The sequence below is a fragment of the Lampetra fluviatilis genome, chromosome 1 (assembly GCF_964198595.1).
Source record: "Lampetra fluviatilis chromosome 1, kcLamFluv1.1, whole genome shotgun sequence".
NCBI lineage: Eukaryota > Metazoa > Chordata > Hyperoartia > Petromyzontiformes > Petromyzontidae > Lampetra > Lampetra fluviatilis.
In genome coordinates, this window is record NC_136275.1 from 39,755,980 (window position 1) to 39,878,904 (window position 122,925).

At 46.0% G+C, this 122,925-nt stretch overlaps 2 protein-coding genes across 3 annotated transcripts; both read right to left on the reverse strand.

Annotated features, from left to right (window-relative positions):
* Positions 1–13,606: 13,606 nt before the first annotated feature.
* LOC144930970 (myosin-16-like) lies at positions 13,607–95,209 on the reverse strand. Its single transcript, XM_078854832.1, has 46 exons — positions 95,087–95,209; positions 94,124–94,267; positions 93,074–93,230; positions 92,546–92,573; positions 91,515–91,617; positions 90,069–90,161; positions 89,750–89,813; positions 89,497–89,595; positions 89,125–89,228; positions 85,750–85,888; positions 83,898–84,016; positions 82,927–83,076; positions 79,896–80,066; positions 78,798–78,977; positions 77,305–77,440; positions 75,014–75,075; positions 74,417–74,504; positions 70,893–71,010; positions 69,319–69,436; positions 68,301–68,437; positions 66,622–66,703; positions 65,813–65,820; positions 64,773–64,941; positions 63,292–63,465; positions 58,330–58,557; positions 56,299–56,403; positions 54,282–54,368; positions 50,430–50,575; positions 48,166–48,256; positions 42,126–42,182; positions 39,519–39,605; positions 38,032–38,277; positions 36,340–36,457; positions 36,051–36,178; positions 34,308–34,504; positions 33,635–33,767; positions 32,645–32,861; positions 31,637–31,773; positions 29,266–29,369; positions 26,847–27,039; positions 23,699–23,902; positions 22,647–22,772; positions 22,066–22,236; positions 19,317–19,517; positions 16,560–16,709; positions 13,607–15,188 (listed from the first exon to the last, which is right to left on the reverse strand). Exons 1-46 carry the CDS (start codon positions 95,153–95,155, stop codon positions 15,114–15,116), a joined length of 5,913 nt encoding a protein of 1,970 aa, XP_078710958.1. The 5' UTR covers positions 95,156–95,209; the 3' UTR covers positions 13,607–15,113.
* Positions 95,210–105,018: 9,809 nt separating this feature from the next.
* On the reverse strand, positions 105,019–122,309 carry PTS (6-pyruvoyltetrahydropterin synthase). 2 transcript variants are annotated; one of them, XM_078862791.1, is made up of 7 exons: positions 122,045–122,309; positions 115,654–115,733; positions 113,460–113,482; positions 112,134–112,190; positions 110,721–110,791; positions 109,990–110,062; positions 105,019–106,074 (listed from the first exon to the last, which is right to left on the reverse strand). In XM_078862791.1, the coding sequence occupies exons 1-7, from the start codon at positions 122,128–122,130 to the stop codon at positions 105,979–105,981; spliced, it is 486 nt and encodes a 161-aa protein (XP_078718917.1). In that variant the 5' UTR covers positions 122,131–122,309; the 3' UTR covers positions 105,019–105,978. The 2 variants fall into 2 exon arrangements, with proteins under 2 accessions (XP_078718917.1, XP_078718926.1); XM_078862800.1 differs by lacking the exon at positions 105,019–106,074 and having other exon boundaries at positions 107,882–110,062; positions 122,045–122,305.
* Positions 122,310–122,925: the final 616 nt, after the last annotated feature.

Here is a 122,925-nt window from a genome sequence, read left to right on the forward strand (position 1 = left end):
CAGAGGATGGAGTTATGTGTGTATATATCATCTTTAAACAAGGTATATCCGTCTGAAACATTTTCCCGTTGACCATGAAGGTGGTATGTCCTTGTGAGAAGCTAAATGCTGATTTGTCGCTCGTTGTGCAGCCAGGCTCATGTTTAAGGGTGGCGGCTGCCTCAGTGCGGTTCAGGGTTCATTTTTATTACTGCGGCGCAAAGCAAAGTTTGCAACAATGTATGATAATGCAAACATACGCATACGCTTAAGTAGAGTTTAGACCACCAGCGTACCCCATTCACTCCATACAAGGGAAGATGAAAACCAAACACATGCCAATATTGCAGCATTGAAAATAAGTCAACAGTATAGCAACATTTTCTTGGTTCTTTCGGTAAAGTCACGTAGAAGGGAAATAATAAAATAATAAAAATAAAACATAACAAAATAATTCTCACGACGTTTCGGCCACAACGCAAGCAGCCGTCCTCAGGTGAAGACCAGGTCTGTCGGGGAGACAGCGTCAGACGCTGACGTCGTGAGAATTATTGCCGAAAGAACCAAGAAGATGAATCCCTGCAGTCACGAAAGCTTTAAATCGAAAGTATAGCAACAATTGCCAACCACGATCTGAAAAAGCAGGAGATATAAACCTTGTGAGCAATAAAAAAAATAATCGCTGCATTTGCCACCAAAAAAGGAAAGCTGAACAAGTCAAAAACTATTTAGCATTTGGAAATCTTTAACAATATAATAGTTTACAAGCTCCCCCCTCCCAACTTTCTGTGTCAACAGCCGTTATCGAGACTTAAGAGCACAAAGACACCCAACTGAAGACTGACAACACACAGCCCTGGCTGACGACTGTGGCAACACACAGCCCTGGCTAAAGACTGTGGCAACACACAGCCCTGGCTGAAGACTGTTGCAACACACAGCCCTGGCTAAAGACTGTGGCAACACACAGCCCTGGCTGAAGACTGTTGCAACACACAGCCCTGGCTGAAGACTGTTGCAACACACAGCCCTGGCTAAAGACTGTTGCAACACACAGCCCTGGCTGAAGACTGTGGTAACACACAGCCCTGGCTGAAGACTGTTAACACACAGCACTGGCTGAAGACTGTGGCAACACACAACACTGGCTGACGACTGTGGCAACACACAGCCCTGGTTGAAGACTGTGGTAACACACAGCCCTGACGACTGTTGCAACACAGCACTGGCTGATGTCTGTTGCAACACACAGCCCTGGCTGAAGACTGTGGTAACACAGCCCTGGCTGACAACTGGTAACACAGCACTGACTGAAGACTGTGGCAACACGCAGCCCTGGCTGAAGACTGTTGCAACACACAGCACTGACTGAAGACGGTGGCAACACAGCCCTACGCCAGCAACCACACCGAAAAGTAGAAAAGAACTCGCACAACTTTGGAACGGAAGAGAAATTAAACATTGCGAAACGTTTGCCGAAGTGGAGAAATAAACATCCCCAAATCGTTGAGCAACATCTTGCACAATCTCATCAAAGCAGGCAGAATCTAGATGGACAAACCCGCAAAAACATTAGCATTCGCATTTAATACCGTGCAATATTAAATAATTATTAGTTTGACCTCGGTAGATAAAACTACATACACAATTGGTAGTACAGGGATGTATGAGGAATATATGGTATTGGTTAATTCCCTTTAAATCTCATGGCATTAGTGATGCACATCCCAGGTATTTTCCAGGATCTGGGGTGTTGTTATTTTGAATTAATCTGTTACGTGACATGGATTATTTATCTTTCACATAACCACAACACTGGTATCTAATTAGACTTCAAGAATGGATGACACCTTTTGGCGCTTTAAAGGCATTGAATAAAGTAAAAATTATAAATAGCTACGACTGGGAGTGTGGCGATGTATACATGCTAGGTGTGGACAAAATGAAAGGAAGACATGAAGAGATTTGCAAGGTTTTGAAATATGGATATGGAGGAAAGTTGTCAAAATGAAAGGACAAACAAACGGGTCCTGCATCAGGTGGGAGAAGAACACGGAATAATTCCATTTGGAATAAGGAAATCTGGATTGGGCATTAAAGTGAGAGGAATTTGCTTGCTGTGAAGGAGGCGATGGGAGGAAAATAGAATGGCAGTGCTCAAGTGACGTTCAACAAAGGACGCGTAGACAAGATTGAGCAACGCGGAGGAGATAAATTGTTCCTCGGGTCTGTCTCCGGCCAGATCACTCGATCTGCCTGGTCAGGGTGATGGGGGTACAGGCCCTGGGCCGTACCTGAGCAGCGGCTAACGCCATGCAGCAACAAGGCCACGTGGTTGCACGCAGTTGCCAACGCGGTGCGATGGAGAGAGTTCTGAAGGGAAAAGGAGGACTCGTGGCAAAGAGAGATGGACAATTTGTTTTCACGATTCTAATGCAACATTTGACCCAAAAAGAGCACGCTTTCACTACGAGGTTATTGTAAAAAATTAAGATAAACCGTACAATAAATGCGCGCAAAGTATACTCAAGGTGAGAGGTTATCGCCAAGCAGGCGAGAGAACATTTTTGTTGACAACATCGGACATAAGATAGGAAACCTTAAAAACTAGCATTTAAAATAGCTTGTTTACATCATCTTCCAAACATAGCAGTTTGAAATTTTAAACAACACAAAATTGCACAAATACCGATTAAGTGATAATTATAAGTCGAAACGCCATGTAAACATTGGGAAACATTAACGACTGCGGCTATGATTAAAGTTGTTGACAGCAGTATTTTGACCAGCGGCGATCATTTGCACACACGTGCAACAATTTTGTCTGGCAGATGCACTGCAGTAATAAGCACAGTTAATGTGCGGTTTACATTCTAGCAAAAAGTATTTAACGACATTTGCAGGAAGATTGCAAAGTTTCCAATTTTTTTTAAATACACAGCTGCACTCAACTGTACATCCTTGTGCTCAATGTACTATTTGTAGCGAACTGGCATCAAGCAAAGGGAAATTATAATTACATTACAAACAATATGCAATTTACAAAGTGCACAGTAGTGCACGGACATAATTGAATGTGTCTCCTCAAAAGCCAGATAAAATTGTCTGTTCTAAGTCGGTGTAGATTACATTCTGCGAATGTGCAGCGGGATGGCGTTCCGCACGGAGAATCCTGCCACGGAGTTTTAGCTCCGATTAGTTCCACTTTCTTGGGCCATCAAAACATCCAAGGTAGCGGTGCAGCCCTGACACATCTTTCTCACGCGACCTCTGGCATGAGGATCTCCGCTAGAGCCCCCCGCGATGGATGGTTTTGTTGACCTCTTCCACGATGGCCAGGAGGTCTTGGAACCAAGGGCGGCACAGTCGGGTTTTTTACAATCGGGTTTAATTGTCTTTTTATATTAAACCCGATCATCTGAGATTCGGAGAAATCCGGTTTAATTGGTTCTAATTGCAGAACCGCACTTCTCAACGATGGGCTTCATCCATTCCAAGCCAAGGAACTCACTGGCGCCCACGATTGTGGAGGAGAAGCTCGTGTTCATCAAGACCAACCTGCCCGCCGCATTCTACGACTACCCCGTGCCCGACGCCCCCCCCCCCCCCCGAGTACGATAGCAGCACCGACGAGGAAGCAGCCTAAGCCTTGGATCAGAGTTTCGTATTCATTAAACCAGGTTTTAATTCCACGAAATCGGGTTTAATTGTATCAAAGAAAAAACCCGATGCCTGCCGCTGGAAAAATCGGGTTTTTTTCCACCCATGCCTGGAACAGGTAGGATGGAGTACCCACCACACTCTATCCCACCGCAGCTCACCTGCTGCCGATAGAGACCGGACACAACGAGGTGCCCTCACCCATTTGTACCGCGGGGCGGACCCAAGGCGGTTCAAGGCACGTGCCCATAATTATTGTTTCAAGTGCCACAGACCAAATGTCCCCTGGCGTCCACGTGCGCATTCAATAACATGTGCGGCGCTCAACAAAAACAACCACATCAATCACGCTGACTTTGGAATACTCCGATGATCGCATCGCCACAGCAGCTGGCCAAGGGTCGGCGCGCGCTTTTAGATGCACACAGCCACGAGCAGTCATTGGGTAGACTTCAGGTTGTTGCGCGCACGTGAACCTCTGCGTTGGTCATGTTCATCGTTTGCGCCATGAAATATAACATATACATCATTCAACAAAAAGTACGGGCTGCACAAGCGCCAGAGAAACACCACAATAAATGTGTACATGGTTTGCAATGCGTAGCACGAAACGAATTCGAGTTATTATGAAACGAATTCGAGTTACTGTATTATGAAACTTGTTTTTTTGTGCTAGCAGGGCACCGTCGTTTCGAGGAATTGCTCTTCCCAAAAACATTTGATAAACCACGAGTGATTAGCACACTGTGCTATGAACTTGGAGATCGGAGTTCAATTTCCAGCCAGGGATAACGTATTTGGATTGGTCCTGGGGCCACCCCTCTTCAACAACACTGAACAGGGTGGTGACACTTGGTCAAGCGACACCATAGATTGGTACAGGTTGGTGGGGCTTTTATTCAGCAGTGGATGTACAAAGAGATGTGTTTTTTTAACTAGCAGTATTTGGTTCGCAAATGTGACATGCACCTGCTTAACATATGTCTGGACTCTGGAAGGCCAATAGTGCAAAGGTCTAAATAAGCATGCAATATATTAATTTATATGGTGATACAGAACGAAGATTTGTTTTTATTTCTTAGACGGTAGTGACACGGCTATGGGGCATTTCAAATTAAGAAGAATATGTTCTGTGATGTAAGGAACAAGTGGCCATCAAACACAAAACCACCCTAACAGACTGTTGTAAGATAGTCGAATGGTGATCTAGAAAGCGCATTAAGTGCTCGTGATCCGTGTCACATTGTATAACCCTCATCAACCAAGATCTATCCATGCTGGATGACGGTCTTCCCAAGAAGTTTCCATCTCATGGTATTGCGTTGCAACAGCCCATCGAGCTCCTGCACACACGCTGATATTTCGATTTAAAGCTTTCGTGACTGCAGGGATTCATATTCTTGGGTCTTTCGGTAAAGTCACGTAGAAGGGAAGTAATAAAATAATAAAAAATAAAACATAATAAGAAGATAATTATTTTATTATGTTTTATTATTATGTCTTATTATTATGTTTTATTTTTATTATTTTATTACTTCCCTTCTACGTGACTTTACCGAAAGAACCAGGGACACGCTGATATATTTCCTCGCTCCATCTCCACGGTGCAGTACGCTCAGGCGGATTCTCTCCTTTGGCTCCCACTCCGTCATTAGTCTCGACACCAACCACCGTCCCTTCGAGCGATGCCTTTTGCTCCAAGCCCACAAGCCACTCGAACTTTCTTCCCTTAACTATCAAAACGATGCCTATAGTTTGCGTGAGATCTCTGATCCGTGTGGGTCTTGGCTTTGTTCGTTTCTCAGTGTAAAACTCCACGCATATATCTATCTATTCAATAATTAAATTGCTGTATTGTAGGAATTACAATCGTGTAGAAAAGTACACACTTTGGGTCATTTGTTTAACCAACATCACCACTGCCCGCAGCTTTGTTTATCTTCAACATACAGTAGCTGTTATCAAAGTAAATGGCATTACATCCGGCCTATGCCGATGTTAATCTTCAACTACATTGGAGTACACGTAAAACACGTGAAATTCAATGTTAATCCTTGAAGTAAATTATACACTCGAGGACTAAACAAATATCGCTTTCCTTCCTACTCACATATTCAATGTTTAACGCTGGAGTTTAACTTTAATATTCGCATACAAATGCGTTTTAACGCGTGGTTACTCTTTAATTGGGAATATTGGTACGCAAACTGCGTAACATTTAAAGGTTATCATAAAAGCTAAAACCAACACGACCAATTCCTGCCCAAAACCACAGAAGATATAATTTGTACTAAAGCTCTTACGTTTTGCCTCGACATCCCCAAACAACGATTTTACACCACTATATCGCTTCCATCAAAAGGTATATCAGATACAGTAATTCGCATTGCAAACACAAACATTTACATAGTTTTGTTTGGTATGGATATCCAACATGCTGCCAAAACTCTCTTCTGTATAACAAAAAAAAGCGTTCGTCAATAAGTGTTCTTGGAAAAAAAAGCATACAATTGCGACGTTTTGGGCAATGGCCCTTCATAGCACAACGTTTCACACACATTACAGTACACTTAGATTATGTGATTGTACTTACAACGTTGGTCACGGACCAAATCGCCCTGCGTGTGCCTGATCTAGTGAAACCTTTTAAATTAACAGCGATGGAACCGCGCTTTCAGATGCGCCACTGAGAGCGATGCACTTTTAAACCATCAAGATTGAAAGCACATTTTTTTAGAACTACTTTTTGTGTTTACTTGGTTGTCCTTCCCCGCACCTCCAATTAGCACGGTTGGCTACGTACGGTGCGAATAAAGTTCAGCTGTACTGTGTAGCTATTATGTTAACTTATATATTTCAAAGCAAACCTAATTCCATTATTGTACTGATGAGTTGGGATATTATTACAGTACTGCATTCATACGTTATAAAAAGTAACTTTGGGACAGACAATGCAGAAGTATGTTGATGTTTACCAGTGTAGTCAGAGTTAAAACAATGTAAGCCCCTCTGGCTTACGTAAAATCTAAGTTATCTCGAGAATGTGCCACTCACATTACATTAGCCACGCCTGACGCAGGCACTTGTAAACCTGACGAACGAGATTTGACAAAGCACATTTGCAAGCATTGTATTGCACGCAAACTAAAACATGGGAAATAACCCCATCGTTTACGCACATCTCAGTTTAACTGCCATACATTGAACATTATTAACAATCCAACGATGTCTGTTCCTGACAAGGTATGCACATTTTCAGGGCATACGATAAATTTGAAACAAATGTCCACAATTATAAATCTTACTTTCTGTCTGGCTGTAAGGGATGTTACTAGCCAAGCCCCCCAATCGTTAGCACACTTGCCTGTCCCAAATTAATCATATTTTCATTGCAACTGCCTTCATCCAATGTTCTTTCCTTATTTATTACAGCCATTCGTCAATCTACTGCTGGGTAAAATGGGTTGTTTGTGCATACATCAGCACACTTGGTCAGTGTGGGTTGGTGATCAATTGATATCACACACACCACTCATGTTAACCGTAGCCCAGCTATGAACTCAAGTTCTCTATGGTGGTAAACAATCATCGCAGTTTACATTGTTTAATTAGTGGTTATTTTCAAATTAGACTGTGGCTAGTGCACGTGCTTGTCACAAATAAAATGAGACCAACTCTTGCAACCTTTGCATGTGGCTAACTGTGGATGTATAATCATGACATTGTGTATCATCAAAGTGCCTATTGGAGGTGGTAGAGTGGCCACGTATGGTAACCCCGAAAGCAAAAAGGAACCTGTCAAAAAGTTAAACATACCGTACTCGTTTAAGCCGACTTTAGTCAGGCTTACTGTTCACACTATTTTCCTTTCATCGTGTCATTGTTTTGACAATTCATTTGAAATGTTCTACGATCGGCATATTATCCCAAGGATTTTGGTTTATACCGAGAGTTAAACTCAAATAACCTCCTCCCAAGCTGACACCGCCGTCCCACGTGGTTGGGGTCTGCCCTGTCGACTCAAGAGAGTGCCTGGGAATCGCCAAAACAATAGCGCCAACTGTATTCGGTCTAAGAGAGGAAGTCATAAACGGATTGTCTCACAGCCAATCCCACAACGGAATGGAAATCACATTCTTTGTTGATCAAACAGGGTGTCTAAATTCCCAGGAAAGTAAATGGGCCAAAGATGCAGCCCTGCAATTGCTCTGCTCAAGCCACTGCTGGCAGAAGAGGTCAAGAATCTGGGAAGAGGTTGGTTAGTACAATACCCACATTTTGCCCCAAAAAACAAAACTCGCCGTTCTCTACTTAGTGACGGCGACGTCACCACGTCGCCTGTGCCAGGCCAGGTGCACCTTGAAGCCACATGAAGTGTCGAATTCCCGCCGACAGGTCATGGGACACGCCCAGGTGCCATGGGTTGACTTGACTGAGATGACCGGCAGATGCACCAGCTGTGCCCCCCACAGTGCCAACTTGCTGCATGCCCTCTGACCTCCGTTGTTGCCGAAGGGCGACTGCCTCCGACTGCCCAGCAGCAGCAGCGTCCTTCACGAGCCTCCTCCACAGAGGCCGATGTTGACCACCGCTGGTACCGGTCATCGGCAAGTCCACTCAGCTCCACTTCCTCTCGTACCGCATCAGCTCCATCTCTTTTCCAGCCCGTGCCGTGCCCGTTTAGCACCCCCCAGAGGTCGCAACCGGGTACTCGATACCCGTACCCTACCCGATACCCGGCTACCCGTACCCGGCCGGGTACGGGTAGGCCGTGAGTCACCGGTGAGTAACCGTTTGTCGCTCATTTCGGGTAGGGTACGGGTAGCGTACAGGTACCCGGCCGGGTACGGGTACCCATTTGCGACCCTGGTGCGGCCGGGTACGGGTAAGGAATCAAAACCCGTTTGCGACCTCTGGCACCCCCTCTATCCGGCCCAACAGAAGCTGCTTGGGCACGCGGTGGCTGGGCACGCTGCGGGCTCCGTGACCCAGCCAGCGCAGCCCTGCCCGCCGGAGGCGCTCACCAGAGGTGGGACAAAGTCATTGTTATGCAAGTCCAAGTCGAGTCGCAAGTCATCAAATTCATGACTCGAGTCTGACTCGAGTCCAAGTCACATGACTCGAGTCCACATCTCATAGGTGGGACAAAGTCATTGTTATGCAAGTCCAAGTCGAGTCGCAAGTCATCAAATTCATGACTCGAGTCTGACTCGAGTCCAAGTCACATGACTCGAGTCCACACCTCTGGCGCTCACTGACGGGAATGTGTCCAGATGTGGACACCCCAAACACACGCGCGCACACATGATTTGGGTTTTAGTGCCCTCGCCAGAGATTTCGGTGGGTGAGGCGAGTTGCCTTCTGTGGGGGAGCGTTTGTTACTGGTAGGAACCTCCTAGGTACACCAGCCCACAGGGGATTATTGTGTCCGTCCGTCGTGCAGGGAGGGGCTGGGTGGGGGGGGCTGCCAACTGGGAGGTCGCGAGTTCAAAACCAGCGTTTTTTTATTTAATGAAAAGTTTTTTTGGGGGAAAATGAACACAATCAACAAGTACCGTTGATTATTTTATGCAAACTAGCACTGCAATTAAAGTTGGGAAATTGAGCAAGGCAATTATTTAATAATCAGAGAGAGAGCAGCGTTTCCTTTGACAAAATCACACTGGTCCAGTGGATACTTTGGTTGTTTCTAACTGAAGGCGTCCCGCGGTCCCGGGTTCGAACCCCCACAGCGATATTCGTTTTGCACATTTTTTTATTTTGCAATTGCGTCATGGCGTAATCACCTGCGTCATGGCGTCATCATCGGCGTCATGACGTCATCGCGTAATCTCATCACGCGTTGACGTCACAAGGCGCCGTTGTCACGGCCGCGTGGTGTCGTCGGTGCACCAGAGATGATGTTGTGTCAACAAATTCAGCCGAACATTAAAGACAAATAAACATGCCGGTATTGTGAGTGAACCTACAGAAGTGAGGGAAGGGCAAGACACGAAATGAAGGCAGAATTAGATGCTGAGAGAAGATAGCGAGGTGACACAGGAGGAGACGAGAGAGCAAAAAAGCATTTTTTTTGCATCCAATACAAACATTACCGCTAGGGGGCGCTCTTTTATTGGGAACCTCAATCAAAGCCTAATTATACTGCAAGTAAAGGACTCCACCGAGGTTTCGACGTTTAAGCTGCAGTACCAGCAGTTTACCGCAAAATCACGAAGATATCAAGCGCAAGCGATCGAAAAGTGCTACGAAACTGGAAAACGGCACTAAAACTACAATTTTTACGTCAAAATGTGCTTTTAAAAGCTAATTCAACAATTAAAAATAATGTGGGTAAAAACAGACTAAAACGAATGACAGAAAAACAAATGCAAATAGAGTACATGGGCAAAATAACATTTCTATCGGCAAGTAATGAAAACGATTTATTTATGATAAAAAAAATATTTTTAGCAAAACCTTTATACACAGCAATTATAGAGAGCACGTTGAAATGTGACTGGAATGTCAACATGTTATAAAGTAGTTCCCACGGTGCTCACGTCCTGTATTTTAAACTGAAAAGACTGAGGCGCGATTCCCAACATCGCAAAGTAACAATCTAAAAACTCGGGCTGTTGGGGAACAACGCCCATTGGATGGTGTGGCCCAAACGCGCTGTGGCAGACAAGGCGAAGTTCAGAGGAACGAGAATCAGACAACTCCAGATGATGGCTCCCCTAGGTGGGAGACGGTGGTGGCCTTCTTGCAGCCGATCTTGTTACGCGATTTCGTGTCGCCTTAATCACAACAAATTACCGTCATCTGACGAAAAATTGACAGGTCAATGAGAATTTTGAGGGGATCAGCGGTGCTAAATGCAGAAAAACGGCCATCGAAAGGGCCACAAACCGAGACCGGACATGGCATTCCTGTGTACCAACTAAACAATGACGGGCGCTCAAAGACCTAAATGTGACTTTGAGGCCAGAAACCCATCAGGGAAAACAACACGGACGTTGCCTTGCAGGACAACCACGTTAAGGACAGCATGCGGATGGTTAAGTTATAAAATAAATGGTTGTTACATCCTTCGATTTAAAGCTTTCGTGACTGCAGGGATTCATCTTCTTGGTTCTTTCGGTAAAGTCACGTAGAAGGGAAGTAATAAAATAATAAAAATAAAACATAATAAAATAATACAATAAAATAATATAATTATTTTATTATATTATTTTATTACTTCCCTTCTACGTGCCTTTACCCAAAGAACCAAGAAGATATTACATCCTTGTTGTCGTCATGTACCACCCCGAAAGATGGCCCTCCCTCGCCACCTTCATGAGACCCAAAGTCTACCACCAAAAATTGACGGCGCACCAACAATAACTTACGGCAGTAGATGATACGATGGTCATCAATGAATGAATACAAGCTCCCGAATAAGGCATGGCCATCACCGACCTCTGCCCAGCAGTCACCTCACCCAGCTCCCACCACTACCACCACACAAATGGATGTTACTCGAAAAATGACGAAGCCACAAAGAAACTCGAGAAATGGTTGTCGGCACAAGACGCGCACCTCAATCGGAGGCCCAAACACTGCATTCTCCTCCTGGCTTTGACATTCTACCTCGAAGACGCTGGTCGTTGCCATCGATCGCATCAGAACACCAACAAGGCCGTTAAAGACCTAATAGACACAAGCGCCAACGTTGGTCATGCAACTCACACGATGGAGCACAGCAGTAAACCACTGCCAGTCGACGCGCCTTCAATGAAGGAATAGCAAGCCCACGCGAACTGTCTCCTGTAGCCATATCAGACCTCGACATTGGCATTTCGCTCCTGTTCAATTATGCGCGTTACCTCCTTTCCAAAGACTTTTATTTGGTAAACTATCAGTAGTGTACTGTACTTCCACATGTCCTTTAGCTGGAGAAGCCCTATTGTGATCAGCCCTATTGTGATTAGCCCCGTTAGCTGTTTGCAATTTCGCGCAATGGACGATGGGTTAAGGGACGCTGATGGGTTGAGCCATCATGCATGAGCTAGTGGGAATGAGCACCTTCCAGCAAATCATGAATACGCCACAGTTCTGTGCATGGAAGCCACTTCCGGCAAATTCAAGCAAACGGGAAAATCACGGTGGGTAATGATGATTGACGGGCAAATCGAACAAACAGGAAACCAGAACATATCTCTGACGATTGTGTTTTTGTCCTCTCCGTTCAGAACATCTGCTTTTGCCGTGGGCAAAGCACCGCGTGATATCCTTGCTGCTTTCCAGCCAGCGCCACGGTTCTATTTGTGTCGTAATAAATTGAGCCGAGCGAGCTGGATCTGAGCCCATTTTTATTCTTCTGAGCAGCCGCGTTCTTATCCGAAGCGCGCCGTGTTTTGTGGTTCAATTTGTCCTGAAGACGTTTGAACATGGGAAAAAAGAAAATGTCTTACATTCCGTGTGCTCTTCAACCACTCATCCACCAAGCCTGATTAAGCTAGTGCGGAGCCTGTAGCATGTTATAAAGGGGCCCTAAATTAACAAAACACATATTAAAGCACACAAAAGTTTAACTTGCATAGTAAATTATTTTTTTCATAAGCTATACAGCCGGATAATATGATAAATCGCTAACCTTAAACACCCAGTCGTTCATAAAAGTTGAAGGCGGTATAGTACTATAATATTAGAGCAAGTGCAGAATCACTGAACCGGAATTGATGGCTTGAAAGCATTTAGCGCGGGGCCCTTGAAAATGCGGGGCCCGTAGTTACTACATGTGTAGCTACTTTTACTACGAGAATAATCCGGCACTGCTCTATAGTATTCAAGTTAGATTCAGTCTAGATATTGCTCCCAAAAAACTGTTTATCAGCCTCTAACTTCTCACGGCTACGCAAACGCCTGCCACATTCTCTGCCACTCCGTCCTTACCTTAGTTGGTCTTGTCCAGCCCGTGGCTTACGAACATCTCTGATTTAATCTCGCTTCCATCTCTCGCCGCACGTGTCTTCGCTCGCATCCTTGCCGCTATCGGTCTCGGAGTTGTTGTCCCGAGTGAGAAAACTCGAAAGAGCGAGATGCCACCTGGTGGCCTGGAAGGGTGCCTGCATATGTTGTTTACACGATGTTTACGAAATGTTGATGTTTTTAAAGGTATTTTGCAAGGGTGGCACAGTCGGGTTTTTTACAATCGGGTTTAATTGTCTTTTTATATTAAACCCGATCATCTGAGATTGGGAAAAATCCGGTTTAGTTGGTTCTAATTGCAGAACCGCACTTCTCAACGATGGGCTTCATCCATTCCAAGCCAAGGAACTCACTGGCGCCCACGATTGTGGAGAAGCTCGTTCATCAAGACCAACCTGCCCGCCGCATTCTACGACTACCCCGTGCCCGACGGCCCCGAGTACGATAGCAGCACCGACAAGGAAGCAGCCTAAGCCTATCAGAGTTTCGTATTCATTAAACCAGGTTTTAATTCCCCGAAATTGGGTTTAATTGTATTAAAGAAAAAACCCGATGCCTGCCGCTGGAAAAATCGGGTTTTTTCCACCCATGGTATTTTGGTCCCAAGGACATGATGATGCAGAACCATTAAACATGATTGAGACAGTGTTTGGTATTAAGTTATGCACTGCCTGGGACTGATTTTGTATCTGTTTTTCACATTAACAATCGTGTTTTTTCACTCGTGGGAAATTTGGTCCAATATAAATACGCATGTGACCACTGCATGTAGCTTTTAATACTGTGCAGACATTTCGAAGCTCTAACTTAAGTGTTGAGTTCTCAGTGTAACAACGCAGATGTCCTGTTAATCTATTATTCATATGGACCCGTATGTGCAATACGCATACATTATGGTGCTTTGCATAAAAATGACACTTCGTGCACTCAAGCAAGTATGTTCTCTTGTTTATTTTGTCACCTCTGATTAATATTGGTAACATTGCATAGAAGCTATTTTGTATTTACACACTTATGGGTTACAAGACGACTCTTTAACAGACTCGGTTACATCAGGTGACCGTTGTGAATTGACCAATTACACGTGGTGATACACCCCAAGGTGGCAGTGGAGCAGTTATATTGCAGCAATGGTCAGTTTTCATTTTGGGTGGAGAAACACCGCCACTATAAATATGTTATTTAGTAGAAAACATACGTTTGTGTGTTTGGTTACACAACTAGCACTTTTTAAAATAAACACACAGCGGTTGTTTTATTGCGAGAGTACTGTGTCATGCGTTTCGCCCCCTTAGATTACAACATATTACAGGGCGGTTTCTTGGTCGTAAAAAAACAAACATAACAAAGCTTGCAGTGTAAATTGTTCCAGAGTGAGTACAATGAACAGTTCAGTTGAAATGAATCGTTGCTCTACAGCTGTTTTAAGGGGGTCTATCTGCAGTGACGCAGTGGAATCTGGATACAGTATAAGCCCACCTAATTCGGTAACATAAACCAGTTCTGATATAACCAGCACGTGATAATTGGTTCTTTACCCTTCTATCTGGCAACAAAACTGACACCTTTTTACAAGGAGTCATGTTTGCATAGACCGCAATACCTGCAGTCATAATACAAACAAAAGAACATAACTCTGATAATGTGCACTGTCCTTAAAGTTGATTGATCCACACCCGAGACAGCTTTCCTTAGAGCCTAGTCTCATATGGGTTGGACCAGATGACGCCAAAAGGCGCACAACTCAAAGACAATGCACCATCAGAGTATGAGAGCTCGGGGCAAGCATCTACACTATGGTAAAGAACCAATTATCATATTTTTTACTGGCAAATGAGGTTCCCATAGTGTAGAAACCAGCACGTGCTTACAGGGCAGTGATGATGGCGGGGGAGGGGTAGAAAAGGGGAAATTTCTGATACAAAGACACTGCTTCGGACATAAACAAGCATTGTCGTCACATCTCACTCAATCTTGATTTGCAGCTTTCGTGACTGCAGGAATCCATACTCTTTGGTTCGTTCAGTAAAGTCACGTGGGTAGATCACGACGTGTCTCACCTTGATGACGGTTGCTTGTGTTGCGATCGAAACGTCGTGATCTATAAATTTTCTACCTACGTGAATTTACCGAAATAACCAAATAATATCTCACTTATTAATTATTTCACGTAACGCTGTTCGACTGGTCTCAGAGCAGGCATGGCAGTGAACGGCGCCGCCTATCCATGACCTTCCTTTATAATTGTGGCCGATGTTTGCTATGATCCTACGAGCAAATTATGGAGCACAAACTCAGCGCGATGGATGTGGCGTGTGCCAACATAATTCCGGGAGGGTTGTTCAGGGCTGTTCATGCTGAAATGAAGCGCTGTGATGCTCTTTCTATTCTGCTTTTTGTGTCGAGTTTGTTGTCTTTCCCCGCGAAAGAAGTTCAACATACATGCATAAGCACAGCTTGCCTTTGTCCGCCTTCTACTGCATGCTAGAGAAAACACAACTGCTGGTGCTGTACTGTGGTCACATGTAGTCATCATCCATTGTCGCCAGGGAGCTGGGAGCCCTGGAATTGGAGAGGTGTGGCGAGTTGTAACCCTGCAAAAGAAATGGAAAATTGCAAATAAATGACGGGTGTTTTTCCCCTTTATAGGAAATTGTACCGTTTCTACAGGAACGACGTCGTTTCACTTTGTGCAAGTAGCAGCAACAACTCCACGTCACCCGAGAACGGCTTGATTGTCTGCTTTGTTTTTACACTGGGCACACATCCTGGTCATTCACATGGCTGAGTTAATGCCAGCAGAGCTTAGTCAAAGAGGCACACCTAAATCGTAAAGCAAACCGTGCCCACCTGATAAATAAGTCAACTGTAGCCACACGCAAAGTCAACTATCGCCGATGCGTAGCCAGATTCAAGTTTGAGTGTCACGTGAGCTAACGTGTTTCGAAGGTTATTTATTTTAACATGGATACAGCTTCATAAAGAAATAAACACTTTAGAAGTGTGAAGGAGGTTGAGAGATATGGGCGGTTATGCAAGGCCGCAATTATAATATATATGCTCAAAATGTCCCCCCCAATATATTGCTATAAAATAGATTTCTGTTTATATGATTGTGGTTATGGTTGTACTTTATTAATCCCTAATCTTTGCCATTACATACAATGAAACAAGAAAAGGCAAAAAAACAGAGCAATATAATATAATACACTATTAGACATTATTGTAAAAAAAAAAGTCCATCCTATGTGTTAGGGAATTTTTTTTAAATATTTTAGGCAGGAAATTATTTTCAAATTTCGATTTTTTTCTGGGGGGGGGGTCCCCCAGACCTCCTGGAAGATTTGGTCCCCCCCAATGTTGACTCCATGGCTACGGCCTTGCGGTTATGTGTACCACAGTTATATTTGGACTTTACTAAATCGAATTCCATTACAATGGACGGCCATTCAAAGCTGAGAAATAATGGTCGAGACCGCAGTACACAAACCAGATGTAATAGCTGGACTGGGATAATGATAAGGACTAGGAAATGTGTTGTGTTGGAGGGCCCTAAGCTGTTGACATTCCCTTCGTATTTGAATTCTCAAAAGATGACATTCACAGCGGCTGTAACTCTTGCTTTTATACACATGTACTGGCAGTGCCGGACATTTAACCATTGTTTAAATAGGTTTGCTAAATTACACTCATTGACATTAATTTACTTCGTTTAAAGTTGTGCACGTAAGTAAATTCACCACAGACGCAAAAAACGAAGCATCGAAGCAAAGCACCGTGTGAACATTTCAAAAAACAAACCCGGGCCCACACAGAGAAGAGGCTAAAAAAAACAAGCGGCGTTTGAAAAGGAGAAAAAAAGTAGAATGGTAGAATAACAGGTACCAGAAATGAAGCACGAACAAGAGAAGAGACAGCAAGGGGGTGGACATTTAGCCATCGGCATCTTTCCCAGCGTGGTCTACCGAGCTGCAGAAGCCCTTGGCGGCCGAGCCGCGGTTCTTGGTGCGGATCTTGACCAGCGCCGACTCGGCAATGTCGGCTCGCTCCTCCGCCTCGTCCAGCTCATGAATGGTCTTACGGTACTTGGACAGGTTCGTGTTGGCCTCTTCCTCCTGCGGGACACCGGGTGGTTGCGTTCACCTCTCTCCTACATCCACGCACCCAGTTCTCTCGCCACGCACATTCCGTGCTATGACATGTGGTGCGCTATTGTTATAGTACTATTGCCATGACATTTGGTGCTATTGTTATAGTACTATTGTTTTGACATGTGGTACTTTGATGAAAAATAAGAATAGCTTTGACCCTTTCTGGCAATACAACAGGTGTCAAGATGTTCAAACACCAAATAGATGCCCTTTATATCGTCATAATTTATAATTATTCGAGTTATGACCGTTGCTTTTGGCCAAAAAACCCCTTATTGCCCTGCACAGTTCCTATGATCACTGTTTCATTGCTTTCATGGCTTTATTTTGGTGATTTCGAAAAGTGTATTGGTTTAGCCATGTTTGTTTGTTGTAGTATAGAGTTAGACTGATGGCCTTAATCTAAGTTGTCTTGTGGCTGTTGTTGTTTGTTGTTTGACTTGCATTCCACTGGGATTTTTGCACACAGCGTTGGTGTACGGTGTTTTTTTCTGCAATATTTTGCTGTCTTTTCTTGGATTTTCTGTTTGCACTCAGTCACATATTCACTTTAAGATGTTTTTTTGTTCATGTTTTTGTTTTTTGTTTGTTGCGGTTGCACCCGATTCAAAAGCCGAATGGCTCACAGAGCTATACCTAATAAATGAACTTGAACTTGTTCAAATCATTCGTTCGTATGCTTTGTTTAAAGCCGGATGAGAGTCCAATCGTTTCGGAAACTGGGATGGTGGCGAGATTTTTCGATTTAAAGCTTTCGTGACTGCAGGGATTCATCTTCTTGGTTCTTTCGGTAAAGTCACGTAGAAAGGAAATAATACAATAATAAAAATAAAACATAATAAAATACAATTCTCACCAGCAGTGGCATGAGAAAGGCGATGTTTTAACGCTGCACCTTTTACCGTCATATTTAGTTTCATTAAATACAGCTGAGTGCTTGATTTTGGTAATGACGGAGTGAAATTCCTGCATCTCAGCTTTTTGTTGTCGTTATTGCAAGGCTTCACTTATTTTCAACATTCATTTTTTTGAAAAAAAAATACATGAAATAATCTCCCATACAGCCTTTCACGCTGCTGAGGAAAAGCATTGTTTGCAAGCCCCGATTAAGCACGGCCCAGCCACTGAAGATGCCAATGTAGGGGTGACAACACATGTTGCTTCCCAGTGCTCATTTTAGGCCAGGGTCAGATTCCATTTTTGTCAAGCAAGGGGTCAGATACCAATGTCCACCGATTTCGAGCACATTCCAAATAATATTTAGCTCCTTACATTCCTGTCTGGTAACATTTCTCAGCCTGATAAGATAATTCAACATAGCACGCTAACGACTTCGACAATTACCGTGCAAACGTGCAGGGCACTCTGTTTAAAAATACCCTCCCTGTGAAACGGCATCTCGCAACGTTCCCGCATTATTCACGCGATGTTAGCCGCTGAGGTTCCTTTCTCGCATGTTTGTACAGACGTACAGCAGGAGGCCCGTGTTGCTTCAAGTGACTCATGCATTGAGATTATTTCGGTTATTTTGCCGCAATTAATTTTCCACGTGACGAGCCACTTTGTTGAGCAATCATTGGTGGCCAGGTTGCTTCTGAAAAACAAGTTAATAATACCTCCGTGGGCTTTGCCTGGTAGGATGGGGATGGTTTAGTTTCATTTGCATGTGTGTCGGGTGATTTGTTTACCTTTCTTGTATCGTGTTTTTGTGTTGCCCCTAAGGGACATCTGTGAAAAAGAGCTTTATAGCTGATCGGATTCCAGGGTGCGCTGCAATGCGCTCTCTGTAAGCACCGCGAATACCTGCGCAGTCGCATCGCCATCTTCTTCGGATTATAAAAAGCTCTGGAAAGTAAGACGCACCCGGAAACCTTGCCTGGTGTCAATAACGGTATATAAGAAACACGAATATCCCCCGTGTAGCCTTAACAGACTGTTGGAGCAAGTGCTGTTAGCGAGCACCTATGCAGGCCGGCACGGCACACAATGGGGTGGGTGACCAGCACCACGCCTTTGTCTCCCCCGTGGCGATGTTTTTACACACCGCACCAGGTACTCATTTGAGGCTGAGTCGACCTAAGGGAGGCCCAGGACCGGTTCAGATGATCGTCACCGGTGTTGGCTGTGAGAGGAAATCAAACCCAGGTGGCAATTTTCGTGGCGCAGCAGCGATAACCGCTCCACTGCCAATAACGGTCATACCAATCTGGTCACACACACACACACACACCAATCTGGTCACACACACACACACACCAATCTGGTCCCACACACACACCAATCTGGTCACACACACATACATACCAATACCCGTCAGTTGCCACTAAGTGGCGGTGACGTCACCACGGCACCTGTGCCAGGCCAGGTGCACTTTGAGGCCACGTGAAGTGTCAAAGGCTCGCCGCTGACAGAAGGTCACGGGATAGACCCAGGTGCCATGGCTTGACCGAGGTGACTGGCGGATGCACCGGATGTGCCCCCTACTGTGCCAACCACTGCTTATAAATCCGGAGAATGGGGGTTATGGGATGCGGTGATAAAGCAGCAAAGCATTAGGGAGCAACTCCTCACCACGAGCTCAAGCTGCCGCTTGTAGGTCTTGATCTTGCTCTGCAGCTTCTCAACCAGCTCCTGCATGCGCGCCTGGTTCTTCTGATCTTCGTCCGTTTGGAAGATGAGCTCCTTCATGCGCCGCTCGTTCTTGCGCAGGCTCTTGATGGTCTCGGCGTGCCGTTTCTGTTCGGCGTCGAGCTCGCCCTCCAGCTCACGCACCTTCCCACAGACGCCGAAGGAGACCACACACACACAGCGTGCGGGCGGGCGGGCGGAGAAAATGTGGCCTTGGCCTAAGTCCGAAATGGTACCGCTAATCCTTTATTTACCCAGAGGGAAACCTCAGACAAGGGAAAATTTACGATTATGAACTGACAACGCCGCTCAGAGCTCAACTAGAGTAGCTGTTTTGTTCCGTAACGTTTGTTTTCTTATGCTGTATGGAGACAAAAACACGTTTTCTTCCAACTTGGAATATATTTTAACTATTTATTTAAACAACGATTCAATGTGCCTTCCAATTTCACTATGGATGAATGAATAAATGCAAGGCAAATACATAACAACAGCCGTGTTGCCTCGGAGGAGGATACTCTGATTTTAATTAAACAGGAATGTTAGCTCTCGGTTAGGATATGCTGCCTAGTGTTTCTACCATAATGGGAAAACACACAATGGATATTTTCCTAGCAATGACATCCAACCCAACCCAAACATATTAACAGTAAATATTGAATATTTCTGATGACCGCTTCTAAAAATCAAGCAAGTCGAATATACATTTGACAAAGCTTTGATTCAACACTGATACGAGGTGTCCAGTATTTGGGCAGAGCAGTAAGTGATTATTAAATATATCTGAGTGGAGTTGTCAGTGTTAGCACCTCATCTGGGTTTTCTCCGGTTATTCACATTTCCTCCCACGGCTAAAACAATCATGGATGGAGTTAGCCAAACAACTTTAATGCAAGACGCTTCTTAGAAATAATATTGATATTCAATGCAGCTTTCTTGGGGTATTAACATCACTATTCTGAAAAAAACAAGTTGGTAAAATGCAAAGTATCAGTTTCTATTTTGATACTGGCACAAAGGTTCCATAGATATCAGTTGCTATTTGTCCGTAAACATTAGATTAAGTCTATTTTTACATTTTGTTATGGAATAATTGAACCGATGCTATCACGAAACAGGCGTTTGCTTGACGATGCATGTTGCCAGCGGACATTCATCATCACTCTGTGAGAAAAACAGGCTTATTAAACACACAGCCAGCAATTTAGCTGAATGTGTTTGGATCCTTTTGGCAACCCGACTTTGGGCCTGAGACACATCCATCTGCGCGCAGCTGACACCCAAGGCAGATTTACAGGAAACAGCGGGTCCTGAAACAGCTTTTAACATGTGCAGCAAATTAACTACTAAATTTACAAGAATGCGCTCAAAATGAGCCGGACTACGTCTGGGAAAGTTTAAACGTCACGCTATACCTGCACAAAATATTGCACGATCCTTTTAATCAAAAAACGATCTTAACATTTTCCAGAGTTTGAATTAAAACTGCGTTAAGTAATCAAACAAAACATTACTGCAGATTACAGACGCCAGTGACTTGATTGTTGACCGCTTACACATTTTCTGACTTCACCGTGGCATGTTATTTGTACATTTTCTTAGTTTTTTACTCCATAAAACATACTAAAAGGAGCGCGATACATCAATCCGTCTCCAATGGGAGTGCTTTTGAAAAAAAAGATTTGGCCTCGGGCATTCACGCACATTATGAGCAAATGCGCCGAAGTGGCTTTCAATCCTCCATTCATTTAGGGCGATTTTTTTCTATGCACGGTGCATTACCTGTACCCCCCTCCCCCACACACACACTCACTACTCCCCGAGACCATTGTTCAGATTCCACTTATTACAGCCCTAACGTTAATTTACTCTCGTTACTGTGCGTCCATAGAGAACCACGGCTGCAACAATCTACTGCACGTTTCACGAACAACTCGTGGATATTATCTTTGCCCAACGAAAAGGCCTGCGCTACCAACACGGGCAATTCCTCACGCCTCGAATAAATCACAAGACTTTTAGTTTTCTCGCTTGAAAAACGTTAACGGCTTGAACGCATTAAGGAAAACACTGCATACGGATACAAACGAACCTGGTTATGTACACGCTAATTGATATCTAGGAGCCTTCATCAAGATTTATACGTTTTTAACGGTGGCTATTGATCAAAATTGTATTTCTTTATTTTTAGGAATATTAACGCTGAGATCCATGACCGGGGTGGTATGTGGGTGGCGGAACGCAACTTGAGTGCGACGCGTGAAACCCTCAAAGCTCTGGGATGCGTGGTGATGTCGCCACCTCGCACTTTCTCGCCCCCACAGCCAGCCAGCCAGCCAGCCAGCCAGCCAGCAAAACTTTGTTGCAATATACTATGACCAAGAACAGAACATGTAAAATGTAAAGGTGCAGCCCGACAATTGCTCACTCGCTCCGTTGCTGACGAAAGGACGTCCATTCGAGGAAGCGCTAGAGAGCCCCTCTAGGGGGTATTTGGCCTACTTTTCCACACTGCCCATCTATACTGCTGGGTGGACAGAGGCGGTGGGGGTGGGGGGGTCGGCGGAGATTCAATAAACTTGCACCGTGACGTGAGATGGAATCGAACCGACGACCTCGGAATTGCAGGCATTTCAGCGCTGCACCTTTTCCTTTTACTCTGGTATCCTAGCCAGAAACTCAGCGCGGGTACCTTGATCTCCAGTTTCTGGATGATCTTCTTGCCGCCTTTCATTGCGATCTGGTCGGCCTCGTCCAGCTTGGCGGAGAGGTCCTTCACCGTCTGCTCCAGGTTTTTCTTGATCTTCTCCAGGTGTGTGCCATGGTCCTGCTGTTGCCTCAGCTCTTCCGCCATGCGGGCAGCCTGGCGCGATGTCGGTGACGTTCACGAGAGCGAAGAGAGTCAACAAGGGCGCGTTTGTCAATGTTTATTTCAGGGGCACGCCCGGTGTGATGTGGGGCGCACAATATGGCCGCAACGTAATTCAGCTGCCAATCGTAATTCAAGTGGCGTTGTGTTCTCTCCGAAAACATCGCACACTCGGTTGTAGTTGAGTGGTCGTGTAAGATTAGGGCTCTCACCGGGTTCACGTGCTGGGGTTTAATTTAGGTTTAACAAAAATAATCTGCATTGTTGGTGTTTCATGTCAAGTTTTGCGACCCACCCAGCCAAACACCACACACCCGCATGAAACTGATCAAGACCCATGTGGGAATTTCTGATCAGTGATTTTAATTTGTTTTAACCATCAAAAACGCTGGAGCTCTACTTACATCGATGATGGCCTTTTTAGCCTTCTCATCTGTGGACCGGTACTCAGAAATCATCTCCTCATAGGTCATCGTGAGGTGCTGCAAGTCGCTCTCCAGTTTCTTACGTTGACCATTCAAGTGCTGGTTCTAAAAAAAACAAGGCAAGAATTATTATTAAACATTATTCCGTAGAATATTTCTCGCAAAATTAATGATTAACGTTTAATTATAATCGCAAAAACATCTTCATGGGTGTCGAAGGGCAGTCTTCCTAACTCCATTAAATTAACTTTTTGAGTAAGAACTCACCCCCCCGCTAAAGAGGGCATCGCAATACTTTACAGAATGAATTAAACTAATATAAAATCAAGGCATTTAAAAATAAAAAAATTAGGGGCCGTACTCAAGGAAAAGCTAAAAGGAAAAAATAAGTTTTGCAGTTTCCTGAAACATTCTCAGTTGAGTTTGCAGGGCCTGCCCTGAGGAGTGAGTGCAAGGTAAATCTACCAGACGTCAGATATAGGTGATAAAACATTGTTAAGTGCTTCAGATAATTAGTATGCCCCTTTCTCTCTTTGATCCACGCATTGTTAGAGTTTACATTCTCGTTTACAGTTTTTTTGACATTGACGAGGAGCATTCTCACACCAGTTAGTCATTGACTCGTGCTGGGGCAGCAGCACCGAGGCAACAGTGGAAATTCCATATTTCCATGGCGAACCTAGTCTGTCCAAAAGATGGCCTCTGTTGACCACTCACTAATTGATACTAATTTTTATAACCCCAGAGAGCCGATGGGCTGAATAGTCCCCCATTGGGAGTTCAACTTGCAACGTCCCCGTACTACCTGCCGTGACGCTTCCTTCAGAAACACGGTCATTAATTAAAACACGTGGAACAAAAGCGAAATGCATATTGGGCCTACGAAAAATACCCGTCGTTACTCTTCGCCGTACGAAATTAATGGCCAACGAATACTTGTTCGTGGCCCGATACTTCGGCGAACGAAATTCGCGACTACCGCCGCCACCGCCGCCGCCGCAACTGCGAGGGCTAACCACGGCGCCGCGCACCTGCGTGTCGGCCTCCGAGTGCCTCTCGCGCAGCTCAGCCAGGTCCTGCTCGACGACCTTGCGCGCGCGCTCCGACACCTCGAGGTTCCCGCGCAGCTCCTCCAGCTCGGCGAGCACCAGCGCGAGGCGCCGCTCGGCCACGCTCTGCTGCTCCCGCAGCTCGTCCCGCTCGCGACCATCCTCGTCCATCTGCAGCTGCGCGTCCTGCGGGGGCGGCGGCGACGCAGCCGCACGGCGACAAAGGTCACTCCGGGCCATGTGGCCACACTCAGATGTAAACTGGTGTTCGCCTCTTCTTGGTTCTTTCAGTAAAGTCACGTAGAAGGGAAATAATAAAATAAAAATAAAACATGATAAAATAATTCTCACGACGTTTCGGCCACAACGCAAGCAGCCGTCCTAAGGTGATTTTACCGAAAGAACCAAGAAGATGAATCCCTGCAGTCACGAAAGCTTTAAATCGAAATTTAGTGTTCGCCTTTTGGCGTCCTCTGGTCTAACACTAGGCTCTCTAAACGATGCTGTCTCTGGTGTGGACCAATCAGTTTCAAAGACAATGCATCATTTCCTACCAGAGCATGTTTTTTGTTTGCATGTTCACCACAAGTATATCTGGTTAATGCAGACATGATTCCTTGCAAAAGGTTTCAGTTTGGTGTTTTAACATCTTAACACTTGTTTTATTGCGAGAAAGGGTAAAACCTATTATTTTATATATTTTTATATTTCATGTTACCAAGTAAGGCCCACTGAGCTATGTAGCTCTTTTTTCAGAAGCGACCTGGCCACAAATGATACCTCAACGTAATGGCTTATCACGTGGAAATGTATAGCAGCCAAATACTCTGAACGCACGTTGATTCTAAATGTTGAGGGAAAAACTGGAAGACCTGGAGAAAATTCCACGCAACCGCGCGGGAGAGAGAATATGCAAAATCCAAATATACAGGTGTCAGGGTTGGGATCGGGATCGAACCCACGACCTCCTGTATACTCGGCGCAACACAAATCCCACGTTGCAGACGAGCAGCTCTTGCCCACTCTGCAGCCGATGCGTCCACTATAAGAGCTGGCCTCTCATCTCACCGGCTCGCAGGGAAATGCTGCGTTGCTCCCTGTTCTCCGCAGTCATCGTCGTTCGTGACGGACAGCCGGAGAAGAATGGTTAGCACACTGGACGTTACCAGTTTGATGTTCGATTCTATTTGCCGACCTTCGGTTCACGTGCTGCCAAAACCGCTCTGAAAAAGGTCACGGCCCAACAACATTCGGCTTCACGCGAACGCCGACAGAGGTAGATTGTTTTTAAAATAACAGTTTGAATGAAACTTACATCATACCCTGTAGAGGAAGCTCTCTGCGGCTTTCTCGAGTGGAAGCCTTGAATTGGATTCCTGGTCACGACCACCATCAGTGGCGTGTGATATCTGAACCAGTGCTGCCCACCGTCGCCCCCCCTACTTTGCCTCGCCCGCACTAACCAGCACGGTGACGTATGATCAAACAACCCCCAAGGCCGACAGCTTGTGGCGGGCTTCACACTCTCTGGCGTGACAACACTCCCACTGGGGGCTTCACAACACTCCGCTGTTGCATCTTCAGCGGCATGAGCGAGCGTTTGCAAGCGCTCTACCTTTACCTGTTCTTCTTGTCTAAATGCTGTGTTTCTCGGTTATCTGTGGGTGGACTATCTGGGTTGCAGATTAGCCGTGGTTGAGAATGAAAATGAACAGAAATAGTAAGTATGGTGTTCCATGCTAATCTGTGCCTTTAATTCGTGATGCCTCTATTATTAGCTGCTGTGGTGCCCAATTACTTTGAGAAACAAGACATCTGTGTGCAGAAATACCCCAAGATGAATTGGCCAATCCAATCACATTCCTCTTTCAAAACAAGTGTCAAAACCAGTAATAGTTTGAAATTATGCAGATTAAAAAAGCGAAAACCGGTGAAAGAGAATATCTCATGCTAAAATGTATTACTATTAACACCAGAAAATTATTCAAAGAAATGTCTATTTTTTGGCCAAGGCTATGCATGCATTTCAATGTCCAATCAGGCACGGAATAGCAATTATTTTTCAAGCAGTCGCATTCAGCTTATCTGCGCGTCGTACTTGCACTTCCAACATCGGGAGAAACATCCATACATTTCTCCCGCTTTGAGAAAGTAACATTTCCCACATTGAGAACCACCGACCCACTGACGTCATGTCTGCTCTCTTCGTGACCCTCCTGTCAATGGCATCCTTTGGTAATCGCTATGATTGAGCACGGAGACAGAAGGAGGTGCTCCTTAGTGGGAAAAAATTGGGAGGGAAATGCAATTATCTGTTTAACATGGACGTTTATTTTCTTAAATGAAATGCACTATCGCGTACATTTCTGAATTGTACGGCGTTGAGCTTGTCAACGAGCAGAGATGGATCCAACAGAACAATGATACTAAATTCAGGAACTATCTCCAGCCGAAGATGAAATTCAACAGTCACAATAAAAATGTATGGAGGCTATAAACTAATTATTTATTATTATTTAAACGTTAATGACATAAATCCGGGTCAAATGTCCCTCAGACACAAAAGGCAGCAGGAAGCAATGATGGCTAGACAGTACGATACTGTACTGATGAGTTACAATAAAAATACATCTGGGGTACAGTTGCCTTGTTGATGGTCACTGCATCGCACGCTTTGAGATGAGCTTCTGCGGCCGTCTGGAACGCTCTTCCTTCCAATAATAGGAAGCTACCGGAGCAATGCACTTTTTAATCATCTCGATTGAAAACGTATTTTTTTAGAACTGCTTTTTATGTTAAGCTTGTTGTCCTTCCTCCGCACCTCCGATTAGCACGATTTGTTACATACGGTGTGAAAGAAGTTGAACGTACAGACATACAAGGCCCTTTCGCCACGGCCTCCACTTTATTTAGCCGGGTGACTATGACAATGCTGGGCGCGGGATACACCTGCCAACATTAGCGATGTCACCTTGGCACGCAGAGCATTTTGCACTACCGATCGAACAATTTATATCGTTGATAGTGTCGCCACCACCCATTGACGGGGGGGGGGGGGGCGAGCCGGGGGGCAGGTGACGGCGTCACCCCGAAGAGGAAGGGGGCCGTCGGGCTGCGGGGGGCAACGCACCTTGACCTGCTGCTGCAGCTTCTTGACGAGCTTGCCGGCCTCCGCGTTGGTGCGGCTCGCGTGGTCCAGCTGCAGCTCCGCCTCGTTGAGGTCGTTCTCCATCTTCTTCTTGTGCCTCAGGGCCTCGGCGCGCCCCTTGGCCTCGGCCTCCAAGCTCATCTGCATGGACTCCATGCTGCGCTGGTGGTTCTTCCTGCCGGAGTGCCCCCCCCCCCCCGAGGCACACAGCGAGCGTTCACAACGTGCGGTGCGGCGGGGCGGTGCCCGGGGCCATGAAGGACTTTTGCTTTAATAACACAAAGTCGGATTTCGCAACCAAGATAATCCGTAATAGGTTTTTTTTGGGTTAGACTTTGATTTTGTTCGTCGTGAGAGCACGGCTTTTCTGAGTGCTATTGGAGGGCGATGATATTCTCGCAACGGTAGGGTTGCTACCTGTCCTGGTTTTGGGTTTTGTGAGGACATGGCTGTCCTAGGGGATCTGTCCCCCACTGCTCCGCACGGCTTTGATCTGCCAAGAAAACTACGGTGCTCCATCAACCGCTTCAGAACAGCGACTGGATCGCTGTTCTATTATTTAAAATAATAAAAATAAAACATCATATTTTTGTAAAATGTTGTATTATTTTATTATTTCCCTTCTACGTGACTTTACCGAAAGAACCAAGAAGATGAATCCCGGCAGTCACGATAGCTTTAAATCGAAATTTATATATAATATCTTCGCCGAGGTTTTTTTCTCAAAATATTCTCTAGGATTTAAAAGAATATTTCGGTGAGAGAATTACATTGATAGGCGCACAAATTGTAAAGTTGAATCAGTTTTAAATTAACCGTGTCAGTCTACTCTATTCATTACTCACACCCCCTCGGTGTTGCTCTCATGTCGTCCAAATTTCTTCCGCCGTTTGTTACACAGGAAATCCCGTGTAGCCAGTTACCCAGCTAGTTTCGGTGACAATGACTCAGCAGCCACGAACAACAACAGAGCTATTCTTGTGGCGGAGAGGCGTCCAGCCGGCAAGCCACGAAACTCGAGGACACAGATTTGATTCTGTGGAGTAGCACGATTGCTTTGTGTGTGAGCAAGTGAAGCACTTACACGGGCAAACCAGCAGAGGGAGGCACACCACAAACTATGTGACATTGCACGGCAAATCAGTCGAAGCCACCGCTTTCAGCGCTCGCGCGTGGCTCTCACGTGGAAACTGCTTCTGCTCTCTGAATGCAGACAGCCGTCACTGCAGGTGCCTTCACGGCTCGCTCGGAGACGCTCGGTTTAGTTGGGGCCTCGTCACCGAAACAACGGTTATGTTATAATTGTTTTTTTACCCTTCTATCTGGCAACAAAACTGACACCTTTTTTGACAAGGAGTCATGTTTGCATAGACCACAATACCTGCAGCCATAATGCAAACAACAAACATAACTCTGATAATGTATGCACTGTCCTTGAACGGTTATGTTCGCACGCTGAAACATACACCACTCGGGGTTGCCACCTGTTTCGTCGTGTTTTTTAGGTTCGCGTCCCGGAAAATCTGTAGGTCTTGCCAAGTCCCAATTTTTTTGTCAGTTATGTAATAATATGCTGTTCAAGATAATGCATTTAACCGTGTAGTTTTCCCGCTCCTGGGATTGTGGGAAATTCGTTTATCCATGATGTGTGTCCTAGACTGTTGTACCTTAAACCACAATCTCGTCAACCATCACACAAACTCCGCTCATCCTCGCAGCAGCGGATTTTGGTTAACCATAAAACAAAGACGGCCACCACATAGCGCGCTTTCAGATGCGCTCTTGCGGCCGTCTGGAACGCTCCTCCTTCAGAAGTTAGGAATCTACTGGAGCTATGCACTTTTAAATCATCCAGGTTGAAAACTAATTTCTTTGAAACTGCTTTTGCGTTTAGTTTGCTGTCCTTCCCCGACTAGCGCGGTTGGCTACGTACGGCGCGAAAGAAGTTCAACATACGTACATACATACGTACTTCAGAGGTGGAAACCCTTCTGCATACACTCAGCCGATGGGGTATCTATGTATGTTGCGGGTTGCTTGCCAAGGTACCGTGTAGGTCGGGCGAACATGGCACACGCGCGCGCTCACACAATAAGCTCTGGAGAGAGAATAGCACACCACCGCTGTGGACTTCCTTCACAGCGGAGTGATGTATCACAGGTCTTTGAAATTCTCCATGCCAGGTGTGCCCAATTAGCGTAATTGGATACATGGCTGCATGGCCCCACTCCAATTACCTCCATTGGCTGCAGCTGGCACTGGGAATTTTAAAGGCCCCCCCCCAAAAAAAAAAGGCTCCCCTCTCGGCTTGTTCCAAATTAAAGCCCTGGGGGGCTCAGGTGAGTGAGTTGTAAGACAACCGATAACAGCGACCCCAAAGGACTGAACCCAACCCCCCCACCTGATGGCCTCGAACTCATCCTCCTTCTCCTGCACGCGGCGGTCGATGTCGGCCTTGACCTGGGCCAGCTCCAGCTGGATGCGCACCACCTTGCCCTCCTCCGACTGCCGTGGGGGGGGGAGAGAGAGACAGAGCGCACGCGGGCGATTTAATCAGACGGCTGGCTGGCTGCTGTGGGCAGCTGGGCCCGCAGGGGATCCCACGGCAGGCCCTCGACAGACGGAACTTCTGAGCCCCTGTGCAGAATTCGGACTCCCCATTTTTACCCATCCACTGTTCTCCAGACGAGAGGCTCTCTCGGGCCGCCCTCTGTCAGAGGCCCTCCTGCCAGCGGTGGCGCGAGCGAGGAATTGCAGGTGCCGCCGCCGCCGCCTTTACGTATTCCCTCTGGCCCCCCAAAGCTGTTACAGTTGTCGTTTCGCTCTCTCGGCTCTCTCGGTAGGGGAGTCATTCTTCAGAGATTTGGACAAAAGAAAATTGAGTCTGTCCAGACCCATCTGTGCCGAGATGAGTTTTTGTTTGCAGGTGACCGCCTCGTTAGTGATGCTAAGTGGCTTGTTTGACGCAGGATTATCACAGCTTCCTGGTATTCGAATACGTGCAGCCGCAATCTGCGCCTCGATTTACACTTGCATCCAATTTTGTGTAATTTCCAACAATTCAGCTAAGGCACAGAGACAACTAAATACAGGAAGGGGGGGGGGTTTGAAAATACCCCACCAATTTCTGAGCCTTTTGATTTCATCCTAACAGCTGGTTGAATAGTTAGAAAACAGTGGCTTTGTGTTCTACAGAGGAACAAGGTAGGGAGATGACAGAGTCACGGATCTGTGGCACGGCACACTACGTCCAGGAGAGATCTGGGCTTGCGCCGCCACAAAGCAAAACATTTAAAGAATTGTTTTGTAAATGCGATGACGCGGAGTTCGATTAAAAGTGTAAAAAAACAGATCGGCATCTGTGGGAGCTGAGGCGAGCATGTTGTGTGCATAGGTTGCCATGCTTAACAGCCCTCACCTGCGAACTAGCAGCTTCTTTACAATCGTAAAATTTCTCCCAAATGCTTTAATTGGAGTATCTATAAATGGATCTCCCTGCTTGATGGAGCAATTAAGGAGGCAATTTAGTATTCAGATTTCGCAGCTGCTCGTAATCCAGGTGCGGTCCTCAGGTTGGGCCACGTGTCGAGCGCTCCCGCTCTTTCAAATTTTCGCCACGCACTTCCTGTGAACATCTCGAGGAGTTGAAAGTGTTAAAGATGCAGGCAGCAGCAGCAGCGCTTGGAAACTTCCGAAGAGAGAGAAATGCTAACCGCGTGGCCTAACCCCCGAAGGCCAAACACTTAGGTTTGGAGGCACGTTACACTGCTCACCTCCAGGGCAGCAGAGGAAGAATGTTTTTGATCTACTTGTGCAGCGTTAGTGCGCTATCCCCCTTGCTTGCGTGAGTTGCATCCGAATATTCTGGTTCCCTGTAAATATACTAAACATGAGGAAAAGGTCAAATATCTTTAGCAGGGCCCTTTGGATAGGAACTCTTTGAGGCGGTCCGGAGTAAATCGAGAACTGCAGAGCGTCGTGGAGTGTTGCACGTGGCATAAACTTGGATTCTGAGATGGGGAGCCATAAGAAGGCGAGCATGTCTTGAGATGCGGGTATGGCGAAGAAAGGAAACAATAAAATTGCATGGAGATAAAGGGAAGTGGTGAAGTTCTGTAGCAGGTTCAGGGGGAGAGAAGCCTTGTTAGAAAAATTAAAGAGAAGAAAAAAATACATGGATTGGGCCACATACTCCCGAGGTGCCAGCTCTGTGAAGAAAGATCTGCAAGGAAGGATTGTTAGATGAAGGCCAAGAGGCAAATAAAGCACAATTTGGCTTGATTACTTGAAAAGGGCTCATTGCAGTTTAATGAAGTAGAGAAATGTTGGACAGGATGACGTGAATCTGAGCCAAAGACCTGCCATTGGTGAGAGGGCTAAATGAGAGAAAAGACACAAAGTAAACATGAATGGTATAACAAATCGCTGCCACTTGTGAAGAAGGAATTTGCTCAATTTAACATGTAGGCTTTCGCGACCAATATTATCCATAACAAAGGAAGACTTCTTCACAATGCTGCCTAATCGCCTGATGAGGCTGGCTGTAATCACCAGCGAATTGTAAATGTTGTGGGATTACTCTCCAACGCATCGGTGTGCTGTACTGGTAACGAATTGCCTCGTTCTGTTTACGTGACAAACCTTACTAATTGGCTGCGTCGGGTGGTGGCGGGTTTAACGACGCGTTTATACTCACGCGGTCTAACCCCAAAAAAAAAATACCATCTTCATTACGGAGGGAATTTGCGCTCGTAAACGTCGGCGAGTTTCACCTCCAGGGCTGCTTCTGCCTCTTCCAGGGAGAGCTGCAATTCTTCCTTCTCCAGTTCCAACTTCTTCTTCACCTTCTGCAGCTCGTGAGCGCTTTTTCCTCCCTCTCCCAGCTGCTCTGTCAGATCGGTGACCTCCTCTGAACGCGTACCGAGAGAAAACAACAACAAACAACAACAGTAATGCAGGATTCTAATTTCACGCACAAAAAGGCCTCGTTCGACTCAATTTCAAATGTGTTGACAACAATGCGTCGAATGCACTCCAGATTAAAAGATCCGTAATGAATGTTTTTTTTTTGGGTTAGATCGCGTAAATATAAATGTGTCGTTAAATCTACCACCACCCGACACGGCCAATTAGTAGGGTTCGTCACGTGAACAAAACGTTTAAATTCGTTACCAGTTCAGCACCCCGGTGTGTTGGAGAGTAAACCCACAACATTAACAATTTGAGTGCCGCGACGTTACGCTGGTAATCACAACGAGCTTCATCAGGCGACAGCCAGAGTTGTGGAGAAATCCTCCTCCTGTGTCGGCCTTAAATACACGGGGGGGGGGGGGGGGGGGTGAATGTGATGTCATCAATGTGAGCCAATCAGGTGCGAAGACCGGAATGGGGGGGGGGGGGTGTAATGTATTAATCTAAATTACAATGGACGTATTTTTGGTCTTGTTATTCACAGTTAATGAACATACTTAATATATTTCACGCATGCACTTCATGCGTGTACATTACGTATGCACATTGTGGTTGTATTTGTCGGCGAAACGTCGTACTCGAATTGTAAAAGCTGTGGGTTTAATCTCCTACACGCAACCAGTGTGCTGAACTAGTAACGAATTGGCCACCTACTGTTTACGTGACAAACCTTCCTAATTGGCTGTGTCGGGTGGTGGTGGTGGCGGGTTTAATGGCACATTTATATTTACGCGATCTAACCGACAACAAAAAAAATCCCTACTGCATGTTAACATCTCGGGATCGTTACAAAGGTTTAACAATTTGACCTTGAAGGGTCTTGTTCTCTCTCTTGAAGGCCTCCAGCTGTTCGACCGCCTCCTCATAGCAGGTCCTCAGCTTGAAGATCTCGTTGCTGTAGTTCCTGCACTCCTTCTGCGACGAGTCCAGCTCCGACTGGATCTCCTCGTACTTCTGACGCCAGTCCGACAGCTGCTTGTCAAACGAACGCTGCTTCTTGTCCAAAGAAGCTGCAGAGCTATTGGCCTTGACGAATGCAAAAAAAAAAAGTTTGACATACGAACAACTGCACGCATGACACCAATACAAACAAAGACCCTGTGCTGATCGCTCTGACTTAATGCCACTCCCTTTCATTTACGCGATGAAGTCCGGAACGGATTTCATCCTGGGCGATGTAAGCAAAGATCATGAGGTCATCGTGGCCAAAGCCATTGATGGACACCACGCCTCGATAATGATGCCTTCGACCCATCCGCCAGATCCCGTAGCTGTCGCACGGTAGACACGTGACGCGACGCACACAAACGTGGCAGAAAATAGGTGGAGCGGAAGATGTGAAAAATGGTGGATATATGCAGCGGAAAACAAGATCAAGAATACAAAAAGGTATAGATAAAATTTCGATTTAAAGCTTTCGTGACTGCAGGGATTCATCTTCTTGGTTCTTTTGGTAAAGTCACGTAGAATGGAAATAATAAAATAAAACATAACAAATAATAATAATAAAATAATTATTGTTTTATGTTTTATTTTTATTCTTTTATTATTTCCATTCTACGTGACTTTACCGAAAGAACCAAGAAGAGGTATAGATCAATGTAGAAGTTCTGGATAAAGAAAGAAAACCACGGCTGGAATTCCTTCAGCGTCATTCTCGCGAATAATGAGCCGACGAAACGGGGCAACGTTGAAAATTGCGAAGTGTGGTTTTATCACCTCCGATTATGTACGGTGCAAAATAAGTTCAACGAACGTAGCAACACATGTCCGATCGCAAAAATGTGGAGCGACCAGACCTTCTCAAGGTCGAGGGTAAGGTCTTCGAGCTCTCCCTGGAGTTTCTGCTTGGCCTTGTCCAGGCTTGCGCACCTCGCTTGGGCGGCTTCCACAGCCTCCTCGGACTCCTGCAGCCGAGCGGCAAGCTTCTTCCTGTTGCCCACATCATGCACCGGGTCAAATTGTACATCGTGTCGAAATCCTCTGTCAATTTGCCAGCCCATTGCTGGATCTCCAACAAGAGCACCATGCCGCAGGCGATATGTTTAAAGACACAAAGCGTGTATGTACTCCTCCAGTGCTGGATTAATTAATTAAACAAAATGTATACACCCTCTGAGAAAATTTCAACTAATTTGGCTTCGATAACCTGCCTGATTTTGTATAGACATTAAAATGGAGGAGCTACTGATGTGCCTATTTTAAGAAGTGATTATGTGCTGGTATATGACATAAACTTTTAATTCACATGGCATTTCCTAAAGTGCACGTCTACGTAAAGTGTCCGCAACATTTTTGTAAGTAATCGCTTTTAACATAATACATTTTGAAACGTTTGTCTACGCCATATGCACTCTATTACAACCCGGTATCCTCCGCAGTAAAGTCAGACTCAAGCGCGAATGGGCCTTTTAACGGAGCCGTGCGTGGCGGGGGGAGGGGGGAAGAGAGATTTTTCTTTTTTTAACTCACTTGGTTTCCTCGAGCTCCTCCAGACGGCCGAGCGCGTCTGACTCGTACTTGCTGCGCCACTGAGTGAGCTCCCCGTTGAGGCGCGAGATGACGCGGTGGAGCTCGGCCTTGCTCTCCTGTTCCTCCTCCAGCTGTTCGCGGAGGAGGTCGCAGTCGTGCTTGGCGTTGGACATGCCCAGAGACACCATGCCCTTTGCCTGCGTCGCACCCGGAGGTTCAACAGTGAGGATGTAACACGCGGTTGGCTTTTTCGCAGGCAATTATTAGGATCATTATTGTCTGTATGAGGCCACAGAATGATCCGACGGATCTGTGTTATTTTAGAAGCCTCCCGCCAACACGACACAGCCCAAACACATGAACTGTGACATGGTGGGAGCATTTTACGCCCCAAGTTATTATTGTTTTAGCTCACCGGTAAGTTGAAGAACAATCCTCAGAAGCAAATCTAGGAATAAGATATATGGCATTTCGCTTGATATTACATCAAAATCATTAAGCTCCAGAAAGTCAGAACAACAATCCGGTGAATCGGAATCAGTGTGTCACCTGACCTGGTTTTCTTAAATCTGTCGCATGGCCTAATTGGTACATTTGTTTGTGCGGATTGTTGGTCAACTTAATGGTGAGTTGGAACATTCATAATTGGCCTTTTTCAACGCTTGTACACCATACTCTTGTACACCACGCAGAAATTAATTTGTGTGACTGTGTTGGGCGGTGGAGTGTTCCTTAATGCAGAGGATTTTGTCAGATTGTTACGTGACCTAACCTCAAAAAATCTATTATGAATAGCGACTTAAGCGTGTTTGTAATTGAGGTTGGGCGGGTGTGGCTCAGAGGTCAGCTTAGCTGCCACCCCTGAGATCCTGGGTTTGAATCTCAAGCACATAGCCGAGTTGGCGGTTTCAGCTTGGTCACCGATAAGAGCACGCAAGATGATCACGTAAAATTTGGTTCCGCACTTTAGTTGGCTGAATTCCAGCTCTGAGGATGAATATATAGGTTTCACTATCATGCAACAAACAAGATTCTCATATGCAGACTATGTAGGAAAATGCTGTCTTCTAATGTGTGAACCAGAGACTACTTGAAGAGGTTGTCCTGTGATATCTGTGCACCATTCTTTAACACTGCTCTATGAGAGATCTCAATGGATATTGAATTGAATTACTTGAAGCCGATAGCATAAGTGGCATAAAATTATGGTAATCATTGAAAAAACGTGTAATCATGTTCAGTTAAAAAATGTTGTGTCGGACAACCATCACTCGATGTTCTGGACATCTTTGTTGGCTTGTTCATGAATGTATGCTTCACTAATACATTTCTTTGACCCTCACTTCATGTGCAAGCCTCCATTGTTGAATGAGAGCATGGTAGGAAGAAAACGCCAAAAAAAACCTTCCGTCCATTACGAGCACACTACGTTCACTTAATTTCTGAAAGAAAAAAAAACTACATTTGTACAATACCGTAACACCATAACTCTGGCCCCGAAACCTCGAGCCAAAATCGGTCTGATTAAATGGCATCCTGCAACATAACATCATTCTCATCTCGTTCATTTCCATAACCTTTGATTACATTTTCGTTTTGTTACTCTACGACGCACGCCTTGTCCTTTTGCGATGCCTCTAAAAAGATGCCGTCGTATATATATATCCGGCATCATGTAAAATTAAAAATCCTATCCTGGAGACGCCCGCAGAGACACGCATTACTTTAATAGGGTGCAAGCACCTTCGTTTCTTCATCCAGCGACCTTTTGGTCTCCTCCAGCTGCGAGGACAGCGAGAGCTTGGTGCGGCTCAGCTGAGCGATCTTGTTCTCCCCCTCCTCCAGCCGCCGGAGGTTGTCGCTGTTTTCGGCTGCAGAGAGCGGCGGTGGCAAGTAACGGCGCCGGTGTTGTTACTGCCCCCGCAAAGCGTCGCACCCCCCGCTTCCCACTGCCGGGTAACGCGCGCGGTCAAGTGGGTAATCCCGCTCGCGCGCACCACGTAATTGCCCGTCAGAAGGCAGCCGGCCCCACCTGCGAGCTTCACTTTGAAGTTGTTGACCTCGTTGAGGGTTTTCTGCAGGTCCTCGCAGTGCGAGCTGGATTCGCTCAGGTGATCTTCCAGCTTGCGAATGTGCATCTCGGCCGACACCTGCGGTGCACGTTCACACATGCAAGATGCGAGTGACCTTTGTAGACTAAAAAAGCGATTTTACTATTTTTTTTAAATTTTACTGGGTAAGGCTCACTGAGCTACAGTGAGGGAAAAAAGTATTTGATCCCCTGCTGATTTTGTACGTTTGCCCACTGACAAAGAAATGATCAGTCTATAATTTTAATGGTATGTTTATTTGAACAGTGAGAGACAGAATAACAACAAAAAAATCCAGAAAACGCATGTCAAAGATGTTATAAATTGATTTGCATTTTAATGAGGGAAATAAGTATTTGAATTATAGACTGATTATTTATTTGTCAGTGAGCAAACGTACAAAATCAGCAGGGGATCAAATACTTTTTTCCCTCACTGTATGTAGCTCGTTTTCAGAAGCGACCTGGCCACAAATGATAGCTCACCGAAGTGGCGTATCACGTAGAAATGTACAGCAGCCAAATACTCTGAACGCACGCTGATTCTAAATGTGCAGGGAAAAACCGGAGGACCCGGAGAAAAATCCACACGATCATGGGGAGAACATGCAAACTCCAAATATACAGGCATGGTCAGGGTCGAGAACGAACCCAGGATCTCCTGTATACCAGGCGAGGTAGTTAACATCTCGCCGCCGTAGCACGCATATGTAATCAATTAATTATAATTGATTACGGTACATATCACCACCGGGTGATGGTGGGTTTAACGACATTTATATTTACGTGATCTTACCCAAAAACCTATATTATGGAGGAATTGCATGGCTAATTTAAAGTTAAAACAATCAAAACTGGTTTAATTTAAGCACACAACTGGTAGTGCTACACACTTCGTGCTGCGATGGCTTCAATGACCAAGTTACCTGCAGGACTTATCACAGGGCAACAGGACTGCACTTCGACCATCATGAAGCGGTCTATTGCTTTGGGCTGCCACGTAATCGGAGGCCCTCAGGCTGCCACCCCTAAAGCCCCCTGCGCTGATCTGGCCCTGCATACACGTGCATTGCGTATGCTCATGTACCAAATTTGTGGCAAAATAGTGCGCCTTTTGGCGTCATCTGGTCGAGCACCATATGAGACTAGGCTCTAAAGAAAGCTGTCTCTGGTGTGGACCAATCAGTTTCAAAGACAATGCATAAATTATCAGAGTATTGTTTTTTGTTTGCATTTGACTGCAAGTATTGTGGTTAATGTAAGCATGATTCCTTGCAAAAGGTGTCAGTTTTGTTGCCAAAAAAAGGGAAAAACCCTATTAGTATATTTTGGTACTGGCAAAGGAGGTCCCATGATGATGCGCCCAATGTTATGCCGTAAGACCCTCCACCACCCGACAGAGCCCGAACAGATTAAATAGTGTTGTGCGCAAGCGTTCAACGTGCCGATTGGTATTGCTTCAGGGAGATGAACAGTTCTCACAAACAAATTTAGAAATCGGCTACGAACTTCACTCGAAACTACTGGCAGGCATAAAATCCAGGGAAGTCAAAACGATGAATACCTCTGTGGCTTGCACGCACGCACACACACACACGCACGTGCGTGTGCGTGCACGCGCTGTGGTGGCTTTACCTTGTACTTCTGAGATGCCTCGAGGCTGGAGGCGAGGTCATCGACCTCCACCTTCATGACCTGCTTGTCCTTCTCCAGCTTGAGCTTCACGCGCTGCAGGCTGTCCAGCTGCTCCGTCATTTCCACCGTGGACTCGGCCTGCCTCTTGCGCAGGGCGGCCATGGTGGCCTCCATCTGCAAGGAGGACTCCTCCATCTCCCGGCGCAGCTTGAGAACCTCCGACTCTCGCTTCTTGTTCTGCTCGATCTGTGCCCACCAAGGGGGTTGGGTGTGGGGGGGAGGGCAATATCAGCAAACTGTGGAGTACAGGTGCAGGAGCCACGGTGGAATTGAGGAAGGGAGGGGGGTGCTCGGGGGTTACTGTGTTGTCGTCCCCCCACCACCCCCCCGTGTTCATCACTTAGTACCGTGAGGGGGTGGGGGGTCAGGAACGACTTTAGCCACCCACCTAAAAACCCCATGGACAGCTGGAAAGCCAATTTACTACATTTTTACAGATTTTTTTTATTAATTAATTATTATATTTTTTTACGTGAATATATATCAAAATAAGTAGACAATAGCATCGTCGAGTGGAGAAATACTGTTGCTCAGGGGAATTTGAGATATTGCGCATTGAATTCAGTCATCACGTCACAAAAACTACGTACGTCACCGTGTCCTGTCCTCTCAGCTACAGCAGCTCCACACGGCGCAGGGAGAATAAATTTTTACATTTCACTTTCGTGGCTATTTGGGTAACCTTTGCACGTGATGGCGAGAGCGGAGTTCTCTGTGGGAAGAAAAATCCCAAACGCACAGGGAGATAACACCGAAACGATTGTACACGTTGGTTAGCAACCTAATCGCGTAGCCATTACATCTAGCCTAACCACTGATGGAATCAGGGTATACTGATTTGCTCTAGCAGACTGCATATTCCCACTGTTGGAAGCATTCAGGTATTCGCGTTGATACTCGCATGCCTGTTTCCACGCTTGTGCCGTGTTGCTCTCCGATGTGTTTTTGGGTTGTACGCCACGGGTTGTACGACGTCTTCACTGAATTCAGTGCGAGAAGAAGCCCCCCAGCCCCGTGGACCAAAACGTCGGACGTCGTCCGAACAACCCGCAGGTACAACGCAAAGACGATGTCGTTTAGAAATATACATCGTTGCGTTGTAATACATTTTACCGTGAGTCATTCAATTGTATGTGAGCAAAATTATATTGAATAACTATTATTAGGACTACAACCTCAGTCTTAGGCCCTGGTATAGTGACAATCCATGACAGAGCGATGCGGGTTTACATTTCCACGCTTGAATAAGCACTGAGGGCACCGCTAATCTCCATCAAAGGCATCCGAACCAGCGGTGGGAGTGTCACGCTGCTGTCAAAGTGTAAGGCTTGCCATAGGACGACTATTGTCCCCACAATTTGGTGCTGAGTTTATCGACCCCCCTCCCCTGACCGACTGATGGGCTGGGTTCACCCCCCCCCACTCACCTGGGCTGCTGTGGCCCCCCCCGCTTCGTCGAGGCGTTCCGTGAGCTCCTCCAGCTCCCTGGCGAGGTCATTCCTCTGCTTCTCAACCTGACGGGAAACCATATTTTTGTTGATTTTTAAAAAAACGACACCAGTCAGCGACATGTGGAAACGCTGTGCAAGGCGTGTGCACGCCCTAATCTGATGCCGCTGAAGACGGTGTGACACTGGTGCACCCCCCACCCCACTGTCCGGAGAAGATAGATCGTACCTGCCTGCACGCGCACACAGATTCTTCCCTGTTCCCTGTGCGTGCGTGCGGCGGGATTTTTGACGTACGAACATGTGCACTGTGCTCACGTACTGATAAGCAGCGATCCTCGCGGTGCTTACGAGTGACATCCCGAAACCATTTCCTGCGCAGCCCCCTTCACCGAGCACAGACTAATCATTCGCGTCGTTGTGGAGAATATCAGTAGCAGAAGAAACACGCGGACAATGTGCCTCCTTCATATATCTGTGTCCTTCAACAACAAACCATTAAAGTTTTTTTTTTGCACTTCCCGGCAACCGCGAGGACCTCCCCACGTCGGTGCCTGAGTCTACTGATGAGACGCTGAGTGTCAAAACCTGTCCAGGGTCGCTCACACTGAGCACCGCGGCGAGGTGTGGTCCAACAACACCGATGACTTGGCACGGCGTGAGAAGGCCTTCATCCAGCAGTAGATTGAACAAGGGTTTTATATTATACAAAGTAGAAACGTGGTAAAGGTGCAGCCCTGCAATGTCTTGTTCACGCCACTGCTGAAGGAAGGGCCTCCACGAGAAGGAGCTTAAGATAGAGCCCCCTCTGCCGGGTATTTGGCCTACTCTTCAATGCTGGCCACACATCTTGACAGCGGTGGAAGCACACCCACACAATACCACACCGCACATAACCTGCCGGTCGGCTAAATGTGGCGGGGTCCCTATTTATGCTGCTGCTGCGTGGACAGAGAGGTCAGAAAGCAAAACTTTTTTTTTTAACGAGAACATTTATCTACTTTCACATGCAGTATTTTCAAAAATAAAAGCATTCAAAGTCAGGTCGATGGCACACTGTGCAGGGCTTGAAAATGTCCAGGGCAAAATGCATAATGCACATCACAAAGCGCGCATGCCAGAGAGCTGGATGGACAGCGGGGGTTGCAGGATTCCTCTGCTAATTAAACGTAGATGAAAGTGAGTAACCAGGGTAGGCAGATGAAACGCGCAGTGTTTAATCTCACCTCTCCACTGCACTCTGTCTCAATATTTAGACTCGAGGGCTCGTGCTTGTACACTGCAGCTCAATGGCATACTGTGCACGGCAGTGCAGTGGCTTTAAGTCTGCACATTACCGCCATGAACGTCCCTTCTGAATACGTTTAAGTGCAGTGTATTCGTTGGTTTGCATATTGTTGGGATTATTTATGCAGAAATGAAAACCCAACAAAATTGCAAAAAGATGTTTAGAATAATGTTGCAATTGAAGTAGCATCGTAATGAGTGTCCTGTCGAGATTACACATTCTACACTTCCACTCGTATGCTTCGTCGGTAAGCAATGATGATGTTTTGATAGTCGGATTTACATATGCTTTGCATAATCTGCGTATTTGTTTATCTTTGTTTATCGCGTTCTCTGTGTTTGTTATTGTTTGTATGTTGCTGCCTCTGCCCTATGACCCGCGACCTTCACCGCCTGCGTGGACGGCACAGACACGGATTCAGCGCAGCCTCCCCGCGTGCCACCGCCACCCTGCAGGTCACCACACTCCCCACTCCCTCCGCCTCTTCCCTCGCACTCATACACTGTGGAATTCCCTCCCGTCGTTTCTACTCCATAAGCTCTCGTAACAGCCTTGCTTAATATAAAACATAAAATAAAAATAATAATAATAACACAACACACGTACATTTTTTTTTTATCTATTACAAATTTGAGAGTGCTGTCTGTTATTGCCCATTAGAGATGTTGGGGCCCATTTGTCCTTTGCTCAGCGACTTAAAAAAAATAGAATTAAGAGTTGACTGCACAACTTTCTAGCGCGTGAACATTGTGGTCCTACGAAGCACACGCGATGCGATCGATCCGTCTGGCATGTAGCGATTCATCGATTCGTTAAGATTTATTTTTATTTTACCCTCGTGATACACGCTTGTCGAAACGGATTATTTGAACTATTTGCAAATTATATGTAAATTTTAGCTTGAGACTATTAGAATTTGATCGTAGAATAACACGCTATTTTTTTAAAAATCATAATGCCTAATCGTGATAAAAGGCGGAATTGTGGAGGAGGATGGGTAACAAATTAATCTGCCCAGCAATTAAAATAGTGGCGGTCCAGGGTCCCGATTAAAGTCAACAGACAGTGCGCGTGAGGGGCTGCAAGGGCCACGTGAAGTTCATTGCCATACGACGGACACAAACCATCGACGGAGTTGATTCTCACGACAAATTAAGGGTCTCCGCACTTGTCACGGCTTTAACGATTGCCATTAATCGACGAGCTGATGCGCCGTTTCGCCACGAGCGTGCACACACAGGTGACGTGCCCGAGCCTCCCTTCTAAGATTCAAGGTGCGAGGAAAGGCGGCCCCTCACCTTCGCTCTGATGGCCCGCTCAGCCTCCAGCTCCTCCTCCAGCTCCTCCACCCGGGTCTGGGAAGAAGGAGAGAGATGCACGGATAAGAGGCTGGAACGATATCCCTCTGCACATTCGCAGCATCACCTCAATCGCCTCCTTCAAGAGAGACTTAAAAACTCACCTCTACAACCACGTGCTTTCGAGCGACTCTGAGCTTGGCTCCGCGCCTCTGAGTTGCGGCCACTACGTCCGCAAATTTGCGCGCGTTATAAATTGAACTATTATTATTATTCACGAAGACATTCATGGACTCACCACTCCGTCTGGCAAAACGAGAGAACGCCACGTGTGCGTTATATTTACGAATGTAGTATTTAGATGAAAGCGAAGTCAATTTGCCTCTTCTATTCAGACCAGTTTGAGTCAGCGATTATCTCCGTTGGTGGCCTGCAGCCAGTGGTAGGGTCAACTCGGCCCATCATTTTCTCGGGGTCAATAAACCACGTAGCAATTTGTGGGAATAATAGTTGTTCCACGATTGGCTTGCCTTTATTATAGCAATGCCAAATTTACACCGCTGATTCAGGGCCTTTAATGGAGATGAGGCAGTGCCTGATAGTTAATTGAGCATGCACATTTTGCGCAGATGTTTACCATGTAAACCCAACTCACTCCCTGTGACAGCAGGTGGTGCCTCGAGAGGAACACCACTGTTGACTTCCCGTGAAGTGATACTCATGCATTTACACCAGACTCCAAATAGGCAATGGTAATTAAATACGTACAATTATCGTGGAGCAGCGGCATAGCGGTTCGCGCACTGCGCTAGGAACCTGACGACCCGAGTTTGATCCCCAGCCATGGTTAACGTCTGTGGCGAGTGAGGCTTTAAATCGTTCCGGGCTCTTCCTTCACCAACCCGCACCGACCAATGTGGCGAAGCACATGAAACATTAATAATTGGTGGCATTATAGAGAATATAATTAACAGCATAGCTAAGCTGACATTATGTCCCCATCATATATATGCCATCCATTATACAACGTAATAATGCACGTGTTGAATGTTGTAGAATGGCAACATCCAACATAAAATACATGTATTATCCTGTACATAAAGTACACTTTTACATCTCCAACTGCAAGATACGCTGGTATTGAAGGCAGACTAAGGAAGTCTTATTTTTTGACAGCGGGAAGACTCGTAGCCTTCAGATTTTCAATGCCACGCAGTCAGCCCTCATGGCTTCACCTGCTGTCGTTTTTGCACAGTGCAGAAAGCGTACATGCCTTTAAAAAATTGTCGTAAAATCCTCTTTTCTAATCGAACAACTTTGAAAAAACCCCAGCCAGCGGGAGTCGGGCAGTGTTTAGTGGCACAGGGGAAGATTAGAAGTGACTGCCTGGCGGGTAAGCTGTAAATCCCACATGAAGCAGCTTGTTTTCATTATCAGCATTCCACCGCACTCCGCTCTCCAACGGGGAGTCGTCAGAGTCTCGTCTGCCGGGGAGAGACAGGAGCCGCTTTCTCGAGCCTTTTCGCCGATTATTCGAGCAGCGAGCACTCCGGCTTGTTCATGGACGCGGTCACCAGCCCTCGCTCAAACGGCTCGTCCGAAAATGGTGTTGGCAAGCAACGCCAGGCTCAGCTATCACACGCACTCGTCTGCTCGCACTCTTTGCTTGCGCTGCCAGGTATGCCGAGTCCAACGGTTGAGCCTCGCGCGCCTCCCAATTATTGTCACAACCCGTGTCGGTCAAAGTTCTAGCCACTAATTAAAACCCCCTCGTCATTGAACGTCAGCGTGTTGAACGATCTCAAGTCTTGTTTTTGTTTTTAAAACAATAGAACCACCTACGCGCCGTCACAGGATGCCAGCGGTAATAGCGGCGTCCGTGCTTGCCAGAGATTATTTTGTAAGAGCGTGACAGCTAAAATGGGTGAACTTTAACACGGGCTGGGTTTGAGAATGCTAAATAGCACCCCCTCCAACACCCCCATCATCGAGCAGCACAACTAAAAAGCATGACTCGATAATAATAATAACGTGGCTATACAGTGTGTCTAGCCTGTAGCGCAAGGAGTCGGGGTACAAAATAAGACAATTTTCAAAATGTATTTCCCCTCCCCCCCCCTGAGTGCTGTCTAAGGAGCCAGAAAAAAAAGCTCTAACCAAGAAATGCCATCAGGATATTTTTTTTCTCACTCTCTCGCATGCCCCGCAAGCATCCAGTGAAGTGGAGAACTAAGCGAAGGGTGTGACGGGTGATGGTGCTCAGAGGTTTTTAATGGCACATTAGAATTTCTTCTCGCGCGCTTTAAGTGCTCGGTATTATCACCTATAATAGAGTGTTATTTTTTTCTCTCGTAACGCACGAGACGCAATAAGCGTTTCAACACAGAACCATGATCCCCCGCGGCCAGCGCTTCGTGAAACGCGATTCATCACAACTCTAATTGGGATTTGTTCCTGGAGTGAACGAAGATTTCACGCAGACGCACCATGCACCACGCCATCTGGAAGAGGAGGTAACCGCACCGCTCGCACAGAGATACGGACACGGCCACTTCACGGCTAAAGAATCCGAGAGGCGTGAAATAAAGGAAGCGCGGCCATCCCCGCACCTGCGATTAGCACGGCTGGCTACGTACGCTGTGAAATAAGTTCGGCATACGTGTACATACATTCCTGGATGCAGCATCCAATCACTTTCCAATGGGCCGTTCGAAACGAATCAATTCGAAGTTTCACGTCTTGTATTGTCAGGCAGGGTTTCACAATGTAGGCCCTTGAAATCACAAGGGCGGCGTTTTACATGCTTAAAGCCTTGCACGCGCACACCCCAAAGGTAAGTTTCGTGAAATTTTCAGTTTGCGCAAAAATCGCCACGCGTCACACAGTGTTGTGAACTGATGGGATTCAAATGAAGGTCAATTTAACGGCCGCGAGAGTGCAACTCAGATGTTTACAATGACCGCACGTGTTCCCTGAGCTCGCTGTGCTCGGATTGAGGAATTCCACCAAGGGTGCGTCGTTTTCTCAGCTGGAGAATATTTGAGTCTTACGGATCGAATTCGGGACCGCGTTGCAGATAATTGTGTATTACCATCCAATAAACACAGGGCGGAGGCACGATGCAGTGTTGGGGAGTTCCCCCTGGGAAGTTTATGGAACCAACCTGTTGACGGGACGCATGCACACGCGTATGGCAGGGGCCACCCACCCCACCACACCCAGCCACCACACCACCCCACCACACCCATCACACCACACCACACCCAGCCACCACACCACCCCACCACCCCACCACACCCAGCCACCACACCCACCACACCCAGCCACCACACCACACCCAGCCCACCACACCACCCCACCACACCCAGCCCACCACACCACCCCACCACACCCAGCCCACCACACCACCCCACCACACCCAGCCCACCACACCACCCCACCACACCCAGCCACCACACCCAGCCACCACACCCAGCCACCACACCCAGCCACCACACCACCCCACCACACCACCCCACCACACCCAGCCCACCACACCACCCCACCACACCCAGCCCACCACACCACCCCACCACACCCAGCCACCACACCACCACACCCAGCCCACCACACCACCCCACCACACCACCCCACCCCACCAAACCACCCCACCACACCACCCCACCACACCCAGCCACCACACCACCCCACCACACCCAGCCCACAGTATCAGAGCAGGTTGCATATTCGCGGGCTCAATGCTGAGGATGTTTGCCGATAAGGTTTCGTGTTTTATCTGAGTGAGCATTTTTAGTCATAGTTATTAGCCTAGTCGATGATGACATTATGCGAAATTGTGGTCAAGTCTCAAACTGTGGATTTCATATAATCAGTTCAGTTGACTAAAGCAGTCGAAAAAAGCCCCCACCCCACATCCACCTCGATATTACCATGATTATTGTAATTACATAAATTACCGTTTACATTTCTGGAATTCCTAAGTGCGTTTTCCGCCTCTTAACATTGCTTATAATCTCCGTCTGGGTCCACTACTCTCAGACTCGTTAATTTCGTCTCGTCCGTAAGCCACGCGCCTCGCTCTCTGCTGGGCGGCACTGGCGGTCACCACGAAGCTTTGTGTGTTTCGTCCACTCACAGCCACCGTTTTACTAAATTAAAATACTTCTTCAACGAATAATTTAATCGCTAAAAGCCAGAGGAAGGCATATAAACATCACACTTTGAGGAATCTAAAATGGCCTTTGAAGCATCCAATGTTACAACTCTCAAGTCACATGCTGGTGGGTTAATATTTGCTACCTATTTGCAAGCATTTAATTAAATTAGCAAATAATCAATCACACATGTGCAGTGTGTATATATACATATGGAAATGTTTTAAAGTAAAATTCATTAAAATACCTAATTACATTTGTTAAAAAAATAAAAAAAACAGTACTCAGTGGTAAAACAGATCAATTGTGTCCAAACATTGTACAGTAAGAAATTCCATTAATTTCCTGACTGTTACGGTGTGATACGGCGAATTATTGCCGCTAGACAGATTACCCGCATTGCATTAAATGCCAAGCACTGCTGCTATGCCAGCTTTGACCATCAACATCATTAGCCTTACGTGGCTTCCTTCATATATTAACTGGCTAGACTGTTTTAAAACGGAAGAGTTCCTCCTGAGGTCTGACGATTTCCCAGCTGTGCGACTCTATCTAATACCTGACCCATTCCTGTTCTGATACTATCAGCGGTAATTTCTATCCATCGGCTTCCGGCAGAAGGGCAAGCAGTAATTCTGAGCATGACAAAAGAGGGGCCACATGCATGCTGCACAGCCCTGCCTGCCCCAAATCCACCCTCACACCGCTGAGTGAAGGGACAACAGGGGACGCTTTAAAATGAGGGCACTGAGGTCATGCCTTGGTCAAACAAGCTCGTCGCTACGGTTTGCCTGAGTCCTTCATTTCGTAAGGAAGGGTAGAAATCACCCCGGGAGCCGCCTTCCCATTAACTTTAGCCCCAGGATCTGGCTTGTCACTTATATATTGGCACATTAAACCATCACGCCTCGGACAACTGGGACTTCGAACAAGGGACGTAATTTTATACAACGCATTAGCGCGCACACCGTACGCGTCGTTCCATGCGCCTCCAGATGCAGAGTTAATAACTGTGCACTCACTTAGCAGGAAACACGGTAAATAGGTGACCTTGTCATGAATTAACAATTCAATTCTATTTTAAGAAAACACATGTGAACATGCACACGCACACATATATATAGTACACCCCCTGTGTAGCCTACATAGACTTTTGGAGCAATTCAATAATTGTGCACGAGAGAGTCGGAGGACAGCACCACGCCCGGCTGCCTTTGTCTCCTCTGTAGTGATGTTTACACACTGCACCAGGTACTCATTGGAGGCTGAGTCGACCGGGAGGAGGCCCACGACCAGTTCAGATAATCGTCAATTTGTGTTGGCCGTGAGCGGGAGTTGAACTCGGGTCGCTGGGTTCGTAGCGCAGCGCGCTAACCTCTGTGCGCGCACGCACGCATACACACGCACACACACGCACCCTGCACGTGCATTGAAACGCATGCACACACACGCACACACACGCACACACACGCACACACACGCACCCTGCACGTGCATTCACACACACACACACACGCACCCTGCACGTGCATTGAAACGCATGCACACACACGCTCCCCTGCACGTGCATTCACACGCACGCCCACACACACACACCCCTGCACGTGCATTCACACGCACGCCCACACACACCCCTGCACGTGCAATCACACACACACTTGCACGTGCATTCACACGCCCACACACACACGCACCCCTGTGCGTGCATTCACACACACACACAGACACGCACCCCTGCACGTACATTCACACACACACCCCTGCACGTGCAATCACACACACGCGCACACACACACACACAACCCTGCACGTGCATTAACGCACGCACACAAATGGTCGCTCACGTGCAAGCACACCCATTCACTTGCAGACAGACACGCACGCACCTGCAGCTCCTTGAGCTTGCGTTGCAAGTTCATGGACATATTCTGCTCATCCTCAAGCCGTGCGTTCATGGCATTGATCTCGTAATCTCTCCTAACGAGAACAAGAGAAAACACGCACGGATCACACAGCGAGTTACACCAGCGCGGGATTTCGATGTTCATGCCAAGCACCTGTCATGAGAAAAATTATATTCGTGACCTTTCGTGTGCTGACAGTGTTACATTACATATATATTAGTTTACACAGAAGTCAAACATTCTTTAGACTCAATATATAAGAACAGCATGTAAGTGCAACAAATACATCCATTTGCAAGAACATATGCCATTTAAAAATATATGATACGCTCAAGGTCTTTATGAGCACAATAGTTACCGTTAAAAAAAAAACCTTGATGACCATTGAAAATAAAAGATAGACATCAATGCTTTATCTGGCAATAATTACCGGCTCAGTAACGATAATGATTATATCACTGCAAAAAAAAAACATGTGGCCCTTTTATTTGTTTTACTTTCTACACTCCGCCATTCCATTGGACTTCTCTAATCACAGGAATGAAACCAGGAGTTCAGATGACACCGGAGATAAGAGACCCATCGACCAAACAACCCCTGTCACACACACCGCTGTCAAAACATCCCCCTTCCGCCGCACCTGCACTCAGAGTGCACGGTAACTGGGATCCACGGTCAAGACGGTTCAGCTCTGTTACTGAAAGGTGGCCTTCCACCGTCCTTTAGTGCAGTCGGAGAGAGAAAGAGAGAGAGATTTTTTGTTTGACTCGTACGATCTCTCCGGCTCATCATCAACACCAGACAGGATCGTGCCTAGCCACAGCGCGCCCCCTCGCATCGACCCAACAAACTGGTTGTTGCACCGCTGCTCAGGTGCGATAAGTCCCCTCTCTGGAATTATCGTGGACAAAGGTGCGCGTGTCTGGCGTGTCTGGCGGCGTCTCGCCAAGCGCCTATCAGCACAGCCACACAATTACCCATCGGCACCGCGATTATCCCCACCCTAACCCCCCCAAAAATCTATTAGATATGCCGGCACACGGCAGCAGATATAACTTGTCAACTGTATTGCCGTTTGTGTAAGGGTGACCTGTGTCTATTGGGCAGCATTAGTCAATTAATCTGGCATCAACGCGTTATCCATGGAAGCAACCAAGCCGAGGAGAGTAGATTAAGTACTGTCACAAGTTTTGCATGTTTGCTTCACAAACTGCGTGGGGTTTTAACGTTTTTCAAGAAATCTTTTTCAACCCCATTAAAAATAAGGTCGACAAAACAGAACATTTCTAGGAGAGAAAAAGAAATTGTGTTTAATGCAGATTAGATGTCTAGATGTCTCGTAATGCATTTCCTCCTGCGTAAAAGGAACACGGTTGGTCGGCATGCAACGCGTGGCAGGCTCGATTGTGGGTCCTCCCACCTCTTCCAAGATGCATGGCCAGTATAGAAGAGTAGGCCAAATACACCCTCTAGAGCGGGGGGGGGGGGGGGGCACTGTAGGATTTTCTATAGTGGAGTTTCTTCCACCAGCAGTTGTGTGAGCAAGACATTTCAGGGCAGCACCTTTACCTTTGCTCTTTGAAAAGACATCGGCCCAAGGGGAGCTAAGCCTCCGCATTCCTATGGGAGCCTTTTTTTCTGCACGTGAATTCTGGAGCAAATTTAATTCTGCAGGAATGTGGCCGGTCGACACCCGACGTCTCCACGGCATCTCCACGCGCACACGGACACTCCCTGCGCAAGACAATCCTCACTCACGTCTATTGTACCTTTTGGTGTTTTTTTATGTCAAAATATTTGTTTTGATTGCGTTATCAGAGTTGTGTCGAATGCGATTAAGTGCCCTTTCGTAAATCGTCGCAGGGGCCGAGAACATCCTGCAGATGCAGATATCGCATAACTATTTCCGAGACCTTTTATCCACGCACGAGCGGTCTCGCGGCCCGACACACTTGGCCAGGGAGAAATGTTAATTGGATGGCAGCCAAGTCAATATTGTGTATTTTTCTAAATCTCAGCGGTGGCATTTAGCCAAACGAAGTGACAAACCGAACTTCACGCCGATGGGATTTTTGCAATGCACTTCGTAGCTTGGCAGACACCATTCACTCGCAAAACACTTGAGAACCCAGTTTAAACCTCAGTTTAAGCCCCAGTTTAAACCCCAGTTGGCTACAACTCAGGATATCGGTGGTGCCGGGCTCAGCACTCGGCACCCTGAGCCAGGCGGTCTCCTCGCTACTCACTTCTTGATGACCTCCTCCATCTCCAGCTTGTGCCGCTCCATCTCGTTGAGAGAGTCCACGGTCGACCTGAGGTCCGACTCCAACTTACGTTTGGCTTTCTCGAACTCCACTCGAAGTTTCTTCTCCTGGTCAAGGAGATCTTCCAGCTGCACACGATGCAGTGATTAGCATGGTTGGTTACGTGCGGTGCGAAAGACGCCCAACATACATACACAGGTCACGGTTTTCCGTAGCTCCCTTTTTAAATGTAGACTATGAAATAGCGATCATTGCGGATGGGTCCACGTAAATGAATGTGATAGAACTATTGTATGCGTGCAATTTCGGATGGATGACACGTTCGGGCAACATGAACGACTCAAAATCGCAAATACCTGACACAAATTTGAAACCGCAAAAACAAAAAGGCCTCCAAATTGCAATGTTTTCTTTAATGGAAATTCACCCGTTGGTGCTTGACGCGACGTATATCTTCACGTATTGTTTAATCCGTCTCATGCTGAACATATGCGGTTGTTCAAAATAGCAATGCGAGAACATGGAAACCTCCGTAACTTGTTAAGCACGACATGCTTCGTGCTTCGTTTTATAATAATAATAATAAAAACTCCTCTCGCTATCAACACAGCGCAACATCGAATTAAAAGCCAGACCTTTGATCAAATACAAATTAAACTTTACCGAACTGTAAGCCACAAAAAGGCCTTGCCACAAGCAGGCACACCTGCAGAGTATACCCCCACATACCTTTCTCTGTCTATTGCCAAGTGAAACACAGTGCTGTGTACATAGTTGGAAACTCAATATGTCCCATTAAAGATGGATCTTTGAATGGGGGGGGGGGTAAAAAAAGCGAGGTGAATTAATCCCTTCCACCGTTTGAGCACCACTATCACATTTATGCAGAGGGCATTACACGAGCAGACACAATAAAACAAACACCGACTGCGCGCTTGACATGAATTATGCATATGTTGCCAATGTAGCTGTGGGAGAAGAAGTTCAAACTGCAAAGGCGAGCGAGAGTATAGCCGAAATATTCTTCATTTTACGTGCAAAGCGAAACCGACGCAACTGAGCAATTGTTTCTTGGGCAGAGGCCAGGGGCAATTGCTTTTAACTTCTACCACATCAGCACTCGCTTTGCAAGGGCAGCTGGAGGCAAATTCAGTTCCAACATTCTAAGCAGTCATGGAGACTGACGACGCAGTGGTTATCGCACCCCACTCTGAACCCCGGTGCCCGAGATTCCATTCCGAAATGAACCCAGCTGCCCCGAGATTCCAATCCACTATGAGCCCAGCTGCCCCGAGATTCCAATCCACTATGAACCCAGCTGCCCCGAGATTCCAATCCACTATGAACCCAGCTGCCCTCAGATTCCAATCCACTATGAACCTAGCTGCCCCGAGATTCCAATCCACTATGAGCCCAGCTGCCCCGAGATTCCAATCCACTATGAACCTAGCTGCCCCGAGATTCCAATCCACTATGAACCCAGCTGCCCCGAGATTCCAATCCACTATGAGCCCAGCTGCCCCGAGATTCCAATCCACTATGAACCCAGCTGCCCCGAGATTCCAATCCACTATGAACCCAGCTGCCCTCAGATTCCAATCCACTATGAACCTAGCTGCCCCGAGATTCCAATCCACTATGAACCCAGCTGCCCCGAGATTCCAATCCACTATGAACCCACCTGCCCTCAGATTCCAATCCACTATGAGCCCAGCTGCCCCGAGATTCCAATCCACTATGAACCCAGCTGTCCCGAGATTCCAATCCACTATGAACCCAGCTGCCCCGAGATTCCAATCCACTATGAGCCCAGCTGCCCCGAGATTCCAATCCACTATGAACCCAGCTGCCCCGAGATTCCAATCCACTATGAGCTCAGCTGCCCCGAGATTCCAATCCACTATGAACCCAGCTGCCCCGAGATTCCAATCCACTATGAGCCCAGCTGCCCCGAGATTCCAATCCACTATGAACCCACCTGCCCTCAGATTCCAATCCACTCTGAGCCCAGCTGCCCCGAGATTCCAATCCACTATGAGCCCAGCTGCCCCGAGATTCCAATCCACTATGAACCCAGCTGCCCTCAGATTCCAATCCACTATGAACCCAGCTGCCCTCAGATTCCAATCCACTATGAACCCAGCTGCCCCGAGATTCCAATCCACTATGAGCCCAGCTGCCCCGAGATTCCAATCCACTATGAACCCAGCTGCCCCGAGATTCCAATCCACTATGAACCCAGCTGTCCCGAGATTCCAATCCACTATGAACCTAGCTGCCCTCAGATTCCAATCCACTATGAACCCAGCTGCCCCGAGATTCCAATCCACTATGAACCCAGCTGCCCCGAGATTCCAATCCACTATGAGCCCAGCTGCCCCGAGATTCCAATCCACTATGAACCCAGCTGCCCCGAGATTCCAATCCACTATGAACCCAGCTGACCCGAGATTCCAATCCACTATGAGCCCACCTGCCCCGAGATTCCAATCCACTATGAACCCACCTGCCCCGAGATTCCAATCCACTATGAACCCAGCTGCCCCGAGATTCCAATCCACTATGAGCCCAGCTGCCCTGAGATTCCAATCCACTATGAACTCAGCTGCCCCGAGATTCCAATCCACTATGAACCCAGCTACCCCGAGATTCCAATCCACTATGAGCCCAGCTGCCCTGAGCTTCCAATCCACTATGAACCCAGCTGCCCTCAGATTCCAATCCACTATGAACCCTGCTTCCCCATGATTTCAATTCACTACGAACCCAGCTTCCCTGAGATTCCCGTTCACAGAAAACGTCAGTGGCGAGTGATGCCTAAACTGGTCCTAGGCCCCCCGTTCACCGAACCACACTGACCTACATGGCGAGGTCCTGTGAAGCAACCCCCATGACCCACAGAGCGTGATCGAGGCCTTCATCCAGCTGTGGATTGATAAAGGGCTATAAACGATTGATTATTAAATCGTCCTGTATAGTATGCGGTGCAGCCCATACAGAAGTTAATTCAATAGCTGTACGATAGCCAGATTTCACCACGTGTTCAGTGGTACTGTAAAAGATACATCGTTATATATTTTTCTAAATATATGTTTGTGAAAATTCATTGAATTGCACGGGTTATTCACGAGTTCTATCCTGAAGCGGAGCAATGCTGACAAAAATAACAGACCTCATGTCCCGAAACAACTGTCTCAATAACCCTCGAGAAGCACTCCATATATTTTACTCTGATTATAAAAAAATGCCCTGCCAATATGACTGTCATTACGCCTTTTTTAATGTTTCACAATAAGACGTTGTTAGTTATTCGGTTTTTCCAGCCATCAGTGAACAAGACAGGTGATAGGCTGTTCATCGTTCTTAGCGTGTTTCCACGCAACACAACACTTGAGAGATATTTTCTCACGCAACATACATCTATGGGATTTGTGCCACCATTTTTATTTGATTGAAGCGTGACTCGTGGCCGTTTTGATGCAATGAGAACAGCGGGAACATATTACAAAGAGGAACGGCAGGTTGAAGACATCTCCACAGCAGGTGCAACATGGTCCATTTGACATGAGTGTCTGGAAGCAGTTATTAAAATTCAAGTTGCCCACTTTGAAAAATAATAATAGGTTCTACCCTTTCTGGCAATAAAACAGGTGTTAGGATGTTCAAACACCAAATAGATACCCCTTTGCAGCACAAGATGTAGTTTGACTTTAAAGTATAAATAGGCCAGTGTGCGGACAGGTAATCACACAAGCAGGCAAGTATATCATACATACATGACAATGTCTGAGATGACTAAAAGTACAGCATTACGTTTTGCGGATTGTAGCTTACCTCGGAAATCTTATTCTGATTCTTGTTGTTGGATCGGTGTAAATTTGTTAACTTGTCCTGCTCAATCTGCAAGTCATCAAGTGTAGCCTGCGGGCGCAACAGTAACAAGGGCAGAAGGTGATGAACTGGACACCTGTGAAAAAGAGTTTTATAGCTCATCGGATTCCTCCAGGACAAATACATATTCTGATAATCAAACTGGACCGTTTGCAACATTGGTATTGGGCAGACTGTAATCTGCATTCCATGTTAAAACGCACTCATTGTCAACATCTTAATTTAGATTTAACATAAGCGCAACCATTCCACTTTACAACTCACTGTCAAGATAATGTGGTCTCAGCTCAATTATACAGATAGACGTTGTTCGGGTATTTCTCAGCTGAATTAAATATTCAAAATCAAGACTTATTAACGCTTTCCAACCCCAAGGCTGCAAGCGTCAATTTATCTATCTGTGTGCCCATTCGTTAATCTATAACAGGGCTTCACGATCACTGCCGTAAAGGTGCTCCTGAATACTTGAAATTTAATATAAAATTGGGTTGCTATATGGGACGTATCGTCCAAAATAACTGGCCAAATTGATCAAACTGCTACCAATTGTTCAATTTGGCTGTTGTGTGGATCATCTGGTAACGTTATTGATAATTATATATTGTTGAGGCTAAATGCATGTTGGAAAACATTTATGAACCCCATTATTATGCGTGGTTTTTATTAGTTGTTTGTAATTACTGCAATAATGCATCTACATTTTTGACATTTAAACCAATGAATTACAAGTCAAATTCACTATATATATTTTTTTAAAGTTGTGTTACCTCTGTCTCCACGCTTACATTATATCTGGCAGACGCAAATATACGAGAAGCGAAAGCACAGAATTCATTTGACATACTCCTGTCCAATTTACCAAATGCATCTCAACTTATGCTTGCCTCAGTTTTAACACAAATCTCTCTACCGACGAGACAAATGCTTTTTTCTAGATTTCCTACAAAAAACATGAAAAATGAATCCTCGGTTGAAATTGTAACATGAAATGCCAATCCACTCTAATAATATTACGACGACAAAACACTTCCAATATAGATTTTATTTTTGGTTTAGATCACTTAAATATAAATGTGTCGTTAAACCCGCCACCAACCCGACACAGCCAATTATTAAGGTTTGTCACGCAGACAAAACGTGGCAATTAATTACTAGTTCAGCACATCGGTGTGTTGGAGAGTAAACCTACAACAGCTCCAATTTGAGCACGACGTTCTGCCGGTAATTATAACCGGCCTCATCAGGTGACAGCCAGAGTGTGTCGGGTGGTGGCGGGTTAACGACACATTTATATTTCGATTTAAAGCTTTCGTGACTGCAGGGATTCATCTTCTTGGTTCTTTCGGTAAAGTCACGTAGAAGGGAAGTAATAACATAATAAAAATAAAACATAATAAAATTATTCTCACGACGTTTCGGCCACAACGCAAGCAGCCGTCCTTAGGTGAAGACCAGGTCTGTCGGGGAGACATTATTTCTCTTCTACGTGACTTTACCGAAAGAACCAAGAAGATGAGACACATTTATATTTACACGATCTAACCAAGAAAACCTCTATTATGGATAATATTGGTCGCGAAAGCTTGTTCACCATGGAAAGCCTCACTGAGTTTTCCGAAAGGTCCTGCCAAGTTTTTTGCAGTGGAAGGTGATATTGCTGCTGCTGCTTTGTATAATCCAAATTGATACATCTGCATGTAATTTATCAGTATTGGGATGCTTGGCCAATAGCGGTTACATTGCATCGTATTGTTTTTACTGTGAGAGGAAACCAGAACTCCGTGCAGAACAAGGTGGGGGGGGGGGGGGGGAGAACAGACATATTCCACGGAGAAAGTCGCCCGAGTTGGGATCGAACCCGAACACTTCTTGCTATGAGGAACAAGTGTGTCACCACTGTGCCACCCTGTCCGATGACTCGTGAGCTGATGCGATGTTTTGGGTGGATGGATAGCCGCACCTGATTGGCCTCCTCTAGCTGTTTCTTCTCCTTCTGGAGCTTCACAATCGTCTCGTCTTTCAGGTTCAGCTCCTCGGTCTGCGTGCGAACCTTGTTCTCCAGAGCCTATGGATCGGCGGCACCATCATCCGTGTCCAACACACAGACACCACACACCACTGCGCTTGTACAAGCAAGTCGCGGAAGGGGCGGCTTAAATAAACACACGGTGGTTGTCAGTTTGCCATATGCGTAATGTATTGTGTGTACTCTGGCGGTGAGCTGTGTGGTGAGTGTGGTTATGCCTATGCGCCAGTGTGTGAATGCAGTCTGCCTTACAAAATACATAGAGACCTTGAAGGAGACAAAAGGGATGTGGGGGAGACGGCTGAATACTTCACGACTGTTGCTGTTTGATACATCTCGTATCGGCACACTTTGCTCACCAAGAGCACCCCGGAAAGCGACGTTTTTATTCTTCTTCAAACATTCCCACGGGTAGAGACAGTCGACATTGTGTTGGCGAGGGAAGTTCCCGTGACTTTGTCATCACATTGGCCTCTGCTCAAACTCAAGGCTCACACCTCTCTCATTCTCAACAAGAACTGCTTCCTACCGGCACGCGTTCCTCCCTCCCCACCTATCTCCCCCGCCCCTCCCTCACCGATGATGAAAATTGTGCGAAACGACGATGTTTTCTCTTTGAAATGAATCTCACCTGCACATTTATTTTTTCGCCCACGGAATGGGGGGGGGGTGGAGGGCGGGGGAGGGGTCAGTGGGTTTGGACAGCTTCAAGGAATTCGATCTTTACGAATTGTCTCACGGTACAGTGCGGGAGCAACAACAGCAAAGCGCCGCGTAACAGATACGGGCTTGGAATCCTTCGGGGGTCTTTTTTGCGCTCCGATAAAGAAGCGCGATCATGGTGGTTTTTGAAGCTCTGGCCATAGAAACATGGCCAAGTGAAACCTGGCAGACAGACGCATGTTGCTGCTACGACTGCTGCTGCAGGACGCGTAACCTCGTCCTGTCTCGAACAAGACTCGGCAGCGATGTTCTTGATGATTATAAATGGTCAACTTCACAAGTTGTTGCGCACTTTTACACACACCTCGCTCAAAGAGGCGTACACAGCTCAGCGTGCCCTGTCTTTATTCATTGCCAGCCAAATGTCTTCTTATTCTTATTCATCTTTCAAAACTTGAGGCTCGTGGCAAGTCTTGAAGTAAACGATACGAGGACAGAGCCACGGTGGCATCGAACCAACGCGTCGCCCAAGTTATTACTTGGGAAGGTTGGCAGTAAATCCCAAATTAATTCACGAAGTGGAAATGCTGATGCAGCGTCTTTGCAAGCGCCAAAAACGCGTGAATCAATTTCAATTGATTATTCCAAAACGTCAAGATTTAACCTTGATTTGAAGATTTAACCTACGATATGTGAATGATGCTACGATGTTTACATATCGGTGGTTGACTAATCTCCATTTACCGTGCTCAAGCAAGAAAATGACACGACATCTGCCCGTGTCCAGAACAGACAGAATGTGGTCATCGTCCCCTGACTGGCAGGAGAGAGAGAGGGAGGGAGGGTGGGGGCCACTTATGCGACTGGGACCCTCTCAGATGACAACAAGCGAGAAGGAGGAGGGGGGGGGGCCCTGGTTGGGACAACAACAACGACAACAACGACGACAACACCAACGTGGATTTAAAGCTTTCGTGACTGCAGGGATTCATCTTCTTGGTTCTTTCGGTAAAGTCACGTAGAATGGAAATAATACAATAATAATAATGAAACATAATAAAGTAAAGTAATAATATAACTATGATTTAATTGTATTATTTTATTATTTCCATTCTACGTGACTTTACCGAAAGAACCAAGAAGATGAACACCAACGTGTTTCACCTCTCAGATGACAACAAGCGAGAAGGAGGAAGAGGGGGGCCCCCTGGTTGGGACAACAACAACAACAACAACGACGACAACAACAACGACGAAGACAACAACGAGGACAACACCAAGAGTATCTCACGTCGGTCTCACCTTCTTCTCCTTCTCAAGTTTGGCCACAGATCCCTCCAGACTCTCCACCTCGATCTTGAGGTCCTGCACGTCGTTCTCGAGCCGGCGGCGCCTGCCGGTCAGCTCGGCCGTCGTCCTCTCCTCGCCCTCGAGACGCACGTTGAGCTCGGCCACTCTGACCTCCAGCTCCTTGCGCTGCCGGTCCAGGGAGGTCACCCGGCCCTGGGCATCCCCCTTCTTTCCGCGCTCCTGCGACACCGTGACACGACAGCGCATCGCGATTCTAGATTTGAAGCTTTCGTGACTGCAAGGATTCATACTCTTAGGTTTTTTCGGTAAAGTCACGTAGGTAGAAAATGAAATTGAAAGTTAATAAAAGTAATAATGGAAATAAAATAAAATAATAAATCACGACGTTTCGGAGGCAACACAAGTCTCCGTCATCAGGTGGGATCGTCACAGCTAAAATGCACTTGTGTTGCCTCCGAAACGTCGTGATTTATTATTTTATTTTATTTCCATTATTACTTTTATTAACTTTTAATTGTATTTTTTACCTACGTGACTTTACCGAAAAAACCTAAGAGTATAGCGCATCGCAAGCCATATCCTGCTGCCCTCCCTCCGTCCGTCCGTCCTCTCCAACCAGACTTTGATAGAACGTTCAATTAATTCGCGCGTGTATACGTGATGTGTTTAGAGGTTACGGGAGGGCAATTTTTTTTTTTTACGCGGGTGATTTCGATGGCGATTAATAAGATCTCACGTTTTATCCTGTATTTACACTCTTTTAAAAAAAAGTCTTGCAAGCATGCGCTTTGCCGCGTTATTTGGAGAACAACTATAACGGGTTTTGGAAGAGTGGAAATCCATACGAGCCAGTCGACTCTTTAACTCAGCCAACGCCTCTAAAATTCAAAGCTTAATCATGGCCCTCTCGAGCAAGGAATAAATTTGACCTTAAAAGCACGCCCCCCTTAAAAGTTCTTATAAAACTGTGTATGGCTGGCAGGAAGCTAGTTAATGTGTACGGACGAGGGAGCTCATGAAGCCCAGACGGGCGTCACATACTTCCGCAGCCTCTGCCGATAGAATCATCAGCTCCTCCAGCCTCACAGAATATCCATCCCAGTCCAGCTCAGTCTCCGACTCGGACTCCCAGCCATGACCCAGGGACTTTTCTGATAACGACAGGGAACGCTTCCTCCCTGCCTGCATCATTTCATCCCCCATTGGTCTATGTTGCTTTATCTTTTGTTTCACCCCCACCTTGCCAGCGTCTGCCCTCTGACCTATCCGCCCACGACACACACAAAATAATAATTACACGTGAAACCAATTTATTGCAAACAGAAAAATATAAATGCACACTATCACTTGCCCCCCCCCTCCTCCTCCTCTCTCTACACAGAACAACGTGAAGCTCAGGACACTCGTTCAGTCAAGCGACTCTCAAAGCCGCTGGGCTGGCAGTGGAGGGGGTGGTCGACCCGCGCTTGTCTGCCTCTCGACTTGTCCGAGTTTCCCAGGTGACTCGCTCGCTCTGCCCCCAAACAACTCCCACCACCCCCCTCCACCACCACCACCACCGTAGCAGCAGCGAACCCCTTCACGACCGCTGTCCGCCCTGCCACGCGCGCGCCGATGGGTAACTCCACCCAATCAAGGATAATGGAGGATAATGAAGGGTAATTAAGAGTTTGCGCGCATTATTCCATCGGAGGCGCAGCAGCAACTTTGATCTTGTTTGAGCAGAGGCGGGGTTTGCGAGCACGGGGCGGTGCGGATTTGTATCGCGCGTTCATTAAGCGCCGCTTTAAATGATTACGCACTGCGTCTTTGGGATTTGCAAATGCAAAATATTTAAAAGTATCGTTTTACATTACAAATTTTTTTTTCATATGAGAATTGTACCCCTAAACGAGCACCACAACTCATGTACTGCATCTCGTAGCCGTAACTAATTCTCGAAACGTAACCCCACCGAAACCGTCGCAAAAAACATCATTTGTCCAATTTTTAGTTTAGCTTTAAAGCAAACAGCACAATTAAGGTAACGACTTACTTGAACTAGGAAGCGAGGATGTTTAAACACTTTCCTCGGCTCGTTGTGTTCTATAAATGGTGACAAGCACTCGGCTTCTCTGCCCTGCGAGCTGCCTTCACGGGCGTCTAAGTAAACTCAGACGAACGCAAACGCGAAACGCAACACCGACTTAATAAAGCCGGTTGGTCTCGATGGCGTTGGAAGTAGAGGCAGGCGCGAGGGTGGGTGGGTGGGTTGGTTGGGGGAGTTAGATAAGGGGGCTTCAGGTTTGGTGGACAAGGAGCAGCAAGCAACATGCCATTGGCCATCTCCTTAATCGCGGCTTTCACAAGGCACCTCGCAAGAAGAAGAAGCCCCATCCCATTGGATGCTTCCTTAGCTGCGGCTCCACCCCAGCGCCAGGCGAAGGCTGCCCGGGCTTGCTGAACACAACAACCCCCACAGCGCCATGACCCCCCCTCCTTCCCTCACTGCCCCCTTGTTCAAGGTGCACCTTTTGTGAACGTTTTTATTGATACATCACAAATCAGGCTGGGTGGATTAATAACAACGCAGGGTCGTGAGAGGCAGTGGATTGACCGTGGCAGATGATTGCTGTTATGGTGAGGGGTATTTAATGGGCACTCTATTTTTATGTTCCAACACCAAATAGATTATACTTTTGCAAGGCATCGAGTCTGCATTCACCACACAGTACCTGTGGCAAAACATGCAAACAAACGCGCTCCGATTATACTATAAGCATTGTCTTTGAAACGGATGTGCCTACACCGGAGACGTAATGGCCTTGTCTCAGCAGTGTTATATCAGCGAATGCCAAACAGTGAATGGTACAGACAACGTAAGTATTGAAACACTTAGAATTCGGGTCGAGCAGTTGTTTATATCTGAATAAGAATAGGTAAAACCTAAGAAGAGGTCAAATCTATTCTTATTTTAATAAAAAATATTTGATTAATAAGGACAAGTAAAAATAATAGGTAAAAACTATTATTATTTTTCATCATCTTGTAAACTGCCAAAATGTCCCATATATATATTTTATGTTTCTTCTGACTTTGGTTAATCATGAAACAATTGTTGTAGGTTCTGCACGACAGCATGCAAGAGGGCTTCTGCTTGCCCCATGTGAACATTCACGGTTTCCACATGTCACCGAGAGTCTTATCCAGTTTACAATTCATATCTGCTACGCAAAAAGGGGGATCTCTTATCAAACATCATTCACGTGGCATTCCTTGGCAGCCAAAACATGGGGCATGCGAATTCGAGCGACCTACGACAGATCGCATCGGACTCACCCCCAGACTCTAGACAGATAGCCATCCTTCTGCACTGCCATTCCCCTCCAAATCATTTCTCAATAACAACATGCCAGTGGCTTTACATCTTTTCAACGTATGACATCGCTGGGGGGAATGTGATTCCGCAAGTGAAGGTGTCCTGGACATTTACTGTAATGTTGGAGAATACCTGTGATTAATGAGTTACAAGAGTGAATTCAGATTGCCAGTTTAATATTTAAAATACCGTTATTTCCAAAACTATAACTTTTATTACCTAATTCCATTGAAGGATGCAACAAAAATGAACCTTGACATTGAACAAAAAGTGAACTGTAGAGGAATAGGACAATGCAACTGATAACCTGAGCTCCTTCATTTTAAAACGAATTCTCTTTCACTCCTGGGATGATTTGCTGTCAATAAAAGCTACTGTGAAATGTGACCATTTAGAACTAGATGCATAAATAAGACTAATATGTCGAGTAAAAAATAGAAACGTGTTTAATACGTGTCAGCATGCACAAATGCTTACACTCCAACGTGAAACAAATAATTCCATATTTTTTGCAAAAAACAAAGACCTAAGTAATTTAAATAGACACCTAATTTACTACGTGGAGAAAGTGTGATTTGAAATATGTTCGCGTGCAGGTAATCCTTCAGCCAACGAGATAGTAACGTCCGTACGGACCGTGACGGAGATGAGACCACACAGACGCTGAGGAATGTTTCGAAAAACATTCCGGCCTCACACACACACACACAAAAATGAATGAAAGTTCTTCTCATCGCTTCTCTGTCCCGGGTCCATCGCACAGTGCGCGCTGTACGCACGGTTTGCGAGAGCATGCACGGGTCGCCTGACGGCCTCGGAGCGGAGAGCGCGAGCGAGAATTCAGCGCCGATCGCCGCACGCAATACCAAAGTGCACAATGCTTGCAATGCACACTCGGGCATGCATGAGTGTGTGCGCACATGCAAATGTAAACATGTACTCGATTCACACGTCCACACCTAAGAATTCTATAGTGCTGGACGAATTTGCAAATGACACTTTTAACGATGCTTTTAATTATTTGGAGGTCATTGACAATACGCTGCTGCCGTGGGTGTAGTGGTTAGCACACTGGGGTTACGAATCCAGAGGTCGCTGGTATGATCTCCTGGCGCAGCAGTTAAAATAATCGGAACATTTCTTAAATCTCCCCAGCTCCTCTATGCGCCCAGCAGTAGTAATGGATACGTCACTGTCAGTCTTCGTTTCTCATAATACTTTACAGGTTTTGTTCAAATATTTGGTTTCCAAGGGGCAACAAGGTCCTGCCCTCGATGGACGTACGTATGTTGATCTTCTTTCGCGCCGTACGTAGCCAACTGTGCTAATCTGAGGTGCGGAGAAGGACCACAAACTAAACACAAAAAGCAGTTGATTAGGAAGCCACTGGAGCTACGCACTTTTAATTCTAGATTACAAACTAATTCCTTTAGAACTGCTTTTCGTGTTTAGTTTGTTGTCCTTCTACAGCACGTCCGGCGTGCACGGTTGACTACGTACGGTACGAAAGAAGTTCGACACACGTACACGTACATATGGCCTTCCTTCATGGCACCGTGGATTTGCATTCCCGGCGGGACGGACGATGAACTCACAGCGTCAAGCTGCTCCTGCAGGACATTGCGCTCGGTCTCCAACGTGGCCACCCTCTCTGTGAGCTCCTTGAGGTCCTCCACCATCTTCTCGGCCTCCTGCAGGGCCCTCTTCATCTCCTGCTCCTTCTTCTTGCGGTCTTCTTCCTCCTTCAACTGGATGCACATCGGCCTCACCTGCCAAGTCACGGCAGACACACTTTCACATTGTTCTGCAGCAATTCACTTCAGGCCCAAAGCAAATGATCATTCCGAAGATTGTATAAGTTATGTACGATGTTCAAAACCATTTTAAACACCTTAATGAACACCGAAAAATGTAATTTTTTTTTATTCCTGTGATATTATTGTACACAAGACCATGAATACAGGGAGTCGAATTCTAAACTGGGACTGTCTGGCACATGACACTTATGCACATCATTGTTACACTGCTAATAACAAGTCAACAATGCTTCGCATTCTGTTACATTTTTGAGCTTGTAGGAGTGCGGTCATTAATTATTTTTTTTAATGCGAACGCCATTTGGACGTGGGACGCGGGAATATGCACCCATGTTGTTTTGAGGAGACACGGTATATGACATCAGATTCTAGGATACAAAAACCTATACACATCTGATGTTGAGTCTCTAAAATTGGAGTGGGTGGGGGCTAGTTATTTAATTAATCATGGGTTTAATTATGCTGATTTAAAATATCAAAACTACATTTTCGCTGGTGCTTTTGGCGAAAAAATAACAGTGGAAACTAAGGCCAATCGTAAGCAGGAAACACCCCCGATACCAGTTACTGACACTCCACCTTAGCCTTTCATTTTATTTAACATACACTTAAAAAAAGAATGTTATGCCTTTAAGCGATAACATTTATACACATATTAATGATACGTACTTTAACAATTTTGTAAAAAAATTGTATAGACGTCTGTTGTGAAAACAGCCCAAATCGCATAACAAGTACACTGTGGTGAACAAAGAATCGACGTGGAATTACACGGTCGAAATGTTGCAAAACAGGCAATGACATTTTGAAGACGCATCCGCGAGGTGAAGAAAGCTAACGTCGTGAGTGAGAAAAGACCCCGAAGCGTGAGGTACACTTTGAGACGTGGGCGATCTACCGATGTGAGAGAGTTGAAGTAGTTTTGACACACGAGAGAGAGAGAGAGAGAAACATCAGCACTTGGGCCAACAAGCCTACAATCGCCGTCACTTCAAATTAAGGTAATTTTTATTTTATTCGCGGTATGAACTGCTCAATGCGCACATCACACTTATAATACGACAGCTGCCCTTTTGGCAGAGAGAAGCAGCGAAAGGCAGTTGTGATGAAACATTTGTGTAAATTATATTTGTGCGGGGGCTATGTGAGTGCCAGCTGACATTGAACGAGATTGGCGAACTGGAACAGTGGGGGGGGGGGGGGGGTGAGGTGGGGGAGTGTGTGGAGGAAAACAAACGCGAGGTTTTGTCGTTACGTACTTGAGCCAGGTGCTTCACTTGCACACTAACGATGGGGTTTTCCTGCTGGAAATCCGTGTAAAACAAGAACACTCTCTTGTCCATCACACCCGTGGCGCCGAGTGGCCGCGCCAAATCCCGCGCTTCTTCGGACCCGCTCGGGCGGCCGGCGTTTTTAGGCGCGGACGTTCTAGCGCCCGCCCGCCCGCGCGTGCCCGTGAGTGTGTGCCCGTGCGTGCGTGCGCGCGTACCGGGGCGTGCGTGCGCGCGTGCGTGCGTGCGTGGAGGGGGGTGTTTTTTTTTTTTGGGGGGGGGTTACGCAGCGAGGGGAGGGCTTTGCGGAGCTCGCACGCCCGCGAGAGGCGTCGATGACTGAGAAGCTCAAACCTGCGCCCCCCCGAGAGAGAGAGAGACAGAGAGGATTGCCGCCCGGTCCGGTTTGAGCACGGGCAAATTGGTGGCACCACGTGACTGCGGCCAGGTTTGCTGCGGCCTCAGAGGAATGATGTCAAGAGGTGACGGCTTCACCGAGGGGGCGAGCGGCAGTGTAGCGGGTTCGTGCTTCCCGCGAACCCGAGTTCGATTCCCACTCACGGCCAACGACGGTGACGAATATCTGAAACCGGCTCCTAGGCCCTCCCCCTAGGTCGACTCAGCCTCAAATGAATACCTGCTGCGGTGTGTAAACAGCGCCACTGGGGAGAGAAAGGCGGCCCGGTCGTGGTGCTGGCCACCCACCCCCTCGTGTGCTGTTCCGGCCTTCGTAGGTGCCCATTAAGAGCACTTGCCCCAACAGTATGTTAAGGCTATACGGGGGATCTTTGTCTTTTGCTGCTGAGCAAACACGGAGTTCTTTGCTTTTGGCCGAGGGCCATTTTGCACCCGACAGATCTATTGCAAAAGTACGTTCGTTCGCAGCAATTGTGTGAGACCTTTGTTGCATTGTCATTTAACTTCTCCTCTCTTATTTTAGAGTTCCCCTTTTCAGAGGCTGTACGGAGGGAGGCGATGGAGCAGTGTGGGGTGCGGGGTAGAGGTGAGCGAGCTGTGACACGACGAACTTGACGACCTGAGCTCATTCACGGTCGCCACGGCTCACATCCGTGGCGAGTGGTACCACGAATGGTCCTGCTCTCTTCCGACCCCACCCGTTTCGCCAAACCCGCAATGACCAGCGTGGCGAAGTATGGTAAAAAAAAACCCCGTAACTGACATGATGTGGGCAAGTGTTCATCAGTTGATGGATTGAGCATGGGTGGAATTATTACTATGTATGTTTGTCATATGCAGAGCCTTCCAAACATATGTTAATACAGGCTGGGAGGCTTGTTTAAATTCCCAACGCGAGTTTTTTTCTCTGGCAAATATTTGATTTCCAATGGAAACGTCACGGTTCGGCAGCATGTGAAATAATGTTTCTATCTGCATACATCAGTGTTCAGTAAAGGAAATGGGAGGACGGGAAAATAAAAATTCAAAATGCTATCTGCCTAGACAAATTGTTGTGTTACTGCTGCACGTTGATGAATGCATTGTTGGGAATGCACGCACATTCGCAGTCCCGTCTTCATACTGAGCAGTGGATGTCTTTGCAAATGCCTGATAAGTTAAACATCTGTGATTGCCTGCCCATAAGCCTATACGTTACTATTCCTTTGCTTACGTCATATATACACAGCACTGTATATATACGTCAAGGTATATATATGAAATAGTGTGCGTGTGTTGTTGAGAGGGCGCATCTACATCGGCCACGCCAGTTGCTATAAATTCCCGTAACGTTGAAGGGAAATACATGTATGGTCACATTGTGAATGCTAAACACCTGAAGGGATTGCCGTTAGCTACACGTGGCAAGGCAGAGCAGTACCTTCGTGTAGAGTCGGAACCAGGGCCAGTGACGCAGCTGAAGGAAGCTGCGAACATTGGACTGAATAATCACCATGGCGTCCCTGTTTGAGAGAACGCACGCACGCACGAGAAAAAAAAAACCCAAAATAAAACTCCAGATTTCATTGGGCTTCATAAAAGGTATCAGGGCAGTGCGACGTGTCGCAGCCGTTTTCTCAATCCATTGTTGAAGGCAGGCCTCGCCACTCCATCAGTTTAGTTTGAGCGTACTCTTAGGTTCTTTCGGTAAAGTCACGTAGGTAAAAGAAATCTAGAATTAGTTTGAGCGTGTTTACAAATGCGCTCATGAGGAAACACTCTTCTAGGACTGAAGAGCCGACACCAACAGCTGCCAATATACACACATTAATAGGTAAATAATACTCGAGTATATGAAATTGTGCTCACGGGAATCAATAATTTAGCAATTTGTATATTTATACAAATTACAAATTGCTCAGGTACTGTCGAGTATTTTCTTCCAGTGTTTGTTTTGGTAAGATTTAGATTTCAACTCCACAGCAGCATTTTGCGAACGACACATTTTAATGTCTCGTGCCTGTCCCCACGTGCCGCTCCGCACAGCAGAAACATTCATTTGTCAAGCCCCCGCTTTTCTTTTCCTTCGTAAACTCACCGGTGTACTTAGACCGGTGAGCTTCAAAGTCGGGGCTTTAACGTCGTTATCTGGGGCAAAAACCATGCCCAAACATTCCCTCGGCTCAACCGCCGGGCAGCCCGTCCATGCTACCGCACTCGCTATCGGGGGCAGGCATCAAGGTCTCCAGCCCCCCCCACCCCCGTGAAACTCAATCGCACGGTAAAAACCAGATAATAGGACGAGACCCGCCTTTGACCTCCTTTCGCGAGCGCGAAGGAGCCAGGCTTGTGTCGCGATGTGACGACGAGCGCCGCTCTCTAATGACCGACCGTGCCGACAGCACAAGCACACAACCCGATTTGGGGTCGCGTAAACATAATTAACCCATTGATTTCCCTCGATTTTGTAACCGCTGGAGTCACAAAATATCGGCGCGCTATCACGTTACTGTGTCATCACGCGAATGTTAAAACGTTAAATGTGGAATTTGTGGCCGACTTCGTGCAACTGGTGCCGTAATTGGGCAATTTATAACGACGTGACACTGAGAAGCAGCTACATCTGTGCCATTTTAGTTCAATATGTCCTCGTTACACTGTAAAGTTTGCCTGGATCTTGATGATTGCATTATCTGGTCATGAACACTTATCGAACTGATATTAAAACACAACAATCAAACCGAAGCAAAGGCTTGGATGATGATCACGTGGCTGATGAGCAGTCGGGGTTTTGCCCTTTTGATTTACCAGTATCTAAAACAACACTTACATTTTATCGAGAAAAAAAAAACCCTGCAACATTTCCATTTTAATAAATTACTCAAAAGAGCCCACACTCTGTTTTTAAGGCCAAGCCAAAGCGACGCATACAAAAGAAAAAGTATAATTCTGATCACGAGTCAATTAATATTTCATGCCTTTAGTTAAATGCATGCAGCAAAATAAATAAGCGGAAACGGTCCTTAAATAATGGATGTCGCCAAAGAGGTATTCCAACAACCGTTCTCGAGATGCCGGAGACTCTTAATAATACATGGAAATGGCAGGGAATCAACTCACCTCTTGTCCAGGACCTTCTGGAAGTCACGGCGGAAAACTTTGCCGCGGCAAGAGGCCTGCAGCTTGGTGATGAAGCGGCAGATGCAGTCGTCGCGGACGTCTTCCAGTTTGCCGAGAACGCCGGCCCGGAAAAACACCTGCACAAGGGATGCAAATGTCTCAAGTGCGATTACCTTCTGAAGAGCAAATTTATCTTTGAATAGAAATATATAATTATGGAACAAAACTGAAACGTGCAACTACAAAAAAGCACAAACGTGGAATTTACGTTGAAGGACAGAACGAGGAACACAGGGATGAGAGAACATGGGTCGGTACATGACAATTGTTTAAACTGTTGGGAAAAGTAAGTGGGATTGGGGAAGGACACTTCGCTGGACGGGATGGATGATGACCGATGGTCAAGAATAATTACACGTGTCCTAGAGGACATTTGCCGAGGAAATGGAGTGATGAAATCAGACTTAAAGCTTTCGTGACTGCAGGAATACATATTCTATGGGTCTTTCGGTAAAGCCACGTAGATAGAAAAATAATAAAAAATATCACGACGTTTCGATCGCAACACAAGCAATCGTCTTCATGAGATCAGCTTTGTGTACAATTGGACTTTTACATCGTGGGATCTTCAGAGAGGGTGACAGCTTCGGGAGTCCTTCATACAGCAGGGGATTGATCAGTATGATGATGATAATGAAATGAAGTACCAATATGACTTCATAAACTATGTTGTTTGGGTGGGTTCCCCATTTTAAATCAATCAGTATGAATAAATACGCCACTACCCGATTATGCAATAATAATCACCACGCCACGTAACTAAATACATGCAAATTTATATTCACTTTCACCACGGCAAAAACATTCGTATGATATTTGTTGATTGTGCTCCACGCAAAATCAACAAATATTAATCTTTCATTGGAATATTATTTTGTTTCAGGGCAACGGTGGCGCTGAAAGCACATGCATGAATCGGTCCCCCGTTTCTGCTTGCAACGCTTTGCATCTCTCTCACCTTCGTGAAGCCAATCCTATACTCATCTTCCACGAGATATGTGGATTTCAAAACCTTCTCTGTGATGGCCTTAGGATCAGTCTCCGTCTTTCCAGCAACTGGGTTAATGATTGAGTAACTAAGAGATAAAGAAAACGCACGGTGACATTATTCCTTTTAAACAAAACACGTTTTAAAAAAAAAAATCGAAATGTGTCATGAATCTCGAACTACATTAACACTTTTTGACAGAAAATCTACCAACTACACATTGCGATATAGCATATACACAGACGAATTTTTATTTCTGTAAAGTATACACACACGTAAACATAGAAACACTTTTTGATAACTTGGTAATAAATGTTATATCTTTAAACATAGCAATCATGCGTTGAGTATATATCATTGTATAGGTGGTAACGCCGCGTAAATACGAAAACATCATGCGCAAAGCACCTAACCATGTTCGATCTCGGAAGCTCAGCAGATTTTGAGCCTGGATAGTGCTTGGACGGGTCGCCAGCATGCGTATAACACACATGGGCAGAGGGCAGTGAAGAAAAATCCACTGCTGTTCTGTACCCCCTCCCACCCTCCCACCCTCCTTGACCATCTCGTACTGACCAGCGTGGTGAAGCATGGTCACGAATCCCCCATGGCATAGAGAACATGGGGAGGCCGTCCATACAGCGGCGGATTGACAAAACAGGATGTGCATGTGGAATGATAGCACCCAGGGACAGAGCCTCGGATACATCTAGAGTAACTTTGCTGTTACTTCTTAAACAAAATATTTTGACAGCCGCTGATATAAATTGACTTCAGGTGTGTGCCGTATTTGGAGGATCTTGACTCGCTTAGCTTTCGAGACGGGCGCATGACTCAACTCATCATGCTTACAGAGTCAATACAATAAGTACAGGTATTGCTGTAGTTTGGGATAAGTTAACAGATGCCACGCTATGAAAAAGCTTGCCCCCCAGGCAAGGAAATTTGGATTTTGTGACTCACTCAGGGCCACTAACACATACGGATTTGCATTTAAGCTTAGGAATTTGCATTTGTAATGCACTCAAATGTCTCACCAACTCAATGCGCTTTATCACATCTCATCTCGACCATGCCCTACTGCAGTATGGCCAAGGAGACCCCGAACGGCAGATCTCCCTATGTGACACAAGATGTCCTTGAAAATGGGTCTTGGTTTAGTAGTGGGGGGGCATTGTTACTATGCTGTTTTTTCCCCATTTAAGTAATATTAGAATCTAGTTTAATATTCAGTAATTTTGGTAATTCTGCCAAGTTGAACTATGACACTGACACACATAGACGACTTAAAAAAAATATAGAACGTCATGAGGTCGTTGACGTTCACCACGAAGCAGAATGTAAGTATTCAAGGTTAATTCCTCCACGGTGTTACCCAGGGTGGCAGCTGGGCTCCAACAGCAACGATGCAACAAGTGGCGAACGTGCTTTCACGTCTCGGCCATCTCCCCGCTCCTGAGCAGATGCGCGCACCTTCCGACGTCTCTTTGATCACGGAGGCAATTGTGATTTTTGGCTGCAACGGGATGGGTGGTCAGGCTTACCGCTGCACAAACTCGGGGTACAGAGTTCTGTTGGGGAAGCCTTTGCGACAGATGCGGATGCCCTCCAGCACGCCGTTACAGGCCAGCTGGTGCAGGATGAGGTGAGCGTCCACCATGCCTGTGTGAAGGTCAGGCCAGAGGCCGTTAGATCACACAGCAGCAAGAACACAGAGGCGACGGGGCTTTCTGTGTGGGCCGCACGTCGCATTCACGCAAACCTCCGCGCAAAAAAAGAATGTGACTTCAAGGAATGCAGCCGCCACACACGCCTGTCTCTGCAGGACGGCATTAGGATTTCGACGAACCGTACTTTGCTAGAATGGAAATTCGAATTGCCCACAAGCCTCAAATTATGTGACGGACGTCTTAAGCCAAGCTCAATTCCATGTCTATGGTGTTAAAAGAAATCTGGAAACGTTGAAATATTTCCGTGGCTGAAAACAGAGATCTGCTTGTGTGTTATACTCGTATGTACAGTATGTATGCACTTAAAGTGTGTGGTTAAACTGATTTCAATTCCAAATTGGAATTTAAGGTTTTTTTATCGGCTTATTTTGCTCCTAGTCGTTGCGTTTAGTTGCACCATTTTACAGATAGTGTTTATTTTTAGGAAATAAAAATTGCCAATTTGTGCTAAAGCAATATCGCTCTTGGTTTACAACTGCTGCAGTGTTGCTTGATGGTTACAGCCTCTGACATCTGGTGTGCCCCGAACATTTTACACATGTGAATGGCAGGATGACATTAACTGCCAACTTCTGGATTCATTGCTTATTCCAGGTTTTTTTATTGACCTTCCATTCACTTGTTATACGGTGAGAATAATTCACTCGCAATGACTTGAAAATAAAGAACATTTGCATAAATCATGATGCATTTCAGCACTTAAGAATAATTGTTGTTGTTTTCATGTAACCTTGAAAAACGGAATGTCTCAAGATCTGGACGGGTCTGGGGTGGCTAAAAAGGCCCCCCCCTCCATCCACTCCCTCCCTCCCCTCCCCTCCCTCCCTCCCTACCTCCCTCCCAAGGACCAGCTTCCTTCAGCTGCGTCACTGGCCCTGATTCCGACTCTACACGAAGATTCCGCTGTTTTGCCACTGCTATTTGCCTACCGGCCAGTGGAGTTAGCGCAATCCCTTGAAGAGCTGGAGCATCATGCACGATATGCAAATGCAGATCGTATCGTTTTCGATCCGCTTCACATTTGTTTGCAGTTTGTTTACGTATATATGTTGAATTTTTTTCGCACCGTACGTGCCAACCGTGCTGACTGTGTCGTGTACTCCCCACCACCCGCCCCTGGGTTTTTGTATACCCCCACCCCACCCTCCCCCTTTAAACAAGGTCACGCCACAGGGTTGGTCAATACTTGTTCAGGAGCGTTGGGTATTTTAACGAGAATGTTTGCATGTGGGAAAAAAAACAGCGCACGGTAAAAAAAAAGCCTACGGATGACGGTTAACTTAGGTTAAGTGTATTTTGTTGAACCAGTTGAGAAATCAAGAGTTCAGGATGAGTCTCGTTTGCAAGAGTGAGCTCGTGCATGAGTCTGCCAGTACGTGGCGATAATCGCTAAGTAGAATCCCAATCGAGTAAATTTGCAGGTAATTTTCGAATATGGGAAATTATGACCCTAACGTCGGCACACATTAATTATTATGATTACACTTGCAGTATTAATCAGGGCGGCCGCTGGATTCGAACCGTTAACTACAAGCGGCCAACGTGCTGGGCCGTCTCGCCAGGTATGTTGAATATTTGGTTGCCGCTATAAATCTCCACATGATAAGCCACTTCGTTGAGCTGTCATTTGTGGCCAGGTCGCTTCTGAAAAAGGGCCACGTAGCTCAGTGGGCCTTACTTGGTTATGTGAGTAACATATTTGCTGTCCTGGCTTTTCGTAGACCTGCCAATCTGTGATCACGTCACGCGATTCCTTCTGCATGATCTAACAACAGTGCCTCAAAAAGTGCTGGGTAAAATTATACATGCACTGCCCTGTCGAGCAAGGAAGGTGTCAGGAAAGATTTCAACTTGAATAGAAATGAATTCAAAAGCACTTTTGGTGTTTGTGCCATTCTTTATAGTGCAAGGCTATATAAAAGAAGGCACCACGTGTTATAGACAATCATAGTCTGCAGTCGTTTTACACAAGACGGCCAACGTTGCTGTGCGCTTGCCTTTACTCAACTGTAATTTGAAAGTAATTTTCTAAATTGAACGAAATAAAAAAAATTGGCCGCCACACACGGCGTACAGCCACTTCTCCAGAGCAATACAAAAGTATACAGAAGACAAAGTTTCAGGTAAGGCTCTTCTTCAAAGCGGAAGGACAGTTTTCAAAACATCTCCATATATATTTTGTTTTCCTATGATCTCAGTCATCCACTGTGAAGCAGACGGCGAAAATATGTTTTGGTCAATGCACGCACAGTCTTCAACGGGACGGCCACGTGGGCTTGAACTGCAAACCTCTGCGGTTCACTCGGCCAGGTCAATGCCACACTGACTCCAGGCGGATAAACGCCAGCGTCTCGCCACTGCAGCCCAGCGCATAGGAAGGCTATCCCGTGCACACAGGGAACGATTATTGTACCACTGTAGTTTTATTTCATTCGTTAAAAGCAGAATAATGGAGAAGCATCTTTTTTCCACATCGGTAGCAGTATGACGGACGATGATTTGAAAAATATAGTAATTCAGACATCCACCCATAGGTGTTCCGAGCAAGTAATCACAACGGACCAATGGCCATTTGAAACGATATTGCCTGCTCTCCAGGTCAGGTCACGCTTTTTGAAATACAAAAAAACACGTGCAACGTGGAAAGGTTGCTTTTTTTGCTTACTTTTAGTGCGTTGCTCATCCTCGTTCTACATTTGGTTTTGAGTTACAAGCAGAGTGACGAACACACTTCAATAATGATTCGCAATTAATGTGTTGGGTCAGATCACAGGAGGATGCTGGTCATGACGACCGGCGAAACGTGGTACCCAATTGTAAGATGTGCGTGGATTCCTCTCCAACAACAGCGGTGGTGCTTCCGAAGCGGTGATACATCGCTTTGCCTGTTTATCGACTTAAAGCTTTCGTGACTGCAGGGATTCATCTTCTTGGTTCTTTCGGTAAAGTTACGTAGAAAATAAAACATAAAATAATTCTCACGACGTTTCGGCCACAACGCAAGCAGCCGTCCTTCACCTGAGGACGGCTGCTTGCGTTGTGGCCGAAACGTCGTGAGAATTATTTTATTATGTTTTATTTTTATTATTTTTTTATTTCCCTTCTACGTGACTTTACCGAAAGAACCAAGAAGATGAATCGCTTTGCCTGTTTATCGCGTGAAAGCGTTGTTATTAATCGGCTATGTTTGGACGCGGGATGGTACAGGTCACACATTCTCCTTACCGTGCTCTAGCCCCAAGAAATGTATTCCGAATCATAATATTAATCACGAAAGCCTGCACGCATTACACTTCAATAAATCAGCGGTAGTTTATTATCGATGAGACTTGGCTCACCTGATTTCTTGAACTCATTGGGGACTATGCAGCGGACAAAGTGAGGGGAGGTGCTGTGAAGAGTCGCCATGAGCTTGTTCAGCTGCTCCTGGATTGCGGAACGCAGCAGTGGGAAACACAATTTGTCTCTACAGAGAGCACACCGCGTGTGATATATCATTAAAGCAGATTCTTATTGGATGCATCGTAACCTATGTAACCGCGATTGTGTTGCTAAGATCTGTTCTGTATAACGTCTGTACCCGTCGCAGGACGCCTGTGAAATAGGGCTTGACAGCTCAGTGGGCCCTTCCTGCTGAACAAAATAAAATCGATCCGCTATCTGTCTTCGAGATTGAATATGAAAGATGAAAATGACAGTGGTGAAAAAGCGTGAAAGTTGTGCCGATTATCCAGTTGGATTGTCAAAAAACAAGTCCGCGTTTTTAAGAAGGAAAAACATATATATACGAAAATAGGCAACATTTTTGGGCAATGGCCCCTTTCCATGGCAATACAAATTATATAAAAGGCAAAACATTTCGAAAAAGGCTCTTTTGTGCTTGTGCAGCACACACTTAGACGAAAGCTGGATTATATAAAGGAAGGTGAACTCACTCTATAAAACACTGATACGGTCTGGAAGGCCGATCCTTTCTTCTGCTTTTGCTTGGCGCCGGCTGGGGGGAAGTAAAAATAGATGCGACAAGATAAAGGAACGACGCGTCGCTTTCACAGCGATGACTCCGCTCTTGTGCCAGTTGCGCCTGTGCATTGTGGTTTTGACAAAACAAACGCGTAACAACAAACCCCAGTTGCATATTCTAAATCATTAATTAACCATCACGAGCTTAAATATACGCTGCCAAGCCTGCTGGTGCCCATTCAGACGCTGTCTTTCCGACAGACCTGTTCTTCACCTGAGGACGGCTGCTTGCGTTGTGGCCGAAACGTTGTGATAATTATTTTATTGTATTTTATTTTTATTTTTATTATTTCCCTTCTACGTAACTTTACCGAAAGAACCAAGAAGATGAATCCCTGCAGTCACGAAAGCTTTAAATCGAAATTCATCACGAGGTATTTTCAGAACAGGACAGTGACGTACACAGTCATTATTTGAAAAGTCACTCGCTTACAGTTCAATGGCGCAACCGCAACCGTGTATGTGCTATTTGTGGTTATTAAGTTCCACTGCTGCTTTATTATGTTATCAATGTTGATGTAATGTTAAAAATGCATCACGTTAGCTGATTTTTACCACAGTTAGTAACGGAGACAAGGGGTAGATTTACGCCAAAAATTGCGTAAATAGACATATTCACAATCATAAACAACGATCTCAATCACTTCGTCATGCCACTGCTGGATGGAGGCCTCCGCATGCCGTGTCAGTCTAGGAAGGTCATTTGGCCGTTCTTCATCACGCTGGTCAGTGTGGATTGGTGGAGGGCATGGGTGGGGAGGTCAAAAACTGGTTAAGATATCACTCACTACCGATGTTAGCTCTGGCTGGGAATGAAAAAAAACAAAAATAAAAACTAAACTATTTTTAATTTTACCCGGTAAGGCCCACTGAGCTGTGTAGCTCTTTTTCAGAAGCGACACAAACGATAGCCCAACGAAGTGGCTTATCACGTGGAAATGTATAGCAGCCAAATACTATGAATGCGTGACGTTGATTCTAAATGTAGAGGGAAAAACCGGAGGGCCCGGAGAAAAATCTACCCCAACCACGTAACTGTGGCACCATTATGTAATCAAATCATTACAATTGATTACGTATCAATTATAATTGATATGTGATGGGCGACGTTCTGGGCAATGGCCCTCCCTTCATAGCACATTTGTGCCTGAAGAAGCGTCTGAAATGTCACTTACTGTACTGTATGCATACTTTAATGCAGCATCTAACAGGCTGCTGGGGCAAGTGCGGTTAGTAGCGAGCAGAGACGCAGACAAAGCTCCCCCGTGTAGCCTCTAACAGGTTGCTGGGGCAAGTGCGGTTAGTAGCGAGCAGAGACGCAGACAAAGCTCCCCCGTGTAGCCTCTAACAGGTTGCTGGGGCAAGTCCGGTTAGTAGCGAGCAGAGACGCAGACAAAGCTTCCCCGTGTAGCCTCGAACAAACTGCGGGGCAAGTGCGGTTAGTAGCGAGCAGAGACGCAGACAAAGCTCCCCCGTGTAGCCTCTAACAGGTTGCTGGGGCAAGTGCGGTTAGTAGCGAGCAGAGACGCAGACAAAGCTCCCCCGTGTAGCCTCTAACAGGTTGCTGGGGCAAGTGTGGTTAGTAGCGAGCAAGGACACAGACAGAGCTCCCCTGTGTAGCCTCTGTCAGACTGCTGGGGCAAGTGTGGTTAGTAGCGAGCAAGGACACAGACAGAGCTCCCCTGTGTAGCCTCTGTCAGACTGCTGGGGCAAGTGTGGTTAGTAGCGAGCAAGGACACAGACAGAGCTCCCTTGTGTAGCCTCGAACAAACTGTGGGGCAAGTGCGGTTAGTAGCGAGCAGAGACACAGACAAAGCTGACTCCTGGGGCAAGTGGCCCTGGGAGTGCGGTGTGCTGACGGGACTGCACCACACAGCGCCCCATCCTTTATTGGCGAGCGAGAGGTTCCTGCCAAAACGACATTCGCGTACACTCAGGCATACGAACAGCTGTCAACCCATACGGGTTATTATTGTGCAGGGAAATTGAGTTTTCAGGTCCATACGGCATGCAGCCGTTGCAATACGGGCAACAACATGTTTTGTGTCTATTTGTTTGTGTTTCTCTCTTGTGATGGGACTTTGTAGGATGAACGTTGAGATGCACAAGGTGGCATGGAGGTGACCAATAATGTCTGAATTGGTCCGTAATAAGGTAGGGCACTGACACAAGGGGTTGCGTTTGCCTCGCGGCACCTCGTTGCGGGCATCACCTGCTGCTTCCTCCTCCTTGAAGAGCACTGACAGCAGGGGCATGCTGGAGTTCTGGAAGAGGCTCACCACCGTCTCATTGAGCGGGTCCTTGTTCTTCTCAAGCCAGCCCTGCGTGTTGTAGCCCACCTGGGAGACGACGTAGTTGTATGTGTTTATACTGGTAGGCACGAAGTGAACCAGCCTACAATAGATTATATCGTCCGTCCGTCCGTCCGTGTAGCAACATCACCCCTTACTGCAAACACTTGGCAGGACCCTACAAAAACCTTTAGACTCAGTGACGCTTTCCTGGCTAAACAAGTGTAATAATACATGATGTTTATATTCTTTGGTTATTCGTTCCTACCAGCCCACCCCGCAGGGTCCTGTTATTAAATTGGTTCGTCCCCAATTTTCAAGAGAAGTGAATTTCTCCCCACCCCTCCCCAAAGACAAAGATCCCCCCGTATAGTCTTAACAGACTGTTGGGGCAAGTGCTGTTAGCGAGCACCTATGAAGGCCGGAACAGTACACGAGGGGGTGGTTGGCCAGCATCACGCCCGACCGCCTTTGCGGAGGTTATCCATGAGTTGGTGCCCTTCTTCAAGTTGTTCTTCACGAAGGGACATCCATGAAGCGCTTTCTCTGCCCTCCCCGACGGTCCGTTGTAAGGAGATAGTCACAAAATTTAGGAAATCTCGTCAAGTAATCGGAGTTAAACACGAGGGGGCAGCACTTTCATGCACGCTTTGGCACAGAGTCACGTTTGTCGCATTGACAGTCAAGACGGTATTTTATTAATTCTCATCGCCAGAAATCTGGCCAAATGGAAGTGCGGCACACAAATGTCACGCTGCGTCCGTTTTCGTGTTTTTTTTAAATTCTCACGCAGGCATTGTGGTAGCTAGCCTGAGGCAGCCGACTCATGATTACACTCGACAGCCCGGTTCAATCACGACCAGATTCAAGCGCAGGCTCTCCGCACCGCCATCTCTGCGCTCCGAACCCCTAAGATAACCTGGCGACCTCCCAACAGCGCGGGGGAATTGAATTAACCGCTAAATTTACACAGCGGCACAATTGCAAAGCGCAACGGGTGACGGCGTGACAGAGTGACCCTGCGAAGCCCTATAGCAAGTTAACAACACCAGCCCCTTGTGAAATTTAACAGCACGCTATAAAGCTTAGCCCCCACGCAATTACATTTGATGTTAGAAAACTTGAAGTGCCGTTGCCAGCGAAGCTGGGTGACTCAAGAGTGAAGGTCAATAGCTGATCGATCGGACGGACGGACGGACGCATCACGAACATGACATCAGCTTTCTTCATTCACCCACAACCACTAAACCCCGTCCATTAAATCTCTTTTGTCAAAATTCCCACGTCGGGCTTTGCGGACAAAGCCAATTTGACAGCGGCTGCCCGATGGCGACTGTAACCTGAGCCATCACGCGCTCAGCTTATGCACGACTCGTGTGCACGCTTTGTCGGGATGCCTTTTTACCGTGCCAGCGTAGTGCAGGAGTTCGAAGGTGGCCTCTTGCCCAGCCTTCTTGCCCGCCTTGGGCTTCTGGAATGGCGCAGACTTGCCCAGGTGGTTGTCGTACATGGCCGCCTTGAAGGTGGCGTCCGTGGCCTTGGGGAAGACGCACTGCTCCTCCAGGATGGAGAAGATGCCCATCGGCTGCACAGGGGAGAAGTACGTTAAAAATAGAAATTGCTGGAAAAAAAAAAGCGAACCGCACGTTAAAGGTGGGTTGGGGTGGCAGTGTCGCGGTTAGCGGTTAGCGCTGCACTGCCGCTGGGTTCGTTAGCGCCGTGAAGCGGTTAGCGCGACACTGCGCGAATGAACCCCGTGACCCAAGTTCGAGTCTCGCTCACGGCCAACACCGGTGACAATTATCTGAACCGGTCCTGGGCGTCCCCGTGGTCGACTTTTAGCGTTAAGTGAGTGCTAATCTCCGATTTGCACGGTTGGCTACGTATGGTGCGAAAGAAGTTCAACATAAATGCAACCAACGGCATTGGGGAGACAAAGGCGGCCGGGTGTGGTGCTCACCACCCACCCCTTTGTGTGCCGTGCCGGCCTTCATAGGTGCTCGTTAACAGCACTTGCCACAACCGTCTGTTACAGGCTATACGGGGGATCTTTGTCTTTGGAGGCAATCTCAATTGGCCATGATGAATGTGGGTAGCCTCGTTGTTGTGAATTTTATGTCCATTGGTAATTGCTTTGGTTTAATTGGGATTCAGGAAGAGCTTCGCATCAAGATGTATTTATGAGCGCTGCCTCTGCCGCTCAGCATGGAAATTCATACTGCTCATGCCTCGTTCATTACTGGGCCTGTTCGTAACTCTGCGAAACAGCCCAGAACTTGTTTTTCCAATCAACAGCAATAACAAACACAATAAACGCACAACGCACAACATGCATCTGGCCATGGCGCGCATTGGTATGCTGAAATGCAAGGGAAATTTTCCAATACAACTATTTGTAAAGAATCGAATCTCAGGATTGGATACACGTTGCACGCTTACGTCACGCTTATGGCACTATACACACAAGTAAAGTGTACGGCAAATTGAAATCTGGACATGAAACCTTCTCCAGGAGGTCAATGCAGGCAGCGAGATCGAGACCGAAGTCGATGAAGACCCAGTTGATGCCCTCCTTCTTGTACTCCTCTTGCTCCAGCACGAACATGTGGTGGTTGAAGAACTGCTGCAGCTTCTCGTTGGTGAAGTTGATGCACAGCTGCTCGAAGCTGTTGAACTTCATGCAGCACGTTGGCGACACAACCATAATCATCGTCATCATCGTCGTCGTCATCACAAACGAAGTCATCGTCGCTATCAATATCGGCATCGTCACTCACTCACATTTAGAACCCATTAGGAGATTCCAGTTTCAACCTTTGAGCAATACATAACTAAGTACTGTGCTCCCACTTTCTGCAGGTGCCATTGTTCTGAGTTGCGTGTGCGCGTGATTGAATCGTGCAGCGTGTGTGCACTCGCGATTCTAAAGCGACAATCTACACCGTGTACACTTTAATTTCATTTCATTCACGAAAATATTTCACCTGGAAAAATCCCTCCAAATGGAACATCTCATATGCAAGGGTGTCCAGGATGACATTGATACGTACGTAGAAATGCTATACATCTCTGCTTGTCTGTTGCATGGGGTTCTGAAATCCATTATGCTGGATGCTGTGTACGTTGCTAGTGCTCTGGATTTTGCACGTTGTTTTGGGTTCCATTATTATATAAACCCAATAAAAATGCTTCAAGCCCAGCAACCTTCCACAACCACTAAACATCGGGCCTAGCTTCATCATCTGCTTCACAGTGACGGTGGCCCAGATTAAACTGCACAGCAGTGATTCGTTTGCTATTCAATTGCAACAAAAATGTACATTGTGTATTTATATAGTCGACTGTTATTTCTTGTCAATCACATGTCTTCGATGAAAACTGCATTCAATTTTAATTACATGCACGCATTGGTATCAATTACGTTGCAGTATGCCGGATAGTGCCTATACCCAGCATGTATCTCACCCCAGTGTGTCTAGCTGGCAGAGGTTTGACTCTGAAGTTGAAGACGAACGTAATAACCCTCAGTGGGTGATATCTAAACAACAGGTTGAGAGAAGGGCTTTCAATCAACATAACTCAACAGGTTAATGATTCACGTTGTACGGACAAATGTGTTCCTCTACACTGCAGAACTTTGTCAAGAGGTGTGGGTATTGCAGGACGCACAGCATTCAACATCTAATACTGGTAGGAACGAAGTGAACCAGCCTACAATAGATTATATCGTCCGTCCGTCCGATGTCCGATTAGGTGTAGCAACATCGCCCCCTACTGCAAACACTTGGCAGGACCCTACAAAAACCTTTAGACTCAGTGAGGCTTTCCTGGCTAAACAAGTGTAACATTCCCTTATAATTCCCTGAGATAGTTTTTAATTAAAACATTTAAATTCAAAATTAACTCACAGCGGCCTAAAGCCTACAGCTAGGCCTAAAGCCTAGAAATAGGCCTAAAACTCTCCCTTCGTATCGTACCCCCGCAATTTCATTTTATTATAGCCATTCATTTGTTCGTTCCTACCAGCCCACCCCGCAGGGACCTGTTATATATTCAGGGCCTGGCCACACTTTATGGGGCTGGCCGCGTTTCGAGCCGAGCCGTAAAGGATGTGTCCTTTACTCTTATTCGTGTTTTTCCCCGTCAACAAAATGATAGATAATTTAACACACGTCGTACTCAGATTGTAAATGTTGTGGCTTGGCTCTCCACCACACTGGTGTTGCTGTATTAGTGACGAATTGGCACGTTATGTTTACGTGACAACCCTTACGAGTTGGCTGTGTCGGTGGGTGGCGGGTTTAACAACACATTTATATGTTTACGCGATCTAACAAAAAAAAAACCTCTATTAAAAATTATAGTTACGTAGCATTCCAGACTAATTATTATTATTGCTCGAGGGCAGTGGATCTCAACATTTGTTTGGCTGCTGTAACTTCCCTTGTTGAATCTTGTTACAACCTAGCAACACCCACCCCGTCTTGCCTGACCCCCAACATGGTTCTGAGAAATAAATGTTATGAACAATGAACGTAAATATTTTAACCAATTGTCAATTTTGTGAGGTGACCCTAACTCGCGAGTGACTGCAAGCGAATAATAAGTAATATTAAAAATAAACTTTAAAAAAAAATACACGCTTTAATGAAATGTACTAGTAATGGCAGAACTCTACGACTCTAGGAAGTGGCCCCGAAGCTTGCCATAACGTACGGGACCGTGGCCAATTACAGCCAACGTCAGTTGACCATGGACAATTAGACCCAAGCCGAAACATAACATATAAAAAAAGAATGTAAACAAATATATATATATTTTTTATGATAGAATATAGTATTGTCATCAGTATGACATAAGTATACCAAGTTTGCCGTCGATACCACATTGGGAAGTGGGTTAAAATTTAGCTACAAGTTTTGAGGACGACAACAACAACATACAGAGTTAATAGAAAGCGTGTAAAAAGATTGTTTGAAAATATGATTTTTTTTATGATAGAATATAGTATTGTCATCAGTATGACATAAGTATGCCAAGTTTGCAGTCGATACCACATTGGGAAGTAGGTAAAAATTGAGTTACAAGATTTGAGGACACAACAACAACAGACAGAGTTAATAAAAAGCGTGTAAAAGAATAAACGGGCACTCTGCGCGCGTGACATCATTTGATTGCGCTTTGCTGGGTCCTCTTGTAAACACGCATCGTTCACCATCAACGAGTTTAGAAAGGTCTTTCATATTGTTCTCGGTTACCATGTGGATTGACATTTTGTCTCAGCTATTTTACATCGCCAAATTCCCACGTGACCATTCACCAATGACTCTCGTGCACGGTGATGTAATGTCACACGTTTATAAATCACCCTCACGTGGACTCCAGGGGTCAGAGGTCCGCGTGCTCCCCGTTTGAGAACCACTGCTCTAGGCACACAACGGGGCAAATGCATCCCGATTCCAGGCGGTGTAACATGTGGAACGCAAGCGGCTGACGCACAGCGGTGTAGGAGACAAACGGACGCAGACATTCACCTCAAAGATCTCAAAGCCAGCAATGTCCAGCACGCCGATGAAGTATTGCCGCGGCTTGGTCGTGTCAAGGGTTTTGTTGACGCGAGCCACCAGCCACTTGAACATTCTGTCGTAGATGGCTTTGGCCAAGGCACCGATCGAGGACACGCACTTTTGAGTCAAGTACAAAAAACACGGGGGGGGGGGGGGGCAACGGAAATACGGAGTCAAGATCCAAAAGTAGCCGTCATTATTCCGGTCTGAGAAAGGAAACACGCGTGCACTTTCAGACGCTCTTCTGCGTTTTCTCCTGAACGTAAACAGAGCCAAGATCTGTAAATATATACTTGCTTTGTCAAAGAACCCCACGATACATTTTCACGGGCATTAATTCGAGTTACCAGCTGTGTGTTTTAAAGTTAGTGCACATTCACCATACCTCACGGGGTTCACGTGCAAAATTAATCACGACACAATTAGGGCTGTTCTGCAAAGGTATTGAATTAGATGATTTTGAAACATATGTCAGTGTGATTTTATACTCTTTGGTTTTTTCGGTAAAGTCACGTCGGTAAAATATTAAAAAAAAATTAAATCACGGTGTGCTTTCACTAAGTTGTCCCCACCTGAAGAAGAACGCTTGCGTTGCACCCGAAACGTCGTGATTTAATTTATTTAATTTTTTTACCTACGTGACTTTACCGAAGAAAGCAAAGAGTATGAATCCTTGCACTCACGAAAACTTCAAATCTAGAAAGTGTGATTTTAGTACAAAAAAATGCAAAGCGAGTGAGGCAAGGCCCTGCTACTAATGCGGTATGTTCCATTCCCCGCCAGACGATGATACTCGATAACAGACGTGATTAATGATTGCAGCACCCTTGCACAACTGAACATGAGAAGGGCAGCGAGCTGTTATAAATATGTTTTCTTATCGACAATAGCACATAGACAAAACGGTTATCTGGCACGGTGTAACCTTCATATCATACCTGATCCATGTTTTGGCTTTTCTGCACGTATTCATTTCCAACCTTGACTTTGGGCCGCGTGATGCCCTTTTGCAGCTCGCTCGAGTCAATCCCTGCCAGGCAAGCCACTCGGTCCGCCACTACACACCATCAAAGCAGAACGCCACACCAACGGGGCAAGACACGTGTTTTATGAACGTGAGTGAGCGTTTCCAAATTAAATGTCAATCATTGCTCGTGGCTTTCATCATCGAATGAGGAATGAGGCTGTGCCGATCTCCTGTTTACAGCCCAGCCCAGCCATGGACATGTCCACATTCCTCTGGTAACCACGGTTGACTTCTAGTGAGATAACTCATTTACAAATTAGTTTCCCTTTAACAATACATACATTCAATTCGTTTAAAGGTACTGCATGCATTATTGTTTTTACTTACGGATACATATACGTTATAAATTTGTTGCATAACATTCGTGTTTTCCTTCTCCAATTTGTTTACACCGGAGGAGTCCAATTAGCTACAAAGCAGATATCCAGTCGGGGCGGCTCAGCAAGTTATGACAACAAGCAACGCAACAAACGATCCGAGTGCAAAATAGAAAAAAAGGTTGGCAAGCCGCGAAAAACAAATACATCAAAATAAATGAAAGTATACGAGTACAAATTGCATAAGTGCATACATTTATCATACTTAACAGAGCTTTATTTATTTAGTCAAGTTGAGAGGATGCGATAATCAGAAGTCCTGATGAGTTCTCTACTACTGCTGATTTTAAGAATTGCCAAAGATGTGAATGCAGGAATCTCCTGACCTGGTGCCTTGAGACTCACTTTAGTTTTCTATAATAATTGGTGTTATAATATTATCATTATGAACAAACACATTTCTTCAATGGGAATAACAATCAATTTAATTGGAAATAGTTTGTCATTCAGACATTTTAGGCAGTGTAGTTTTTCTCCCAATGCCTTTGTCATTTTGCATAAAAAAAACCTTTTAATCATAACAATGGCACGTGTAGCATGATGTGTAATTCAATATACTTATGAAACATGATAATTTTCCATTTCAATTAAATATTTGAGTGGTTGACAAGAACCAAAAAAAGCATTACCTGCGAAGTGAATAAAATACAACCCAATACTCACCGAAACAATGTTCACATTTCTACTCCTTAGGGGGGTTGGTGGTTCATGATATACAATAGTAACTTACAATCTTGAATGATTCGTCCAAGAATGTGTGACAACGTTTAGGATTCGCATCGCAACAGTGACTAAGAACATCGCCTGGACTAACGGTTGTAAACAGACAATGGGGGGGGGGGGCAAAACAGTCATTGGAGGCAAAGAATTGGCCTTTGGGATGGATGGGCAAGGCACAGCTGACTGCTATTTAATCTGTTGTCGGAGAGATGCACCGTGGCTAGGATGCTGAATGGAAGCATTTTCTCAGTACGAAGACCTACTCGTGGTCAATGCTTCCTGCAAGACCTCCATCAAATAATGACCACGCCGTGCCTTCGCTCAATATGCAGCTTTAGAGTTTATATTGACATTCAGTTGTGTATTGTTTGAGATAATGCCATGTGGAGGTCACCGGCTGCATCACGGAGTTTTTTTTTTATTCCGAGGGCCAATTTAGGAAGCGACTTTGTACTATCTGTTTTTTTTAAAGGGGCAAATTTATCATGAAAATAAACGAACAAAGATGCACTATCCCGTGGCTGTATACCACCTGCGATGCACACGAAATAGCCGGGAGATCATTAAAAACCATTGCACATGAAGTTTGCTGCGAGACTCACGGACAATACGTTCTCTGGCACGACGAAACGTCCAGTGCGCAAAGCAAAGGGCCACATAGCAAACCTTCTGTGCCATCGACCTCCGCCTGCTCCTCTCGGGGCTTCTGCCGAAACTTCATGTTGCCGAAGTGCATGATGCCGCCCGTCAATTTGTACAGACTCATCTTTTCTTCCGGAGTGAAGCCCAACACATCAAAGGCTTCCTGCCAAACAAGCAACAGGAAAGAAGACATCTCAAAAACAAAACAAACCATTTGCAAACGCACTTTTTTGTATCTTCTTCAGATCAATGAACGTAATAGCCAATGGCGGAGCCAGGATTTTCAGGTAAGGGGGCAACCCCTCCAGCAACGAAAAATGATAGAGGAGTTGTTAGTAAGTAAGCACTTGTCTCTTCGACGCGTGTGCGGCGATGGCGCAGCCATCGATCGAGGGTCGAATTCGAACCGCGTTGTGTGATCGGCATCGCGCTCGCTGAAGGTGTTGATGCCTTCAGGGAAGTCGTGAACTGAATACGAAACTGCGCACAATTCTGAGTCACTTATACCTGCTTTGCCGTTCTTATTGCCAATGATGGACTCAGACTATTGTCCTATCATCTCATAGAGTCCCTGGCACATAATAATATACTACACAGTGGCAGTGGGGGTCGCAAAATTCCGATTAATTACTAATAAACCCCAATGATCCGATCGAAATTAGGGATTTCGATCGGATCATTGGGGGGGCACGTGCCACCCCTCCCAACTGGCTCTGCCAGTGGTAATAGCCACCAATTTTTTTAAATGAACATCGACGCTTATATTGTATATAACCAAACATTATCAGTAGTGGAAAAAGTAAGATTAGACGTGTTAAGTAACAAGTTATGATGACCTCAGAATAATAACAGAAGTGTTTGTAAATATATATTTTTAAACATGATGACACATACGTGGATTTGTCTTTTTGGACAGCCATCATTGTTAGTCTACTCTAACGATGATAATAATAACAACAAAAAAGAGTGTTGCACATTGCCACGTGTAAAAAACACACGTGTGTATTTTCCTACTATATCATTGTTTATTTAATCCATTGATAATAATGATGAAAAAAATATTGTTTCACATTGCCACGTGTAAAAAAAAACACGTGTGTATTTTCCTACTTTGCTTTTCGCCGTATTTTAAACACCTGTCAAGAAGAGTCACAAGTGCAGTGTTGTTTTTGGCTCGCTGCCTCGACAGTCTGTGGCAAGCGTCATAATGGCCACCTCCTAGAAGCCACTGCCGTCTGGTTTGTGACAAAACAAGCAAGCAAGACAATGCCCTCCCTTTACGTATAAGTCCCTCGACGCTTCACATCAGCCACGTGGCTTTCTCGGTGTGCGTAAGTTCTGCAAAATTGGTTCAGACACAACCAAACAATGGAGCGGTTTCAACGGTGTCTCATCAGCAAAGTCAGTCTTGATGACGTCACCCTGCTGCTGCTCTATATAAGAACAGGAGACACAGCAGAGCCTCACCATTCTGGCGAATTGCCCGATGATGCTGGATGCAATTACCAGCGAAACGTCGTACTCAAATTGTAAATGTTGTGGTTTCACGCTTCAACACACCGGTGGGCTAAAGCAGTGAACTATTTGTCTTTTGTCAACGTGACACTTTTTTACTGATTGGCCGTGTCGGGTGGTGGAGGGTTACGACACATTTATAAATAACGCGATCTAAACCCAAAAACGTTGATTATGAAAGTCAGTCTTGTTTGAACCAATGTGAGTGAACGGGCAAATGTTAATAAGTAAGGACCCTCTCCGTTATATATGGGTCTTCGTTTGATGGACCGATATGTGAAGGAAGCTTATTGTCCGCTTATTTATTTTGCTACTTATGTTCTCGACAGTGACCTAATGCTTATCCTCAGACTTGATTTAACGTTCCCAAAGAGCCTATCCGTAGTGTCCACATATCATGTTTATACCCAATGCATACAGTGACTTTATTATGTTTATCTAACCAGGTAAGGGCCATTGAGCTATGCAGCTCTTTTTAAGAAGTGACTTCGCTATCACAAATGATAGCTCAACGAAGTGACGAGTCATCACGTGGACGTTTATAGCAGGCAAACACTCCAAAACAAGATTTCTAGTTACGACCTGAAAATTATGGCCTTGCACCATTATATTTTTTGTTGTGGTAACATTATATAATAATTCGAATAATTACAGGCCATGGTCAATCCACTGCTGGACGAAGGCCTGCCCACACCTCATCAGTCACGTGTGGTTTATTTGCGCACACTTTTCCATGCTGGTGAGTGCGTGTTGGTGGCATGAGTGAGGCCAGCCGGGCCTGGTTCAGGCATCACTCGTGGCTGATGTAAGCCACGGCGAGGAACTAAACAAATGAAGTGCCTAGCCAATCTTCTTGGTTCTTTTGGTAAAGTCACGTAGAAGGAAAATAATAAAATAATAAAAAGGAAACATAATAAAATAATTCTCACGACGTTTCGGCCACAACGCAAGCAGCCGTCTTCAGGTGGAGAACAGGTCTGTCAAGTAGACAGAGTCTGAATTGTCTACTTGACAGACCTGTTCTCCACCTGAAGACGGCAGGTTGTGTTGTGGCCGAAACGTCGTGAGAATTATTTTATTATGTTTCATTTTTATTATTTTATTATTTTCCTTCTACGTGACTTTACCGAAAGAACCAAGAAGATGAATCCCTGCAGTCACGAAAGCTTTAAATCGAAATTTAATGCATAGCCAATGTTAACGCAATTGTGTTTTGTTCAGCCATAGGTGACCAGGCTGAAACCATCACCTACCAGCATGTATTGTTTAGTTATCAACTTGTGAACCAGCTGGACCAAAATTTGTCTTGAACATTAAACCATCACCTTGATGATACCACAGAACTCAATCCACAATAATTATAATGCTCACCACGTTTCTGACACCCACAATGCAGCACTTGGAATAGAGTTTGGCCCTCTATTGCGTGTGCCACCAACATTTAGGGAGCAGATTATTCATCGGCCCCAAGTGGCAGACTCAAGTGCCATTTTCAGTCAGACTAAAGCCCATTCACATGCCAGTGGTGTAAATAACTCGTGAGGCATAGGGAGAGCTGCCCCTGGTTCAACTGCAGCAAGGCATTGAAATGGTTGAGATGGGATGATGTGAGTCGTTTTCAGTTGCTAAGGCACCCTATAAAACGAAAATCCGTATCCTTGTACAGAAACCTGACATTTTCCCGTCGAGTATTTAACAGAGCCTAGCGCCGGTTGCTTTCGCGCGAACACGTTTTTGAAACCCACGGCGCTGCGGCGACACGCATCCGCCACTCGTTTTTTTTGCCGCACCGACACGAAAAAACCCACCACCCCGCGTGAACGTTTTGAAGAGTGAGCGCAGGCTGACAAAAAGGCCGCGCCGTTGCTCTAGAAATCGACGTACGTCGGTGAGCATCATTTCCTCAGCGTCGTCCATGTTTTCAACAGAGGTGACGCCCTGGGAGATGGAGGCATACTCCTTCGGGTTCTTGACCAGACCGACTTCCTCTGAATGGATAAAAACGAGACAAAAGAGTAGAGACGTGAGCGCAACTGCATGTGTCTAACAAGAAAAGTTGTACTAAAAACAAAAATGTCGGTGATTGTTTTCAGTTGTATGTGTAAGAAAAAAAAGCTCTGACAATAAACGCATGCGTTGGTTTACCGCATGAAAACCGTGGCACCATTAACGCACAAACGACGTGATTTAAATTACATCTACCGCTTGTTAAGGTGAGAGATTTTAGCCGTTTCAGAAACGTCTTGGAAGCCTCACCTAGGAGGTTGGGTACTTTCCCCGAGAGGAGTTGATAGAAGATGTGGTAGCCTCGTTCTGCAGGCTGCTGGGAGATTACCCGAGACTTTTCTAGCAGATCTGGGGAAAAAATGCAGACCGTCCCAGAATGAGCAGTGTGATCATAAAATAAAAAAAAATAAAAAAATAAAAAATATTAGCGTATATAAATTTAGCAAACATGTCACTTGTATAATGAAGGAGTAAATATGTGTTAAAAGGCAGCTGCACTTACATGTTTCAATATCAGCTCCGGAAAGTTTTCCAGACACGGCGAAATGGATTCTTATGAATTTTCCCTATTAAGGCAAAAAAGCATGAATCTACATTGAAGCATGCGTGCATTAAAACACACACAGATCACATTTAGTGGAGACGAAGTGAATGAATTATGACTCTTTTTACATCGTTTTTTCATGTCATGTGTGCGTCTCAGGACACTGGCTTCGTAGCAATCGTGCTCGAACTGCTGCGCCACCACTCAAAGACGCAAAAACTGCTATTTTCCCCTCGAGTAAAACCGTATCGAAAAGCCGAACCAATAGAAGACTTACAAATCGGGATGAGTTGTTGTTTCTCGTGGTCTTGGCGTTGCCAAAGGCCTCCAGCACAGGGTTGGCCTGGATGATTTGATCCTCCAGGGAGCCCTATGCATGAAAGGAAAAGTACGTTAAGTTTTGCCTGCTGCAGGCAAAGAAAGCACAACAGTCTGCGAGGTTAACCTTTGTTACGTTGAGTGACTTGCAATATACTGTGAGATTGCCGCTGTTGTAAAGCACAGGTATGCTTTCTGCTTTTTCATAAAAAAGACCAAAAATATAAATGGGAAGCTGAATAATAACTGTCAAGTCTCATTATAACCATAACGCAAACTTGGACGAGTGGCTCACGATCCAATTTCCTCTTCTTTTAATCGCTATGCCCATGATGCACAAACCCCCGGATCCACCAGACACAAATACACACATTCCCAATTGCAAAGCATTGAAACACAATTGATCATACTTTTTTGTGACCAACCCCATCCTCATTTAATATACAGAGGAACTTATCAGCTCGGGGTTTGGAAGGGCGTATTGTTTCACGACACAATCTAGATGTGTAAAGTGTCTGAATTGAATTGTTTTTCCTGTTGTGCAATCGGAGATGACTGATCGGGCTCTGGGTCGTGAGCGGTGATCATGTGAGAGGGGACACGGGGGGGATTGCAAACCTGTGAATCATGGCGGAGGGAATCGGCCAAAGTGGGGGTCTAAACGTGGTTATGAAAGGTACATCAGAATTTTTATTTATCCTGGAGAAATCCGATGAAAGCTCCTTCTTCGCAGATGTCCAGTAGGAGCGGGTCAAAAAGTTACAACAACAAACAATACACAAAACAAACACGATAGGTGTGCAAAGTATAGGAAAGGTAAACAAACCACAAAAAAAAATAGGAATAAAAAAAAGTATATGAGCAATGCAATTGTTTGCAAATGTGCTGGAGCTCTCGAGGGGTCTCTACATGGTAATTTGGCCTACTCTTCCACGCTGGCTAGACGTCTTGCAAGGGTACCCACGCTCTACCCCAGCACAAGTGGCACACGCTGTTCACCAGTCACGTACTGCTGGGTGGACAGAGGTGGGTTGGGGGGATTTAAGAAACTTAAAATCACAACAGGGTTGTCCAGCAGCGGGAGACATGTAATTTGGGACTGTTCTGGAAGGAGAATAGAACAAGCCTTAATGAATTATTAAATATTAAACATGGTGCCTAGAGGTTGAAGCTGTATGTAGTAGTAATGATGATGATGATGAGCACCATCTAAAAAAAAAAAACTGAAAATAACTTCACTTACAAACGGACGTGACAGTTCGACACCACCACCGTTCCCACAATGCACTCTTTGAGCGCAGCAGCAGCAGTGGGTATAACTTTTCTCTCCGCAGATAAGCTGCCTAGGGCTCCACGCATGCAGCGCGATGGCCGCACGCACGTGCAAAGCGTCGTCTAACAGCACCGTCACCTTGCTCTGGTCGATCTGCTTGTTGCCTCCTCCAATGTTGGCAAAGTACTGGATGACCTTTTTAGTGTTCTCAGTCTTGCCGGCACCGGATTCCCCGCTGATGCAATGGCACGTGGGAAGGAAAATAACAAAAAATACAGAGTCAAAAAATGCATGCGACCACCACTGTCATCATCATCACCACCAGGCTATCGTCAGGCGGTATAACACGTGGCAGCCCCAACGTTCGAAATCTAAAACGGTGACAGCGAGAGTGCCTTCTGCATAAAGCGGCAGTGTAAGTCAAACGTTGATTTTTCCACGTATTTATTACGTATCCCACTGGGTGTGACGTTCATTGTATTTTATATATTGTAAATGCGTGTATACGTGTCATTATGTGTTTGCTATGTATGCGTCAAGAGACACCCAAATAAAATATTTTAATAAATACGTTAAAAAGTGTATAGCCCATTGCGTCCCCTAAGTAGCAAATCTCTCGTTGTGTGCCCCCCTTTCAAATCAAACAATCCGAGTGAGATGACAGAAGAGATATTGACAAGAGCGACGAGAGGTACATGTGAAGTGAGATAATATACATCTAGACAAAATAGAGGATGTAGTGTGAGGTAAAAGAAGATATACAAACAAGATATACATTATAAAAATTAATTTATTTTAATGTTGCTTGGCTACGTACGGTGCGAACGAAGTTCAACATATACATACAGTTGTTGTGTGATAGTTGTTAAATTTGAGCTGATATTTCATGCACCCCAAGATTTTTCATGAATATCGGGCCTCTTGAGCTTCGTATTGCCTCAATAGCTTTTCCTTTAATAAAATAATAATTAGTATTATAACGTTTAAGCCTTTCTCAATCCACTGCTGGATGAGGGCCTCCCAACTTCGCCATGCTGGTCAGTGCAGGTTGGTGCAGTGGGGGTGTTAGGATAGTTCAGATGTGGTTGGCCAGCGACGCTACATTTGGCCGTGAATCAAATCCTCATATAAATAAATAATGTACAGCATAAATAATTACTTACGTAATCAGCATAGACTGGTTGGCTTTATCTGCAGGTAAAAAAAACAACATGAGAGCATTACAAAAACATGCACGCAACAATAATATGGCGATGCTCTATCGAGCGTGCACACCCATGCATGTTGATTCACAAGTTTGCATCATTAGCCATGATGGATGAAGTCCTTCCCGAGCCACCGCCACCTGTCAAGATTCCAGCGACGTAACTATACATCCAGTACCTGCGCACAAAACCCATCTCATCACTCCATCTCTTCGGTGGACGTACAGCCCCCCCCCTGGACGCATTCCCATCTCTCGGCCGCCTCTTCGTTATTTTATTCTTGACCACCGGGCTCTCGTCCCTTCTGCCCAAGGCCCAACCGCTCACCTTTCTCCATCTGCGGACGATCTCCGGTGCGTCGGTGCTCCTCTCTTCCCGGCACCTCGCCGCGATTCCGAGCGCACGAGCGCGGCAAAATCGTGTACGCAAATCGCACGGGGCGCAGCGGGAGTGAGGAGGTGGGCTTTTCTCCGCGGAGCCGCTTACTTATCAGCATGTCGCTGTAGGCATTGTCGGAGATGGAGAAGAGGTGAGGTGGCACCTCGTTGCGCTTCTTGCCACGGTACATCTTGGCCACTCTGCTCCCGTATATGGGCAGCCACTTGTACGGGTTGATGGTGACGCAGAAGAGCCCAGAGTAGGTCTGCACACAGCGGAATGTTCACGATCAGAGTCTTTACGTCGACTTGGGAGGATATCCGATTAACTGCGCGGCTCTTTTGCACCGTTATCACGCGGGGGAATGTTGCCGGGCACCCGGTCTCTTTATAAAAAAATTCTATTAATTTGAAGAATTGCTGTTAACATCGATCAATGTGGTTTTTTGTTGTATAGTGCACTTCACATCAATGAAGGCATCTCTGAGCACTTGATGTAAAAATACATTGTTGACGGTCAAATAGTCAGCATCAGTCTTGTATAATTCGTGGTGTTTAATAAAAATAAAGGCATTTAAAATGTTCACATCCTACCATATTTACCATATTCTTAAAAAGAGAAGTCACTAAATCATAACAATGTCCTGCATCAAATGAACAAATGCACAATGCAAGTATGGTGGGTGACATTTACTGTACAATATGTTAGTAACAACGGCGATTTTACATTTTCTCTGTTCATAGTTCACAATTATAATTGGCCTGATGGACCCTGAATTTTTCATCACAAAGTATGTTACAACATTCTCTGTCATTGTTAACATGATGATGTTTTCATCTTTACATGTGCTTCTGACTGCCTTTAAATAGCAAACATTTTTTTGTATTATTATACATATCATTGTGATATGCGGGTTTGCCAAACATACTTTATTTACAATGTGCCAGATTGAACTCAGGTTGACAACGACTCAAATCCACTAACTACTAACTGCTGCGATAACAAAACAACAAACAGCATAGCAATCTATGCAGTGCTGTGTATATTCGTGATTGAATGAAACGTCTATCTGACTTGTCGAGTATAAACAAACCCAACCCCCCCCCCCTCCATACGAAGTAAAGCGCGCAGACAATTCACAAAAAATATCATACGCACGTAGATGCGCATTTTGACGTATCTCTCCTTGAGGTTGTTGAGAACGCTGGCTTCGTTGAGGAAGGTGAGGTTGGCCATGTCTTCTATCTGCTCAAACTTGGGAGGGTTCATCTCCTGCACGATGTCCTTCTTCACCTTGGCGATCTGCGCACACGAACAAGCGACGTACTGCAATAAGCCACAACGAAAGCTACCTGGTGACTATGAATGAGGTCCTGTGGTAGCAAGTTTTAGTGATAGCAAGCTCACACTGCTGCTGACTGAAGGGATCTAGGCTACTTTGGCCTTCTCTTCCACGCTGGCCAGACGGCTTTGGAAGAGGTGGGAATACCGTACACATTTCTGCTGCTGGGTGGATAGAGACCGGTGGATTAGAACAAACATTCGCCAAATGTTTCCCGCCGTTGAGCCAAGAGATTGAAGCGCCACAACTTTTGGAATCGCAAGCCCGTTGCGATAACCATCGCATCGTGGCATCTTCCCTCGTTTTTCTTTTCTTTTATGCAAGGCCGTAGCCATGGAGTCAGCATTGGGGGGGACCAAATCTTCCAGGGTGTCTGGGGGTCCCAACCCAGAAAAATATCTACATTTGAAAACTAATTTCCTGCCTAAAATCTAAAAAAATTCACTAACACGTGGGATGGACTTCTTTTTTTAACCAAATGTCGAATAGTGTATTGTGTTACATTGCTCTGATTTTACTTTTTTTTACCATTTCTTGTTTCATTGTATGTAATGGCAGAGATTAGGGATTCATAAAGTACAACCATAACCACAATCATATAAACAGAAATCTATTTTATAGCAATATATTGGGGGGGACATTTTGAGCATATTTGAATATCGGGGGGCATGTGTGTCCCCCCCAATATATATTATAATTGCGGCCTTGCTTTTATGTCTCCAGACATCCCTAACATTCTGTCGGCGAGCAGCCGACGTGTTTTGTTTTGTTGTTTTTACCTCATTATTGACGGTAAACTTGACGGACACGGTGTTGTCTCCGTGATCATCCTGGATCAGCGCCTGCATGAAGCCCTCCTTCTCATCTTTGACCCAACAGTTTTTCTTGATGTCAAAGGGACGGGCTTGGAACTCCAGCTTCTCCGAATCCGTGGGCTTCAGGAATGGCATGGGGTCCTCATCATCGCCACACTCACCTTTGTACGGCATGGTGACGTCTGGATCAGAGAAGTTGACTCAGCCTTATACTGCAAACAGAGAAGAATTGAACCAATTATGACAGGACGTACATACCTCGACGAGGACAGACGCGGCTCAAGTCAAATGTCATTCCTGGCGATCAACTTTTGCTTCATTTCTTAAACGTGTCCGTTCTGGGTTCCGTGAGTTATTGATTACTTATTGGTGAATTTACATTGGTTATATTGGATTCACCTGGAATTTTAAAAAAAATTTCACATTTTGTAGGCTGAAAGCAGTTTTAAAGGAACCTCACAAAAAGTAAATGTATTGTCAGGTGTGGTTTTTAAAGTCACACAGCATGTGTTCATGTTGTTGTTACGCTTCAGCGAATTAACTTGTTTGAGTTGTTAACAAGAGATGGGGAATTTTCAAATCAACTTCTGCTAATTCTGTCAAAATAGGCAGAGCGTTGGGTTTCCCGGGCACACCAAACAATAAACCGACCTGGAAAAAGTCAGCCCCCGAATATCGCGTCGAGTCACGCACGAGCTCAAATATATAGCGGAGTGGCCCCCAAAGTGGGCTGGGGAAATTGTCAAAAAATAAACCCAGAAGATTCCACCGTGCGCTGTCGAGGACGTCCTCGGGATATCTATTGGAACTTTGTATTTTGGTTTCAACTGATCCCACTCTGGAGGATCAGTGGACGCAAAGAGCTTTAAGCCCTGGTGTCCCTCCAAGGGCACAGTGCATTACTTTCAATTAGACTTTGCAAATAGAAGAACATGGCTATAAATATGCAACCACTGTCACACAAAATAATGAGATCTAGCAGATGAATCATTGCATTGTTCAAACCACAACTGATGGTACGTATATTAAAATAATCATTAGTGTACGCATATCTTTATTATGCGTACGATCATTGTGTTTCGATCACAACCGTGTTTTTCTGCCTCATGTTACAGTACATTGAACAGCGCAACATTTTTCACAAGTTAATTGAAAATAAGAAAACAATTACCTGTATATCCTTTGATGTCAGATTGCATGCTGTGCACAATGCACATGCAAGTTGACGTTCATAAGTTTTCTTGGTTCTTTCGGTAAAGTCACGTAGAAGAGAAATAATAAAATAGTAATACAAATAAAACATAATAAAACATAATAAAATACAAAGACAACGTCTGAATTCAGACGCTGTCTATCCGACAGCCCTGTTCTTCACCTGAGGACGTCTGCTTGCGTTGTGGCCGAAACGTCGTGAGAATTGTATTTTATTATGTTTTATTTTTATTATTTTATTATTTCCCTTCTACGTAACTTTACCGAAAGAACCAAGAAGATTAATCCCTGCAGTCACGAAAGGTTTAAATCGAAAAATGCATAAGTTTGTGACAGTACGCGACATACAAAACAAAAATCAGAAGGGGTAGGCAGCGATTTATTATGACAACATTTTTTAAAAGTTAAAGAGGGAACATTCTGTTAAAATCAAGAAAATGTTGACGGTATTGAGTTAGATAAGATGTAAAAGCTGTGTCATTCGGTCAATACATGAAATTGATGATCGAGATGGGCAAAATGTTATATTGAAGTGTCAAACTAAATATTGATAAGAGCAACTTTACTAAAAAAAGTAATATGCTATGTTCTTGTGTTTCTCAGTTTTATGAAAATCAATGGGCAAGTTGTTTTATCTGCAGCGTACGTTTCTCAGTCTTAATCTCTCCATCTTCATAAACAATGTACTCGTGGCTCTCTCATATAAAGGGTTGTATTTTTCGACGTAAACGCTTACGACCAAACTGGCAATCCAGTAACAACTAGTCACAGCATCATAGTGCTTTAGTTTGCAACAACAATTCCCACAGAGCACGCGGCAAGAGAAACAGATTACCGCATAACGACATTCTAAAAAAAAACGTCTAAGCTGCAACCATAAAATTACTTAATCATTCCACGGTTGACGGAAGGCCCTCCATAAGTGAGAGAGAGAGAGACCCTCTGTAGAAAGACAATATTCTGGCCTACTCTTTCACACTGGAAAGATGTCTTGACAGAGGTGGCACTCTACCACACCAAAAACAAAGATCCCCCGCACAGCATTAAGAGACTGTTGGGGCAAGTGCTGTTAGCGAGCACCTATGAAGGCCGGCACGGCACACGAGGGGGTGGGTGGCCAGCACCACGCCCGACCTCCTTTGTCTCCTCAGTCGCGATGTTTACACACCGCACCAGGTACTCATTTAAGGCTGAGTCGACCTAGGGGGAGGAGGCCCAGGACCGGTTCAGATAATCGTCACCGGTGTTGGCCGTGAGCGGGAATCGAACTCGGGTGGCACCACCGCTCTACCCCACCACGTCACACGCGACCCACTACTGATCGACTCACCGTGCTCGACCCACACGTGGTGGACTAGAGGCGTGGGTGATTTGGGAAACGTGGATCAGGAGCTAGAACCGCCAACCTCTAAACTGTGCAAGTCCGCACTTTGCTCAAGCATGAACGCCACGGCAGAGTGAGTTTCACTCACGCAAGTTCAGCCTGATTATGATGCAAACATTGCTCCACAGTTACCTGAAGTTTAATGTAGCCTGCTTGTATGCATTAATTATACAGGCAACGTTTAAAATATTCAAACTGTTAACCTCTTCCTTCCCTTCTATCAATTCCACATTCCCCTTAGCTTGTTAATTTACCCTTCTGTCAACAGGAATGTTAATACGTTCATTACGAGCCTAATGACGCTGCTAATGTTCCACAGCCCTTGAATTTTTAACTTCCTATTTTAACTTGTAATATAAACAATTGAGCACAGCTGCCGTGTAACACTGGCAGTTATTGCGACACGGGGAGTTGGCTGTCCTTGATGGATCCATTAGGGAGACATTCGGAACAGGGCTACCATCCCCTTGATACCAGAGGTATTTGCTTGGTAAAGGGAAGGCCAAACATGGGGCATTGTACACATTGCGACATTCTCCCCGACAGCACTTGCTCACAGAATGCTTCCGCTCTGGGAATATTCGTAACACGTTTTAAATGTACTGACAATGCACGACCTTACAATGTATTCGTTGCTGACCGAAGAATTCACCGTGCGGTCGCACTCGTTACACACAGCGCGCTCGCCACAAATGAAGCACAACACCTGCGCTGATCTCTGCAAGGAAAATGAACGCTCATCACGGGGCCATCCTCGTAGCAGCAGCGGCTGATTGTGGCTGGCCGTCGAACAAAGACGGCGACGGTCACCGCATCGCGAGCGTTTTCAGATGCGCTTCTGCGGCCGTCTGGAACGCTCTTGGTTCCTTTCCGATATTAGGATGCCAATGGAGCTGTGCACATTTAAATCTCTATTGAAAACTCATTTCTTGAGAACTGCTTTTGGTGTTTAGTTTGTTGTCCTTCCCCCGCACCTCTGATCAGCGCGGTTGGCTACGTACGGTGCGAAAGAAGTTTAACACAGATATATAGATGAATCTTCCAAAAATGAGAACATTCATCTTCAAGATCATTGTTTAGAGAACAATGCCTGCTAGATTGAGTTTTTCGTACATGTATATTTTTTTACTTGTGAGGTCAATACATGACGATGATTCTGAATTTTTATATTCCAGATCAGTGTTTAAGGAACAATGCTCACTGAATATTAACATATGGAAATGCATCGTATAAAAGTAAAGGTGCAGCCCTGCAATTACTTGGTCACACCACTGCTGGTAAAAGAGCATCCACTATAGCAGGGACAGAGGTTGGAATACCCTCACTCTACCCCACAACACACGGCCTGCCGATCAACTAAATTTTTAGATACACACAGTATATTTTGTTATTCTCGTGTAGTCAATATACGATCGCTGTCATTTTTAACGCGTTGACCTCAAAGGCCAAATGTAAAATTTAGCAGCTTTTTAAAATATGCTGGTGGGCATCCCTGGCCAAACTGATGCATTAAACAGTAACCTTAGTCTGGCCATGGCTTAACGGCAATGTCTAGCATTTGGCAAATTGCTTTTTATCCTGTTTAAGTAATCAACCTCAGAGTGTTCTTGTTAAGGGGTCCTCATCCAACACTGAACCTGTTACCATCGCTGTTCCCCAGGGAGCTCTTATTGAGCTCCTGCCCTTTCGTCTCTACATCAATGACCTACATTCTATTACACCACGTGTACGAGCCTTGTGCACCACGTGATGATAACGCTCCCCTCTACAAACCCGATCTCCTCCATTGCCATCTCACATCTCTTCAAATGTCCATTTGATATCTCGTACGAACCGTGACGATGTCCAAAAGCTACCATAAAAATGCAACAACACTGACCCCCACCCGTCCCCTCGTGGACGATTTTTCAGAAGGTGTTCACGCTCGCATTGATATACACACATCGATTCCCTTAGGCTGATTGGATTGTTTAATCACCTTCTAAATTCTGTAATGTTCCTGGTGAAACTAATCTTTTATTACGACTTCTTTGTCCGACATCATCATGAGTTGCACACTTTTAAGAAACTTAAACCACTACAATGGAAATGAATGCAAATTAAAAAAAGCCTAACAACCGGAATGAACCCTTAACGTAGTCACATCTCCCTCTCACACCATTCCAACCTCATGCCAGATTTTTCTACATACGCTGTTTGGCAAGGGGGTGTGGGGGGGGGGTTGTTTTACCAAGTTTGACCATACTTCTCCACGCTGGTTACCGATTAGGCTTCCATACCTGTCAACCCCTTATCAGTGCCCTACCTTATTACATACACATTCAGACATTATTGGTCACCCCTTGCTCCATAGAAATCTCAACGTTCATCCTACAAAGCCCCATCACGTGCAGGCCGGATTAACATTGTGTAGGCCCCTGGGCTACAGGTACTGTGAGGCCCCCAGTAATATTTTCAAAAGGAAAACAAATTTAAAGAAAAATAAAATTTATTTTTACAAGGCTAACAACAAATAAACTTCAGCATTCACAATTGAAAGAACTTTTCACTTAATCTCTGAAGACCCCTCCAGCTGGCAGAGGCACCTGGGCTGCAGCCCCTAAAGCCCCCATGCCTTAATCCGGCCCTGATCACAAGGAAGACACACAAACAGATAGACAATAAAAGGGTTTTGCCCGTATTGAAACGGCTGTATGCCGTATGGACTTGCAAATTCGATTTGCATGAACAAAAATACGGGGTAAACTGTGTGGGTTGACACGGTGTGGGCTTTGCGTGGCAGACCGACAGACCCTGAAGGTCCAGCGACGTGCAGAGTAGCTCGACACTCCTCAAACAGCGGGGCGGAGATTGCGGTTCACTGGATCATCCGTGTCCCCGGTGTGGAACCGATAGGTGGCATGAGGTGAATACCAATCCATCACCACCCTTCTGCGAGCGTGGGTTTGGTGAGCGTGGGTTTGGTGAGCGTGGGTGTGGTGAGGGTTTGGTGAGCGTGGGTTTGGTGAGCGTGGGTGTGGTGAGTGTGGGTTTGGTGAGCGTGGGTGTGGTGAGGGTTTGGTGAGCGTGGGTTTGGTGAGTGTGGGTGTGGTGAGTGTGGGTTTGGTGAGTGTGGGTGTGGTGAGGGTGGGTTTGGTGAGGGTTTGGTGAGTGTGGGTTTGGTGAGTGTGGGTGTGGTGAGGGTGGGTGTGGTCAGTGTGGGTTTGGTGAGTGTGGGTGTGGTGAGTGTGGGTGTGGTGAGTGTGGGTGTGGTGAGTGTGAGTTTGGTGAGTGTGAGTTTGGTGAGTGTGGGTGTGGTGAGGGTGGGTGTGGTGAGTGTGGGTTTGGTGAGTGTGGGTGTGGTGAGTGTGGGTGTGGTGAGGGTGGGTTTGGTGAGTGTGGGTATGGTGAGTGTGGGTTTGGTGAGTGTGGGTGTGGTGAATGTGGGTGTGGTGAGTGTGGGTGTGGTGAGTGTGAGTTTGGTGAGTGTGGGTGTGGTGAGGGTGGGTGTGGTCAGTGTGGGTTTGGTGAGTGTGGGTGTGGTGAGTGTGGGTGTGGTGAGTGTGGGTGTGGTGAGTGTGAGTTTGGTGAGTGTGAGTTTGGTGAGTGTGGGTGTGGTGAGGGTGGGTGTGGTGAGTGTGGGTTTGGTGAGTGTGGGTGTGGTGAGTGTGGGTGTGGTGAGTGTGGGTTTGGTGAGTGTGGGTTTGGTGAGTGTGGGTGTGGTGAGTGTGGGTTTGGTGAGCGTGGGTTTGGTGAGTGTGGGTGTGGTGAGTGTGGGTGTGGTGAGTGTGGGTTTGGTGAGCGTGGGTTTGGTGAGTGTGGGTGTGGTGAGTGTGGGTTTGGTGAGTGTGGGTGTGGTGAGGGTGGGTGTGGTAAGTGTGGGTGTAGTGAGTGTGGGTTTGGTGAGTGTGGGTTTGGTGAGTGTGGGTTTGGTGAGTGTGGGTTTGGTGAGCGTGTGTTTGGTGAGGGTGGGTTTGGTAAGGGTGGGTGTGGTGAGTGTGGGTTTGGTGAGTGTGGGTTTGGTGAGGGTGGGTTTGGTGAGTGTGGGTGTGGTGAGTGTGGGTTTGGTGAGCGTGTGTTTGGTGAGGGTGGGTTTGGTAAGGGTGGGTGTGGTGAGTGTGGGTGTGGTAAGGGTGGGTTTGGTGAGGGTGAGTTTGGTGAGGTTGGGTTCTTGAACAAGGGGCAGGTGGGGGAGGGGCAGCTTGGGTTCAGTCACAATTTGCCACTGATGTTGGCCGTGACCAGGAATTCAGCTCAGCTCACTGGTTTCGCGGTATTATACTCACCACAGTGCTGCCACTCTACACTGCATCTAATCTAGGTAAGATTTATAAATATTCGTGCGAGTGGTCACTATTTCCTGGCAGTGAATACAGTGAATTGCAGCATTAAACACGATGAGAGACATACTACGTGGAAAACATATTTTAAAATGACAGCTATATATATGATCCACTTAAATATGTCGTCACTTCCAGAGTCCAAATCTCTACCAAATCTCAGCATTGAGCAAAAAGGATGAGGAAAACAAACATGAATATTTTAAAGAAACCTCGCATTTATTTACACGGGGGTGACACAGATGTGCCCAATGTCAAGATTACTTTTCGTAGGTGCTTTTTGAAAAACATTTAGTAAATTGGTTTCACCGTTGGAAACAGTTTAAACATCCTTCATTAAAACATAAAATACGACTTTCAATTCAGAAACAAGTGTTTCATGTCGCCGACATCATCATGATCATCATCGTCGCTCGCAACTTATGTATACCACACCTCCCATGCAGTGCACGTCAGGCATCCTTTGGCAGTCTTCGCCTAGGGGACCCCCTGTGGCAGCTGTCGCTATGCAGCACCCTGTGAAAGCAGCACTGGCCTGCTGCGTGTGTAGCGTTGCGTCTACAATCGATTAAATATTGTTTACAAAAAAACCCCCATCATTAATAAGCTTACGACACACGTATCGAACCGCGTGTGTAGGGAATCAATACGTTTTCATTTGTATATCATCGCTAAGTTGGTGCATCGAAAAATCATCACCAAAGTGTCTCAACACTTCTTCAGGCCGCTTCTTCGCTGGAAACGATTGGCAGAGTCCACTGCAGATTGTCTGGCACGTGGTAAGAGGGAGGCCCACGCATGCAACGAATTCACACACAAACGGGGTTTTGGAGTTTCACGAACGTGTGTGATGCACCAAGCCCTTGCCCCGAACAGTGGGGCTATTACATCCCGTGTTAGTCACTGTGGCTTGAACCACACACTGAGCAACGTCAGTCGGTGCGGGTTTAAGGGGTGCTTGCAGTGGAGAGGGGGTAGTGGACCCAGGACCAGTGCAGGAAGCACTCACAACCACCACCACCACCACCTCTTCTTCGTACGGCTGATGCTGATGTAGAGCCGCGACTGTAATTTCACGTGGAGGCAGTTGAGTCCGATAATAATTGCGCCAGGAGTCGCGGAGAGCGTGGCTGTCACGTCTGCTCTCTCCAAGCGGAGCTCTCTTACTCTCTCGCCATTCCCTTCCTCCCCTCCTTCCCATCCCTCCCTGGCCCTGAATCCCCCACGTGTCCTCCCTTACGGTCAACTCGTTCCTCGGCCCTTGCACGCTCACGTCATCCCAAGTCACCCTGTTATTGCTACCGCTTTGAAAACGATGCAAAGCACCTCGCGCGAAGGCGCTATTGTAAGATAAGATGCCTCACTTCGTATTTGTGAATCGGGCAGAGTAGCCATACATTAAATATTACGTTCTGAGTCGCACACGGGAGATGTATAAATGTTTAATTCGTGCTTCGAGCATCCGCATCTGGCTCACCAGACACTGCCCGTGGCTAGGAATCTAACTCGAGATGTGGGGGTTCCAACTGCACACACTCCTACGCCATTCACGCCCCCCCCTAATTTATTATTTCACACGAAAGACAATTTTGAGGCTTCTGGGTTGAGTATCTCATCAGTATTGACCTTAAATCTTGACTTAAAGCCTTCGTGACTGCAGGAATTCATATTATTTGGGTCTTTCGGTAAAGTCACGTAGATAGGTTGAAATTACATTTTTTATTTTATTTATTTTATTTGAACCTATGTACGTGACTTTACCGAAAGACCCCAAGAATAATATTGACCTTATAAATGCAAACCAGTTGCAATTATTCGGAGGAATTGAGAACACGTGAAGTAAAAAAAAGACAAAATACTCAGCCAGCTGTCATTTAACAACACATTAAGAGAATGACAAATGGCGTCAGTTTTATTCAATGTTTATATTTTTTCTCCCAATCTCGGGGGTATAGCTGCACAGTCATAGTGCTTTAGTGCGAATCAAAGTCACTGGCCCACTTACAAAATGTGCTGCAAATTATGCTTATTGTTGATTAAAATAATCGAGCTCCAATCCACAATCCATGAAACTGCTTGAATACAAAAACATTTATTTTTTACTTCACACTTAAAAAAATTAACCCGTAAAAACAAAGTTTTTCACTATAAATCCTTTATATGCGTGTTCAATGGGCCACAACCCAGCCCACATTGGTCTTGAAACGGGCGGCTAGAGTCCTCTCGTCCTCTGGCTTGAGATGGCTGCCACCATTAAGCAATTGGTAATTAAATATAAAAAAAAAATTCCTAAAAGGTGTAACATTTTTGCATTTTTTTTCACGATAATACATTGTCACGCACAACGAGTCTGTGTGCAAAATGTCAGCTCGATTGGATCACGGGAAGTGGGTTAAAAAACGACCGAAAGCTTTGCACGGTCGTAAGCAAGCAAGTGAACTTAATATAAAGGATTTAAAAACTCCAACACAAACAAACCTAACAATGAAGACTGCACACGATGAGGAGTGCTTTGAGTACTATCTAACCATCCTCAAGCAAATGCCAATGAAACCCAGCTGGCTATTTCAAAGGAATGGGATATTCTCATATATCCTTAAATGTCGATAATGTGCAACACATAAATGAAACATCAATATTTAGAACCGCCCTCTCCAGTCCTGTGGAAGTGCCTTAAAATGGTCCCACGTGACTGTTTCGGCGGGAGAGAGAAATGTTGTTTAAAAGTGAAAATGCTTTGAACTAATTTTGGTCCATCGAGGATAACACATTCCTGCGGAGGGCGCTGGTAGGAACGTTGGGTTGCTCGGTCAATGGTCAGGGTTAACGGCGGCGTGGTGTATTCCGCAAATATGCCCGACTGTGGGGCCGGGCACAAACCGGCGTGAGTAGGTTAAACGTTGAGTTTTATAAGGGCACCACGGGGTGACCAGCCCCTCCACATCCAGCCCCACCCCCCACTCAGCCCCTCCCCACCCAGCCTCTCCCCATCCAGCCCCTCCCTCCCCACCCATATTTTCATCCTGAGGTTAACATTTCATCCTGAGGTCCAGGGAGTTTCAGACATTCGTGTGATCCACCGAACCTCACTTGCTCCACAGGGCTGGATCACAGGTAACGTGCATAGCCACCACCGCCCGGCTAAATCAGTAAATAAAGTTTACAGGTACCACTTGAAATAATAGCATTTTTTTAATCGTACATTTAATCATAATTGCACATTTAATCACAAAACGTTATAATTATGACATAAATAACATTTTAAAGGTGATTTTACAGATCTTTTCAATTCATAATTTAATAATAATTTATTTAAAGCAATCACATGAGCATAACGTGTCAACATTTTCCAATATATTTTGAAAAATAGAGTATCGTCACATTGACAAGATAACACTGTTTGAGACATACTTAATAATGGTCGATCATGACAGCCTAATGCACGAATACAATTACATATTTTACCATGTCATACAATTTATTGTCAAATGACAACCAAAATTCAGGTCTAGGCATATTCAGGCCCATCACATCTGCTTCGCAATCACGTGCACATTAACCAATGGTCGTGATAATAATTTAATAAGTTATAAAGGGAAGCTTTACCAAGTGAGCGAGACGAGATTGTGACTGTCTTGCTTTATATATATAATAAAAAAAATTGGTTCGTCCGTTAAGTGTTGTCTAACTTTCTTCCCTATTTCTTTCAAAAACTCTGCCCTTCTGCTATTTGTCACTTATTTGACTGTGTTTCTGCTCGGGTTATTGTTTTCTTCCACTTTCAAAGTCTCCTCTCGAGGGGTCTGCACACGCTCAACGTTTAACAAACGTTGCCCTGCTTGGATGCCTCCCCTCCTTTCGTGGTTTTGCATGCTGCCAGTAAGAAAGCGCTGCTTGTCGGCGGGCATGCGGGTTGTACACGTTTGGTGTGGCACAGCGTTTTAGGTGTTTAGGCTCCAAAGGAAAACAAATCCTCGGTTTGTATATTTAGTGTGACGTCGGCCATGTTTAGTGCATATATGCAAAGCACTCTGAATCTGGGGAGAGTAGGGAGAGACAGACAGAACATTCAAGAAGATCGAAACTGCTCTCCCATTAAGAAACCAAACAGATCACCCCAAAAAAATTGTAACGATGTGCAAACGCACACACACACTTACGCGCTGACATGCGGGTACAAAGGGCACGTGCCTAACACCAGCAAAGGCCTGGCAGGTGGTGTTAGCATCGAGAAATGTGCACACACGGGCAGAGAGTGGCGAATGTGTGCTGGGCATGCCGGGCGCAGCAAGCACAGAGGACTGCAGCAGGGATGTGCAAACACTGCACATTTGCCAAACTTTGCCGTTAAGGCGAGTGGCAGGGCCGGCGTAACATCGAGTTGCTCAATGTGTTTTGCAAAATGATGCGTTGTGCAATGTTCAAAGCATGCTGGTGGGAGTCTGCTGTGTCCACTTCCCCAGTATCCTGCGCTTTATCCATTGTGCAGCTGACAGCAACACACATTGACTATGACAACGATTCATCCTGGTAGGAACCTCCTGGTTACACCAGCCCACAGGGGATTATTGTGTCCGTCTGTCCGTCGTTCAGGGAGGGGCTGGGTGGGGAGGGGAGGGGCTGGGTGGGGAGAGTGGGGCTGGGTGGGGGGTGGGAGGGGTGGGGCCGGGTGGGGAGGGGCTGGTCACCCCTTGGTGCCCTTATAAATCTCAACGTTTAACCTACTCACGCCGGCTTGTGCCCGCCCTCACAGTCGGGCATATTTGCGGAATACACCACGCCGCCGTTGACCCTGGCCATTGACCTAGCAACCCAACGTTCCTACCAGCTCCCTCCACAGGAATGTGTTATATTATCCAAGGCAAGGGGCATTGCAGACGAGCAGTTTAACGGAAAAATAATCCTATTATTCACGATTATTGCAAATAAATACTAAGTTGCTTGAAGAATGAAAAGAAAACTCCTCTTGCCAAATAAATATCCTTACTCATGACAGGGTCGCAGATATTAGGGGTTTTAATCTCAATTTTGGAGCTTTCGTGACTGCAGGAATTATTCTTTGGTTCTTTCGGTTAAGTCACGTATAAAGATAAAATAATAAAATAAATAATAGCATACTACGACGTTTCGATTGCAACACAAGCAATCATCATCACGTATAAAAGAAATAGCAACAAAAATCTAACCAGAAAACTATAGACAGACACACAAGCAGACATGTCTGGAAATGGTTGCCAACCTTTCCGGAACTGCTGATCGCTTTAAAAAGGATGCACACGGACCACCGTGTTACAGACAATACTTTTACCAACATTAATAGTACCCTAGATCGCTGTTGTCTGCGGCGGTTCCATGGGCCACGTCCCAATGCCCTTGGGAAATCGTTCTTAATGCAGTGTCCAAATTAAAAGATGTGCAGGTCCAATCTGGTCAATGTGCTCATTTAAAGGCGATTAAATTAACCGCTTGCCAGCAAGTGCAGACTGCTATGTAAAGAAGCGATACCAGTTTGGAATTCGATGGAAATTACTTAACTGTTCACCGATGTCTTGCCGAGTGGAGCTGAGCTTGCTCAATGTTGAGCCGAGTCTTTGGTTTCAAGCCATTCACTTTGGCCTATATTGTTATTATTAAGGAGCATTTGAGGGTGAAAAAAACAAGACGTTTTATGCACAATTGCCCTTGCATGAACTTTCATACGCCTGTTTTCGAGCTCCCGCTCCCTGCCTCTAAGCTGCTTGTGGCTTAAATGTTCTGTTCGCGCAAGGGCAAGAAGGGTGCAGTGCCACTGCTTCCACAAATGGGGCTTTCGTGGTCTTTCCAATTTGCCAGAATGGCCCTTTCTAGCCGTAACGCTAAAGGTTTGCAGGTGATCGTGCCGGCGATTTGACGCAGCATTTCGCTTCAGGCCCCACATCAGTGTTCTAAAACGTGTTAAGTATAACACAGAGGGGTCTGTGTCCTTAATAATAAAATAATAACAATAATGAAACCTTGAATTGCCACGCGAGACAGCGAGTCTGTGTACAAAATGTCAGCTCTCGATTTAAAGCTTTCGTGACTGCAGGGATTCATATTCTTGGTTCTTTCGGTAAAGTCACGTCGAAGGGAAATAATACAATTTTATTTAATTCCCTTCTACGTGACTTTACCGAAAGAACCAAGAACATAAAAATGTCAGCTCGTTTAGGCTTCGTAGACCCGAAGACATTAAGCGTCAAAGATTTGAAAAAATATAAACAGAGCTAGTTAAATAAAAGTGTGTAAAAAAATCATTAAACACAGTACAACATTTTCAATACATCACAAGACTGTACGTACCTGGTGCTCTGTCTAAAAGTCACGCGATAAAATCATTCGGCGAATGACAATCGTGCGAAGAACGAGGCTCTCGCGCATTTTTTTTTGCTTCGGACATTGCAGGCTTCAGCCACCACACAGAGACGATCACCCCTCTCTGTTACCTGTGTTGCTCTTGCTATGTATCTTGGTAATATCTGTCTCCTAATATGTCTGTCTATAGTTTTCTGGTTAGATTTTACGTCGCTATTTCATTATACCTGATGATGATTGCTTGTGTTGCAATCGAAACGTCGTATTCTATTATTTAATTTAATTTATTATTTTATCTTTAGACGTGACTTAACCGAAAGAACCAAATAATAATTCCTGCAGTCACGAAAGTTCTAAAATTAAGATTGAACCACTTCTACGGGGAAGTTTTAAGCTTATCTTTTTTTTCTCTCTCTCTGGCGACTTGTTTTCTCTGCCTGTGTCCTCTTTAGAATGTTCACACTCAAATTCTAACTTAGCAATCTTTGAAATACGTAATCAACCAGGCTATGCGTTAATTGTGTGTTGACCGACCCTCTGTGTTGTATTACATTACATTTCGATATTTTACTAGGTTATTTAATTTTAGTGTGTCTTTCTCCTGATTTTCAGGCTTGCTTGCCGTGTAATCGTTCTTGCAGCACCAATTGATATGCTAATTTTTCTCTAACCCCCCTCCCTCTCTCTGCCTCCGCCCCCCCCCTCTGTCTATTTAAGGCCACCACACAGAGACGATCACCCCTCTCTGTTACCTGTGTTGCTCTCGCTATGTATCTTGGTAATATCTGTCTGCTAGTATGTCTGTCTATAGTTTTCTGGTTAGATTTTATGTCGCTATTTCATTATACCTGATGATGATTGCTTGTGTTGCAATCGAAACGTCGTATTCTATTATTTAATTTAATTTATTATTTTATCTTTAGACGTGACTTAACCGAAAGAACCAAATAATAATTCCTGCAGTCACGAAAGTTCTAAAATTAAGATTGGACGATTATCTTTTAACGCGCGCCCGTGCCTCAGGAGTCGCCTCGGGCTCCTTTTTTACACGCTTTTATTTAATCTTCACCCTCACTTACAAAACCCGGGGTCTCGTTGTACCGCGCGGCCAATTGTGCGCCTACCTGTGATTACAGCCCATTTATTTATTACCCTTGTTAATCCGGAATGACGCCCGGCTGGCGAATATACACCCTGCGAGCGTTTATTCGGTATGGGGGTCGGGGGGGTCATGGCGCCGTGATCCCCTGACCTCATGGTCTGCTCTTCTGGCTTAATATTCCACTCCAGCCCCTCCTGATGTCGTGAATGACTCATTGCGGTTGGCCCGGTGAACCGCAATGTGACCTGTCCTGTGAGGGTCGGCCAATCTCCTGGCACCAGGAAACCGTGGGACTTTCCTCCTCGGATGAAAACCCGTCGTGTCAGGCAATCCCCCGCCAGGACACTCCGTGTGTGCGCTGCGTGTGTGCGCTGCGTGTGCGCTGCGTGTGTGTGTGCTCAGTGTGGGGGCCAGGGGGGAGTCGCGGCGTCTGCAGAGTTGCTTCGAGGCTGTGGCACGACACGGCTCATTCGCCGCGATAGACCACCACGTTCTTGTCGGTCTCGTGGATTTTCACCTCAAAGAGAGAGCCCTCCGGCAGAAGCTTCCGCAGGTTCTCCCAGACAAACACCGCCACGTTTTCAGTCGTGCTGTCAATTTAAAACACGAAGAGAAATGTTCAAACTGCCACTGGGCACTACCGCAGTGTCACAAGTTAGGGTTGCCACCTGTCCTGGTTTTTCCAAGATTGTCCCCTTTTTGAGGAAGCCGTGTTGAGAGAGATATATACACACACACACATGTCTTCCTGGCACAATAAAATTTTCATTTTTGTCAGTTGCCTAATAATGCACCACTCAGGATGACATGTTGACAGGTCCCTCTCCCGTCTTCTGATACTGGGAATATTCTATCGTCTTTGCATGACATGTCCCGGCTTTTTGTACCTCAAGAGGTAGCAACCCGAGTCACAATACATGGGAAGTACTGCACTGCAGAGGGCACACATCTCTCAGCTACAGGACTAAGAAAAAAAAAAACACCCCATGTTTTATTAAACACCTAGTTTTAAAACAAGAGCCACCAAGATAATGTATTCCATATTTGAATGCATGAAACAGAACACATTCATTTCATCCATTCCTTTTATGTAGACGCATGCATGCATTAAATGGCCTTTAATCAGTTTCTGATATCCATGGTTACTTAAGAGCTAATGTACAAACAGCACTTGTGCCATCTCGCAAAAATATTATACCGTGTGCATGCACTTACACTATTACAAGGCTAATGTGAATATTTCATTACCTTGGAACATCTTTAAAATAAGGCACATCCTTGTCCAAATTTTTGTGGTCCATTGGGTTCATTATAGCTTCCTGCAGACAAGCCAAAAACATTGCAGGTTAGTACACTGAAACCATTATATAGGTGTAGTGGGTTCCACAGAGGCGCACACTCGAACTTGGAGGCAACGCGTTAATTCTGAACACAGCAGGGTAACTATATTCTCGGACCAGGTCAGTTAACACACTGGCTGGTCCACGGTGCTGTGCGCGAAGACCGAAGATCAAAGACGTAGCCCGGCGGGTTCCATTCCCAGAGACAGCCCCAGAGGTCGCAACCGGGTACCCGATACCCGTACCCTACCCGATACCCGGCTACCCGTAACCGGCCGGGTACGGGTAGCCGTTTGCAACCCTGGTGCAGCTGGGTATGGGTAGACCGTGAGTCACTGGTGAGTAACTGTTTGTCACTCATTTCCCAACGTCTTGTCTCTTCTCACAATTCAAGTTCCTAGAATCAACCCACCCGTGCCTGCAACATGGCTTCATCCCAGAGGTCGCAATCAGGTACCCGATACCCGTACCCTACCCGTACCCGGCCGGTTACGGGTAGGGTACGGGTACAGCCGGGTACGGGTACGGGTACCCGTTTGCGACCCTGGTGCGGCTGGGTACGGGTACGGTGGGTAAGGAATCAAAACCCGTTTGCGACCTCTGGACAGCCCCGATCGGGGCCTTGGGACTCGGCCTTTATGGGCCGCAGCGTGGCTGGGCTTCACCCTTGGCCACGCCCCTTTCCAAATCCTTCCCGAAGACTCTGGGCACTACATCACGTGTCCCTCTCCCCTCCTTTTGGGCCCCCCTTGCCACCTTGTCCGTTCACATGCCCTCTCGGGTTCACCCAGACTGTCATGTCCTCAGCCGATTTCTCTCTCACTGTTACCAGGACAATGCACCCTAGGGAGCCCTTCCATGCCATACTCACTCTGGCGTTATAGAAAGGCTTTACACATACAGTCCACTCTTCACTAGAGTGACTCTATATATGTCACTACATAGGTAAAAGGTGTAGCTCTGCAACTGCCCGCTCACACCAATGCTGGCAGAAGGGGCACCAACGATAGAGGGTTCGAGAGAGCACCCCTAGAAGGTATTTTTGGCCTACTCTTCCACGCTGGCAAGACGTCTCGGAAGAGGTGAGAGTACTCACATTTTATCCCACCACAAGGGGCAGAGTGTGCAGGGGGGTTTAATAGACGTGCTCTAAGCAACGACCTCTGGATGGCAACTCCAGCGTGGTAACTACGACACCACGAGCAACTGTGAGGGATGGCGACGGCTTAGAAAGGCCTTCATATCCAGCAGTGGAATGAATAATGACTGCTGATGATTTAAAATAAAAGTGTAAAATATTACCGGACTACAGTATACTCACTTGCATAGCCTCTTTTAAGTCAACAATGTTCATGACCATTCCGGTGGCATGGTCAATCTAAACAAAGGAGAAACTGAACATGAGAATGCACTTGCCAATAATGTATGTCAATGATAATAAAAAAAAAATACATGTGGTTGCTCTTAAATCATTCACAGTGTTGTACATTGCCACGTGTTCTGACAGGCCTTAATGCGAGCTGGGAACTCTATCCAATCAACTCTTGAACCCGAAAAATCTATGTTTGATTCACACAGAGACTTAGAATCATCATTATCCTCCTCTATAACGACCAGAGACTCTCCCTCCGTGAGGTCAGAGGGCTGCCGTACTTCACGAGTCTGGAGTTCTCCCCTTTCCTCCTCGCCATCATTGATGGCGATTATCTCCAAATGTATTTCTTTCAATAACTTCTGCGAGTTCGATGGGGAAGACCTGAGCCTGGACTTAAACAGGGCCAGGGGCCTCAGACTGGAGAAGGGAGATGCAGACTACAGGAGCCAGCAGTTCAGCAAGGATTTAATTTAACACGTTCGCTTTCACGACCAATATAATCCATGACAGTTTTTCGGGTTAGAGTGCATAAATGTGTCATTAAACCCGCCACCACTCGACGCAGCCAATTAGTAAGGGTTGTCACGTAAAAAAAATGTGCCAATTCGTTACAAGTACAGCACACCGGTTTGTTGGAGAGTAAACCCACAACATTTACAATTTGAATACGACGTTTCGCCAGTGATTAAAAACAAGCTTCATCAGGCGATAGCCACAAATCTTGCTTTCGCCAGATTTAATTATCAGATGGAGTCCATGCATTGTATGTAACAATCGTCAAATCAAGGTATCCTGCAATTTATCGCTTACTCGTACATCTACCACGCGTCACGCTTACGGTTCGATCAGCTGCAGGCTGCACTGTCATTGGGAGAAAGATATGCGACCACATTTCACCACGCAGGTCGCTGCGGCTTGGTAAAGATACCCGACTCGCACCCAGGTGCCCACCAACCACTGTGGGGTTCTTCAAGCACACAGTTCATGGAGCTGTAAAGCAGCCCGGTTATGAATGTGATGGATAGAGCAGTGGCATCGTGGTTAGCGCACTGTTCTGTGAACCCGGCATTCTGATATCAATTCCCGGTCACGGCTGGCATCGGTGGCGAGTGACAATCTGAACCGTCCTGGGCATCCCACATCACCAACCCATATTGACTAGCTTGGTGAAATATGGTCAAACACACAAATAATGCCCCTCACAACGTGGCATCAATCCAGCAGAAATTTGACAGGAGGTCTGTAAATTATTATATTGTTGTTATCACTTACCTTTCCACGCACAGTGACTTCAACTGAAAAAAACAAACAATGCTCATTAAAATAAAAGAAAGCATTTTTAATTATTATTTTATTATTTCCCTTCTACGTGACTTTACCGGAAAAAACAATAATATGAATCCCTGCAGTCACGAAAGTTTTATATCGAAATTTAATGCTCATTAACTGAAAAATAATTTTGAGCAGAGGGATCTATACAGTATTTTAACTACTTGTTAAATTTTTGGTCTATCACCCTGGCAAAAAACGATACTCTGCATAAATGTGGTCTTCGTTCTGATATTACAGGAGTTCTGTACTTTTAAATCTAGATTTAAAACCAATTTCTTTAGAACTGTTTTTTGTGTTTATTTTGTTGTCCTTCCCCTGCACATCCAATTAGCACGGTTGGCTACGTATGGTGCGAAAGAAGTTCCAAATTCACAATGCAATATTCTAATTTTCATTGCGTTGGAAAAACAATCAAGCTGCTCTTATCCACAGCAGTGTGGGGGGTGAGCATGGGGAACCGTATTGTAACACGGGGTTATACCGCAAATTCACTCCCACGTTTTTGCGGGAAAAAATCGTGGAAAGTCACAGATGAAACAAATATTAAAAGGGGCCTTGGCTAATTGTAGTTTTTTTACGTGTGATTCTACAACAGCAGAGAATTAGGCCACACAAGTTGACAATTTGTGCTTTGCGCTGGGTGAAAAAACTAAAACAGCTTTACATCTACATCATGGGACCTCCTTTGCCAGTACCAAAATATGATAACAGGTTTTTCCCCTTTTTTCTGGCAACAAAACAGGTGTTAAGATGTTAAAACACCAAACTGAAACCTTTTACAAAAAAAAGGGGAAAAAACCTATTATCAGTATTCTTAGGTTTTTTCGGTAAAGTCACGTAGGCAAAACATTAAAATTAATGAAAGTAAAATAATGTTTTACCTACGTGACTTTACCGAAAAAAACCTAAGAATATGAATCCTTGCAGTCACGAAAGCTTCAAATCTAGAACCTATTATCAGCTTTACATCTCGTGTGTAAGCTAAGTGTGATATGCCATCAGAAAGGTTGCTTATTTCAATGCCTTTTCGTGGCATGGTTTTTTGGAACCTGTACAATGGAGTATCACTGTGAGTAATGTGAACATGCTCGTGGAAGTCTTAATGGTAGTAAATAATGCCTGCGGCTCCAGCTCAAGACACGGCGCATGATGTAAAGGTCTCTGGTTTTAAAGCCCCCCCCCACCACACCAATTAGAATCTTCATAAACCAAAATGGCTTTGCATATATAATAACCACGATAATAGTCAAATCTAAATCATCTGGGATAACGGTGGGGGGGGGGGGGGAAGGCTTGAACCAGATGAAAACGTGAATATGTAAGGAAACTGAGATGTGTTGCATGGACGTGTCATCTGTTTAGAATGTGTCATCTGTTTCGATTGCTTTTTCGAGAAATCGGTTGATGCGGTACACCGAGCGATGGGCCAGTGATGAGTGGGGAGCAGCTATAATCAAACCGGAGCGCGTAGAAACTTTTTAATTGCAAGCACGGTTAATCTGCAAACTGGATCATCTGCCCTTGGATAATTGATTTAATTGTAATCATGATTTTAGATTTAAAGCTTTCGTGACTGCAGGGATTCATCTTCTTGGTTCTTCGGTAAAGTCACGTGGAAGGGAAACAATAAAATAATAAAAATAAAACATAATAAAATAATTCTCACGACGTTTCGGCCACAACGCAAGCAGCCGTCCTCAGGTGAAGAACAGGTCTGTCGTCTGAAGACGGCTGCTTGCGTTGTGGCCGAAACGTCGTGAGAATTATTTTATTATGTTTTATTTTTATTATTTTATTATTTCCCTTCTACGTGACTTTACCGAAAGAACCAAGAAGATGTAGTCATGATATTAAATATACGTAAAATGTACGTGTTAACATTTTGACTGATAAGACACCGTCAAGCCAGACCTAGACCACGAGTGCTAAATTCTGATGTAATTAATAACAGATTCTATCCAGTATAATTGCTATTTTGTTAGGTTCTTATAAAAAATTATATTAAGTGGGTCATAAACAAGAAAAAAATTACTCTGCCACGATGTTGCAGAGTTTATCGTGTAATATAGTGTAATTCCCAGCAATATCTCGGCAAATATGTGCATTGCAAATTAACCCAAACCTCCAACTGTACCTTTATAGTTGTGGCCATGGCCGTTTTGGTTGTTGCACTTTCCGAATATTTTTAGGTTTTCCTCATCCGAGAGCAGTGGGCTGCAGTGAGATTGAACAGACAAGCAGAGGTTTGCAGTGTAAAAAAACAAAAAAACGTTCTCTGTGGATATATATGACAGCTGTCGCTCAGCAAGGGCATACAAAACAAAGCACGCCATTCGTAGCGTAGCCGGTGAAACGGTTGACACGCATGGCTTGTCCATCAGAGGTTTTTGGGTTAGATTGCGCAAGTATGAATGCGTCGATAAACCCGCCACCACCCGACACAGCCAATTAGTAAGATTTGTCACGTAAACAAAACGTGCCAATTTGTTACTAGTACAGCACACCGCTTGTGTGTTGGAGAGTTAACCCACAACATTTACAATTCGAGTGCCATGTTTCGCCAGTAGATACAACTAGCGTCATCAGGCGACAGCCAGAGTTTTCGCGCACGGCTTTCAATCCAGAGCTCAACCGTTTTGATCTCCCGGAGTGGCAGTTGAAACCATTGGCAAATTTCTTCAATGCCCCGGCCTCTGCCACGCGTGAAAAGCGGCGACGGTGGACGCTGCCCGGCGGAGAGCTGCGTTGGCGGTTCGAATCCAGCGGCCGTCCTGATTAATACTGCGTTGCATGTAACAACCATAAATATATATATGCCCAGTCTGCTTCACAGTGGACGTTAAAGATCCCACCTTGTTTTTCTTTCCTAAGAGTAGGCCATTGTATGCCGACGTGATGGTCCAAATTTGGCAAAATTGGAAAAATACCCTCAAATTGCTCAATTAGGATTATAAATAGAAACTATCCCCCTTCCCACACTCCTCTAATAGGCAGAGCACAAAGCTTGGCAATTTTGGCTGCCTGCCAGCTTCCTGTGATTTACTGCCACTAATGAGCTGGATGGACTGAATAGCACCATCTCGTTTGTGACCTTTTTCATGATGTTCTGATGTCCTGTCTGCTGAGCAGTCTAAGTGGGTACATCAGGCTGTGGTGTGGAAAAGTGTGGGTTCTCTCACCTCTTGCCAGATGTCCGGCCAGCGTAGAATAGTAGAGCCAAAATAACTCCTCTAGCGGAGGCCCTTCCACCAACAGTGGCATGAGCAAGCAAATTGCAGGGCTGTGCCTTTATCTCTTACCTACTCATAGCTAAGCCTAAACATCCATTTCCATTCCCACAGTCTCACACTTTATAGTAAATCATTCAATTTGGACAGGTTCATCAGCATTAATTGGCTCATTTATCCATGGACTTCCATTTCCTGTCCTCATGGGCCTTATTTGTTAACGGTAGTTTTCGTCCAAAAACTTGGCGAAAAAGCCTTTGCCATTCATCCTCTAGCGAGATGCAGCACGTAGGCAGTTCAAGAGGCTGTGTTATTTCTGCCCTTTGCATCCTGACGTCAGAACACTCGCCCTGCTAATCAATCAGGTTCCGTTCAACTCACACACGTGTAGCAGAACTTTTTTTTTTTACTTTCTGACCCGACCCTGCTGGGCATCTTAGGATTTATCCAGGATAAATAAAGATTGTGATTCCGATTCAGCAAGAAGACTGCTGAGAGCCGAAATGTCTGGCGTCGTGCTGAACAACACTTCATACAAACCCCGAAAACGCACATCGGACAAAGCTGTACGGCACAACCGTGAAAGCATAAAGCAGTGGCAGCAGCCTTCTGTCCTCTCCATTCTCAAAACGAGGCAAGCCAACTCTGAAATGAGCTAACAAGCCCCCCCCCCGGAGGTGATATTTTACGTGATGGAGGGAACGTAATGACGTAAGTGGACACCACGGTGATTTTTCTAAATGCAGCCTGACTTGTAGAATGAAGATGACCACATATGGTAATCAGACTTTTTTGTTCCCATTTCAGTCCAACTTTAGTTACCGTACTTTTGCTGTCTACCGTTCCATCAAGTAAGCTGCATTACTTTTTCCATAAACAAAATCAAAGTAATCCATATACAGAATGGAACACCTCTGTCTAATGGCAATCGCACACCGCATTATACCTCACCAACGGGGGCGGTGGTGGCTATGCACGTGGCCTGTTTGGTGGATGCCACACGTTGCTGAGCTCTGTTGGCATCGAGGTGCCCATCATACCCTGGATTGACAAGAAGCCATACAGAAAAAACGTGGACTCGTCTCCATTTTTCCTTCCGTATGAATACGCTTGCATAGGCTGGTAATGCCTTAATATATTGAGGACTGCAGAGCTTGGGTAGCCGTTGGTAGCCGGCTCCTAGCGGGTTCCTTGCGCCTCCGAGTCGTTCCGTCTCTTCGAGAATGAGCGAATATTGTGCGGCGCATTGCAAGCCGATGTCGTGTCATAAAAAGGCGATGTACAGACATCGCCCTGTAACTGCTTGCTCACGCCACTGTCGCCTGAAGGGCCTCCGCTAGGGAGAGCTCTAGAAAGCCCCTCTATAGGGTATGTGGACATATTCCAAGCTGGCTAGATGCCGTGGACGAGGTACCCACACTTTTACTCGTCACACGTGACCTGCCGATCAACTGCGGTGTCTACCAATGCATCAAGCACCGGGCATTTAAACCAGAGACCTCTGGATTGCAAGTCCAGTCTGCTCACCAAAACCCCACGGCAATACCGTACGTAAAATGTGACATTTTGAAATGAGCATCACGATTAGCGAAGGTCTATCCACTGCTTTACCAAGGTCACCCCACGCCTTTACAGGGTTTGGCAATGTACTGCGGCACTGCGTACGGAAGAGGTTAATCTGTTTACATTTAAGAAAAAAAAGACTTAATTGTGAGCTATCGCGGAGCGATGGCAGAGGCGGAGAGGGTTGAATAAGGAGAGTGGCAGAAGGGAGATCGAGGGCAGGCATATTAAGGGGTGGAATCAGGGGGGTTGAGGGGAGGGATTAATTAGAGTAGGGTGGGGGGGCAAAATGAGGCGAGGAGTGGGGGGGGGCAGTGGGATTACTTATGGGAGTGGGGAGGAATTGAACGGGCGAGGGAGATGCAAGTGAGGTCGACAAAGGAGATTACGTACAGCGTGATCATAATTGTATTGCGGCGCCGCTGCTGAATTTCAATGTTGCTTCAGTTGAAAAAAACATCCCAATCGGAACGTGGAGTCAACGTGGCCAGTGGTGAACGTGAATTCGTGGGGCTGTATGAGGCCGCAGTTTTATATTCGTAAGGAGTTTTAAGGGGGTTGGTGGGAATGGGGTTTTGTTGGCCCCATTTGTCTTCCTCTGGCCAGGTTGAAATCTACGTCTCTCTCCAAATATCAGTGTGTGCTCCCGTCTCTACGACTCCTTACCCAACCGGCATAACTGGGCCATTGTTGGATGCATTATGGTTGTATTTTGGGCCAATATAAATAGTATAATTTGCTTGAAGTTGGCACGACACTGGCATTTGGTCAGAGAACACATGGCTACCGATGTTTATCCAATGTTCAGCAGATCATTAGTCCAGGGTTGTCACTATTATGCCATCTATATTTTAGCGTTGATTGACATTGCAATTGGTTACAAAGTGAAGCTACTTTGTGTAATCTATGTGCTAGGGGCATGTCGAAATCATCACCTGTTACTGTATATACTTTACCCATTTTAAGGCAATGTTGTTCGGTTTTTGTACTTTTAATAATGACTTGCGTTTGCTGTTTTGACATTAACACAGCACAATTAATATTGCACAACTCTCTCAAACTTGGATTAAATCCTGAGCTGTCATTCTCAGCCTGTGGGCCGTAAGGCTGTGGGATGTTGACCACGGCGCATCCGCAGACACAGCGATCTAGAGTGGGGTTTAATGATGTTGGTGCATGGTTGTCTGCGAAAACAAGTTGAGGGTTGACTGGTGCACGAGTCCAAAAAGGATGGGGACCACTGATCCAGACATGAACCACATAATAGACGGGCACAGTGGCTTCCCACCGACTATTACGTGGCCTGCACAAATCTACCCCGTGGCCACACCAGGACCGCAACTACACTCCACGTGCCGCACTGTGGGGTCAAGACACAGTCCTGTTCCTCCAGAAATGCGGGTGCAAGCTTTCAATTCACAAAGAGCTTCCACCGCGAAGAGATGTACAACTCCAACTCTGGGAATCAACTGAAAGACACCACGCGGCAGTGGGGTGTCATTCACTGCACCGTTCAATTGGCTCGGGATTTTTTTGTGTTTACCTTCGGAAATATAGTTTAGGTTGATTTCACCCTCGTTCTGCGTGCTTGCAAATCTCTTCTCGCGGGGGAGGCTGTCACAAAAACTGTAACGGGTAAACGTCACGTGATGGATTGTCCCCGATAGCTTGGGCTGGTCCCCCGTGTGTGCGTGGCTTGTTAGAGCAGGAGCCTCCTTTCGTGACGCCGATTTGGCAGTGGCACTAAACCACAAGCGGCACGATTGCCCGCGTGACTCGATTGGCCGTGTTGGGTGGTGAAGGGTTAGAGAGTTCAAGGCTGACATTTAACCCACGTCCATCCAACCCCAAAAATGAACTGATAACGAAAACCAAACTCAACAAGTTCGTCAATGACACTGCCTTGAAGGCCACATAATCACAACATTTCTTTAGCCTGGAGAAATCCGATGAGCTATGAAGCTCTTTGTTTTTTCAGGGGCGGGTCAGAAAGTTATAATACAAAAAAACAACACACGATAGGCGTGCACAGCGAAATAGGCGACGTTTCATGAAACGGCCCTTCATCATCGCCGATATCCTTTATTCATAGCAGAGGAGGGGGGAGGGGGGGTCTCTGCTACGAAGGGCCGCTTGCCCGAAACGTCGCCTATTATTTATTTCCCATCACCCTTCACGGCCAGTGAGCGGGAGGGAGCGTGCTGCGAGTGCGTGACTGCGGGCACGGCCAACAAACACCCCGTCGGTTGTACCACGTCGGATTTCGCGACCAATATCATCAAGATCACCAATATCATCAATAACTTTTGTGGTGTTTTGGGGGGGGGTGGGTAGGGTTAGATCGCGTAAATATAAAAGTGTGTGCTGAACTAGTCACGTTAATTGGCACGGTCTGTTTTCGTGACAAAGCTTACTAATTAGCTGTGTCGGGTGGTGGCGGGTTTAACGACACATTAATATATTTACGCCATCTAACCCCCCCCCCCATATTAACCTTATGGCGATACGCCGGGGTACCATAGTACCATAGTACTCGGCTCTCGCATAATGTCCGTGATGCAGTAATTTTTAGTCTGTTGATGGTGCGGCAATCGACTCCTCTCGACGAGCTGTTCACGATGCACGATTCAAAGTTGAAGTTTTCGAAAACGGATTTTGTTATGCTGATGTTTGGCGTTTCGACATCGCGGAGTGGCACTGATTTCGGATTGATTGGTACCCCAGTCGCGGAGTTAACGACACGCCTGGACAAAAATAGTGTTCCAGAAATAACACATTTAATTGCCTTGGCCATTTTGTATTATTTGGCACCCTGGGTTCTGCCATAAGGATCGTATTATGGAGAACTAGCTTTACTACCCGGCTTCGCCCGAGACTTGGATTCTTGTCTTGGATTAATTCACGGCCTACGCGGAGGGTGGGGGGTGCGTGATGTCAGCAGGCACAGTGTGTGACGTCGGCAGGCACACTGTGTGACGTCGGCAGGCACACTGTGTGACGTCGGCAGGCACACTGTGTGACGTCGGCAGGCACACTGTGTGACGTCATCAGGCACACTGTGACGTTAGCAGGCACACTGCGTGACGCTGCCGCATGCAGGTGACATGACAAATGTGACGTCATCGCTCACTTGCCGTGTAAAATATATCCATTATTGCGCCCCCCCCCCCAAAATACAAGTCTATTTTAATACGTTTTGCATTGTGTAGTCTGGAAAGTACCCACATGCCAAATTTCAAGTTAAAGTTTGCTGCATGTCGGGAAGTACGCTGAACATTTCGAACAGACACACATTCACAAATGTCCCTTTATACAGATAAGAAGAAGGGACGTACCAATTGGTTACGAGCACGGCTCACCCGGGTTGCGTGTTGGAGAGCAACATCCACACTCCTACGTGTTAAAATCCACAACATTCACAACCCCGCTCACTGACCCCGTCCACACGACGCACGCGCGTTGGTTAAAGCCCTCCCCGCTCCGCCAGTCGCCACACACGTGGCCCGCTTAATGCCCTCGACGCAACGCGCAGCTCACATCGCCGTCGTCCTTGCCTGGGCCACACGACACTGAAGGGGTACAGCAGCAGCAGCAGGAGGCGTGCTGACACGTGGTTACTGTGAGCGCACACGCAACAGGCGAACCCACGTTTCGACGCAGCCATCTCCCACACCCCCAACAATAAGCAAGCAAAGCGGGTCCCCCCTTCGTCCCGTTGTCAACGCCGCTGCTCACCTGTGCAGCCTGTGCGAGGCGCTAAAGCTCTCTAGCCTGGTCACACGCGCGATCCTGCCGCTCGGTTCGCTCGCCGCTGCCTGCATGACGACGAAGGCGTGTTTCCTCTTCCTCCTCCGAGACGGAGGGAGGGAGGAGGAGGAGTGAGGTTCGTGCGGTTTCCACGCCGCGGTGGCTGTGGGTTCCGAGTCGTGGTGGCTGTGGTGGAGACACAGGCGGCAGGCTCCACGCGCATGCGCCTCCAAGCTGCGAGAGCGGCGTCGACGGCTCGGGGTCAAAAGTCTCCCTCGAATCTGTTGCTCGCTCGGCCACCGCCGGTAGAGGCAGCAGACCGAGCAGCAGCTGCAGCAGCGAGTGGAGTGGAGCGTGGGGTGGAGTTGTGTCGATGTGCGTGGAGGGGAGGCGGTCGTCTAGCGGTTTATCGCGCTGCGCTACTACAAAATGCGGCGACCACGAGTTTCCTTGCCCGCTTCACGCACCATCAAACAAACATCAGCGACGATGTTTATCAACCGGTCCCTGGGTCTCCCCTAGGTCGACTCGGCCTCAAATTAGTACCCGTTGGGGTGTGTAAACATGGTCACTGGGTAGAGACAAAGGCGGCCGGGCGTGGTGCTTGGCCACCCACCCCCCTGTGTGCCGTGCCGGCCTTCACAAGTGCTACTCATTAACAGCACTTGCCCCAACAGTCTGTTAAGGCTACACGGTCTATAGTACTCAGTGCTGTGCCGGTGAGCGGCATTGCTCTGGTGTCACTGCTGAAGCCCTCTCTAGAGTTGGCCGTGCAGTATTTTGCCCGTGCTCAGGTCGATGGTGGCTCAAAGACAATGTAAACAAAAAACATAGTTATTTTTTGTTATATTTTACACGCTTTCTATTAA

Coding starts and splice junctions, on each gene's coding strand:
- LOC144930970 (XM_078854832.1), bottom strand. CDS start 95,155: ATGCAGGCGCTGATCCAGGATGATCACGGAGACAACACCGTGTCCGTC. Junction 89,814..90,068: donor ACAACAACTCATCCCGATTT/GTAAGTCTTCTA, acceptor TTGCCTTAATAG/GGAAAATTCATAAGAATCCA. Junction 31,774..32,644: donor AGAGAACAAGACCCTTCAAG/GTCAAATTGTTA, acceptor GTACGCGTTCAG/AGGAGGTCACCGATCTGACA.
- PTS (XM_078862791.1), bottom strand. CDS start 122,130: ATGCAGGCAGCGGCGAGCGAACCGAGCGGCAGGATCGCGCGTGTGACC. Junction 110,792..112,133: donor ACTTAAAAGAGGCTATGCAA/GTGAGTATACTG, acceptor GCTTGTCTGCAG/GAAGCTATAATGAACCCAAT. Junction 106,075..109,989: donor CGGAGGGCTCTCTCTTTGAG/GTGAAAATCCAC, acceptor TACTCTCCCCAG/ATTCAGAGTGCTTTGCATAT.